This window comes from Caloenas nicobarica, chromosome 1, assembly GCF_036013445.1.
Source record: "Caloenas nicobarica isolate bCalNic1 chromosome 1, bCalNic1.hap1, whole genome shotgun sequence".
NCBI lineage: Eukaryota > Metazoa > Chordata > Aves > Columbiformes > Columbidae > Caloenas > Caloenas nicobarica.
The window spans coordinates 5,002,238-5,112,591 of NC_088245.1; the positions used below are offsets into that span (position 1 = coordinate 5,002,238).

The following is a 110,354-nucleotide window of genomic DNA, read 5'->3' on the forward strand; positions in this document are numbered from 1 at the left end:
TGTGAACTTTCCCCTAGTTTGAAGACCCCAGACCCATTTCCAGAAGAGTCTTCCTAATTAGCATGAAGAGCAAACAAAGGCAGGAGATGAACCACCTGCACGTGAACGTACTGGGTTATAAATTGACCTCGCACGTGGCATCAGGTGTGGTGTGTATATGCTGTAGAGTGTGACTGAAGTCTTCAACACGACCACCTTCCCTCCACTGGACGTCGCTGGAGCAAGACAGGTTATTACTCTCTCTCTCTCTCTGATATCTTAGTTTTTCCTCTCTCTCTTTTTTCCTTTTTCTTGAACATACAAAATTAACATCATTGTAAGTTCTGCTACTAAAGTCTCGTGAAGTTTTGCATTATAGTTACTAACTGTTGCCAGTCCACCAGTTTTAGAAGGGCTTTTGCTGTCAATGTATTGATAAGTTTTGTGATATTATAACATACTTTTGCCAAGTCACTAACCGCTGTAATTTGTATTCCACCATGTGCTTTTAGTAAATTCATAGTTGAATTGTCTGTCATTCACTTCGCATTACTGTGCAGAAATACCCAGAGTTAGCTCACACCTGATCTGTTGAGTCAGGGCGCGTGTCGCGTTCAGAGTTAACTCATCCCTCATCCCATCTGTCGGGACGGGACAACAGGTCAGGTTAGGTGAGAGGGATCTTACCTCTAATATCTGTGCATTGTTGACTAGAATACAGGTATCCTATTACCTGCAGAACTTCCCATGTTTCTTCATCACCTCAGTGGTATTAACTTTTGGTCTTAAGTTACTGTTATGTTGTTTTCCATCCCAAACTCATGGTATCCCCTGTCTGTGCTCTGCAGCCTAGCCAATCCTGGTCATTTTTTCTAAGTTTAAATGAGGGTATTTTCATAAGCTCTTTCTGAGAGTGCTTGGTTTTTTTAGAGTGCCTGTTCTTCATGGCTAGTCTCAGGTGCGGGATTCCATAAGTCCTCTGAAACTGCACCTTTAACTCAGAAAACACGGTTTCTTCACACATTTCTCAAACTTTCTCCCTGGTTCAGACATTTTTCCAAAACTTAATTCCTTGTAGAAGTGTGAAACCCTACAAAACAGTTTGAAACTTGGTTATACATAATAATTCAAAACCTTAAAATATAAGGAAATCCACAACTAACTGTGGAAAGTATTTCGGGCAGTTATGGAAAGCAAGAGCAGGACTGTAGGGTGGGATGGATTTCCATCATCATCTGTAGCGTCTGCTGTCCTGCTCCTTCAAATATTTTTCTCTTCTCCTGTTTAAGATGGAAATGCAGCAAAAAAGCCCTGACTCCTCTGGGATACAGCTGCTCAGGACAGTTTCAAGGATCTTTTTGTCCATTCCACATGCTGAATTCAGACATGGGGTGAAGACACACAAGAAGTCTAGAAGGCCAGTTTTGACTGCATGTCTACATGTCAGAGACCTTAAACTGTTCGAAAATAATATACGCAATGCCCTGCAGCCACAGCCTCCCCTCCAGAATTGCAGGAAACAGTGAGTTCAACATGTGTACATGCTTTTGCTGTAATATTTCTGCACTAAGAAAAGTTGTATGTTGGCTATTTGTGGCATGGGCCCAGTGTTTGGGAACCACAATGTGAAAACACGTCTCCCGTAAGTGGACTCATTCAACCGAGATTGTTTTGTATCGGATCTCATCTAAGGGTGTGATTTACAGATCTGACCTAAGGCAAGCTGGAGCCAGGAAAAAGATTCCCCTTGAATTCAAAAAACACAGGACTAACCTAAGCAGCCTCATCACTGCGTTCATTGCTTTGGAAAACTGCTGGAAGTCGCAATGAATGAAAAACAATAACAGTAATGTTATTATTTTAAATAAAGTGCATGTTTTACAGCAACTTGCTTTACTAACCACTACCAAATTTCAGGTTACCTGTCACAGGAGAACTGAGCAATTCCTACCTTTGTATTTTCTTTGTGACTTTTGTTTCTTGCTTAAACATAGGATGTCACCAAGCACGGATTAAACCCAAAATTGAGATCACAGCACTCAGTCCTCCAGGAAGAACTGGCTTGTGTTAATCAGTTCTGGGTTTTGCAACATTTGCTTTCTGCAGCACAAAATCAATGCTTGCATGTTGGATGATGTACTGGTCTGGGACTCACACTGTCTGGTTTCCTGGGCAGGATCCTAAGAAAAATAACATAAGTCTCTGCTTTTATTCCTCCCTCCCATTTAATTTCCAACATGATCATTATGAACTCTCTTGTGCTTCTCATACAGCTATGAAGGACTTGGCAGTCTCTTGCACTTGACTTTCCTGAAGAAAGGGTGTGCATGTTTCTCATCACAGACCAGCTAGGAGAATAACAAAAAAACTTTCAAGACGGTGGATGATTTTTTGGCAGTCTCTGGGAAGAAACACTGTAGGTTAGCACAGGGCCAGATTTTACTGAGGTTTCCAGGCTGAAGTCATGAATCCTAAGAAGGTTTATTTGATGCAATATTTATTACATCGTTTCTAATCCCAACACCATTAACATCCATTTTCCTGCACATCCAAGTGTTTTTCTGGAAGGAAACACCCCCATTAATTCAAAGAGTGAAACTTAGAAGATCAAGCCCTCTTCTGCAAGACTTTTTGTGGCTGTGAGGTTACATCATGCTCCTAACTTACAGTTCTGCAGCTGAGATTGCAACGTAAATGTAAAACAGAGTCCTCGAGCAGGTTATCAGTTTGAAGTTATGCAGCATTTGCTGTTTTGGAAACATCCCAGGAGAGGTAACAGAGGGATGATTGTCTGCAGCCTGAATCGAAATAATATCTCTACTGCAGCTGTAAAAAATGCATTAAAGGCAGTAGAAATTGTCTTAGCTATAACATTTATAAAACATCAAGGATGCCTTGTGAAGGAATCCGTGGTTTTCAAGTGCTAATGGAAGAGAGGCTTGGGATCAGTGAATATTTTCCAGGTCTCAGCAAATTAGCATTTTGTTTCAAGACTTTCAATGAGCGATAGACCTCGGGCGAAAATAATGAAAGTCCTCTCTGCTTCGTGCTACATGAATTTTGTGAATATATAACATTTCATCCATTGGGTAGGTGTTCATTTCCTGACCGATCTTTTCGCATAGTTACCCAGGCAGTCAGATTCCCACATCCAGCAAAAGATCTGAAAGGACTCATCCCAATCCAAGATCATGCAGAGAAAAAGGTTTCCTTTTCCCCTTGGAAATCCCAGGTCTGCCAGAGAGACAGAAGAGCTATAAAGAACAAAAACTTATTTTATTTGATTTTTTTCTCTTTACCTCTTTTTTTTTTTTTTTTTTGCCTGAGGAGGAGTCTGATTCCCCTGAAGTGTAATGGTGTAACCACACACCTTGATGACCACCAGAGATTGATCAACAACCCAAAATATTGTCAGTAGTGCTTCCAAGCAGGATTAGGAGTCAGATCTCCAAAAGCATAGGATTAGGACACTGCCTGTCTGTCCAATAAATAACGATGCATCACAGGGAGAGGCTGGAGATACAGGCTGGCTAAAAAAACTTAAAAAAAAAAAGCATGGCAGTTCATGGAGAACTTAGGAGATCAACTCATCCATCCTCCCACCCCAGAGCAGGAATTACCTAAGCTGTCTCTGAGAGAAGACTATCTAAAAAGTTGGATGTTCTTAAAACCCTCTGAATGTCTCCTCCTGCCCCCAACGACTTACTGCATCTCTTAATTATCCTTATTCCTGGAAAACCCAAATCCACTCTGTTGTAGTTCAGGCCTAGAGCATTCTGCCCAGGCCACAATGGCCGTAAATGAAAACATCATTTCAAGTTTGAAAGTACTTGGATCTGGCCATTCCATTCTTACAAAGACAGGCACAAGCCACAAATCTGAACTCAGTATGCTCCCCAAGTTCAGCCTCATGCCAGGAGGTACAGAGGGCATGCGGGAATTGTACTGTAATTTTTGTTTTATGGTTAGAGAAGAAAGTTTAATTTTCAAGAAAGAAATTGATCTGAAAATAAAATTGTAAGTCTTTTGGCCAGTTGTGTTCTTATATAATAATCACAAGCCTGGGGATCATCTTTTCATTAAAAAATACATGGTTTGGGTCTAAAATTCCGGTGTAACGACTGTCCCACGTGCACTTGCACAGCAGCCACAAGGGAACACTGATGTCAGGTGGGGTTTCCTTGCATCGCAGTGTTACAAATTATAGTTAAATGTCGTACCAAAATGAACCCATTCAACAAATCAAGAGCTGTCTCTGGGTATGCTTAGGTGGGTGCTTGTACTCCAGTTAGACACTCCTTGTCTGGCTTTCTCCTGTCATCTGATAGGTACATAGGTATGTAGGTATATAGGTTCGATACCTCCACTTCAGTGGCACAGTTGTTTTAAAAAATCCCTGCCTTTTGCCCCAGCTCTGCTGTTCACCACCCTCATCAGCTGTGCCAGGCTAAACTTTTTAGGAATCATAGGATTGTTTTGGTTGGAAAAACCTTTAAGATCATCGAGTCCAACCGTCAACCCAACACTGGCACTAAACCATGTCCCTAAGAACCTCATCTACACAACTTTTAAACCCCTCCAGGGATGGTGACTGCACCACTGCCCTGGGAAGCCTGTTCCAGTGCCCGATAACCCTTTCTGGGAATAAATTTTTTCCCAATATCCGATCTAAACCTCCCCTGGTGAAACTTGAGGAGCTTCCCTATACACCAGATCAGCAAAGTGACCTGAGATAAAAGTTCCCAAAATCATGTTGGTAATTACTTTCGGGGTTTCTGCCCCTTCTGGGCCAGCTTCAAGATACTGCTTTGCATAATAAAATAAGGCCATGCAAACCATCTGCTCTGGTGGTTCATTAAGCTCATCTCGCTACTGTGATGGACTAATCGTGATCCATGTGCTACAAGGTGTCCTCAAAATGTGAAGAACTGAAAGAATTGTAGTTGTCCTCCAATTTACTCAAAGGAAGAAGAAAATGTGGAATGATGTATTGACTGGCTCAGGGTAATATACAAGCCCCATAGCAAAGCCAGCCACTGAAACTGGAGTTTCAGTCCGCTTGCTTAATCATTAGGCCATCCTTCCATTCAAATGGAGTCCTACCAATGGTACATGGACTAGTCAGTGTAAGATGAGCTCTGCACTTCAGGGGACCAGCAAGGTAGAAAGATGATTTCTCAAGCTGTCATGAGCTCTGTGTAGGACTGAGGAGTAGGGTCTGGCCTCCAGTTCCTGGCACCAGTAAAGATGAGCTCCCTTGACATCAATGAAGTCTGTAGATTGTATGTGACCATCATCTTTGTAGGGATGTAGGGTGGTAATACAACCCTGCGAAAGCCAACCCTGATGCAGCACCATCATCCCCATAGGGATGGTGAAACCTGTAGGAGGTTCCTTTGTGGTGATGCAGGACCTTCCACTTCTGCCTCCTACCATGGGGATGACCAAACAGGCTAAATGGGATGTACTGAAAGAGCTGATTTGCACCGCTGAGGTTTTCTGAATGAGGGGAATGAAAAAGGGACGCTGAGACTTGCATTTTTCTGCATATAAGCACAGCTTGGCACAGACCTGAAAGCCACTGTCACCTACTCCTCTGGCCTACATGGCCATGGATGAGCTGGGCAAATGACGTTTGAGAACCTCAGCTCCAACCAAAACACAGCACGCCAACAATACCACAGGCCCTGCAAGGTGTGAAATTGCTCCTGTTCATTCAGAGCTAGACATTGAACATCTCATAATAACACAGCAAAAGCACTTATTGAAAATACAAAAGAATTATCTTGACAATTACTCCTTGGAGTATCCTGCAATACAAGGTCTTGGCTGATATTAAAACTGGTGTTTGCTTCTCAGTTATGAATATAACCTAGAACTGGTTGTTAAATGTGCCAGGCCTTGTAAAAATGAGTAATTCAGCAAGAATAAGGTCTATCTGCTATTTAATCAGCAGGGAACATTGCTTCTGGCAGCATGAATAAAGTTTGTCCCAGGTATCAGTTAAAGGAAGTTTTCTCAAGAGACCTTGTTTTCGGAAGCGATGAGAAATAAAAATCAGACGAATAATTTACATGAGTGTCATCCTGGAAGGGGCAGTTTCCTGTGTCCCCCTCCACCTTGCCACAGCAACTATCTGTCACTGTCCCCTCCTCATCCCCACCATCCCCACTGAGGGAAACAAAACACCTGAGTGCTTATGGGGTAAATGAATTGAAGAAAACAATGTGTTGTTGTGAAAACTCAGCAGTCATGGTTTCGTGACTTTTTTGTGACACATGGGGCCGCCGGTGAACTTCCTGCAGATGGAGCGGACTTCTTCATCTGAGACCTGACCAGAACGGGTCAGAGGAAGGTGTCCTTCAAGAGGCTATTTATCACCACTGGCTATGAAAGGAGCCAAGAGACACCTCAACAGGGGACACTTTAAAGCCAAATGAGATGGATCCCATGCAAGAGTAGTTTGTACAGGGCATGGAGTGACTTTTTCATCCTGTGATTGTACCAGGACTGCTGTAAGGGCATCCCATGCTATAAGGGCATCCCAGGCCATGGCAAATTAACAAAAAAAAAAAGTAATAGACGTTAAAAAAAAAAAAAAAGTGGGAATTTGGATGTGGAAGGGAATGTCATTTCCTCCACTCTTATTTCCTTCTCAGCTCAGTGCAAAGAGCAGCAAATGCAAATAAGCTGGAGCCGCTGGCCCGGTGCCGAGTGTCCCGCCTGATCCCAAGCCAACAGCTCTTCACAGCTAAGTGCCCTTGAAGTGAGGAAGCCTTGAAAAAATGTGTGATCGCCCCACGTCAGTTCTGAAACCAGAGCCCGGCCACAGCGAGGGCTCTGTGTTTAAGCTGGTACCTGCCTTGCATGTCAGACATCCCAGCCGGCTGTGCGTGGGAAGGGGTGACATGCGGACAGTTGTCATTAGCCATTGCAATGGGCTGGGTAATTCCCAGTGCTCCAAGACACCCTTTTATGTAAAAAAAAAAAAAAAAAAAAAAAAAAAGAAAGTATGTTATCCTCAAGGAATATGGGCAGCTTTTTAGCTTTTTGCAATGGAGGGTAAGTATTGAAGGTCAGGAAGAAAATGAACAGGATCTCAACAGTCATGGGGTAAAACAGAGTGGGATTGCTGGAAAAAAATGCACTCTAATCTAGCTCAGCACCATCCACTTATTTTACATGTTTTCTGGCGACCACCACTGCTGGTTTCTCTAATCAGATCTGTCCAGTCTGGAATTCTTTCACTGATTCTCCCAAGTAACAAGTGATAAGACAAGAGGAAATGGCCTCAAGTTGCACCAGGGGAGGTTTAGATTGGATATTAGGAAAAATTTCTTCAAAGAAAGGTTTGTCAGGCATTGGAACAGGCTGCCCAGGGCAGTGGTGGAGTCACCATCCCTGGAGAGATTTTAAAGATGTGTAGATGAGGTTCTTAGGGACATGGTTTAGTGTCAGTGTTGGGTTAACAGTTGGACTCAATGATCTTGAGGGTCTCTTCCAACCAAAATAATTCTATGATTCTATGGTCCATGCTGCCCAGTGCTACATTTAACGCTGCTGCCCTTCGCTGATGTGTTGAGCCCACATGCCATGCTCACACGAACAGGAATGGCACAGAAGATGCCCTGGTATCCCAGCTGTGATGTCGTTGTTTGAGGTTAGGTTTTAACGAGTAACAAGATGTCCTTTCCTGCCCTGACTCCAGTGGTGATGGGCTTGACCACCGCTACAACTCAAGTGAATAAAAAAGCTCTCTTCGAGCCCAAAAGGAACATCTGATTTTCTCAGTCACTGTCTTCTCAGACAGAAAAGATGCATAAACAGCTCATGATAGTGCTGTCTTTTTGAGAAATGAACAGGTAGATGTGAAGAACAATTCTAATAACTTTTTCTAGTAACTTTCTATTTACTGGACTAGTTTAGCCAGAAACCCTGCTCCTCCAATGACACATATTATTCCTGCACAGTTTGCTGGGGGAAAAAAAAAATCCTGTTTCCTTTCTAATACTTGTTCTTTCAAATCTTGGTCATTCTTCTTGCCTTCCTCGTGACTCCAGCATGTATACATCTTCATGCGATAGCAAAACTGAGCTGAATGCAAGCATTGAAGGCAATGAAGCAACTGCCCAAATTTTTCTATAAAACACTTCAAATAACCTCCCAGAATAAGATGTATTTTCCTCAATACATCTTTTTTGTTATTGACCCACATTTTGTCTGCAGGCTATTTACATCTCCTGATCCTCTTCCCAGCCAAGTATGCCACTTTCTGCCTTCATCCCTCCCTATAACTCGTTGCATTTCGTTCTGTTGACTTTGGCCCATCTCCCCAGTTTAACAAAATAATTTCTAAGTCTCATCCTAACCTCACAAATGTTTGCAGATTCTTCTAGCTTGATCGTCGCCTAAGGGTGGGATTTACCTCACCTAGCTTTAGACACCTACCTCAGAGCTATTGCACCTCTTCTGATGCAGCCACAAACAGATTTTTGAGCAGCTGGTTGGGTTTGTCAGGAGGTGATGCTCCTGCAGACCTCACAGGAGCCATATATTCCCTGCTTATTTACAAGAGAGCCACTGGGGAGGCAAGAAAATCCTTCTCCAAGCCAGGATATGGCCAGTTGTCCTCTAGGAGTAGAAAGTGAAGCTGGCTTGACATGATTTATTCTTGCCAAATCCACGTAGGCTGTTTTTTATTACTTTATTATCCTCTAGGTGCTTATAAAATTATGGTTTGATAATTTTTAATAGCGTTTTCCTGGCTACTGGAATAAAGCTGGACAGTCTCTTGGTTCCCCAGACTCTCATTCTCCTTCTCAGAGACAGGCACAGCATTTGCCCTTCCCCAGTCCTCCGAAACCTCCTCACCATGTCCCCTGTGATAACCCCGAGGAGCCAGGCTTTACCTGCCCGCTTCACAGCTACCCTTGGACAGGTTTATTGGGGCCCTAGGATGCATCAGACTTGCCTCCTTTCATCTTTTAGCCTGTTCTTGCCCTGCTCCATCTCTGCTCTCATCATTTTAAATTAATTTCACTGGCTATCTGGGCACAGCTAATGCTTTTTTTGAAGGGTGGAAGAATGAGGTATTTTCTGTGGTTTCCATTATTTGGTTTTCCATACTCTTGAGAATTCACTGATTTACTCCATCCTTCATTTTCCTCTTGCTTTCATACACATACAGATCTGCCTGGATTTTTTTTTTGCATGTCTTGTTACTAGAAACCACTTCAGTGTCTTGGCTTTTCTGATTTTAAGTGTACACACAGGGTCTAATATTTAAATTCAGTTGTCTTGGGTCCTTATTTTCTTTAATGACTCCTTATTAATTTCTAGTTCTTAGGAAATTTATTTCCTAACTGCTCGCTTGTTTTGCTTTTTCTTACTTTACTGTTTTGGCAAATGTCATTGATAATTCTCACAAATATTTCTGTAAGCTCATGAAAGATAAATAGATAGATTCAAGTAAATCAGTATGAACTGACCAATGCACTGAGACCCTCTTCAGACATTTATCCAACCAATGTTAAGGGAAAAGAGAAGGATTGCAGCACTTATCTTCTCTTTTCTGTCATTACACCTTTCTTGCTGCTGAGATTCGCTGGAAAATCCTGATATCACACAGCTTTCCAGAACCTTACCCTGAACAAATAAGGGAGCGCAGGCACTTTCTGAACTCTCCTGCTTAGGAAACAGCTTTGTGTCAACTCACGGTAAAATCCACAGCCCCAAAGGAAAATCTCCCTAAGGGAAATAATTGGTTGAGCTGTGGCACCTGAGGGCACCAATTCACAATTTGGGTTTCGCTGCCCTGATGGTTGCAGCTCCATATGATTCACAACCACGTAGACACACACTTTGGGAAAAATGCTGGATACAAAGAGGATCAATTTATTCCCTCTGCATCTGTAAAGAGATGGAAAATCCCAAGGGAAAAAAGCAGGGAAACAGCTGTGGGACATCTCAGTCACCAAAATAATACAGCAAAATTTAGTAGCCGGAGCTCCCAGACAATGCCTCGGATACAGCCGAGTGTGAAGGGGTTTGTGCCTGGGTTCAGAAAACCCAAATATTTTGAAGTGCAAATCATGCTCTTGATAAAGCAAAGCTGTGACTTCGTGGTGGAGTTTCGACCAACAGTATTTGCTAAAGGACTTCGGCCTCCTCCCGCAACGAGGGGCGAAATCAAGGGGTTTTCTGTTTATTGCCCTCTTATATCCTGAGTGTTTTCAAACGTGTGAGGTTCTGTGCTCTCTTCTAAGTGTATCAGCACTTGAAAATACAGCCTTGGACAACTTTGCACTACGGAATGCAGCAGCAGGGAGAAATCACCATTAATTTGGCTGTTGGTAAAAGGGAAGAGGCACAAGTGGTTTGGAGGAAGCCTTAGGAGAACTCCCCCTTTGTGCACACGAATGCAATCCACTGCTGCCATCTCTTACAGATAATGTGCAGGTTATTCATAGAAAATGAAATTTTGTTAAAGAAATACCAATCTGGTTTAAATGCCTGTTTTCTTCTGTTTGTTCACCAGTTGCTGTGCTGTAGCTGGGCAAATAGTCTAAGGCAACTCCCAGGTGAAAAATTGTCATCCAGCAACCAATTCTTGAAAATTATTCTTTAGCAGCAGCCTAGGAAATTTGAGAAAATGCAAAATGTTAGAGCCTGAGTAAATCTGTGTGAAGATATGTATTTGCTTAATAGTTGCTTCCACATATAGTCTGTTGAACAGGCTTATCTAAGAGTATCAACTTTAATATTTGATTTAGAATTTAATAAAAAGGCAACCAATTGCAAAACACAAACAGATTTTCCAACCCAGGGGAATGAACCTTTTTATGAAACTAACAATTACACTTATAAAACCAGCCGAAAATGAGTTAGCAAGATCCAACTTCCAGCTTGCTGACTGAACTCGTGATCAAACCATGATTAAAGTCATTGAGTTAGATGAACATCTAGCAATCCAAAATTCAATTCACCCTTGAGAAAAGGAGGGACTGTTTCTGATGGGGTTTATTTCAGCAACGTAGAGTCAACACGTTTTCGTACCCGAGGATGTGTTGGCTGAGTTGAGGGGCTGAGGAAATTCAGTACAGGCAGCTGGAAGGAGGGACCCACTGCCCAAACTGTCTGGCACTAATAACCTCACCAGGACAGGGGATTCCCAAGCCCATGGATAACACAATTCCCTTCTGTGTTGTAAACAGGGACTACTTGGGAAGCGGGCCAGCTCCCATGATCTTCTTAAGCGTCTCATAACATTTACTGCTGTTTTCAAGGCCTTCACTCAGAGTCATATGATATTATGATGAGATTTGCAGCCTGCTTAGCTTTGTAACTAAACACAAGCTCTTACCCCTCAAAGTCAGGGAGGAAAACTCAGGCGTGTGACCTCAGTGCTCCCTGTAGACAGCCTAAAGTATACGGAAAAAAGAGAGAAAATAAAACCTACCCTCTGGGGAGGAGGCTGCAAAGGGGGATGGGACCAGTATTACACAGAATAGCAAAAGAAAAAAAGGTTTGAGGCTGCAGTTTGAGACTAAATCAACAGATGCTGCAATGTCTCAGATCATCTTGCCACAGACCACAGGAACAGGAGTACAGGGTCATTCAGGTTGTAAAGAATGTGAGGAGGTGTCTGGTTCAACCTTCTACTTAAAGTAGGGTCAGCTCTGAGATGAGATCTATGATCAAACCAGGATACTCGAGGTTTAATCCTGTATTGAAAACCTCCAAGGACAGAGCCTGTTCAACCTCGCTGGGCAGCCTGTGTCACTGCTGTCCCGGAGAAAAAGTTTTTCCTTACATCCAGCCAGATCCTCTTGTATTTCCATTGATGCCCCTTGTTTCACGCACCACTGGGAAGCACCTGGCCATCTGCCTGATGTCCTCCTCATAGGGATGAGCAGCCTGCTATGGGCTGTTCCCAAATCTGTCTCTTCTCCAGCTCAGCCTTTCTAACCAGGGCAAGTGCTCCAGCCCTGAACACCCTGGGAGCCCCCAGACCAGCCCTCTCAAATCCCCCAGAGCTGACCCCGTGCTCTCCCAGCCGAGCACCATCAAATCCCTGACTAGCACCATCCCCCTCCTCTCCCAGCCCAGCCCAGCACACCCAAAGCCATGCTGGGACAATTCATGTCTTCACTCCATGCCTGAAGCCCTGACCCTGCTGCCCACCCGCATGCCCCCAGACCAGGACCCCCAAACCCTGCTGAGATCCTCTCCAGCCTGGTACCCCAAACTCTGCCAGAACCCCTGCAATCCAGCACCCCAAACCCCACTGAGACTCACCCAACCCAGCAATCCCATCTCTACCAAGACCCTCCCAAGCTCAGCATCCCAGCTCCTGCTGGGACTCCTCCAACCAAGTACCCCAAGGTCTACCACAACCTCCCCAGTCTGACACCCCAGACCCCACTAGGGCTCCCACATCCCAGCTTCCCAAACCCCACTGGGACCCCCACCCCATTGGGACCCCCACCCACCTTGCCCAGCCCAGCACCCTAAGCATTGCCAGGGTTTCCCTGAGCCTGGCACATCAAACACCACTGGGAGCCCCCTGGCACTCCAAACCCTATTGGGCTTCCCCAGCCCAGCATCCCAAACTATGCCAGAACCTCTCCCGCCAGGGCACCCTAAACTCCACCAGGACTTCTCCATCATGGTACCCCAAGCACCTCTGGTACTCCCCCAGCCCAGCATCCCAAAACTTGCCAGGACCCCCATCCACCCAACCCAGCACCCTTATCCTCACTCAGAATCTGCTAACCCAGCACCCCAAACCTCACCACACCTTCCCCAAACTGGCACCCCAATCCCTGCCAGGACTTTGCACCCCCATCCCTGTCCTCATCCTCATCCCCATCTCCAACTCCGTGCGCATGCACATCCCTATCCCCATCCTCATCCCCATCCCCCTCCCCATTCCCATCTCCATCCTCTTGCACATGCACATCGCCATCCCCATCCCCACCTCCATCCCTATCCCCTTCCCCTTCTCCATCCCCATTCACATCTCCATCTCTATCCCCATCTCCATCCCTATCCCCAAATTCATCCCCATCCTTGATCCCCATTCTCATCTCCATCCCCATCCCATTCTCCATTCCCATCCTCATCCCCATTCCCATCTCCATCACCATCCTCAATCCCCATTCCCATCTCCATCCCAATCCCCATCCCCTTCTCCATCCCTATCCTCAGTCCCCATTCCCAACTCCATCTCCATCCTCATCCCCATCTCCATCTCTATCCCCATCCTCACCCCCATTCCCATCTCCATCCCTGTGCACATGCACATCGCCACCCCCATCTCCATCCCCATCCTCAATCCTGATTCCCGCCTCCATCCCCATCCCCATCCCTGTCCCATTTTCCATCTCCATCCTCATCCCAATCCCCATCCCCTTCTCGATCCCCATCCCTTTCTCCATCCACACCTCCATCCCCATCCCCATCTCCATCCCCATTGCCCATTCCCATCTCCATCCCCATCCCTTTCTCCATCCACACCTCCATCCCCACCCCCATCTCCATCCCCATTGCCCATTCCCGTCTCCATCCCCAGCTCTTTCTCCGTCCACACCTCCATCTCCATCCCCATCTCCATCCCCATTGCCCATTCCCGTCTCCATCCCCAGCTCTTTCTCCGTCCACACCTCCATCTCCATCCCCATCTCCATCCCCATTGCCCATTCCCGTCTCCATCCCCATCCCTTTCTCCATCCACACCTCCATCCCCATCCCCATCTCCATCCCCATTGCCCATTCCCATCTCCATCCCCATTGCCCATTCCCGTCTCCATCCCCATCCCTTTCTTCATCCACGCCTCCATCCCCATTCCCACCTCCATCCCCATCCTCGTCTCCATCCCCATCCCTTTCTCCATCCCCACCTCCATCCCCATTCCCACCTCCATCCCCATCCCCGTCTCCATCCCCTTCCCCTTTCCTATCTGCACCTCCATCCCCATCCCCATCCCCATCCCGGCCAGTCCCACCCCCGCCCCGCCCGCCCCCGGGTGTGGCCGCCGCCGGCGGGGGCCGGGCGGGGGGCGGTGGCTGCTCGGGGCCGCCTTTGTGCGCGGCGGGGCCGCTCCGCTCCGCACCGCTGCCCTCCGCACCGCACCGCTCCGCACCGCTCCGCACCGCACCGCTCCGCACCGCTCCGCACCGCTCCGCACCGCTCCGCACCCGCCATGGCCGCCCCCCGCCCGGCTCACGGCTGCGGCAGCGGCGCGTTGCTGGGCCGCTTCGGCGTCTTGCTGCAGGCGCTGCTGGCTCTCTGCGCCTTCAGCACCCTCATGCGTGAGTACCGGGGGGTGTCGGGGGGCTGGCATCCCCCTGACTTACGGGGGTGGCCGGCGGGGACCGTCTTTCCCATCACCGGGCTCTGGCCAGCGCTGCTCGGGGTGGGTTGGATACCTATTTATTTATAATGAGCACCGAGTTTTGTGTTGTCTACCTGTAGGATTTAAAGCGGAGGGGAAGTGCGGTGGTTTTGCGGCTAAAACCGTACAGAGCTGGCAGTTAAGGTAGCAGATGCTTGTTCTTAAAAACTCTTGTTTCAAACCTTAATCTGCTCGTAATGAAGCACCACAAACTTGCAGCTGTAATCTGTAAAGATTGGCTCCGCTTGCGTGAGCGATTGCTCAGTCACTTAGAAAATTTTAATGAAGAGTGAAAACTGATGGTGTAACTCGATGATTTACAAGGAAGAAGCCGCTAACAAAAATAGGGCGGGTGTCAAATACAGTGCTGCTTGATTAGAGTAATAGTGCCCTTAATTGCATTGTGAGGTTGTTTTGTTTAACTTTGCTTAAACTGTAAAGTTTTAGGGCCGGAGGGGCTGGGGAAGGAGGTTACTGCGAAAATGTGTTTCGCTGATGACTTTGGTAGTGAGAAAAAGCAGCTGAGTAGTGAGAAAAGGTGGGGAACACCAGTACTGAAAGACCCGAGAAAATTTACTGTTGCTTTGTGCTGCAGCTGTGTTTTACTCTGAGCAATGTGTGCATTGCTCCTCTTTTGGGTTAAGTGGTTTAACACAAGTCGAATAACATGCCAGAACTCGATCTGTTTTCCTTGTTTAAAAGCCTGCGGTGATGGTGAACTAAAACTTCAAGTTTTCTGGTTAAGTAGCTGCAGATTTTTGGGGCTCGCTTGCCCCTCTCTGCCTTCGGGAAACCACTTTGAAAGGCCCCAGGGCTGTGGTTAACACTGAGCTGCCAGGGAAAACTTCAAAAAGTTCTTCCTGCAATAACTGATATATAGTTTTTTGGGGTTTTTTTTTCTGTTGTTTTGTTTTCCAGCTGGAGTAGCCCAGTTGCAACACTTCACTGCTTGTGTTTTCACCAAATATTGACAGTAATAGGTTAATTTGGTGTTTCTGTTTCCCTTAGTGATGTGTGCGTATGGGTTAATTGTCCTGTAAACTCTATGGGGTGTCCCATAAAACCAGGGATGTCAGTTAATCGTACTCTGGTGGATGAAGGCCTCATAGAAAATCATCAACCCTGGGATAACTATTGTTTTCTAATATTTCCTTGAACATTAACAATCTCTTGGTTAATGCGGTGAAACTGAAAGCTGATCTTAACACGATTTCATTGTGAATCTGCTTGATGACCAAAGCTGTGGAGGAAAACTGCTGGCTGGGACCCCAAATGCAGATGTGTTTACAGCCCTGGGATCGCGACCGCGACACCTCTGGCTGCAGCTGGGCTGGTGGTCCCTAATTCACCCCAGCTGTTTCTTATCTGTGCCCCATTCACACCCTCCCAGCTGGAGGCTTTCAAAGATCTGCTCTTGGGGCTGTTTGGATGCAGACTTCTAACCCACAGTTGTCAAGGACTTCATTTTAGGCAATAACTCGCTCTGGGGCTGCTTTTGGGCTATTCATGTGGCCAGTTCAGTTGGCAGCCTCCTGGGGAGGACGAGGTGCCAGCAGCTGGGAGGTATGGGAACCTCTTGAGCCAGTGGTGATGTGTTTGTGTAGAGTCAAAAAGGTTCCTGTGGATCTAGACCTGCATCTTCATCCAGCCCAGCATCAAGCTGGGCAGTCCCAGCTGGGCGACTACCTCCTCTGCATCTTGGGACACTGCTGTCACCGGAGTCAGCATCAGCCCTTCTTTGATACTTGTTCCTTCAGTACTGTGACATTCCTGGGTCGGCATCTCCGTCGCTTGTATGTCTGTGATTTCTGCTTTAGTGGGATGTTGCAGGCCAGATTGCTTGGTGTTACAGCTCAGCGAGTGGAAATTCAATTCCCCAGCCAATGCCTTTTGCACTCCTTCTGCTTTAAAGTACCAGTTCATCTTACCTATTCAAATTCAGGTTCTCCTATAGCTAAGACTTCCAAATAGTGCAGAGACTGTTCAGAGCACTTAAAAACATCGAGAGGAACTTGGACAAACAATAACATGGTGTTCTACAAAGTTTTGCAGGTGCTTGTCCATGGGATGTGCTCACAGAGTGTTCATGTAGAATGTGGGTCCCAAGTATGGCCTGTTCCAGGAAGGATAAGTTTATATGTTGTCATCAGAGCAGCTTGTGGGTTTGAATTTCTTTCTCTTAGGGGTGTGGAAAAATTGTCTCCTACCAACCTGGTAGGAGAACACAACGGAGCAGGAATTCCACCTTCCATGATTGTCCGAATTGATGCTCTTGTGTCCAGCGCGTGTCCGCGTTGCAGGAAGCACAACTTGTATGCAACACCAGAAGAGAATATAGTGGTAAAATGGAGCTGTGACCTGTGCCTTCAAATTTTACTACGACAGCCCACAAAGTTTCTTGCGGCCAGTTTAGGCTGTTGCAAAGGCTTCAAAAAAAAAAAAAAAAAAAGGCCAATTTAGAGCAAAAATTCTCAGGTAGCAGAGGGAATACTTGTTTCCCTGTAATGAGGTGAGTGGGATGGTTGCTCCCCATGGCTGTGGGGTGCATGAAAACGGTGAAAACACATGGTGAAAACAGGACCCAGAGGTCAATGATGCCCAGCCTTGGCAGGGAATTGGGAAAGCTGTTTAGTGAGGTTAGGTTGGTCTGGGTAACTACCATGAGCAGTAGTGATGACAGAGTTCCTTTGAGCCCGCAAACTCTCTCTTGCTTTTCCATCAATAAGGTCTTCAAGGTTGTAGTCAAGCCTAATTCCAATATGGTCCAGGGCTTGCTCTGGTTACAGCTTTACCCTGTTGGGTAATCAAATGAATGAAAATGTTTTGTTATCCTTCCCACCTGCCTGCAGTGGCCTTGGAGACACTTTGGCTGTATGGACACTTGCTACAAGAACTAAGATACACTTGAAAGAAAGAGGCAGAAAAGTCTTACAGCTGCATGTGTGTGGCAATCCATTTTCCTGTGCAAGAACTTGCCCTTAGGGAGGTCATGACGTGGAGGAGCGTGGATAATTGTGCAATCTCATCTGAAGTTGTTGTTGCTACTCTGCCTTGATCATCACTCAGAGAGAAGAAAGCATGTTGCAGTGACCTCAGCTGCAGATGCTGGGCATGATATGGGGCTTGAATCCCTGTAGTTACTGCTATTGAAGTTTAAAAGTGGTTGGTTTTGTTTGTATGTAGGGTTTTGTTTGTTTGTCTTTTAGGAAGGGGTTGTAGACTAGCAAAAGTTGTTCAGATTTGCACCCTGGACAGCAAAACCCATTGAAGTGAGGGGAGGTCTTGTAGAAATGTTAGCCACGGCTCCCTTTGTGGGTTAACTGGAGTGCAAGAGAAACAGATTTGGGGAGTTAAAGGATCTCTTTCTCTATTGTGAATGGAAAAAGTTTTTCCTTGGAGCTGGTACATACTTGCTTTCTACCCTATCACAAACAGCTTGAAGGACATCTAAGAGCATTTACTTCCATCTTTCTTTATTCCTGAAACTGTCTCGGCAGCCTTCTGAGCTCCTGAATGAGGTCTAGTAGCACTTGTGCTGCAGGTGTCAAAAACCAGACTTAGCTCTTGCAGACAGTTCATGCTGCCAGGCGAGTAGGGTTGAACTGGAGTGAGCTCCGTAGCTCTCTTCACACAGTGAAACCTGGTTTTCAGCTTGACTTTTGAAAACGCCTCGATCCTGCCTAATGTGACAGCAGTGTCTCTTTATCTCTTCTTGCACATCGCTGCTGGATGCATTCTTCCAACACATCTTGCCTTGAGCTTAGCCTAAGAAGGCAGAGCTGCTTGTGGCAGGAACCCTGGTGCTGATGCCCCAGGCAGAGCTTGGTGATGGAGATGTGCTGTTAGCAAGTAGGATGATGTTTTATACTCTGGTGCAAGTAGCTTGTCCTGAGGCAGAACCACAGAATGGGAGTTGGGCAGACTGGCTGTAAAAGCAGCAGTGGCTCTTGACTGCGGTAGAAAACTGTTGGTAAGGAACATAAAAAGTGCCCACTTGCTCTACAGTCTGTGTTTGCCTGGTTCCTGTGGACTTAGCAGCTGACCTGCCAGAGCACTTTGGCACTGGTGGGCAATTGGTTAGTGAAAATTGGGAACAGCCTCCAAGTATATGGATATGTCTGAACTTCAGAGGGGTTGGTGAAACCTGTGGTACCCATCTCCATCAGATAAATCAAACTTAAGCAAACTTTTGTGAATTTTTAGTAGGCCCTGTATCAATAGAACAAGGGGTAATGGTTTTAAACTAAAGGCAAGAAGATCCAGATACAAGGAGGAAATTTTTTACAATGAGGGGGGTGAAACACTGGCCCAGGTTGGCCAGAGAGGTGGTGGATGAACCATCCCTGGAGACATCCCAGGCCAGGCTGGACGGGGCTCTGAGCAACCTGAGCTGGTGCAGATGTCCCTGCTCATGGCAGGGGGGGCACTGGGTGAGTTGTGAAGGTCCCTTCCAACCCAAACTATTCTATAGAGTGTATGATCCTGTCTTATGCTAAGTTCAGTCTTGTTGCTCTGTGCATTTTGAATTGCAGCACTGTTTCTGTGCTTTAGAATTATCCTGAGTAGCGTTTTGGCTTTTACCCTGAAAATCCCTCATAAGGGTGGGTAAAAGTGTGAGTCAATGTCAGGAAAGAAAAGTGATAGATCATTTGATCTGTCCAGGCATCTATTTTGAAACAAATTTGCCCAGGACACAAGAGCACTACATGCCTAATGTGCCCAAGACAGGCTTTGCTGACTTTTCTTCCTTTAATACAAATGCATTAACTGTTTGGTTTTGATTATTCACACACATCTATATTTAAATGGGAACTTCACCACTGCAGATGCTTTTCCTTCTATGGGAAAACAAAAGCACAAAGGTTAACTGTGTCTCTGGAGGTGTGAAGCATGGGGGTTTGTGGACTGTAATAGTCAATTTACATGTAGGTTTGTGGGTTAAGCAAAAAGCTACATATGGCAGGACTCTCAAGATGTTTTTCTTCTGCTTCAGTACATCTGAAAACTGGCTGAGCTTGGAAACGTACGTTGTGCTTTGTAAGCTGGAAGGTCCGTGCAGCACTTGGGTGTGCTTCATTAAGCTTAATGCAGCTTTCTGCAAAGCTTTTGAATTGCAGCTGTTGATTGCGTTGACCTCTTCTCGGAAGTCACCTTTTGAACAGCTAAAGGGAGCGGCAAAGCTGCGTGCTGAGGAGCATGAGGTTCTTGGTCTCTGAAGGAGCAAATGGGTTGGGTGAGATGAGAAACGAGCTGGCAAAATAGAACTGCCTGGAAACTTATCATTACTCAAGGGCTGCGAAGTGCCTTACACCTTCCTGAATTAGTTCTGCGACATGTGGTGGACAGTTGATATTATAGGTGACTTTTAACTCTATACAAGAACTTTACAGGGAAACTAGTCTTCTGTAATTGAGATGGAGCAAGGAAAGCTTTAAGGAAGAGTCTGTTAAATTTCTAGCTGTTTTTATAAGAGCATTTGTGAGAAAACTGTGTGGCAGATAGACTTCAATGATAACCACCAGCCCAGCTGCATCACTTCATTCTTCAGGTGTTGTTCTCTTAATGGTCTCGGGTCTCATAGTCTTAAGATACAGCATTCCCTGTTTAAAACCCATTTTTCAAGGGACTGAACTGAAATGTAGTGATGCTTTATGTGGAAAGAGTTCCTAATGCTTCCTCTGAGTTAAATAAACCACTCTGCCTTTGAGCTGGAGCGCAGTCCAGGTCTCCTATAAGACCTACTGTGTCATCAAATAATATGCCCTGTCCTCAATGTGCAAAGCATGACTAATGCTTATCATCTCAAAGCTATGGTTTATGACCATCTGGAACTTGGCTATAATGACAGCTGTAAAAAAAAAAAAAAAAAAAAAAAATCCACATAGAAATAAGACACACCCAGACTAAAGTATTATGTGGCATTTGCTTGGGCAGTTAATGTCCCAGGATAGGATGAATGCTCCAGCTGAGACTCTTGATATGGCTGTGCAGGGTGGATGGTGGGGAGGTGATGCTGCTCTGTGGATTCCAGAGCAGATGGCTCTGGATTTGTATGGGGAATAGGAATAGATGGGCTAAACAACATCAGCAGCTACACAAGAAAAGGGGAGAGGAGTAGCTGTTAGGTGGGATCTCAAGGAGGAAAGATGTCCAAGTCGTCTCTTTTTTTTTTTGGTTAGGGAAAAGCAAAACTATTTCTTGCAAGCAAGGCAGAGCACTCTAACCCAAAATAAACTTTTCTGATGTGAAAGATGCTGGGCTCCACAGTTTAAGAAGGACAAGGAACTACTGGAGGGAATCCAGTGGTGGACTACAAAGATGATCAGAGCTCTGGAGCATCTTTCCGATGAGGAGAGACTGAGAGAGCTGGGGCTGTTCAGCCTGAAGAAGAGAAGCTGAGAGGGAATCCATGCTTATAAATATCTCCAGGATGGGTGTCAAGAGGATGGGACCAAACTCTTTTCAGTGGTGCCCAACGATAGGATGAGGGCAATGGGCACAGACTGAAGCACAGGAGGTTCCATCTGAATTTGAGGAGAAAGTTCTTTACTTTGAGAGTGACAGGCTGCCCAGAGAGGTTGTGGAGTCTCCTCTCTGGAGACATTCAAACCCGCCTGGACACATTCCTGTGTGATCTGCTCTGGTGACCCTGCTTTAGCAGGTGGGTTGGACTGGATGATCTCCAGAGGTCCCTTCCAACCCCAGCCAATGTGTGATTAGCCCAGCAATAGCTGGATATCTTCAGCAGGAGCCAGTTCAATCTATATACTTCCCTGCTGCCTCATGTCTTGCAGACCCAAAGATAACCTTGAATGTGGTCTTCATTCCTATTCCTTCCTTAAAATATCCCCTCTGCCAGTTTTACTACAGGTGCTTATGTTTTTGAAGCATTGGTAAGAGGGTATTTGGGAGGGAATGACTAAATCTGGTGAAGACTAGAGGATGCAAATCGGTAGCAATCTGTCCTCTTAAGCCACTGGTAGGACTCTTGCTGCTCCCTGAGCTGATGGAGGGTGCACGTTTCGAGCATTTCCAGCTGGGGTGCACGTTTTTCTCACAAGAAGCATGCTGGCCGCTCTCTCAGACTTCTCTGCTGCTTCCTCCCATTGTGTCTCGGGTCGAGCTGTCTGAGTAGCTGCATGCTCAGGCTAAGAATAGTGCAGACTCCAGGGTTTTGGCCTCTGTATCCTGCATGTTGGCTTCTTTCCTGCCTGGAGCTTGGAAAAAGCCTGGGAAAGGGTGTGTCCTTCAAAATAGGTTGAAATCTGTTATTGGAGACTATACTGCCTATAAATAACGTGGAGGTTGGGCAGGGGGAGAGCTTCTGTTTCCTTGCTGGTGCAGTAGCTCTGAGTCCTTTTCTGCAAAGACCAGAAATAAAGTCCTGACCCTATTGCTAGTGCGATGTTGCCCCAGAGATGGACCCTTCTCTTAATAACAGGTGACAGCGTAACCAGTTCTGGGCACTGCAGCCCTTATTTTTATTGGACCATTCACAAGTTAAGTGTATAAACACTACAGTATTTTCTCAGAGTGCTTCTAATAGCAGGTTCATTTTCAGTGTTCATCTTCTGGGGCCTGTCGCTGAGATTGGTTGAGTCAGTCTTGTGTCTCCTATAAATCAAATTCTAGAAGCTTTGTCTGAGTTGACATCTCCCTTCCAAACCTCAACTTTTGAATCCTTTGGTTGGTCGCAGTAAGATTTATCAAGGAGAAGGTCTGACTATCAGGTAAGCACATCTAAGTTTCTCCTGGGAAATAAATTTCCCCCTTTAATTTTGTTGAAACCTGACTTAGTAGTCTGTTTTGCTAATCAGCAGCTAGTTGCTATGGCAGCTAATTCTGCCTGAATTAGGATTTCTATTTCCAAAAGGGGTAAAAGGCACCTGTGCTGATGCTCGCATCTCCACCAGAGCTGTCTGGATGCCACGTGAGGCTGGGGATGCGGGGAGGATGCTGTGTGCAGAGGTGTCCCCCCATGAATGGGGTGAGGAACAGCATGAAGGGATTGGGTGGTCGCTGCTGTGCTTGTCTTCACTGGTTATAAGAAACAGAGAATTTGTTTAAAAACAAAACTAGGCTGTGGGGCAGCATTGCTGCAGACTTGGGTAACACCAAGGAACTATGTGTGTCTAGGGTGGGCAAAGCTTTCTACTTCATCAAAAAAACACCATAATAAATGTCTACCTCTTTTTACTCTGGGAAAAAAAGAAGTGACAGTTAGCTGTCGTTGAGCTTTTTATCTTTTAGTTGTCTGACTATTCGCAGATCTATAATGAAAGGCTCTCCTCCCAAACTTTTTTTTTTTTTAACATTTCGCAGGTTCTTATTCAGGTTCTTATTCCACCCACCCTGGCGTTTCTCAGGGAGTTTCAAGTGTATATGATCTTTATTGTCCTTGACTGAAGAGAAAGGGCCTGGGAGTATTTTGTTTCCTGCCCTGCCCTTTCTCAGCTATGGGCAGGGTATGTCTCTCAAATTGTCACTCATCTTCCTTCCTTTTTGTTTAACTTCATGGCTTTTTATCTGCAGTAACTGGAGCTGAGAAGTGAGAGGGTGGTAACTTATGGGGACACCAACTCTAGATGGCAGGCTGTCATCTGAGTGATGCTTTACGCCTGTTTAATGGGATAGACCTAGACCCACCCCTTCTCCTGACCCTCTTTTAGGGGCATCTTTTCATCTGCTCAGCCTTTCCCTGGGATACTCTGGACCATGGTATAAGTTTAAATGGTCACACAGCGCTTCACCTCCACCCTGCAGCAGCGCTCTGTGCCTTGGAGCAGCCTGGATGCTTCAGGTTGGAACTTCAAGAGGCTTCCTCTTGGTGTTCTTGAGGACTATCTTTGAAGCCTTTCTAAAGGAAATTTCTACACAGCGAGCTATTTTACTGTTGGCATCCTCCACCTACTTTACTGTTAATTGAAATTTAAACTGTATAATTCAGGGTCAGATTGAAATATGTTCATTGCAGGATTGGGTCCTACAGGATGAACCTGGACAAGAAATCTCCATCTTCTTCCATTTAGCAGTTTGTTTTTTCATAGTGCTTGTTGCCATATCCTGCTCTGTTAGAAGAACCCTCAGCCACATGGGGGGTTCAGCTTAATTTCACCTGGCACCTGCTGTCAACCTGTGGCATCTCTGCAGCAGCAGTATGCACCACTGGGTGCTTTTGTGCTGTCAGAGAGATGGGTGACTTGACACAACTCCCAGATTTGCTACTTTTCAGAAGACAAATAGCTGTGTGATGAAAGGGGTGACTCACTAAGCCATTGATACGAGCTAGGACTTGCCTTTAAACACGCTGCAAACATCCAGACTTTACACGGCCAGTGGAAGTATGAGTTGAGGCTGATTTCTCAAGCTGCCCTGCTTGAAGTCAACCAAAGAGCAATTGTTCCCAACCTGTCTTGAGGTTCATTGCTTCTTTTAGACTTCAAAGATTTGTCTGAAAGCTTCCCTGTACCTTCACTGCTGTTTTCTTCCCCTTGGAAGGATTGGCAGGGGTTGTGAATATAAAGGCTTGCCTGGATTTTACTAGGACTAGTTTTCTGTTTAGTGATGATGTCTAGAGGCACAAAGTGAGATCAGAAGTCCTCACTGTGTGTGCACAGCCTGCTCACAAAGATTTAAAAAGCAGTGACTTGCACCTGGGTCCGTGAGGAGCAAATACATACCAGCAAGCTGGGGGACCTGTGCTCTCCTGGCCCCTGGTGTGGTCCAGGCTGCTGCCCCGACTGGGCTTGCAGGTATCTGGGCAGTTTAGGACGATCGCTTAGCTGTGGAGATGTGCAGTAATGTTGCTTCCTTGCAAAAGCCAGCTTGCTTTACGAATGGGCAAAGCTGAGAAGGGAAGCGGAGTTAAAATAATCAGTGCTGTTGGGAAGACAAACTCCTGAGGTCTTCTGGTGTAGACTCAGCACGTGCTCACCTCATTTTTAATCTAATTGGATGGGGATTCTCTCCTATCTCATGTAGCTCTGTGTGCACTAAACTTAATTTTTAATTGGCCATAGGTGCTAGAACTTAAATATCATATTTCTTGTTGGCTTGTTGCATGCATAAGCATGCACAACTTTTCTTAAAATGAATCTTAAGGGTGGATTGATCTGTCTGAGCTGTGGTAGCAAACCCATGCCTATAGCTGGTGGAAAACTGGTGACCCTGGTGACTGTAGACACGTTTTGAGAAGAGCAAGGGAGACTTCAGCCTTTCTCCAACCTCAGCCAGCTGAGCGTACGCCCGTGCACACCATGGCTTGACTCAAGAGGAGAGGGGCACTCTGCAGTTTCTGCTCAGCCTGTTGCTCCCAAAGCACAAAAGCAGCAGTGCTGCTTCAAAGAGGACTTCATTCAGCTCGTTGAGTTTCCAAAGACTTGGTGCTACTTCTGTGTGGATTTAACATCACCCATAACCTCTGGGTCAAAGCTACCAAATGACTCTGCTGCCTGTTTAAGCTCTGGTAATCTTGGCTGGATTTCTGGTTTAATTTGGAGACAGCCTGCTGCAGCTCTGCACAGTAAATGCCCTATTAAGCAGTTAATTATTTCTCTATAATACTAGCTTTTATCTTTTAATACAACAGTTTTACTGTCTCTGATAATTACGCAGTCTCAGATAACTCTCTTAAATCTAATGAGGCATGACAAGCTGTGTTCAACAAGGCACCACACCATTAACTCCTTACCTCTTACTTGTCATCTTATCTCACTGAATTACTGTATTTCTAGCCTGAGTGGCTGTGGATGCATAACATGTCACTTCTGATTAAGAGAATAATGAAAATCATCCTTGCTGCTTTTGTGGTTGGGCTACTGGTCAACTGGCTGGCCTGGTGGCCTTCAGACGCCTCCAACAGCTTCTCTGCAGCATCATGGTCTTTGGCCCATGAGTTGAGCAAGATTGTTAGGCTTAGTTTAAATACTTCTGGGCGCTCAAACAGCTTGGTTAGTCCCTGGGTCTTTTACTTGTGGGTGGGTAAAATGCAAGTGGGCCATTGAAGGGCATCAGTGATGGTAGAACTTGCTTGTACTGATGGAAGTTGTTGCTGCAGGGTTATCTTGTGGTGGGTTGCAGCTGGATAAGAGAAACCAGGTGTTTTTTCTGGACAGGGATAGGCCACAAACTGCTGTGGAAATGTTTGGTATAACCTGACCTGCCTCTGCTTTGTTGCCCGTTAATGGCAATAGCAGATCAGGTCATTGGAGTGCTGGTTTTCTGTGGATTTGAGGGCGGCACCAAAAATCCTGCACGTGCCTGACTGAAGTCCTGGGGTCAGGGGGACTGTGTTTTCATACATCATCCTGTCATCTTGCCAGTAAAAGAAGTACAAGGTTATACTTCTGAAATGTCAAAGCTCCTGTCAGGAAGGTTCCTGCATCCTTCCAGACTGGACCAGAAAGTTGTTTCCCAGGGGAATGAGCCCAGGCTGTCCCGTGGGGCAGATGGTAGAGCTCCATCTGGCAAACTATGTGCTCAATTACAGCTGGACCAAACAGATGAGTTGATTACTGTCTAGATGCAGAACAGCAAATAGACCTTCATTTGGAAATGAGCTGTATCCAGCCAGCATGTTGGTTTTTCTTCCCAGCCTTTACAGATCCTGCTGATGATTCTGCTTTTCAGGGTGGTTTTGTCTTCTGCTACGTGGAGCCTGCACAAGTTGTGCTGTCAAAGCCGTGTATTTCCCCACAAGGCAGGGGAGGAAAAAAATTCCTTATTTCAGGTTATAACCTGAGCCATTCGTATTCCCTGTGGGTGTTTTGTGGGATGCCCATGGGACCAGCTACCATGGAGTGCCTGGATTAGATCAGTTCCTGGCTCTAAAAGGGCAGTTTTTACTTGGACAGAAGCTGTTGGCTTCTCTGTGGTTTCATTAGCTGAAAGACTAACCAGTGGGTGGAATGTAAATCTGGAAAGAGAGCTGGATACCAAGTTATGTTTAGAATTGTGCTGGCCTTATCAGCAGCGTTAGTGATCTAAAATAGACCGGAGATGTTGCTTGTGCCCTGTTCCTCCCACGGGCAGCAAGGAAATTCATGTCTATAGAAGTGCATCTTTTCACCCCGCTGCAGAGCAAGCAGAAGTGTGTGGCTCTGATGCCCCTGCTTTCATCTGTGGCACTCTGGGTCACTGTCTTCATATCCCCAAATTGTCCTGGCAAGTGTCCTTGTGTGCCAAGAGCTGTCAGCAGTGAGAAAAGCCCCTTTGGTTGTAAATCTGAAGGCAGTGGTTGGCTACACGTAGCTGGGGGTATGAAGGAGGAATAGCTGCGACAGGTGGGACGGTGTGTGTCTGTTCTGCCTTTTGGTTGCTTTTTAAAGGAGCAGAGTAGGCTGCGGGGCTCCCAAGGGTGTGAAGACTTAGTGATGATAAAATAGGTTAACTGATGGTCTGTTTGGACTTCTGCAGTCTGTGTACTCTTCAGCACTCATTGCAGTGATCTGCCCAGTAGCACAGTTGAGATGTATAGAAGGGTTTAGTGATCAACACACAGCATACACTCTTGGGGTAGTTTTTCTAACAGGATTGTACACTGCACAATGATTCATACTCATGCGTCCTGCTGCTTTCAGGCTCCTGGTTTCGCTAGATGGCACCACCAGGCAGCTGCTCTGCTCGTGTCCCCAGCCAGACTATCGGGAGTTAGAGAGGATGCTCTGAATTATTTTTCTTCTATTTCTCAAAAGAAATTTAAAAAAAAAAAAAAATCCACAGCTCATTATTTTTAACTCTGAATCCTGCTCAAGCTGGCAGTGTGTTTGGGGATTCGTTGTGGCAGATTTAGCTTGCTCTCCATCTTGAGCTCATTAATGCTGCAGAGGAGAATGGTTCCAGCAGCCGAGGTGAGGTCAAGGACCTGCACGCTCCATGTCTGCCTGAGGTTTGGGGAAGCAGCTGTAATGATGGTTCTCTAGATGTAGCTGTTAGCAACCTTACCACAAAGCAAGACAATGTCACTGAGTACCCTTTACTTAGTTGAGGTTTTTCTGGGGTTTTTTGTGTGTGTGTTTTGTTTTTTTTAATTCTGATTAATCTGATGTAGTGAAAAAGCATCTTCCAGGTCTGCTTGTTCTGGAGCATTGGTACATGTGGGTTTAAAGGGAGAAGAGTTGGCCTAGTAGCTGGTACTTTCTAAAATGGGCTTCTAGCTGGAGTGACAGCAAAATAGTTAAAAATTACTTCTGCATGGGATATGGCACTTGGTACTTCTCTATTAGCAGCTCCTATTTGTGCATGTAAAAGCTGGTTGAAGCCAAGAAGAGCATCAAATCTCTTTGATAAACTGAGAACCTTCGAGATGCTTCTGCAGTGCTGGGACCCCACTCTGAGAAAAACTAGGTAAAAATCCAACTTGCTGTTATCTCCCGGTAGTAAAAAGAGAAATCTCAGAGCAGCAACTGTGATAGTCAGCACTGAGGGCTCCTTGGAGGAGGACAGACCTGAAGGGCTGCAAGGAGCAAACTCACCTATGGTCAGAGGGACTTCACGTAAAGAATCATAGAATGGTTTGGATTAGAAGGGACCTCTGAAGCTCATCTAGTCCAGCCCCCTGCAATGAGCAGGGATATCTTCAAACAGATCAGGTTCCTCAGAGCCATGTCTAGCCTTACCTAGAATGTTTTCAAGCGAGGAGGAGTTGCTTCAAATATACTTTTTTTGTGGCATATAGTTGGTGGTGCTGAAGCCACGTGTCTCAGACTACTGCTCCACAGTGGTAGTTGGCATGCAAAATGTTGCGTGATTAAATAACGTTTTAATACTAGTCAGCCCAAGCACAGAGCCATAGCAGCTTGGATGAGGTTTGGGGCTTGGCACTGTTACCTTTATGCTGGAGATATGTGCAAGATCCTGCTTCATCAGAGGTCCTGTTAGCTGCAAGGAGGCTTTGTTGCGCTGCTGTGATTCAAAAGCTTAATGGACTCATAGGCTGTATAATTTCATTGTCACTAACATAATTTCAGTTTGCTGGAAGACTTTTCAGAACTGGTAGGTAGTGGTGAACCCTCCCTAGCTTCCCTCAGCCTGCTTCCCATGGCGTGAAAACGCTGCTGCCGATGGATGCCAGAAGCGCACACCTACCTCCCAAAAATCCTTCTGACCTGTGGGTGTGCGCGTTGCCTCTGGTCAGTCTGGAGCCAGGACCTTTGGATTTGCTAAGCTTTAGACTGGCAAATGCCGAGGGTCCTCCAGATTGTTTGGTTTTGACAGCTTTTGCATTGAAGATTGGTGCAGACTGCACATGTATATCAGTTCAGCTCTTCTGGCTAACACAGCTTCTCTAATTTGCTTTGCAGTAAAACGATTTAAGGAACCAAAGGAAGAGAGGCGTCCCTGGAGGATATGGTGAGATTTTTAATTTGGAGTTTGAAAAGACCCACGTATATGTAATATCATTGTTGCTTGTACTAACAACTTCTAGGCCCTCTGAATGTCCTGCATGGTGTTTAGTTGTTAAATGGAATGCTCTGCTGCTAATTCTCAAGGAAACCTCCATGGTAGCTGGTGCTCCCTAGAAGCAAAATTCCCTGCCTAGCTCTTCCAAAGAAGGTTGTTTTTACTGCAAATGACTGAACCAAGAGGTTATAGTCCTCTCCCATCTGCTGCCTCACCTGCACATGGGCTGTCTCCCAGACAGGGTCAAGTTTTATTCTTAAATTCAATGAATCACTTTGTCCCTCGGCTCAGGCACAGACCAGGCAACACGTTTACCTGTGTGTTGACGCGATGTAGCTGGGTATTGCTGTTGGCTTTGGACACCTCTCCAAACATCCTTCTACTGAAGGATTTATGGGCTGCTGGGAGGTGGGCAGATGGTTGGGATCAGCATACAATCAGGCTGGCTTGGCTACCGGTTAACATTAGTGATGAAAAACATGTCAGTCTTCTCAGTTCAGTTCTTCCTCTAATTGGGGAGTTCAATCTAGTTCCCTGTGGATGGGTGCAAAAATCTTAAATAGCTCAACACCTTCCCTGCACCTACTGCTGTTTGGAGAAACTGAGGCTGGGCTGGGCACTGGAGGGCCAACTGCCCTTTGATGTAGGCTGAAACTTGGCAGTAAATATAGAATAGTTTGGGTTGGAAGGGACCTTCAAAGCTCATCCAGAACCCCCCCTGCCATGAGCAGGGACATCTGCACCAGCTCAGGTTGCTCAGAGCCCCGTCCAGCCTGGCCTGGGATGTCTCCAGGGATGGTTCATTCACCACCTCTCTGGCCAACCTGGGCCAGTGTTTGACCACCCTCACTGTAAAAAATTTCTTCCTCGTGTCTAGCCTGAAAATCAGGCATAGATCTCCAATGCGGAGTTGCCACATGCTGAAGTGGTATATTTTCTTCTTAAGTATTTTAGGGCAACGAAGATGATTAAGGGAGTGGAGCATCTCCCTTATGAGGAAAGACTGAGGGAGCTGGGTCTCTTTAGCTTGGAGAAGAGGAGACTGAGGGATGACCTCATTAATGTTTATAAATATATAAAGGATGTAATGGGTTCAAGCTGGAACACAAGAGGTTCCACCTGAATTTGAGAAGAAACTTCTTCTCAGTGAAGGTGACAGAGCCTGGACCAGGCTGCCCAGGGAGGTTGTGGAGTCTCCTTCTCTGCAGACATTCCAACCCGCCTGGACACCTTCCTGTGTAACCTCATCTGGGTGTTCCTGCTTCGGCGGGGGGATTGGACTGGGTGAGCTTTCGAGGTCCCTTCTAACCCCTGACATTCTGTGATTTAGAGTCAGCCAAATTGCTCTTTTTCACCATGTAGAACTTCTTGAGCATCATGAATACACCTCTGAGTAAAGCAGATGCATGCAGGGCCCTCATTTGTGTGGCAGCTTGTGCTCCAGGGCACAGATCTTTTTCGCCTTTTTTTTTTTTCCTTCAGGTTTTATGATACCTCCAAGCAAGCAATAGGTGCCCTCTTCATCCACTTTGCCAATGTTTTTCTGTCGGATCTCACCGAAGAAGACCCTTGCTCACTGTAAGTACGCAAGATGCTTGCATTCGTGTCCTGCATCTCTAAAAGGAAGACTTAAGCCTGTTGGAAAATGTCATGCATGGTGGAAACCGAGCCATTTGAAGTGCTATGTGGGGATAGACCATGCTGAGTTTATTTTCAGGGTCTGGGATTGTCTTCTGGTCTTTGCAGTCTGCTGGTCTGGAGATGAAGCAGTGCAACTGTGCTTTTCTGATTACTAAAAGCACCTTGATATACATTGCAAGAAGCTGCAGCAAATAGCACAGTGGTGCCCCTGCAATTATGATTGTTAAATGTGCTGTTTGTTAGAACACCAGACTTTGCAATTTGGCTGTTTTCATAGGATTATTGACAATGCTTTTCTCAACGTGTGGGTGAAGGTCTTTGAGTACAAGGATATTTTTGGGGAGGGCTGATATTCAGGTGCACCTACTACATGTGTTCCTGTAGTGCTGTTTCGGGGCTCTCTAAGCCAGACTTCAGACTTAATGTAGAATTGCCACCTTTATTTCAGAGCAGCCACTTCACAGCTACAAATTTAGTTTCAGAATTGACTTTATCCTGTTTTGAGAAACTCCTCTAGGCTTCAGAATGCTGCTGAAAAGCTGGCTTATCTCCATTTTATGTATAAAAGTGCTGCACCTTTAAGCAGATGCAAGTTTGACTGGAGCTAAGTATAACCTCTAAAATGATTTATTGTTTTTTTTTCAAAACAGTCACTGTTTTAAAATAAACCCTTTAGTGTTTATACTGTACCCTTTGCTTTTTTCTTAAAACTCTGCAGCCTTGTCCCTGGGCTGTGAGGCTCATGTGCTACGTGTCCTGCATGGTATAAACCGCCAGAGTACTCAGATTTCAGCAGCTGGAAACTGTAATAAGCTTGTAATGAGCCTCTGGATGTAGAAAAACTTCATGTCGTATTTAAAAAATGGATATCAGAAGCAGATTGTTATTTTCCGTGTCTTTATTCAGAGGCAGTATCAACTTCTGGACAAGGAAATGTTCATTCCTGAAGCTCTGTGCTTGGTAGTTTCTTCATGCTGTCAAAATCTGGCCTGATTTGACAGAAAATATTCCAGTAATGGAAAACTGGACAGAAAACATTAGTCTGAGACTTTTTTTTCTTCCCCCTCAACCTCTGGAGTTCATTAAAATACAAAGCACTGGAGTAGAGCTTGGACCCTGCAATCCCCAGAAGGTCCCAGCAGTTCTCCTGATTCTGGCGCTCTGTCCAGTGAGGCTTAAATATCCAAAACTGCAGAGCAAACCCATCAGGCCCAAATCTCCTGGTAGGAATGGGTTCAGCTCCTGGGTCTGCAATGGGGCCCCTGAACCAGAGGTTTTTGGGGTCCCTGGGATGGCTGTTGTTGAGCCGGGTCTTGTTGCCTCTCCCAAGACCTCCTCCTCTGCTCACAGGAGCCTCTCACAGCTGCTCAGTAAAATGACCTTTTTGGCTCTTCTGCTACACGGTTTGCAGAGCAGCTGTGGTGTCCAAGAAGCTTCCATTTTCTTGTATGAAATTCCAAACACATTTGGTTCTGCTTCCCTGAAACTTGGGATTTCATCCTAATAAGAACAAAAGATGCTACAAATGGAGAGCCTCCTTTTTTGGGGTTACCCTTAAGCAAGGCTAACCCAGGAAGTATTTAATGCTGTATAAATAAATAAGCAATGCCAGAGAATTGGTGGAGCCTGCTCCCTTCTTTGCTAAGCCTTTTAAACTAAGAAATTGCTGGTAAGGCTATAGGAAAATCCAATAAAAGAGAAAGGAAGTGAGTTTGGACTGTTAAGTGGGGATTTTTTTAAAATATTGGGGCTTTTTTTAAAGTATTCTCATATTGAAATAAAATATTTTGAATAAGGCTTGAGAACACAACTGAAACCTGAGTGGTGTGTTGTTTTTTTTCTTTATTCTGCTTTTAGCTACCTTATTAATTTCATCCTTGATGCCACGCTGGGAATGCTGCTGATCTGGCTTGGCGTGAAGGTTGTCTCCTGGATCGTGCAGCAGAAGAAGTCCACGTACCTGGTCTTCGGAGAATATGGTAGGTGTCAACCGCTCTGCAGTAAGGAAGCTTGTTTGCTCCCAGCTATGGATGGGGAGGAGTAAATGGCAGAAACTACCATTTGGGGATAAAATAGGTGAACAGCTGCTTCTGTTGTCCCTTCTCCAAGGAGCTCACAGAGTGTGTTAAATGCTGGGACATCAGCACACATGAGTGTAGCAGGTTGGTGATAAAAAGTTGAACATTTTCTCGGGTGGACAATATACCCCAGGACATGTGTATGGTAAGCTAAGGTGTTTGGGGTGGTGATTTTTGGAGGGTTCTTTTGAGGGGGGTGGTTCCTGGCCTCTCATTTCAGAACATGGAGCTGTTCTTGTATTTGCCTTGATTTATAGTAGGCATCAGTAGGACACAGCCAGGCCCCGAAAGTGAGTTCTCAAATGACCTGTGGGGTTTTGGGGTGGGATTTACCAGCTGATTTAAAAAAAAAAAAAAAAAAAAAAAAAACCAAAAAAAAACCCCAGATAACAAAACAAAAAAAACACACACAGAGAAAAACCCACAAAACCAAAAAACCACCACTTTTAGGTATGCCCAATTGTGGCCCCTCTCTGCTTCAGTTCCCACCTTGAGATGGAGAAAGTTTCAGAAAAGCTTTTCTCAGCAAAGCCCACTAGAGGGTAGCACTTCTCTTCAGAAAGAGCAGAGCTTGCTCCTGGCTGCAAGAGAGGGAATTATTAACCCTTTGCCTATTTTATGTTATATCTAATATAAAGAGGAATTCAGTCTTACTTTAGAAAATACATCCCGTTCATACCAATCACATTCCCACCTTTAAGACTTTAATCATTAAGTCTGTTCTGAAGGTAGTCTTGTTCCTTTGTGTCTTTAGTAGCTGGTCTGATAACTGAGCTGGTGAAACTTGGACCAAACTGGGATTAGTGTGGAGACCCCACTGACCTGAGAGCTCTTACTCAGGCTCCTGTTCACCTTGTGTGATGGGTCATAGCACAGGATGAAGGGGATGGTTTGGTTTGTGGGACAGCACAAGCAGCTATAGACTAGGAATGAGATGACAACAGGTGGGTTGAAATGATGTGATGTGGCAGGACTGGCTCTTGTCAAAATTGAGAGTGGCTTTAAAGGCTGCAGTGGTCTCCAGAGCAGGTTCAGCATCCTGACAGCATGTGTTTGGTGGAGACTGCCTTCTTTCCCTAATGGCTCTTTTTGAAAGAGCTGAGGAGCCAAGCACAGATTGCTAACGTAATTCAGATGAGACAGCAGAGGAATCCAGATGTTCTTAGAATCATAGAATAGTTTGGGTTGGAAAGAACCTTCCAAGCTCATCCAGTGCCACCCCTGCCATGAGCAGGGACATCTGCACCAGCTCAGGTTGCTCAGAGCCCCGTCCAGCCTGGCCTGGGATGTCTCCAGGGATGGTTCAGCCACCACCTCTCTGGCCAACCTGGGCCAGCGTCTCACCATCCTCATTGTAAATAATTTCTTATGTTCAGCCTGAATCTCCCCTTCTTTAGTTTACAACCATCACCCCTTTTCGTGTCTTAACAGGCCCTGCTGAAAAGTCATCTTTGTTCAGGAGCTTGCATTTTTGCTGGTTTTCAGCAACAAGCGCTTGAAGCCCAACTGCAGCCATCCCGGGGCACAGCTTCATCTTCACATGCCACGTCTGCAGTTGAGCAGAAGCAAGGAGATGTTGAAGTGCATTGGCAGCTTGCTTTAACCTTGCAGAGCAGTAATGAGCTTCCACTGAGCTGTAGCTGGCCTCTCTTGAAGGCTGGCTTAGGCTACAGAGATGGCTCACTCCTCTGAGGAAATCTTGCTTTCATTAACAAAAAAGTTTCTGCTGTTGCTTGAATGTAGCTCTTGAGTTGAGGATTAAATATCTCATCCACTCAGCGCTGCTCTTGGTGAAGGTGTCTGGGCAGAGTGACCACGATGGAGAAGTTAGGTAGGAGTCATAATGGCATGTCCGCTGCAATCCTGCTGTAGGGCTAGGGAAGCAAAACACTGCTGTCCTCATCTTGGGTGGGAACTAAGTTCCAAAACAGTTTGAAAGATGCTCATAAACTTTGTCCGGTCTGATACAGGCTCCAAAAATATGATTCATTTTCTGATCTAATTGCTGTACCAGACTTTATGTTGCTTTCCTCAATTCTCCTGAGGAGCAGAAGCATCTCCTGCAGTCCTGCAGAGGAAGAAGGGCAGAAAAGCACCCAATCCACATTGTAGACAGTGGTGAGTGCTGTTGCTCCAACCATCAGGAAAGAACAGTTGTGTATTTGTCCAGTATAGCCAGTACCATCTACCTGAATGGTCTCTGAGGAAAAAAAAAGAAAAAAAAAAAAAGAAAAAAAAATTCTGTTGCAACAGCTTCCTTTCTGACCCTCCAGCTCTTGGTTGCATCCCTGGAACAGATGCAAACAACTGCAGTTATCTTTGGTTTTGGCTCCAGCAGTCCCTCAGCTCTGCTGTTGGTACCCCTGTCTCCACAGCCCTGGGTGGTGCTCTCTGTGTGACTGTAATAGCAGCATTAACGGAGAAGCAAAGAAAAGGAAAAGCAGCTAAATCCATGCTACTATTTTAAGCACCCAGCTGTCCAGAACTGTTTAGAAAAATCAATTACTTTTGTATTTCAAACAACCAGGAGACGCCCATTCTGAGATCAGCCTCTCTTGTGCCTGAGCTCTCAGCCAAAGACCTTTGCAGCCAGGAATGACCTGGGGTTTAGCTAGTGGAGAGTCTAAGGCTCCTATATGCTTATGTTCCTCCATCTTTGCCCAGCAGTTCTTGATTAGTCCTTGGATTGCGTCGAAGCACAGGAAACTGCATTTTAAAAGGTTGCTGTCTCTTCTGCAGATGCTTGGCTCCTACGATCAAAGACTAGAGAGGTTTGTTCTTCATCTGAGGTCAAGTAGGCTTTGTAGAACAGTGGTTGCTGTACACATACTCAAAGATAACAAACTCCACGAATGCTCTGTGCACCATTTGTTCTTGCAGGGTAGCAGCAGACCCTGTCTATAGGTGCTTTCCATGTAGGGGACTTCTGCAGGCAGGAGAACAGAGCAGAGTTGGAGCTGCAAAGGACTTGGGAGGTGGATACCCAAGGTCTTGGGGATGCTGCTGGGTCTGTACAGACTGAGCAGAGGGGATGATGATTGGAGTCAGAGAGCACAGATGAAACCTGATTGAGCTTTGTGCCCCACCTCCAAACTGCCGCAACCCTCTTCCCTCTCACCCCTTCCCCTGGCAATAAGAAGCTCCCTAGAGGGAACCCCTAGATAGCTGCAGTGTCCTGGCATTGCAGTTGTGTCTAATAACTTTCAAATATTACTGTAGAAATACTGGAGTATTTCTTTTAGGTAAGCAAACATTATGAATTTGCATTAAGAGATGGTTTCTGCAATATGCAAGTAAAATGCTGAAGAGGAGCATTAGGAAATGATGGGGAGAAAGAGGGTGTTCTTGCTTGAAAATGCCTCTTTGGATGCCCATCTGGATGCTGACTGGTGTGTGACTCTGGCTGCGGTCACCGACTAGTCTAAGCTTGATGCTTTGTGCTTGTTCACTGTCTGGAAATGGAAAGTCATGTTGCTTGGAGGCCTTTAAAGTCTGTTTAGTGGCTTGTTGAACTCTGCTGGTCAGACTTAGTTATAAGAGAATATGCTCTGTGCCAGCTGCTGAGTTTAACTGAGGACCCGTGTAGGCTGCTTTTGGCCCCGTTGTAATGTTGTACAAAATTTCCATAACAAATATTCCCATGTCCTGAAGCAGCCAAGGGAGCTGGCTGCTAATGCTTGAGGAAATAAAGCTGAAAATAGCTCTAACCTGAGGGTTTGTGCTTTTCCTTAGCATGCTTGGTCTTTCCACCTCCAGCACCAGGGAGAAAAAGTACGGAGAAGGCTGAGGATCATCCTCCAATGGTGAAGTGTGTGGTCAGGTCCCCTGCACTGAGCAGGGCTGCAAAGCTTTGAACCTTCCTGCATCTGGCTGATCGCAGCAGTGTTTGCCCCAATGCAAGACCGATATCTCCGGGGACCAAAGACCCAGAGCAATGCTGTGACATTGCAAACTGGGAACTGATTCCATCTGTGTGCTCTCCTGTAGTTCAGATGCAGAACATGCCAGAGGGTTTGGGATGTCCACTGGACCCATCTGGCTGCTCTGATGCCACTTTGTCCTGCCCGTAACCGGTGTAATTGCTGATCGGGTGCTGATCTCTGAAAACCTGTTCTTGCCCTCAAAGTGAGCGCTTCTGTGCAATTCAGGTGTTTTCCTGCTCTGTCTTACCTTCCTGTGTACTTGGCATTGAATCATAGAATGTCCTGAGTCGGAAGGGAACCCACAAGGACCATCAAGTCCAACTCCTGTCCCTGCATAGGACAACCCCAAAATGATAGTTACATCCTTTGATTTTGGAGGTACTGTTTGAGTATCTCTTAAGAGTTTGTGGTGTGGGGGGTGGTTTTGTAACTTTTATTTATTTATTTTTATTTTTCTATCCCTACCATATCACCCAGTGCAACTTTCAGTTCTTTCAAATATTTGCTTTTCCTCAACCCTCTGCTTTGGCTGTGGTTAAGTTTTTTCCTACCTGCTCAGTGTACACACAGCCCCTGAAAGACCTTAAATAAAGCTGTCTGGCAGTAACATGTGGGCTATGCCGACAGCTTGGTACGCTGGACAGCCTGGATTAAAATTAATCCTGTTGTGTGGTAACAACTCAAATACCTCAAGCAGTGCTGCTTTTGCTCTGTGAGCTGTTAGGCTCCCACGCACAAGCAGAATATGAGACACATGTTTATGTGATGTTGCTGCAGGAACCAGAGTCCCAGGTCTCCACCAAGGAGGAGTTGCTGATGGTGGGGTGGGGAGCACCAGCAATGCTGCTGGAGGAGAATGGTCTAAAATGCAGTGTGTACATCTTCTGGATGAAGGAGGGTATTTATTTCTATTAAGGTGGGAGATGGCTGTAAGAAGATTTGAGCGAAGCATGTTCATTAAGGTAAAAGGAGAGGCTGGTGGTAGAGTCACTGTGTAGAGCTGAGATCTCCTGGATTACCTTCCAGCTAGGACTGGTGAGGCTCCATCTGGACTGCTGTGTCCAGTTCTGGGCTCCCCATTTTAAGAAGCACTAGGAATTACTAGAGAGAGTCCAGCAGTGGGCTACAAAGATGCTGAGGGGTCTGGAGCATCTTTCTTATGAAGAAAGACTGAGAGCGCTGGGGCTGTTCAGCCTGGAGAAGAGAAGCTCAGAGGGAATCTCATCAATGCTTATAAATATCTGAAGGGTGGATGTCAAGAGGACGGACCAGACTCTGTTCAGTGGTTCCCGATGACAGGATGAGGGGCAATGGGCACAGACTGAAATATAGGAGGTTTCATCTAAACATCAGGAGAAACTTCTTTCCTTTGAGGTGCCAGAGCCCTGGACCAGGCTGCCCAGAGAGGCTGTGGAGTCTCCTTCTCTGGAGACATTCAAACCCGCCTGGACACCTTCCTGTGTGATCTGCTCTGGTGACCCTGCGTTAGCAGGTGGGTTGGACTGGATGATCTCCAGAGGTCCCTTCCAACCCCAGCCAGTCTCTGGTTCTTTGACTGGGGACAAGAAACTGGAAGTGTTCAAAGGGAACATGATGCATCTCCTGCCAGGCGCAGTGCGGAAGCTGCAAAGATCCTTAGGACCTGTTCCTCACTCTACTACAAGGAAAGGGAAGCCCTGAACACAGTAAAGAGGAGAGCATATATTCATTATTATTATTAATAATAATAATTTTAGTATCCACGTAGCAGATTGGTTTTTGCTGGCTGGCAATTTTGCGTGGCAGAAACAGTCCTGTAGGCACTCACCTAAATCTGTGAAATGGAAACACTTGATGAAAGAAGAATCCTTTCCAATCCTTGGAGTGGGGCACCTCACTAAAGCTCTGAAGTTGCATCTGAGGATACCCCTGATTATCTTGTTGTAGGGACCCAGCACCTAAATGAGGTGCATGGTTAGCTGGGATCAGCTTGAGTTTTCCAGGCTTGATTCCTGACTGTGGGAGGAGGAGATGCAGCGAATCTGTCTCATGGGCTTGCCCAGGGACCACACCAAAGGCTCCTTCTTCCTTCAGGAGATGCCAGTAGATGGTGACTTGTATGTTACTGACATCAGCCACAGTTAGTGGTGAGTTAGACTTGGATGACGGCCACTCTGAGATGGATCAATGGTCCTTGTGTGACTTCAAACCTGCAGAGGTAAGGAGCAGCCAGATTAGCTCCTTGGTGAAGAGGAAACAAGCCTCTGTCAGTTTATAGCTGAAGTCATCCTGGCAGCCTTGTGCACCACGCTGCTTTTTCATTTTCGTCTTTATCCTGAGTTATTTTGGTACTGAGCAGCCTCCTGTCCTTGGGAGACCAAGATGCAGTCAAAAGTAACTGTGGGGATACCCTCTGATCTTTCTGTCAAGGGATGGAACTTAAGCCCTGTCTAATTATGTGCTTCAACATGGATTTCTGTACAGAAACATTTCATCCCATGGTCTGCAAACAAAGCTCAGAATGGAAAAGGCGGAAGGGGTTGCAAAAACAGTGGCCTCTGCATAGACCTGTGGGTCTCTTTCTGTAACCTTCCACTCTCTACCCTGGACAATTAAGAAGTTCTGGTGTCCCTCTAACTGTGGAGGAGATTCACAGCATCTCCTGTAGGTGATGCAGAGAAGACCAGAGTGATAAATATGAATATATGAAGCTCCATGCTGTGATGGAGGCACCTTTGACAAGGTGGGATGTGGTGGGTAGTAAGGGGCGCAGGTCTGTCCTTCTTGTTGGCTTGTTGTACCACTTGTATGTGTTCTGCAAAAGTAACCAGTGAAGCTAGCCTAACTGGGGCAGGCCTTTGTTCTTGGATAACTGGGGTTCCCTAGCTGGGATCTTGCAGTTGCACAGTAAAAATTGTTCTCTAGGGAAGGGAGAAAAGGTTGTCAGACTTGAAGAAAACTCAAGAGCAATTTGGTGGCTAACTTGGATGAGGAGCTATTAACCTCGGAGGCGTGGTTAAGTCCATGCCCAGCGTGGGTTAAGTAGCTGGTCACTTTTTGCTGGTTAAACAAAACCTGTCTGTAAAGATGGCTTGTTGAGGGCTAGGGCTGCCAAGTGCACAGTGTACGAAACTAAGAACGGTAGCTGTTTGTGATGATGAATGGTAGTGACTGCCTATCCCCAAAAGGGTGTGTGGGAGCAGGTATTTGGGCGAGATCTCGAACTTGCTGTTGCTTCTTGGGCAAGCTGAGGCAGCGGGGGGGTGTTTGGCAAGTGTCGTCACGACTGCAGCATGAAAGAACAGGCTTGCAAAGGGTGCTGCGGGTGTTAGTCCTGTCTCCCCACGGGGGATGGAGCACAGCTGACAACACAGACCAAAAGGGAAAGAGTTCAAATGCAGGAAGGACACGGTGGATGTTTGTTTTCCTATTTCGTTCGTACTCGGAGCTCAGATGGGCGATGGTAACCTGGGGGCTTGTAGGATAGCTAGTCTTGGGGTATGGGGCAGAAAACCCCACTATAGTTAACCTGTACCAAAGACAACTAGGCTGCCGAGTGTAGCGGGAGAGGCTGTCTATGCTTCAGGAGGATCAAAGCCTGTCTGACACTGGCCTTTAACCGCCTCTAACACTGCTCCCGTCTCCTCTGCAGACCACCCATTAAGCTGCTGCCTGCCAGGGAGCAGAGATGAGCACTTTCTGAAATCCTCTGCGGGTTCTGCTGGTCGCACTCACACGTAACCTTCCTGGCTCCCTCTTCCTTCCCTCCCTCTGTGCGGTTGCCAGCTGGTCTGGCACTCTCTGCTTGCTCTCCTCCCAGCTCGAGCAGCCTCTCTGCACCACCGCCCTCCCAGTCCTTCCTCTTCTCCTCCTTTGCTTCCTTCTCCATCACGGCTTGAGCAATTAAAAAGCTGGGATGCAAGGTTATCACTCTCAGGTCTCTGGCATGGAGACGCTAGCTCAACGCCTCTATTTCTTAGCTATAGCTTTGCAACGAGGCAAATGTTTTGGTGCATTGCTAACAAATGACAGGATAAGGCATGCAAACCTGTTTTGCCCTTGCTGGGAAGCAGATCCGCTTAGAGCTGAGCTTGGCTGGATACCAGCTTTTGGTAAATCCTGGTATGTGCTGCTGGTCTCTGTGGCTGGAGGTTTGCATAATGGGTTTGGATAAATGTGTTGTTGTGAACTACTGGTATTGTGTTCCACTCCCACGTCTCAACAGCATTGTGCTGAGAAAAGCGGGGCAGAGCTCCCAGTCCACTGCCATCCGACCGCACATCGAGCATTGGCATCTCATGGTGGGTTGTGTTTTCTCTTCCAAATTCCGGCCTGATTATGCTGGAAATAAGTGTTGCCAGGGGTTATCTTTGTATTCAAGTGGTAAGAGGAAATGCTGCAGCTTTCCTAAGCCAGATACTGTAGCTCAGTTTTGCAGACCTGAGATATTCCGATGAGCCTGGGAAAATGATAACCAGCTGGCAGGGTGCTTACAGAGGGCTGAGGCAAGCACATGTAATAGATATGGTACCATTATCATTGTTAACAATACAAATATGCTTTTACTTATTACTTGGTGAGTACCCCACTGGAAACATTCATATTTAATTAGCATTGATTCTTTTTGAGTAAATTGCTCTAAAACCTGGGGCGATGGAGCCAGTCCCTTGCTCAGACAGCGAGTATCACGTAACCAGCTGATCACTTCATCAGCAAAAAAAAGTAATTCTGTTTAGGACTGAAATTTTATGCTTCTTGAATTAAAAATGGTAATGAGAAATTTTCAGACTCTCTAGCAACTGGATGGGTAAGGCTTGGCAGGGAACAAATAGCAGGTGATGTCCTTAATGGTGGTGGTGGTGGTTGGTTTTGTGGGGATTTTTTTTTATTGTTGTTGTTGGTTTGTTTTTTGGGTTTTTTGTTGTTTTGGGGGCGTTTTTTGTTTTCCATAGAGGAATGTGCAGGATACTGACTGGTCCTTGTAAAGAGGAGAGTCAGTCCAGAAGCATCTTGTCTGGGGGATTGCTTTTGGGATTAGCTTTAATTCAGAAGAGACTCGGTCTCCCATTCTGGTCAAAATTCTCCAGGATTTTGTGACCTACTCCCATGAGGCTCTTATCCACTGGGAGGGTGAGGAAAATATTGGGCAGACCCATGTCTGTGAACTTTTCTAGGTTTGTTGAGGTGAAATGAAATCACTGATGCCTTGATAAAAGGGTACCAGAGAAAGGGCAAACTAAATGTCCAGTTCCCCAAAGCAACACATGCTTGTAAGGAATTATTTGAGTGGGATGCTGAGATTTCTGAGCTCTCAAACCTTCCCTGTATGAAGGATTTTAGTGGTCTGTGTGTTGATGAGATGCCCATTTGCACAAGTAGAGCTTCCTCTCCTCAAATTCCTGTATCCATCAAGCTCAAAGTAGCTCAACACCATGAGAAGGATACTGGTAGTGCCCATCAGTGGAGAGGGAAAACTTGCATCTCCAAGGGCATGCATCCTTTCCCCCAAAGATTCATAAAAGTTGATCCAGTCTCCTTGGAGTTACCAGGGGTGGCTTTTCCATTGAGCACTTGCAATGCTACTGGGCTATGGCCCTTGAGAGCCCAGGAGTGTTTATGAGTGCTGGGGTTGCTGGATAAACACAGGGAATTTTGGGTCTTCAGGCAGAGCCAGAGCTGTATCTCTTCCCTTTTACAGAAGGTGACTACCTGCTTTGTAGGACACCTGTAGGACTCTTGCTCCAGCAAAGCTGTTGATCTAGGAAGGACAGGCAATGGTGGAGGAGATGCAAGGCAAGAAAGTTCTTGGTGGTGGTTTTCTCCTCTTGGTGGATTTCAGAGGCAGGCTGCTGGAATGGAGAGGACAGGAGGCAGGTAAATGCATGTAGTGTTAGCATTTGCAAGGAAGGTAGATATGACTTAAGTCATGTCTGAAATTTGTTACTTTCTTGCCCTTCAAATTAACCTGAAGTCTGATTAGTTGCCATCTCCATTTCAGAATTAGCCCCAAAAAGAGTAGAAAAAGATAATCATTTTCTAGAACAAAAGGCCAGTGGTGTATGTCATGTCTCATGAGGGAGAGCTCTCTTGCTTATAGCCAGGTTTAATTCAAAAGCACAGCTGCAGTGTGAAAGGCAAAGAGCTGCCCTGATACGGGAGTCTGCACAAGTGAAAGTGGGGTGCATTTTTTTTTTTTTGCCTTTCCATGTTTATTTCTCTACATCAGTTTGAAAAGATGCAAAATGAGCTGCAACTATTAAGGGATGGGAGTCTCCTAAATTTTCTCTAATACAAGTCAGATTTACTTTTTTGTCTTTTTAAAAACTAGAAAAATTTGAGCTTAAATCTTGGTATGGGTTGATCTTCAGTGGAGTAATGACATCTAGACCCAGCAGGGACCTCAAACCTTTTTACCTCAGGCATGTGCTTCACAACTACAGATAGAGAATCTCTCTGCTAATTTTAAGTTTGGTATCTAATCTTTGTCTCACTGCAAAACTTGTAATATGGAAGCACTTCCTTGTCCCTCTGATCAGCTCAGGTATCAAACATGAGGCAGCTTTTGTGCAAGGCTGTCTCCTCCTGTCCTCTGTCTCAGATTTAATATGTTGTTTTCCCAGGTGACCCTCCACAAGCTGCCGCCTGGATTGGCCAGTGTATCCTCTACTTGCTGATAATGGTTTTTGAGAAGACTGTGATTAGCCTTGTCCTACTCATCCCCGGTTGGACAAAGGTAAGTTCCTGAGCTGTATTTTTCTAGTCACAGCTGTTGTGGCTTGTTTCTTGTCAGCTTTGCCTTATTAGTGGTCCCCATCATTGCAGGTCTTTAATCCTTATGACTCGTTGACATCCCTCTGTAATCATTAGCTATTACTTAAGTTTGGGGAAACATGACTGTAAGTTTGGCTTTTGGTACATTTTCTTGCTAGTCAAAAGCTAGTGGAATAAGACGCTGCTTTGATTTTCTTTTCCATCTTTGGAAGGATAAAATGGGCTGGCCTGGCAGCTGAGTTACTTCCATTCTACATTCTCTCATCAAGTCAGTTCATGTTGGTGTTTTGTGATCCCACACATAAACAATGGGGGGCTCTTAGAGATTAATTTGGAAAGAATTGTCTGAGTAGTATGTGGTTCTTTCCTCCACACCCCTGCTGCTTCTGTATGGTAGTTCATGCAATGCTAATTGAGTTCATCATGAGTTTCTCTTTTAAAAAATAAAAATAATAATCTATGGCACTTGTAGCCATGTACCTGGTGGCAGGTAGGTATGGCGGCTGTAAAAACCAATTATGGGAGTCAATGGAAAACTCCAGTTTAGAGTGCATTTACACATAGTGCCTAGTACCTGACAGGTTGATGTCACTGAGGAGTTATTTACAGCAATCCGTGAGCAGTTATCTGTTCCTGTTCAGGGCTTATTTTTCAAACCCAGTAGTCTACAGTGCTCAGCCTGGGATGTGGATGTGTTGTTCCACAGCACGTACTGCTAGATCCAGAGGTGCTGCTGGATTCCTCTCTGTGCTTATCGTGCATTGCTGGTGTCCTTATTTTGCAGCTAGGCTCCAAGGAGCCAAAGAAAGTCCCACCAGTTGTTGTCGTGGGTAGTTACACTGAAAGAGTAGCACTACTTATTTCTCACTCTCTACAAAGCCATATATTTGGCAGCTGAGCTAAAGGAATAGCCCATATGATCTTTGTATTATTAACAGCTGGGTTAAAGCAAAGGCTGCGGAGCACTAGCTAGGAGACTGCTGGTATAAGAAGGCAACCAGTTTGCAGCAAACATCTCACAACAAAGCTGTGCAAATAATGCTTCTGAATGCTTTCTTCTCTGCAGCTTCAGCAGATCCTCCTGGGTTACATCCCAAACCCCCAGCTGGAGCTCATCCTGGTCATGCTCGTTGTGCCTTTTATAGTCAATGTAAGTGATGCTTCAGCAAGCGCTGGGTGGGGTGGTTTGGAAATTGTGGTCCCTCCTCAATGAGGAGCATGTACAGGAGCTGGCTTGGGGCAACCTTGAGTGTCTGGGACAGGGTGGAGGGTAGTGGAAACAAATGGATTTGTTGCCATGAATACACAATCTGTCACTGCTGCCCTGCCATGATCCTAATTCCCACTCCCTTGTCCAAGATGCTGGGTGGTTGATGCTTTAGCTCCTTGAGGAAAGATGAGGCTCATTAGCTGAGGGCTGCATTTCAGCAGCAAGATACAGGCATGGGGATGTCCCAAAGCCCTTTAAATTCCTATAGGATGGCTTGTTCAGTGGTGGCCTTTGGTGAATTGTCAATCTAGATGTTTGACTAGACTTCAAATTATATTACAGCAAGGCAAGGTATTCAGGTTACTCAAAACTATCAACCTCCTCAAAACTAGCTTGGCAAAACCTCTTAAAAGATTAGATTTTTTTTTTTCTTCATGCCCCTGATTCTGGGTAATCCATTACCTCCTGCTATTCCTGCTAAGATGGGAACTCTTTTCAACAAGTATTGCAATGGATACAGAATTGGCAAAGTTGAGTTTACCACCTTCTGCTACCAGCCTTTCTCTGCCACATCAGGCTGCATTTTGCTATTAGAAGTTCCCAATGAACTGACCAGGGACTGGTGCAGACAGAGCAGATAAACCTTGGATGGAGCTTGGTTCAGTAGTTATTTCCTGATTGAAACCTGGCCTATCCTGTTGTGGTGTGTTTGTTTTGTTTTTTCCCTGGGTCTTCAGCTATGGAATCAATAGGATTTATGAGAAAGGGCCTCAGGAATTTGACTCATCCAGCCCCTATGGGCACTTGATGCAGGGTTAATTTAGATATTAAATTAGGTTGATCAAGGGTGTATATCTGGAAAAGCCAAAAGGAGAATGAATAACTGATCGAATTACTTTGGTCTCTGCAGTCTATTTATATAACTTCTTTCTCCCCAAGGCCATTATGTTCTGGGTTGTGGACAGCTTGATCATGAGGAAATATAAGCAGAAGGACACCCTGGACATCAATGGATCCATAGAAACTCCTCGGGCTAGGAGGACTGAGGAATCTCAGGTAAGACCAAGGATGTCCTGTGTTTGAGACCAAACTGCAAGCTTGTGGTATGGGCTGTGTGCCTTACCACAAACACACAACGTACCAGCACTTTGCCTAGACCTGGGGCATGAATGTGGATGATGACCCTGCTAAGTCAAACTAACTCTTCATGCTTGCAGCTGAGGCCAACAGAGGGATGTTTCCTGGCAGGATCGGGCCCTGTCTAACAATGAGCAACATTGCAACCTACAAAGTGTTGCTGAAATGTTGCCCTAAATGATGACAGTATTTTGTGGGGTATGAGCTACCTTCTGCAGTGTCCTGTGTGGGCTTGTTGGAGTGGCAGGCTGAAGCTGGTGGGTTCCTCTGCACTGTGTCTCTCAATTTTCCCATTTTTAATTGTAATTAATCTTGGCTTGGAAGAGCTTGCTTTCCTTACTGTAATTGGTAGTATCCTTTTTGAGGACAAGACCTCATTGGCAATCCTGTTTTTGTCAGCTTGATATTTTTTCAGCCAGATGATGGTCCCTTAGCTGTAGAAAGCTGTATTTTGTGTCGCATGAGCTTGACACTTAAAAGTTATGGGGGGAGGAAATGCGCAGTCCCAGCAGACTTTGTTCTTGTTAATAACATGTGGTTTGCTGGGCAGGTGGTGTCTGTGCTTGTCATCAGCTTTTGGGCAGAGACTACAACCTGAGTCATTGGGTTGAATTCCCTTCCTTGCCCTGACACCCAGACATGGTTCAAAGTGCTCTGTGAACAACCGCTGATATGCTACAGTTCACTGGCGAGACCTGTTGAGATAAGATAGCTTCTGGCAGTCATAGGCTGGCTCCTGAAGCAGCTCCTGCCAAGGAATTTAGGATGAACAGAAATAGCTCTTGCTCTCTGAGAGCTCTTTTTACAAAGAGTAACTCGGCTCTTGCGCTGATGAGTTGTGGGATGGACAATTACTGGTTACATTGCAAAGCACATGGAGGCAATAGCATTTAATGGTGTTTAATGCTTGGCAGTCTGCACAGCAGCCGTGACTTCCACAGCTCAAGGGTGCGCTGGGGAAGTGTCCACCACTTGTGGGGATGAAGAGTCGGAGGAATCTTCCCTCTGGCCAGAAGACCAGGCAGATGTGAGCAGCTGTTGAGTAAGTCACTCCTCCTGGCCATGCCTCCAGATAAACAGTTGTTGCTTGGCAAAGTCACTAGAAACACGATGTGGCCCAGGGAGTTTCTCGAGTGGTGTATGTGGTGAGGATATCTTCAAGAAATCTTTGTTCTTTTGCAGAGAAGAGGGAAAAGAGGCCTGAGCTGGGTGCTCCCAGTATATCCTGGTAGTTGTGCATCGAAGCTAGGAACTCACACCTAGTATGTGAAGGTGGATTAACTCTGGGCATGAAGTTGTCCCAGGTTATGGCGCAGTCCTGGGTTCTTAGTGGTGACTGATGTTCCAAGAGTGTCACCTCTCTAGAAGAGCTAGTTTGGAGGCCTGCTCCAAACGTAAGGCTGTTGGTAAAGATCAAACTTACTGGATGGATGTGCTGGTGTGTTCCTGAAGGTTTAAGACTGGTTAAAATTACACCACCTCAGAGGCAAGGGTAAGGAGGTGACATCTCTAGCTGAGAGACCAACCTCCTTTCCACATTTTGAACCCAAACTTGCAGCATCCAGTCCCATTGATAGTGGATGCTGTGGATACACAGATGGTGTTGCACTTACTGGTCCTTCATGGAAATGGAGCTGGCCCTCTGACTTACTCTGCTGAAGAGGGGGGCAAGTGTTTTGTGGCCTTACCTCAGTTTTGGGTAATCTGAAGGGAAGATACCTGTTAACCTCCAGAAGCGAGGAAACACTTTTCTGGCAGCTCAACCTAGATGGATTGTTTCAAGTGATAGGGACAACACCCACAGTCTGGCTCTTGCTGTCAAAGGCTTCTCCTGTCTTCCAACTGCTTGAGTCCTTTTCTCATCAGATTTTTGCTGATACCTTCAATGTACAGGTCATCCGTCCATCTTGAAACCTTCAGATCTATCACCGTGGTGGAGCTACCAAGGGGACTGGTTTGTAGCTGGAGCAGTCTATGGGGCTGCCTCCTTTCTCCTCAAACATGTTGCTGTGCTTCTGGCCTCACAAAGTTTGAGCACAGAAAGAAGATAATGAAGAAATACAGAAGTAGGCAACCTGCTTTTCCATAGAACCATAGAATCATTTTAGTTGGAAGAGACCTTCAAGTTCACAGAGTCCAGCCATTAATCCAACACTGGCACTAAGAACCTCATCTATGTGCCTTTTAAACCCCTCCGGGGATGGTGACTCCACCACTGCCCTGGGCAGCCTGTTCCAATGCCCGACAACCTGTTCCAGGAAGAAATTTTTCCAGTCTAAGCCTCCAATTCTGCTTCTTGGCACTGGGCCTCAAGGTGTAGCCATAGGCTTCTGCTTCATGTGTCAACTTTTTAGGCTGTAAATTAAACATCATATTGGCTAGCTGGGCCCCACAGCTGGATTGGTTTGAATTTAGTCTTGAAAACAGAAAATAAGGGTTTGCTGGGCTCATTGCTGCTGCTAATAACCTGTTCAAGTGGGGGAATTTCTTCCCTCCGTGCTGCCCAAAGGAGGGGGGCTGAGAAGCATCTGTACAGGGCAGAGCTGGCTGAGGCTAATGTGTCCCACAGTTTATCAGGGTTCATCAGGGCTGTCTAGCAGCAGGCGCCAACAGCTCCCCATCATGCTGCCTTCTTGAATTTCAACCCTCTGCCTATCTTGCCAGTAGAGAGTGTCATTATTTTCACTTGAACTAAGCAGTTTGCATTTGGAAAGGGGTGAGGGGAGAAGGAGGAGAATGGAAAGAGGGGGGCTGAAGTTAACCTGTTAAAAACCCACACTTGGGATTTTCCTATAGGCATAGCAGGAAAGCTCAGCTTTGTCCTTGGCTTGGTAAATCAGCAAGAATAAACCCAGCAACCAGCAATCCTGCCACTGATGTCACTTAATGACCGTGGCTGCGGTTTAGACCAAAGAACTGGCGGCCTCTTGTGAGTTTTAAGTCTCTTCTGGTGAGCCACAGATGTGACAATGGGCTCTTGCTTATAATGGAGAAAATGCTGCACTTTGTTTTGGTTTTTTTTACACTAAAACCCTGAAAGGGACAAACTCTTATAGCTGCAAGAATTTCACCATTCCTTCCAAGTCAGTCTTAAAGCTCTTTCTTGTTTCAGACTTGTGCCTTGCCTTGCTGCATCTTCATAGAATCATACAGTCGTTTGGGTTGGAAGGGACCTTCAAAGCTCATCCAGTGCCCCCCCTGCCATGAGCAGGGACATCTGCACCAGCTCAGGTTGCTCAGAGCCCCGTCCAGCCTGGCCTGGGATGTCTCCAGGGATGGTTCATCCACCACCTCTCTGGCCAACCCGGGCCAGGGTCTCACCACCCTCATGGGGGTGGGGGGGGAAAATCCATCACTGCAGTAGAGCTGCAAGTGACTTGTTTGACTCTCTCTTGTGGGATGGAAAGAGATTGCTCAAGAGTGCCAGTCTGAATCCAGTGCTGTTCAGGCTGGAGAAATGCATTCATCTGCATGGCCCTTATTTATGCTTTGCATGTGTCCTGCCCTTGACCTGAGTCTCTTTTCCCTTGCCCTTGCTAGTGTCAATAAACTTTAGATATTATCAGTAATTTCTTTGTTTCCTCCACTCAGGAAAACAAGTCAGTTTTAGTAATACTTTATTTGATCTTTTTTGAACTTGTTTTTGTTTTCTTTTTTTCCCAAGGGAAGCGAGTGAGTTTCTGCTCCTTTTCTGAAGGCTAACATTTTCAGAGACAAGCCTTAAAGCAAAATTAGGTATAATAATAGTGGTACTTGTGAGAATCATTGGTGCGAAACTAGAGGCTACTTTAAGGTTGGGAGGAAAGCTAATATACTGTGTGGAGTTCAGCACCTGTCCCAAGTCCCTTCATAGGAGCTGTGATTTTTGGCAAATCCCTAGACTGAAGATGCTGATGAATCATAGAATGTCCTGAGTTGAAGAGACCTACAAGGACCATCGAGTCCAACTCCTGTCCCTGCACAGACAACCCCACAGTTCACACCGTGTGTCTGAGGGTGTTGTCCAGTCTCTTCTTGAACACTGTCAGGCTTGGGGCTGTGACACCTCCCTGGGGAGCCTGTTCCAGTGTCCAGCACCCTCTGGGTGAAGAACCTTTTTCTGATATACCAGTACCTGTGCTGCTTGCTTTCAAGCATTGAAGAATACCCTAAGACTGAGTTTGATTTGCTAGTTGCTTAACTTGAGCTTTTAAATAGACAGGTGTGTGGTCCTTATGGGAATGCTAAATGAAGGTGGGCATAGAGGTGGCTCTGGAAGGAGACTCTCCCACCTGTCAGCCCTACTGACTCTTGGTATCTCATCTAAACTTGGTTGCAGGAGGTTGGTGGGATGGTTCCTACCTCTACACCAGGCTGGTAGACCTTTAAGGAAACAGGCTTCCATGGCTAGCATAAAAATGTCCCCAGTGCTTCATTGTTTTCCAGCCTGTGTCATAGTTCTCACCAGTGTTATTAGGTTGATGGTTGGACTTGGGGATCTTAAAGGTCTTTTCCAACCAAAATGATTCTATGGTCTGTCTGGGCAATCTCTCTGCCACTGAGATGGCTTGGTTATCTGAAGGGTCTGCTTGGATGGAGTTACCAAACCAGTAGGCAGCCTCTTCCCCTGGACAGGAGGGATTGGCAGAGCACATGGGCAGCCCTGTCTTGGGAGTGTGACCCGCGTTGTTTTGGAAGCTGCTGTCCTCCTGGTGCGAGAAGGAATGCATGAAGTATTTGAGGACTGCTGAGTGAGACAGTAGCACATTGTCTCAGGACTGGGAAACTGGTCCACTCCCAGCTGTGCCACCGACATGCTGTGATCCTGACCTGGACGCATCTACAGGGGAAGCGTCTTGTCCAAGTTGTGCTGAAAACTCCCAAACTGGAGTTTGGCTTGAAAAAACATATCCGAGGGTATGTCCCACGACTGTCATGGTGATGAGGTGCCATCTTGTGATGAAACTGCCTGGGGAATTGTGGAAAGGCTACTGGGGGGCTGTTGGCTCGAGCAGCTCTGTGTGAGCTGCATGGCGGGCAGGTAGCAGCCTGAGTGGGTCTGGATGTGCAACACTTAGTGCCTGCTCTGTCATCCATGCTTGGCTGCAAGGGGATTTGAGCCTGCAGCTGAAACCTGCTGAAATTTGTTCGTTAGGCCCCAAAACTAGCCTGTTGCAGCCTGTCAGAGTTCAGTGAGCTTATAATGCCACGTGTGACTAATTACTCACCTATTTTTTCAGGTTCGACATCACAATATTAATATTATAAACAGAGGAAATCTTCGCTTGGAAGAGATGGGAATTTTCCAGTGCGTGTCTTGAACCAAAAGAAATTCCTTGAGACCAGTGCAGGGTGGAGGGGAGGAGAGAGGAAGACAAGAGAGCTTAATGTGATCTACTGCTATCCTTGGAGTGTCTGAAGCGCTGCTGTGAAGATAACATCAGACGGAGGGGCTGTTGTGTGCTGAGGGTGGGGAGGAAATCTTCCCCTGCGGCTCTTCTGCTCCTTTGAAGTCATTGATTCATTGCAGTTTGTTTTTCCTGTTTAGTCATTTTGTTGCTGTGGTGACTGGCCCTGTGGTGCTGCCGAAGTGAAAACGAGTGCACAGTGATAGCCACAGATAAGACTAATACCCCCATGCTCCTGGTTTTGCCCAAGGAATCATAGAATCACAGAATAGTTTGGGTTGGAAAGAACCTTCCAAGCTCATCCAGCTCCCCCCCTGCCATGAGCAGGGACATCTGCACCAGCTCAGGTTGCTCAGAGCCCCGTCCAGCCTGGCCTGGGATGTCTCCAGGGATGGTTCAGCCACCACCTCTCTGGCCAACCTGGGCCAGGCTCTCACCACCCTCAGTGTAAATAATTTCTTATGTTCAGCCTGAATCTCCCCTTCTTTAGTTTACAACCATCACCTCTTGTCGTGTCTTAACAGGCCCTGCTGAAAAGTCGTCTTTGTTCAGGAGCTTGCATTTTTGCTGGGTTTCAGCAACAAGCGCTTGAAGCCCAATCGCAGCCATCCCGGGGCACAGCTTCATCTTCACATGCCACGTCTGCAGTTGAGCAGAAGCAAGGAGATGTTGAAGTGCATTGGCAGCTTGCTTTAACCTTGCAGAGCAGTCATGAGCTTCCACTGAGCTGTAGCTGGCCTCTCTTGAAGGCTGGCTTAGGCTACAGAGATGGCTCACTCCTCTGAGGAAATCTTGCTTTCATTAACAAAAAAGTTTCTGCTGTTGCTTGAATGTAGCTCTTGAGTTGAGGATTAAATCTCTCATCCACTCAGCGCTGCTCTTGGTGAAGATGCAGATGGGGTCTCACCAGAGCGGAGCAGAGGGGCAGAATCTCCTCTCTGACCTGCTGCCCACGCTCCTTGTGATGCAGCCCAGGACACGATTGGCCTTCTGGGCTGCAAGTGCACATTGCCGGCTCGTGTCCAGTTTTTTTTTACCCACCAGTACACCCAAGTCCTGGCCTCTGTGACTGTTTGAGCTGTTGGGGATGCTCTGCATGTGGACGCACTGGGCTTTTAGCCCATGCACCATCCCTTGACTTGTGCCTTTGAGCTGGAAGGTTGCTGCTGTGGGTTAGCGCAGGCAGGCTTGCTAGGGCATTGGTTCAGTCTTTGGAGCAAAGTGGGGTCAGATGGGGCTGAGGCTTGGGTTGGGAGGTCTACACTGCCTTGCTGGAATAAGCTGTATGTGGGGGATTGGTTGTGGTACCTGGCCCCTGTCCCCGCATCAGACATGATCTGATGATGCCATTTTGGGTTCTGTGATGGGCAAGTGGAGGAGGGGAAAAGGGCTACTGGTGTTGCTCACGTAGAGACATAAAACTAGAGGCCCTTGACTGTGCTGTTAGGCTTCTGCCTCTCTGTAGAGTTGGGTGCTGAGGACCTGTCCAGGCTTCTGATGTGGATGACAAGTGTTTACCAGAAATCCCATAAGTTGACTGAGCTCCTGGGTGCTTCTGGCCATGACACAAGCTGTAGCACCAGAATTGACTGTACTTCAGCTGTGCTTAGAGGTAGCTACTGTCAGGGGTAATGACAGTAGGGCTTCTCTGGCCAAAGCTGGGTTTTTGAGGTAGGAAGAAGGGGTAGAATGGGGTTTAGCAAAAAATCTGTCAGGCTGTGAATATGTAAATTGCTCATTTATCCAGCCTGCTGGCTGGCGTGGGATTTCAGCTCTTCTGCAGTCAATGCAGCCACAGCCCAAGTAAAATCCAGCGTTTTTCCTCTTCCAGATGATGTGGCTGGAGGATGCCCCACGTGTGGCTCTATCTACATCGTGCAAATGCTCCGGGCCGGTGTCAGCCAGTTATTATAGCTCAAAACAGCCTGTTGATAGCTTCAAGTCTGAAGTTAGCTACCGTGAAGGCGTAGGTGTTCCTGGAGGCGATGGGCAGCCTTTTGATCATGCAGCAAAGTCATGGGCTTTCTTACCTGGAGAGGTACCGGTGAGAGGTGTCAGTGCTCTATTTTTGGGTCCCACAATTCAGATTGAGCCAGGAGCTGCTGTGCCAGGCAGAAATAAGATGCTGCCAGGACAGCACTCCTGAGCTTGCTGGCCATAGCTGAAGCTAACTCTGTAGCTCTGCTTGCTCTCCTGGCTGAGCTCTGGAGATAGTAAGCAGCTGGGGGCCTGGGAAAAGGTCTGCATTTGGTACAGCTGCTTGCAAAATATGTGGCCTAGTTGGTTTTTTGTACATCTCCACTGAGGCTGCAGCCTGGCCTGAACATTCATGTCTATGTCTGAGTCTTGTCTCAGGGGGAACAATGCTTTTAGCTGCCTGTTCTGTTCTTGGGGAGGGGGGAGGTTGGGACACCAGATCAACGTGGTGTCTGCACCCATATCTGTCTGGCTGTTGTTGGAGAGATGGTCAAGGTGACCTTGAGACCTTTCCCATCTGCCAGAGAGGATTAGATCTTGCAGCAGATCCCTCTAGGGGTGCTTGACCCCTTCAGGAAGCAGCATCAAGAAGAGCTGAGAACTTTCCCTCCATCAGCATCTGTCTGTTTTCCTTTCTAGGTGTTGCTCTCTCCAGACATGGATTTTGATCAGTCTGAAAGCGACCAGGATATTTCAGGGCTCCAAGGAACGAACCAGAAGATGAAGCAGCCCAGCTACCAAGTGGTCATCTGAAAACACTGACACAAGAGAGATGGAGGAAAAGGAGCAGCACTGTGACCCTTGAGCTAGCCAAGGACGGGCAGGATGGGGAATGCCAGTCGATCCCCCTGGATCTGCAGAGATTCTTTTGCCTGCCTGATCTAGGCCTGTCCTTCTGCAGTTGTCTCTTTGGGATGGTGTTGGTGCATCCTCTATGGGCTTGAGCAGTATCTGCCTTGCCTGTCTGACCCTAACCTGTACACTTGCAGGCACGTTGAGGTTAGGGGTATGGATCCGTACTTCCCCTGGCTGGCCAGCTGGGTGTAAATTTTTGGCAGGGCTAGAGGCTGAAATCAAAAGATGATCTCCTTTTTTAATAGAAAATTAAAAAAAAAAAAATCCATCCTGTACTACCTGAAATGTGACACTTTTATATTCACAATGCTCAAAAGAACTGGTTTGCAATATGTATTTAAATGTCTTGAACTGGGAATATTGTCTCAGTGGATCTGATGCTTTTTACAGTTTTATAAGGAATGCAATAAATATTTGACTTAAAACCACTTCATAATTGAAATGCCTTGATGTGCTCAATGTTTTGCAATACCTTAATGCTGTAAAGGGTGGAGGGGATCTGTTGAAGTTTTCCTTGACCAGTTTGGCAGAGCAGGTTGTCTTACTGTAGCAGGGCTAACCTAGTAAACCTGCAGAAGAAGAGCTGATCACAGAGCTCTGTTTCTGTGGATGGGTTGTATGGGCCACTTCAGTGCAAAGATGCGATGCCGCAGCATCAGCCTCTGCTGGCTCCAGACCAGAACTAACCTGGAGATTGATCCCAGTTGCCACCTTAAAAGTGAGTGTCTAGAGGAACTAGAAGTTGACTACTTTCCTTTTACCTAGTTTAAAATAAACATATAAAATCTCTGCTGGACCTGATTCAAAAACTAGATCTGAAGAATCAACTGAAGCCCTGTTAACCAGCCCTGATGTTCTGGGTGTAAGGGAATGGCCTCAGGTAGGATGGCTGCAGGAGAAGACCCCTGGGTCATCCCAGATCCTGGCTCCAAATGTGAGGTGCAGGGTTTTCCCCTTGCTCTCTTTTTAAACGTGACTGAATTCGTCTATAAAGCCACAAAAATGCAAAACACTTTGTAGCTTTCCTGGGGAGGCACAGTGCAGCTGCATAATGCCCTGCCAGGCTGGGTGCAGATACACAGCTTTGATGAGATCCGTGGACAGTCCAAATGTTGGATAGTCCTCAGAGCAGGGCCTGATCCAGGATCCTCTGAACTGAACCAATAGACCCAGCTGAGCCATAGACAGGCTTTGCTTATTACAAGATAGTCCCCAGAAGTGCTGGGTGGGAATTATCTTTTTTCCCCCCCGCCCCTTCCCTCTCTTGTATTTTCCAAGAAAACACTTCTTATTAAGGAGCAAAAAATAAAGGATTTGGATTTTCTAACTTGGACAGCTTTTGACTTTTAAAAGCTGAGCTGAGTGTGTGTGAAGTTTGTTTGGTTTGTGGGTGTTTTGGGGTTTATTTTTTTTTTCCTAACTTCAAAGTAGTTAAGAAGCATTCAATGCAAATCGAAGACTTGCCTGGCCCTTAGTGAACTAGATGTGCTTGGCTACACTTGCAGCTGTGCAGCTTTATACTATATTTCCGGAAATTAAGTCCCTGTCTGTTTCTTCCTTACTTAATGAGGGATGAAAAATCCTACTTGTGCTAGCACATCAAATGGCTTTTGGAACACATGACACACAGCTCTCTGAATAGATCATTTATATTGCTTAGTGAAATTGGTTTCACAATGCAACTTTTGCTTGTCTGGCGAAGTTCTGTTCTGGTAACAGCTGGAATAACTCCTGTGCTGTTAAAGGTCTTGACTGAAAACAAATTAAAACAGCTGCCCTATTAGAAACTTGCTCCCTTATTTTGAGGTGTACTGGTATTTTGAGTTTGGTTCTTGCTATAGGGCTGCACAGAGCAATGCTGCAGTCTGCGGAGAGTGGAAATTCAGCCACAGCAAAGTCCTTGTCCTGCAATGGAAGGTGAATGATGTGATCTTTGTCTTAGTTCTTGGCTCAGAAGTCTCTCGGTAGGCAGTAGCAGAGCAAGTATGACGGGGAAGGTTGTCCCTCTTGAGCACTGCATGACCAGTGTTGTTTCAGCATCCCTAAATTCAGGAGTCCTGTCCCCTTGGCTGAAATGGTGCTGTGCAATTGCTTCCATTGTGATTGTTTCCATTCCAAAGAGATTCCTCAGCCCTCATTCCTGAGCGATCTGGGCAGTTTGCAATCTTTAACCATATCGCTGCAAAACAAAGTGCTCTGTGACACCGTTGGAGGTGAGAACAAACGTGTGCCTGTGTGTGTAGTTGTCACAGTGCACTGCTTGGGGGCTCTTTGTGGTACAGCAAAGGACCGTGAGGACCAAGCCTGGACATGTTCTCCTTCTGAGAGAGAGAAGTGTTGTGATGCCCCTTTCATGGATGGGTAGATCTGAAGTTTATGGTCTTTGACCTGCTCTTGGGGGAGCAGGAGCACAAACTGTTTTCCCATGTCTTATACTACTGTATTTAAAGTCTGGATCAGTCTTATCCAGGTATTTAAATTCTGTTTAGTGTGGGGATAGACCCCCAGAGTCTGTTCACATAACACGCTTTTTGCCTCCTGTTACATGTATAGAAGCTAAAGAACATCATTGATCTTGATTTTTCTGCTGAAATTACTCTGGTTCCAAACCTATTGTTATCTTGTGAGTGGTTCTTTCAGCCATCTGGTAACATGAGCTCATCCAGCAGCATAAAACATACATAACCTCAGCTTCAAAGCTCATTTTATCTTTGCCAAATGAAAGTTTCACTGCAGTGTTCACTGTAAAATATTTATTGTGAAATGGATAACTGGAGCCTTAATGAGAACTTGAGTATATCGCTCCAGGTGCTTCACATGGTTGGGAAGTTGGACTTGACCATTGTTCTTTTCAGGCCCTAAAAGGATGTTTCTTTGACTAGAGGAGGAGGAAGAGGAGTAATGATGCACCTGAAGCATTAGCATTATGTATGTGTGTGTATACATATATATATATACACATATATATATACAGGAAATGAGACAAGAGGAGAGCCTAAGGCCAATCACTCCCCTTAGTGATATACTTGAACAGCAAAATGTGGAAGGAGAGTGAAGGTTTCCAAATCTCTTTTCAGTAAGGATAGTATGAAGAAGACACCTGCGGAACCCTGGACTGTCTGGAAGTTCACCACCACTATCCTGCTCACTCCGTTCTAGTGAAATGGGAGGTTATTTGAAGTGGGTTGGGTGATCTTCCCACTGCCTTCTTGGGTGGAGAAGTCAAATAGAGCATTAACCTCTGGTTATTGCATGCTAGGACTGTGCTGAAGGTGTTGCCTTTAGTTCTCCCTTGCAGGAGAGCTGTTTCTCAAGATAGCTATACCCAAAGCAGTAGTTTTTTTCTTTATGTTTTGTTCCAGAGCGTGAGCCTTGGCATGAGTTTTGCACTAACTGAGCTCTCTTAAGGATCTTCCAGAGTGCGATTAAATCTAGCTGGTTGCTTTTGGCTCTCGCCCTCTTCCCCACAGCACATGGTGTGAATAAGCAACTATGCTTACTACCTGCCCTGCTGCCACAGTGCTAGCAGTACTAACTAGATGATCAAGCAGCTGGAAAATCACTACTCCACTCCCAGCCGCTGGAGCTCCTACAGCAACAATATGATTTAAATATGCAAAAAAACCCCAGTCAAGATTGAACCTATTTCTGTAGGCCTCTGGCAACTCTGTTTTCTCCTAACACATGGATGTCTTTTAGCTCCTGGAGATGCTTCTACGCCCGGCCTCCTTCCTTTCAGTTCTGGAAAGGCAGAGTACGCATGAGCTCAATTTGGCCTTGCCATGTAAATGTCTTTGTGGCTGTCAAAGTCCTCTTTGGCCAAGTTCTCTATTAAGCAAACTCTCCTGTGGCTGATCTACAGCATTATTCAGCGATGCCTCACTTTAAAATAGACCACAGCCTTGCAGTTTAGGTTTGGTGGTTTCTTTGCAGAGCAGCACCACCTGCAGTGGAGGTGGCTGGCAGACCCTTCTGTAACCTCCCGCTGCCAAATTCCTGCAGCATACAAATTCCTGCAGTGTAAGGAAGGAGAAGGAGCCAGGGGAAACTGGGTTGAAAAAATGTTGACAATTTGGAGTAACTAAAGACTTCCTCCCTGATTAGAAAAGCAGCTAGAAATGTCTAGTCTGCTTCGTAGGGTCATAAGCTGTCACGGGTGCTGGTTCATCATCCTTTAGAGAATTTAAATCTCTGCTAAGCAGAAGTGATGCTCTGCTCAAGAAGGTACTAAGTCTGTTGGAAGCTCATGGTGGAACTTTTTTTTGTCTCTGAGGGAGTCAAGACTCAAGAAATCACTAAACCTGAAATGTTACTTAGATCAGATGCTTCATGGAATGGGAACCTGTACCACTTCTGGTGCTGCTGAAGACCTGAGCGGCTTTTTAAACATGCAGCCTGCAGACTGAGCAATAAACCATGTGAAGGTTTTCACCACTGTTTTAAGGGTCTGTACTGGTTCAGGGAACATCACACCTAGTGGTAAATCCGGACCTCATCCCAATAACCAAGAAAGCAATACCCTCTTGTGGCCTGCTGATTTAAAGTTTTGAGTTCTTTGTTACCTCTTCGATGCCAATGGGTCACTGCAGATGAGTATCCACTCATCTCTCCTTGCTTTGTCTCTCTCCTTTCCCCAGGGACCATGGTTGGTGCAGGTGCTCCAAGTCACTTCTTTACAAAGCATATCACCCAAGGTTGTCCCTCTAGATAGACACTGTGCGTGTCTCACTCTCACTGCGTGACTCACCTGCCCCTGGGGGTATTGCACAGATCCCTGCATGGGTTTATTTTACATCCAGCAGCTCTCTGCTCTGTTAGATACAAGTACTGGCCCATTTATCCCACCCTTCCCATGTGGAAAGCACCAATCACACCTTTAACCAGGTCCTCAACCCTTCCCCCCCATATCCTCATCTTCAGGAATTTGATGAACAATGTTGATATAGCATGAAAGAGAGACAGCTGGTTTCCAAGGGCAAAAAGCCTTGGTTTCTTTGGCACCAAAACGTAAAGAAATATTCATAAGTTGCCTAGTTCTAGAGGCTTCAGAAGGGAATCGCTGTCACACACGCTGCTGCAATGCCTTGCTATGATCGGTCTTAAAGGCTGTTAATTGTCCCAAAGCTGGTCCCTGTGTCAAAAGGATGAGAAGCCAAATAGTCTTTATAGCTCCCATCAATCAGTTTGTCCGCATTGTTTTTGGCAAACCAACAGTCAACCTCCTGCTGGCCATTGTAGATCCTCCTCTGCTTCCACACAACGGGAACCAGCCGTCCCTTCACTTTCAGGGTATTTGTAGGGTTTGGCTTTAATGCTTCAGTTTGGTTCTGGCCAACCAGCTGATGACTTGTGTTTAGAGATTCCCGAAGAAGTTTAACTTCATGGTTCAAGAACTGACCTGCAAGGCAAGACAAAATAGAATCCATGACTGGCTGTTTTGTGCCTGTTTATAAGTTGTTGTGGTTTTGGTTTGTTGAGTTTTTCTGTTGCTCGTTTGGGTTTTTTTAATAGGCTATATTTTGATGATTCTTAGCATATGGGGTTGTAAAAGGACTTCTCTGCAATAGCAAGATGAATCTGGGTCCTGTGATTCCTAAATCTTCCGAACATAGAGATAGAGATTATAATAAAACCCTATTTCTTTTTTCACTTCTCAAGACACACTGCCTGAGCTAAAGACCTTTTTTAGCTGCTAGTAGTAAGTTCCTTTTTGTGGGCCACAGTTACTAGAGGATAGTAGCCAATACAGTGCCCACCAGCAAGCATAAAGAAGATCTAGGCCTGAAGCTCCAAGTTCTCTTCCCTTGCCTTCTTGGGGGCAAGCTCTTTCAGACCAAATCTAAGTGTGGGTTTAGAGGTTTGTGCTTGCAAGTAGCCTGAATCCAAAATCCCACTCCTGAGGGATTATCTCCTGCTTAACCTGGGGGTGGCTGAATGTCATGGAAACTATGACTTCAGTCTTGGAGTTCCTCACCTGTAAATGGTCATAAACATCACTGCTTCTCACTGGCTGAAAGAACCCGACCATCTAGTCATTCTCTGAGCCTACTTAAAGCCTACTTGCTCTCTAAATGTGGGGATGGCTCTTCTTTCACTTCACATTTGAAAGAAAGGGGCCACAAAAGGTACCAGTGGTTCTTGATCTCAATCAGGCTCAGGTGTGAACAGCTCAGTCCTGTGAAAACAGACCCTCTAGACAAGTGCGAGTGTGGTACTTGAAGGGTAAGCCAATGATCTCTGGCAATGTGCTAGCTCTCTTTCAGCATCTGCAAGAGCTCAGTTGACTGTCATAGAATCATAAAACGGTTCAGGTTGGAGGGGACCTTAAAGACCATCTTGTTCCAACCCCCTTGCCATGGGCAGAGGCACCTTCCACTAGACCAGGTTGCCCAAAGCCCCATCCAACCTGGCCATGAACATTTCCAGGGATGGGGCATCCACAGCATCTCTGGGCAACCCGTTCCAGTGTCTCGCCATCCTCACGGGGAAATAATTTCTTCCTTACATCTGATCTAAATCTAGCCTCCTTCAGTTTAAAGCCATTACTCCTTGTCCCATCACTACATGCCCTAGTAAAAAGTCCCTCTCCAGCTTTCTTGTCCTCTTTGCCTAGAGATTCAGACCTTTCTTTGCGATGTCCCTGAGAACACATAAGCAGCTGGGCTATTCTGAATTAGGACTACTGTTAGACAATCTCTTACTGGTGCGTTCGTTCAGGGTTCTTGTGGGATATTTGGTTTCTATATCTGTATTGGGAGCATCGAGGATGTGTATTCTAATGACAAGTGTATTAAACAATCTTAAAAAGAGCGAAAATTTGAAAAACAGGCACAGCCACATAGGTAGGATAGTGGGAGATAGCTCATACAGAAAAAGATGGGAGAGGAGATGGGGATACTAGTGACAGAGAAGTTGTTTGAGAATGGATGTAAAAATCTCACCTGGGAACTTAATCCCCACCTGCCTTGTTCATTACCTCCTATCTTTGTCCTTTAAAACTGTTTGGGAGCATCATTTTTGTCTGGTTTACGGCTCTGAACCTGAGAACGTTACCTACCCAGTAATCCGTGGGAGTTGGAAGAGAGGCCTTTACTGTTGGAGATGTAGAACCCCAGGTGATTCCTCTGATATGGGGCTGGCTTCTTATAATGGTGGATGAGGATGACAAAGCTGATTGTGTCTCGTATCGTCACAGTGATGTTGGAATTGGCAGAGATGGATACCTCAAGGCTGCTGCTCCGCACAACAGCACTCCGATCGCAGGACAGAAGAAGTCTTTCCCCGTCATCCAGGATGATTCTTTTAGGTGTGATCTCTAGGTAAGACCTCTCTGGCTTATTGTTGAGGATAGTGATGGTGCTAAAGTAAGTCCGATGCTTCTTGTGGCCGTTGGGTGGTGCAGGAGCTCCAACTAATTGTCCATTCACGGTTACACCTTGCAAGAAAATAATTGATAAATGAAAGCTGGAACCAAGGATAGGTCTATTGTCTCAAAGATAAAAGCCTTCCAACTGAGGACATGAAGATTCACCACCTCATACTCAATTATTTCACCTACCAGTGTTTAAAGCAGTATAACCAGTCTGTTATAAAATGGCTACTTTATACAGGGCACCTAAGTTTACACAAGCTCAGAAAGACTGGCCTTCCCTGGAGCCAAGAGTCCCCAGACTCACTAGTCCTAACATTGTGTACACAATGCTACGGGACCAGCTACTCCTCAGCATGGCCACTTCCTAAACTTAGACCTACCTATCATCAAGACAATGATAGATGAGAATTTTGAGCGACACAAGACAAATATTTCTCTTCCTGACTGCTATAGCCTGCCAAACTGTGGTATGATTTACCTAGACCACCTTCATGAGTAACTCAAACCTGGGCAAACATACTAGATCTTGGAGGACTAGGAAAAGCTGCTGGCAGGCCTGCTTTTCCTCCTATCACCAACTCGCATAGGGACTGAACTTCTAGGAAGAGGCCCTGGGTGTATCTGCATGCTGCTGTCTCAGATTATCTCAGAGTACTAGACAGTTGCAGTTTGATGTCCCTTTCTACCTGACACCTAGGAAGAGAACCAGCCTAGGAAGCCACAGAGTAAGTGTTACTACCTTGGTCAACATGCTAAAGACTGAGCAGGACCAGTAGAGGGAATAATTTGACCCGCAACACTCTGAAGTGCTAAACTGCTAGGTGGCAGCGTAAGAAATTCAGGTTGTCCTTGTGCCACTGAAGAAGAGGACCCTGAACCCTGCACTTCCATTGGGCTGTTTCCAAGTTCACCACTGCTGCTCTTCCAGCTTCCCTCAGTTTTACCCCCAAAGCTACTTTTGAGTAGCTTAAAGTACAGCCCTCACTAATTCAACTGAAGCCTAGATGTCCACAGTAAGATTCAAAATCATTTTCATTATTTTTATGACTTCCTGTCCATAAGACAGTGTCTCACTTCCCACGGGTCTCTGAACAGCTACTAGACAGTAACAATAAAGGAGGAGGCTTCTGGCTAATCCAGGCTAGACCCAATCCATCAACACTGAGATGAAATGTGTCCACATCACTGTCATTGCTAAGGGAATCTTTCATGTCTGTGTTTATAGACTCAGCTTGCTAGTGCTGTAGAGTCTGTTTTTCTTAACCTCATTCCACATTTGAGCCACAGAATCCTTCAAGCAGAGGCACAAATACAGTTTGTGAAATGTTTAAGGGAAACTTTGCCAAGAGCTGGACCGTATTCACTAAGACAGGCATGAACACAGAAATATGGAGGCTAGACCACTGCTACACAGAACAGAATTCTTATAACTTTATTGTGGCATTGTTTATCTTTGTAAAACAAGTCTGTGCATTGTCTCTGGTTTTGACACCCGTTGTTCCCACCATTTCTCTTCTCAGGACATAATCTGCTTATTAGCTGGCCTACTTAGAATTCCAGATGGGATCAGAGCAGAACTTGAGCCCCTGGGGATAAGACTGGCTTGGGCAAAGCAGATCCTGAATCCTGTGGGTTTTCTCAAGTCTGTCATGACTCTGTAACCAGTTTGGTAATTTCTTCACTGAAACAGCCTCAGTGCTTGGTTAGCCTTTTTGGATACTTTATTCTGAAGCAAATGGTGCTATAAGAGTGGAGCTCTAATAACAGAGCAATTTTGGTGAGTTCAAATCTTTTATTTGCATGTTGTGACTTTGTAATTAGAGGGCTGATGAAGTTGCACCATTCAAGAAATGCACTGTTTCTGCATCAGAAAGCTGAATCCCCTGTGTAATCTTTCAGCACGGAGGTGGCTGCATGGCTCGGGCAAAAACCACATGCCATATGCAAAATGCCTGTGGCTGTTTGTTCATCTGTGGCTGCTGCAGGACTTGTCAAGTACAGCTCCCAGACCATACGGGGTCTAATGATCATGGTCTCTAGACATGTGGAAGAATTTTTTTACACTGAGGATGGTAAAACACATGAACATGTTGCCCAGAGAGGTGGTGGATGTCCCATCCCAGGAGACATCCCAGGCCAGGCCAGACGGGGCTCTGAGCAACCTGAGCTGGTGCAGATGTCCCTGCTCATGGCAGGGGTGGCACTGGATGAGCTTTGAAGGTCCCTTCCAGCCCAAACTATTCTATGATTCTACGATGAGGAACTGAGCTTTCTAATCTAACTAGACTGAAAGTGTGCCATGTGGTTCTCGTGTAGTCAAGTGAAGTCTCTCGTTCCCCTGATTCCAGTCAATGAAGACCTGAACTAGGAAAGGTTTGCATACATATAAAGGCCACTTGTCTCTATGGTTAGATCTACTCTGTTGACACACACTTCTGTAGATGTGTTTGTTTTGTGCATGTAACAATGGCCTGGCCTCCTCCTTGCTTAGGATTGTTGTGAATTTACCCTTAAGTGATGCCAAAGTTGGAGGTCAGTAAGTGCAAGCGAACAGTTTACCTCCCCTTCTAATCCAGGTGATTAGAGCGAGAAAAATGGTGTGCACAAATTTTCCATTTTCTGTCTGGATAACCAATTTTTTCTAATTTCCTCTCAGTTTCTTTCCCTATGAAGCACCTTGGTGCTTAGTCTTATTGCTAGAGATTGGGCTTTACACTACAGTTTTCCTCCACAAGCAACTGCTTTACTTGGCTGCTCACCAGATTCCTTATGATCAGAAACCAGTCGGAGAATGTCCCCTGGCTCTCCATCGATATTGAAGCAGACAGAGAACTTGCTGGAGGGAAAATCAATGACAAAGTGAGGGTCTCCATCCGCTGAGAAAATACGGAAAAAAAGAGAGAAATGTGAGAGACTTACACAAAACTGTAGTGTCCAAGAATGTAACAAAACTGCTTTTCAAAGTGTGTTTGTGCCTGTTTTTTCTAAGACCTCATGGTTTGTTGTTTTTGGAGGGTCAGGTGGAATTGGCCAGGAAATGCCAAGTTTTGCTTTGTTTTTCACAAAGATTACTTTATTTTGGTTTGGTTTTTTTTCTCACAGGAGAGGTTGGGTTTTCAATGAAATAAAATTCTGGTGATTTATGGGAGTTGTCGTGCATGTTTTTTATACTCTTCCATATTCTGTTGGCAGGCTACAACCCCCACAGGACACAAAAATCTATCTTCTAACCAAGGACTAGTGCATGGGCACACCTCACACTGAACCCTCCCGGCCCTCAATATCAGACTGGAGAAGTCAACAGCAGATAGTAAACAACCCCAAAATCTTAATTTTTTCAACAATCCTTGACCTATCATCAACTACCAAGTAGGTGTAATTAATAATAAGAAAAGCTAAACCCCTAGTTTTTAAGGTAAATTGGACCTTATCTAGTGAAATTGAAGTCTAAATTATTGTTTTTAATGTATGAAAAGGACATTAAGTAAAGGTGAAGAATCAACAGGAACATAGGGCAACACTATGGAATTTTCTCTTTTTTTTCTATTCAACATTTTTTATGTTTCAGCAACATTACTTTATAAAATGTTTTTTGAGTATTTCTAGTACAGAGAGGATGCGCTTCCTGGTCTCCCCAATCTACAGAAGTCCAAAACCTGAGGATCAAGTGTTGCAGATCATCTGCCTTGCTGTGTTTCCTCACATCACTTCTCATTACTGATCCTCTCTGTGTTTTGTTGTTTTCATTTTCCTCCCTACTCTGCAGGTCTGGTAAACAGGATTTTGGCTGATTTGTCGGGATGGTTATATCACAGTGGCATGCAACTGAGGTTACCATAAATCAACAACTATTTTTTTTAATTATTAAAGGCATGAAAACAGGCACTGACCTGAAGTTTTGGAGATTTTAATTCTTTGTTTATCTTGCTGTCGGCGTATACCTAGAAGTGGGGAAGGAAGGCTGTTACAATTACTTATTGAGCAGCAGAAAGAGACGTAGCATAACAATGGTACCAAAATATTATTTAGCGAGATTATGTGATGTATACGCTAGCTACTTTAAACTTCATTTAGAATATCAATTTTTCTTCAGCAATATCTACAGAGCAGTAAGTGCTTCAAGGGGGCGAGTCAGGTGCCTAAAAGCTTTGCTTAAGGTCACGCAGCCCACAATTAGTAAAATCAGTATGAAAATCTCTGCTTTCTGTTTACCACTCCTCAGTTCATTGGCTAGATCATCCCTGTTGACAAAGTCAGCCATGAAACATCACCTACATGAAGAGATTTCGTACCAGCACATGGTTATTTTTCTCTCGTACCTGGTGGTGCCTTGTGTCCCTGCAAGCTCTGCAACTTCTCACCGATGCCATCAGTAGAAGGGGTGATAAACTCCTCTTGAGGTGGTTCTGAATGGAGCCCAGCCTCTCTCATCTTCAGAATGGTGAAGGGAGTAACAAAATTGTAAGTCAGTGCCATTGACTTGGCTTTCTCCATCAAATAGTCTTTTTCCTGGTTGTTATCACTCTTCAACCGAGAGTTAAGCAATTCCTTGATGGTGAGGTAACTCCATGCCCTCTCAATGTAATTGTTATCACCTTTGCCATCTTCCAGGCCAGGGACACCTCTGATGTCATTCCTGCTTGGCAGGTCTATAGCCACATCTGTTTTGAGGAGGATGTACTTCTTGGAGTTGCTAGCAGTCACCTCTACGTGGAGACTATCTGAGGTGCGGTTGATGAGTTTGCCAGCTATTATAATTTCAGAGCCATTGAAGTAGTTAGGGAAGAAGTTCTGAGTGACTTGCTCCACATTGTCTTCAGAGTAATCAACACGGATGTCGGAGAGAAGGGGTGTTCCTATTTCATCATAGAACCTTAAACAAAAACACATTTCTCACTGTTAGTACTGCTCATCCAAATGTATGCACACACTCTTGCACTTATACATGGCCAAGGATGTAGTCAGACCAACTAATATGGCGCATAAGACATTCAGGAGCAGTTAGAACTACCAGGCCCCAAATTTAACCACTGCATCCACTGTAACTGGGCCCAAAGGGCCAAGGGCGTCTCTACCCTTAGAGGTTTTCCAAACTTGAGAGGACAAGGTCCTGAGAAACCTCACCTAAATTTGAAATTAGCTTTTCTCTGAGCAGAAGGCTGGATTACATGACCTCCAGAGGTCCCTTTCCACCAAAATTATTCTCTGCCTCATTGTAGTTTCCAGTGTTTCTTAGGCATCTAGACAGAGTCTCTTAAGTATGTTCAAAAGCATCTCACCATGGCCTGGCAGTCACCTTCCTTCCACCATGATTCCAGAGCTCTGCAAGGAGATATTTGTGACTACTTAAGTTTGCTTAAGAGGACATGTCCATCACAAATTAATTCTTCACTTCTCAGTCTCTCCATCACAAGTTAATTCTTCACTTCTCAGTCTCATAGAAAACACTCTAGTTATTTCAAAATGTACTTAGAAGAGATGCTGCTACCCACAGTTGTCTAGTGGTATTCCACATGGTATTTCAGAGCCAGAAACTGTAAGACCATATGTTAGGTCCCCCAAAGCTGGAGAGTATCTGATCAAAAGCTTCTGTATCACTGCAAGAGCCCTAGATAATACATTTTGGGATGGTCAGTGTGGGACAGGCAGGAATGAAGTTTTCTGAGGGTCAAAGGAGAAAGAAAATCAAGAAAGAATCTCACCGTGCCCATGTAAATAAGCACACTTCCAAGGAACGGAGGAGTCCGAACTACTGAATACAGGCAGCTTGGCAGAAGAGAACTCACTGCTACCCTATTGCTAACTTTCTTTTGGAGCAAGACATGGTTTCCATGGAGCTTAACCCTATAATGCCTTGTTAACATGACCTACTATACTTCTGAGAATACCTGTTCGGGCCAGAAAGCCTTTACAAGCAGTCAAGTCCTAAGTTTACAGTACTGTGTTTTCCCTGAAGTAAAGTGCTTTTGATGGATGTTCCCAAACTGCTCCAAGAATGCCACATTTGCCATTTAAATGCCAGACTCTTCATCTCTTGGCAAGTGATTTGAGTCTAATTTGGTAAATAAACAAAGAATTGGCCTCAGACTTTTTTAGTTTAAGCTGCATTTATTTTTCACATCTGCTTAAACAGATTGTCTGGAAGCTAGAGTCACACTTTCTGTTTTATTCTCTCTCCAAGGAAAACCAAAGCCTGAATTGGTTGACTTTCTTTTAAAGTCTTTCTGAGCACTCTCTGATGCAGAGACCTTGTCACAATTTAAAATGTGAGCGAATTAAACCTGACAACTCTCTGTGAAATAACTCCTCGGCTTTAACAAATTGTGGAGTGAGAGATACAATGTCATAGCACAATGCAGGGAAGTATCTGTGTAAAAATACAACCCACTGACCACAAAAATCAGAAATTATGTTGGCACCCATGTCGATTTTCCCTCCACCTGTGGTTTGAATTGGCCTCCAGGAAGTGATTTTCTGTGTAAATTTGGCAGCAGGTGCCCAATGTGTTTGCCACCACTGAGCTTGATAAACAGTGAGCTGTTTATCAGACATATGTGTTTGAACAAGTGTTTGTAGTGCTGGGTTCCTTGGCCCAACCAAAAAGCACATCCTTCATTTGCCATGGAATGCCACTTACCATCCAAAATGCGTGTTCTGAGAAGCAAATGAGACGGGTGGAGTGGCAGATGGATCTACAAAATCCAATTTAAAAGGAAGACAACTGTTGTCCACACATAACCACCACATAAAGAAAAGCTCTAGTGGAAGGTTCAAGATCTCATTGTTCCAGATGAATTAGACACTAGCTAGACAAGAGGTCTCTTTGTTTTCCGAGGTTCAAAACTAACATTTTGGGAGTCAAAGCCAAAGATTTTTGCTTGGAAATACTGACACACTATCTGACATTTTAGACAGAGCTGTGGTTCAGATATCTTTTTGCTGTTCCTCACTAGGGTCTCCCCTTGAACTACAGCTCCATGATCACAGAAGAGGAACGTAATCTCTGGTTCTACTGAATGATGAGGATTACAGGAAACTTGTTAGGAGTTTGGGTCACAAAGAATGAGAGGATGAAGTGACTACATGATCATCCCAGTGTGTTTTTCAAAGTCAAATATTTTGGAGTTTGAACACAAGGTTATATTAAAAAACAAAACAAAACAAAAAAACCCCACACACAAATAAACAAACAAAAAGAAATAATTTTCTGCCCCAAACTGGTATCTCCATTCCCGAGCCCCTCCATATGGTTTATGTTGTCAGTTTGAAGCAAGCAGTCCATCTTTTCCTCCCTCCATCCACCTGCAGAGAGATGTCACTCATGCCTCCCATCTCTCCAGGTTTACATGCCCAAAACAAACATCTGAATTAGCGAAACAAATGCCTTGTTCTGAGGGGCCGGGAAGCTGCAGTACAGCTCGAGGGATCTGCTGGGAAGGAGACAATTTCTGGGTAGGCCTCCTCAGTATCTGAGCATACTCTGCCTCTCTCTATCAGATTTGAGCCTCAGAGAAACTCCCATCTCTTGCAGTGTTTCCTTAGAGGATTTTGCTTCCCAAAACCCTTGCCTAGAGGACCCAATAAAGATATGAGCACAGAAAAAGCAGAACAAACCCTTTGAGGTGACTGGCTGCATCCTCATCCTCCTGGAAATGCCTCGTCATGCCACAGTTCTCCAGTGCCATCCTCTCCAGCAGCTTGTGGTCCACATCATTGCCAATGCCGATGGTGAAGAGGCAGAATTTATCACGTATGGCATCCTTGGTGTTGCTGAGGATTCTGGACGACTGTGTTTCCCCAACAGTGGGCCTCCCGTCCGTGAGGAAGATGATCAAGGAGACGCTCCTGGCATCGATGTCATTCTGAGCAATGTAATCATTAAGCAGCTTTGCACCGGTCTGGAGAGCACCATTAATATTAGTCCCTAGGAAGTTACCAAAAGGATTAGCTCATTTCTCCTCCTAATAGGGGTACAAATAATTTTCCTAGGCTCCATTTAGTATGATGAGAGCATCTGTGTTCATTGGGATGTTTCTTTTCTCTATATGAGGTTGCGCTGGCCCTTTAATTCAGTTCAGCTCTGTTACTCAGCACCAGTATGAATTGAATTAAGAATCGCAGTCTATTATGTGAAATTGCTGTATTCTAGAATGTCTCAATATACAATAATCAGCCATGGTAAGCAGAGTCATGGCACATACCGTGTCCTGCCAGTACATACAAAAAAAGTTAAACTTAATTACGGGACTCTCCCAGATTACATCTGACTAGGAAAACAAGTTCTGCTCACTTTGTCTGAAGGGCACAAGTTTTGGAGAAAGAGAAAAAGCCTTCAAATGGGAAAACAAGTGGTTGGGTTTGTTCTTCAAACCCCAGGGGCTAACAAAGTTCAAAGGGAAGAGAAATGGTTTTGTTAGCTGAGGAGTATATTTTCACAAAACAACTGGCTAGCAAAGAATAGAGATGACTGAAGTGGGGAGAGAGGGAGAAAAGAGAAAATAAATGAGGAAATAGATGTACTTTAGAAGAATAACCATGAAAAGGATTCAAACCTACTGCATGCTCAGGAAAAAAAGCAGGAAAATGAGCTCAGGTATCTCCTTGCTCCATGTATTTCTTGTGCCAGTCAAGGCAAAGAGAGATTGATTGTGGAACCTTTGCAAGATCAGTATGTCTGGGTTAAAAACAGCTCAGGTATCTAGAAACTTATTGTGCACAGCTCCAGTGACTGCAGCAAGATAAGGAATAGGAAATGGGCTGAGATTTCTGAAAAGTCCTCAAAATCCAGACTGTTTTTCTTGCAGAATGGTTTTGAACCAAAACCATGCACCTCAATATCCTAATAGTCTCTCAGACCCCATCCATATCCAAAATTTCAGTTTTCTTCTCAGAAACAAAAGAAAACCATCCCATGTGGCAGAGTGTACCATTTCAAACCCAGCGAGATCACAGAGTTACCACGCACTGAAAACTGTGGTTTGCCACATACACAAATATTTAGCAGCAATATTTTGTTCCCGTTTCTTCGGTGTGTGAGTATGACATAGCGGTGCAAGCACTGCACGTTCTTTGCATGTGTGATCTGCAAGCCTGAGTGCATTCACATTCACTTGAAGATGCTAAAGCAACAGCAGCTGTATATGGAAAATGCAGAGTTAGACAAAACTAAAGTACTGCTGGCCTGTGATGGAGAATCACTGCACCTTTCTGTCGAACCTGAGTTAATAATTTCCTTTTACTTTTGTTCTCTGGCAGGTTCACAAGCAAACTCAGCTGGTTCCTGCACAGCTCTTTTGGCACTTCAGGAGTAAAAAGTTTCGTACTCTGAGTTTAGTCTCATTATTGGTAATTGTTTAACTGGGCAGGTCCCTTGACCACTTCCTAAACTCTTCTTCTCACAATACAAACAGTACGGCAAACCATCCTGTTTGCCGTGTTTTTCCATCAGAGAGTTTCCTTTGCTAGGAGTGGTCACTGGTCAGGAGAAGCCATGGGAAGGCCTTGTCTGACCTTCAACCAGCTGTGACTGCTTGCATGGAGAAGGGTTTACACAGGTCATTTTGAAGCTCTCTGCTTACCTGGGGAGTGCTCAGGTAGGATGGGCACAGCTGCCGAAGTATGTTTTATTATAAACCTCACTATGTTTTTTTTTTTCTTTATACTAGTGTCTGTAGCCTCACAGGAGACCACTGATTCAAATTCAAAATCATGCCTGCACTCTACCACTGTTCTGGGGTCTCCTCCTCTCCCCTCTTCCCTTCTAGCAATAAAGCACAAGTGAAAATTGTCAATAAATTCTTAAATATCATTCTGGCTGCTCCTTGGTAGAGACATGAAGAAGACAGTACTAAGTGAGAAACCAGGTCTTGTAGAAAGCAATCCCATAACCCAGGCTGAGTAGTCCATCCCTGGAGTTTCCAGCCCAGACAAAATCATGCGCCTCCTTTTACACAGGCTTTCAGAAACTGCACAAGTACCAGCCCTCTGTGTCCTTCACCAAGATACGGTATTTTTTTCCTATGTCCTCAATAAATAACCCTGGGAACTTGGGAACTTTCCCACTGTGAGAGTCTCACCAGATAAATGGGAGAATGGGCGCAATTTGATTTTAACAAGTATATCCAGTCCTATGACTGGATCTAGGGACACCTTCCCATCATGCACACTGATAAAGAGCACATACCATTTTGTTACATAAACCTGATTGGAGGTAGTGAATGGCCCCCCTTGTCCCATGACCTAAGTCCCAATGTGTTTTTATTGCTACATACTACATGACCACATTCACCACTATCCATTCTGCTGTAGTTAATTGGATAGCAAAATTAATCCCATTCATATCTCTGGATCGTACCTCCAGTAGGTGACATATTATGAATGTACTTTTTTGCATCTCTTATATTATTCGGAGTAACTGGCACCATCTGGTCCTGCTGCCAGACCTTTATTCGGTTGGAAAAGCCAATGATATTGAAGTGGTCTTCAGGCCTTAGGTCCTGGAGAATTGTGAAGAGAGCTTCTTTGGTCTAGAAAGAGAAGAGAAAAGAGACCAGTAGGCACAACCGTCACTGTTTTAGTGGGCAAGAATTAAATTCTTAAGAGGTTTACTGATCTTATAGATATTTCTTATAGATATTTCTACACTGCCAGTTTGGCTGATGAAGATAACTGTGATATCCTTCCTTGTCTCAAGGCCTGATCTCCTGTGGCGCCAGGTGCTACACAACTATAAGACGAAAGAACAACCCTTGCCCAAAAGATCTTGCAAAGCTGTGAGGAATGTGCCTGGACCTAAAAAGCTTAAAACTCATTCATGACAATTAGGATAAAAGCTCTCACTGACTGGGAAACCATGCCCTGAACTAAGGGATACTAAATAATGTTGACTCATACCAAATGCCCCGTGGAGTTCTTCTAAACCCTTCCAGACTTGCTGTAAGTGGCATATCATTAAAAAGGTTACTTATAAGTTGAAATACCTCTAAATATGTCAAGGATGCAAATGCTCTGTTTGTAATTAAAATACCGGTTAAGCTAATACGTACAAATGAATGTGATACAAAAAGAAGCCCTGACTAGTCATTGCAGGTTCTACCTGCTAGTCAGTTTTGTCCTAGGCTTGTTTTTCCAGCAATATGTCAACGTTATATTGCTCCACTGTCCATCATCGTATGTAACTACAGGCAATCACAGTGAGGAAAGCTGGTATCAAGATGAATTCATAGCAAGAGAGGTTAAGGTTCCTGGTTGATGGGAAAGACAAGCCACTGAGGATAAGCCAGCAGAAAGAGTGCAGATGTGTCCAGTTCTCCCAAGTGTGACCAACTTTGATTTAACAGCCATGCAGCTGTGTTGCATGGAGACAAACTTCAGCTTAGTAAGACCAGCTCAGAGAAGATGCCCAAAAGCAGCCTCTGTCTATGCAAACATACCCTGCACTTGGATGCAAAACACATGGAAAGAATATGTGGAAATATCTGTAAGCAGAAGGATCAGCAGCTTCTCAGCTCTGCCCCTTCTTGGCCAGCATTAAGCCTTTCAAATTCCAAGGAAAGCTATGTAGGAAACAATATGGTGGACTCATCAGCATTTAAACATTTCTCTTGTGCCTGTCAAGGAAATATGTGAAGGGCTTGTTCAGAAAAAAATACAAAAGGTAATTAGCGATGCTGGAAACCACATGTTTCTAGGCCTAATGTTGCTATAATAAAGACAGTCTAGAAAAGAGCTGAAAGGACTGATCAAGCTATGTCATCAATATCCCTCTGGATTCTACATTGAAGCTGATGATGCAATGATGCAACCGCAAACATATTACCCACCGCAGAGGAATCTGTAGTCCTCCCAGCTGTTGTCTTGGCTTCCTGTTCATCTGAAGTTAAGGGGAATATTTCCCATAGCTTCAAACAATCTGTAACCAGGTCTGGAGTCCCTCCCTGCCTGTTTCTGTCCTCCGTATAAACCGTTTTCCTCTGTAGGGATCACAGGATTCGTCCCCCACTTGCTCAGCTGGAACATTGCTCCACGTCTCACCACCACACATTTTATTAATGTTTCAAAGATGAGAATACTAAACCAAATGCTGGTGGAAGAGGTTCTTTCAAAGAGAAGGAGAGAGCCCCACTTAGTTCAGATCGTGATATGCACCAAATAAACCTTCAAGAAGATGAATCCCTGCCCCAAACATGAGGGCTGTCTCCTCAGTCTAAAAGTCCATAGAGAACTTGCTAAGGTGAGCTAAATAGCCGTTATTTCAAAAAGAAGGAAAAGTTTTATGCTCTCGCATCTCCTCTTTTACAGTAGCCTTTGTATTGTAAAAATGCATCCATTAATACATATAACCCTTCAGAGGGACACTCAAACATTCACAGTCCCATTTTACAGAAGTGAAAATTGAGGCACAGACTACTTTAATAGTGATGTCAAGGCCACATATTGAGAGCTTTCCAAAACCTGGAGTTTCCAGCTCTAAATCCAGTAGGTCAAAAAATCTCTCATGCATATGTAGAAGAGCAAAGCAGCAATCACGCAGTGAAAAAAAGGACTCTTGGATTTATTTCATGATAAGAAGAGTGGGCCTCAAAAAATGAGATCAAAGTGAGTAGAAAGTGAAAACGGAGAAGCTTCTACTCTGTGTAAGAATGATCGGGCCTTCATGCCAACCTCTGCTGAAGGAAATTTTGGGCAGGATGTTAAAGCAAGAAACAAGGAGACCACAACAGCTCCCCATGTGCAACATCCCTCCTCCACTCCCTGCCACAGGCAGGGAAGGGAGGAAAAAAGAGGTGCTGAGAAGCAATGATTGGGAGCAAAACTCCCCAAGTCTCATTATCCATATTATAGTTCTGATTATAATTAATATCACTTGACCTTTTCCATTACAAAACCTCTTTTTTTCAGTGTTCTTGCAATTCTGTCAAACTGCACTTTTCTCAGAGAGATTTATTGGGCTGAACGGCTCTGTTGTTTCTGAGAACAAGGCAAGAGGAAAAATAATCTCGCTTTGGCCTTCTTGCTGAGAGAATGCATCTCACCTCCAGAGGACTCAGAAATTCTTTTTGACATTCTTGCCTGTGCTCAGCCAAAAGAAAAGGAAAACAAAAGGAGAAACAATGCAGAGCAGCAGTGTAGTTTGTGTGCACACAGCATCCAAACTAGAATTGCAGAGGGATCAGGAGGGAACTGAAGCAGATTTTCACTTCCCCACACCCTAATACAGGGGCCAAATGTGGGGCTGGGACCATCTCTCTCTCTCCCTTTCTTTCATTCTCTCTTTCCTTTTTGTCTCTTATTTTTGTCACAGTTAAGTCATTTCCATGGAATTTGATTCAGTTTTTCCCAGGAAAAAAATGCTGTCATATTTTAATGCAGATGCACAGACAGACTGGATTCTAGTACCTCTATCATGTGTCTGCAATTAAAAACAAAACAAAACAAAAAAAACAACAACCAAAAAAACCCCAAACAACAAACCTTTGAATTTGTGGAATTTGTGTAATAAATATACATAGAAACATATGTGCAAGTGTGTGTACGTGTACCTGGTTTTGCTCCAAAGCAAACAGAATGAGGGAGGCCATATGGTTTGTTCTCCTCTAGTTTTTACCTCATCCGCAGCAAAAATGAAGGGTGGGATTCAGCTTTCCCAACTCGGTGATCAGAAAGCTGGGCATTGCATCTAATCCCTCTCTAGGCAGGGAAAGGCACCTCCAGAGAGTGATCCATCCCATCTGTTTTGGACAGCGTTTAGGATGGGCTGAGTCATTGCCTGGAAGTGCCTGTCTCCCTGCATTACCTCCAAGAGGCTGAGTAGCTCAACTGCAGAGAAGGTGGGACTCACCTCAGACCAAATCCTGCCCAGTCCCGAGCAATATAGTGCTTACTGGTGCCAAAAGGAGCTGAACTGGCTCTCCAACTCTCCCAGAGTGCTCTGAATTTCCTGGCTTATCCCATGTGTTTCTATCCCTCCTCCCAGCTCATAAGAACCTGCAGGCTTATCCTGAACACTGCAGTCCCTATGGGGTGGCAACACGCACTTTGCTACCAATATCCCTCACCCATAAATGGGCTGCAAGAGAGACGTGACTTCCCTCTGGAGGGCTGGATACAATTCAGGAGCTGGCAGGCAAAAGCAACTTTAAATAAGGAGAATATCTCGGTAAAAGCGCACTGCTTGAAATCCTTTAAGTAGGCAGCTATGACTGAGTGCTCTTGGTGCCCGTCCCGGTCCTCCAGCAGCCCCCAGGCAAGGATTTGCAGAGCTCTTCGTGCAGAGAGTGCCTGGCAGCGGCTTCAGTTGAGACGCAGCAGCGAGTTTCTTGTTCTGGCCATGTAAGGCCACAGCTGGAACTTCTCCTGCCTCTGAGGAGCCAAGGGCTGAGGCTGCCGGGATCCCCAAGCTGCTCCACTGCCGATGGGGTCTTTGCATTTCCAGTCCCGCCTGGCCCCAGTGAGTCATTGCACTGAAACTGGTGCCAAAGGCACGCTCCTGTGAGACAGAAAATTAACCGTTTCTTCCGTGGCGAGGGCCAGATCATTCCTCCACGGCTGTGTGTGCAACACTGATTCGTTTTGGGGATAAACTGGGCACAGATGTAACCCAAGGGTCCAGTGCCCTTGTGCCAGGTGCTCTAAGGTGAAACCCTTCTCCCAAAATGTTTGCCTGAAGAGACGCATTTTTGTGTGGAGGGTGGAGAAAAGCTTAAAGGAGAGGATGTCATGAAGTAGCAATGCAAAACAGAAAAAAAAATGCCAATTGGGAATGGTTTGTAGCTGTCAGAGACAAGTTTTAAATGAGGATTTAAAAAATAATAACTCGGGGGACCAAAATTCCTCCATTTTCCCCAAATTAGAATGGATGAAATTGAGCTGAAAGGTGGAGTCAGAATTGCCACTCCAGAGCATTTGAGTCGAGAAGCTGTGCTGGTGAATGAGCTCTCAGCACAGCTGGAACCTGGGGCCTGAAAGAGCCAAGTCTAGGCTGAAAATACCACTCCCCAAGTGGGGAGCAGAAGAGTCATGGTCTACAGCTGAGGACAGGTGAGATGGCCCTGCCAGTGTGTGACCACAGTTTTTGTCTGTGCTTCAGAAATGAGGAGAAGCTGAAGATAGGCTCACGCTGTCTAAATGACCGATGTGCAGATAGTATCTTCCCAAGCCTACAAGGTCAGAGACAAGCCAGCTCACAGCCACCACTACGTTCTTTGTTGTCACCTCCAAGCTGATACCCGGACATGCAGCATAACTGCTGCTCTTCTGGTTCTTGCTTGCTAAGGGCTCTGCATCAGGGCCAAGATTATTCAGGGCTGTACGACCTCTAGCAACAGCATGAAGAGGACTCCCTCAGCTACGCTTCGGTTCAGCTGTGGCTTCTCACCTTCATACCTGGCGCTCAGGACTAGCTCTGACAGACCTCGCTCTGCTTGAACACTGGTGGAGTAAAGCGTGGGAAGAGGCACGCTCCCATGGGAGAGCTGAGAGACTTCAGCCCTTTCTTGGGTCAAAGAGCTGCCTCAGAGACATCTGAGATGATGTCAGACCATCTGGGCACCTTTTAGGAGGAATCTGTGTCCTGGTGACATTTCTCCCACAGCCTCGTGTTTGTTTGAGTTGCAGGGTGAGGGCGAAGCCTGGCTACCCTGAAAGCTGTGCCGTTCAGAAGGGAACAATGTGTGGTTGTTCGATGCCATGGCATTGCCAGACATTGGCCTTGCTGTGAAGCAAGGGGGGCAATTCAAGCACCTCATTATAATGCATGTCCCAAGCCCACGTATTCACACTTTCCATTGCCTAGGAGCACATGCAAGTGCTTCATCCCAGGACCACATCTGTGCTGGCTTCATACCAGCTTGTAAAGAAAAAAAAAATCAAAAGACTTTCAGTTCATGCTCGATCCAATTCTGGATGGATAGTGGGTGTCTGCAGCGCTGCAGCATAACAGCCCCTCTTGGAAACAGCTTCCAGATACAGAGGGGGCTCTACCAACACCAACCCCACCAGTGCCTCTGAGATCACTTGGCAACCCTCGGCTGTACCCTGCATGCCCAAACACAGCTGGCATCTGCCCTCGCAACGGCTGGGCAGTGAGACATCAGCACCAGTGACACAGCCCCTTTCCAGCTCCAGCAGCACCAGGGAACTGCGTGGGCTCGAGATCAGTCAGTCTGAAGAACGTAGCTATCAGAGAGGAAAGCGTTCACCACCAAAGCCTTCAGAATGCAGTACCCATCATCTAAAAGTGCTGCGTGAGGACAGTCTGCAGATAACAGACACGGGACCGTCTGCAAACTTATACAGAAGGATGCCGCAACTAGAAGGCAAAATTTCACTAGGCTTGACTTTGTCCTTCCAGACCACTGTGAAAGAGCATATTTGACAAGAAAGGAGTGATTGCACAAAGGGAATTAGGAACCCACAGCTCTGTCCAAGGGCTCACAAACCAGATCTCCTACAGCGAGAAGCAGAAAAGTACAAGTAAATATGTTGTTTGGCAAAACACTGCAAGGAAATACATGGAGAGAAAACAGATGAGCTCCCCCCTTCCCTTTGATATTCTCTGTGCCTTGGTTCATATCTTTCCCTTTGCAAACATGCACAGGCAGCTGATAGAAAGGTCCAGAGCTGGATTTTCGAAGCTACAACAGCCTTATCTGGTCAAATCTGCCCATAGTCTGTCAGAGGAATTATCACTGTGACTTAAGGAAAGGCTGGCATTGAAGTTGCACCTGAAATGATGGACAAAGTACTGCTGTAGAGTTGGTTTGGGATCTAGCAGCCAAGGGAAAGGCAGCATGAGCTCCACTGCCATTTTACAGGAAGGAGCTGAGGTACAGAGAGAGCAAAGGTTTGGGCAGCGTCATTCCTGCCGAGGTCTGAAGCCAAATTTTGTGAGTTTTGCTTTCCTCTATGCCCCAGTTTCCTTTCTGCCCACATAATGCAGGTCACATGCCAGGGGCTTTTGTACCAAAAATGGATTTTAACCCAGAAGTGTATCCTTGGATTTTATTACCTTCCTCCATCCCCATCTTGGGAAGGATAATCTACCCTTTCTTCCTCTGCAGGGGCAGTCGTGCAGTTCAGGGACTGCAGCTCACCCCCTCCCTGTCAATGTATCTTTGTGCTTTCTTCTTGGCAGACACTGATCACGTAACCAAGGAAAACTCCTTTGCAATTCTGGACAACAAGCATTTTGTTTTACGCTAACACTGGTCTGTGATGGGAGGGGGTTTGTAGAGCTCTGAACAATAAAGGTCTGTCTCCAGTTCATGGTCCAGTCTCTCTCCCTTGAACATCATGGGTCTCTTGCTAATAACTTGAACATTGCTGATCCCTATATGGCCTTAGAAAAAGTTGCTTTGTAGTTTCCCTGTCTGTAAAAGACGTTCTCCATCATTCAGAGTAACTGTTTCTATTGCCTTTTCTGAAAAAGGTTTTCCGCTTAACATCGGGTAAATCACTTAGCTCCACATAAATCCAGGGCGTTTAAGCACAGTATTTCTGCTCAATGGAAGATAAAACTGTCTTCAAGGATGTGGACAAGCTTAGCTATCAGTTGGAGTAACTTACTTCTCTAGCACCCAACAGCATGGTGAGGATAAATACGTGAAAAACTGCAACATGATCTGATTTCTCAGGAGCTAGGGTTTCATGTGCCCAGAAGGCAAAGTAGATGTTCAGTCTTCGCAATGTCACTGCAGTGTTGAGGATATAAAAAAATTCCTGTACAAAGTTTTAAGGAGGCAAGATCTTATCAGCGCCAAGCATCATTACTTCAAGTCCTTATCAACAGTGTGGTATGGGTTACATTTGGAGCAGTAGAAGTTTCTGTACGAAAAGTCAAAGGGAAAAGTTTAAAGGCTGACACACAGCGCTGTACTGAAATAACCCCACTGGAAAAAACGGGGCTACCCGGGCAGACAGCCAGACTGACACAGCAGTGCACGAAGGCCACATTCTTGTCTTGTGCTTAGCTCATTTTAGGTGGGATTGCATCCCATAATACGCCAGTCAGACACTCAAACCCCAGCATGACAAACAATTTCCGTGGAGATAGCAGCAAAAAGGTCAACGCCAAGGGAAAAGTGCCCCATGCCCTCAATGCAGAGCTTGACGCTTTTGTCTCTGCCCATCCTCAGAAGATGGAGTTAGTCCCAGCACATTAAAACTGTTCCAGCAACTCAAGACTTTAATTCTCTGTCACACAGATCAGCTGCAGACAAAGTGCTGGGAAGACTGGACGTGCCCAAGAGGCTGCACACAGCGCATCCCCTCAATTTCAGCAACCATTAGCTGCTATGTTATCCACCAGGAGTTGGGGTGGGACACAGGTTGTTGTGCTTTTCATGTTAATTAACTTCCATTCTTCACCAGGCAGCCTCTCTCACAGTGTCTGGATCAGCAGTCAGCAGCCTGCTAGGTTTGCAGGTTTTCTAGCCCCTTCTTAGAACATGCTAGGAGAGATGCTTGCTCTCCATGGAGGAAAGATCTGTGCTACCTCGACAAGGAGCAGTCATGCCATTCCTATTCAGGGAGCAGGTGTTATTTCTCCATGAAAAGGAGCGCTGTACTTCCATAGGGATGAAGTGTCTGACTCTGTAGCCACCTCCTCTGACAGCTCTGGCCCTTTTTCATCAGACTGTGACACCTCTCACTTTTAAATGTGACTTCCCCGTTTTCATGTCCAGTGAGCGCGGGATGGTTACGATGGTTGGTTGGAACAAAGACCCAGTACTTTTGTTCAGGGTCAGCATTAGGCAATAAAAGAGCACTAAATTGTTCTTTTAAAAAAAGCACGCTTGCCTGTTTTCCCACCTGAGAGTCCGCCACAGAGCCCTCACAGTCCTCCAACACCTGCTCCCCTTCCCATTTTCCCTATTTCCAAATCTCCTCGGCATCTCCAGCTATGGGATTCCCCACTCCCTCTTGCACATTTCTGCCTCCAGTCCTTTCCCTGCCCCCTTCCATCCCAGGCCACTGCCTCAGACACAAGCACAGGCCACATCTTTGCCCAAAATGCTGCATAGAAGAGCGCAGGTGTTTTGGAGAAGATGTAGTCACTACATCAAGGGTAACTATCCAAGCAAAAGCTCTCTTCTCGTGACACAGGTAGTGTCATAGCCCTCATTCCTAAGGGACTTCGAGTTACGTCATGTGGACCTCAGAGTCAGAACTGCCAACGAACAGTATTTGATGACTTCATACAGTAAAAGAACACGGATGGCCTCACTCCAGCAGGTTTCCACATAAAGTCCCACAAGAACTTCTGAGTTTCAGCTGCTCTTCACAGTTAAAAACAGAGCATCCCAGTTGAGCAATGTGTAGTACACACCCCATATTAGGGTGAAGGGGTATTTCCTTGGAAACAGCAGCGTTGTTGCAAGCAGTTTTAGACTAATAGCTTAAGTCTTGGCAAAGATCAGGTGTCTTTTAGATTTGGGGAATCTTGCACAGCCATAAAGCCTAACCATGGGTTTGCCAGCTAAACAGACAAGACTCTACAAAGAGACAAGCACGGGCAAAGAAAATAACCTACCTAAGTTCACATAGCAGATCCACAATGAAAACATGAATAGAAGCCAGGTCTGGCTTCCAGGTATTGCTCCAGCAACTGGCAAAAAAACGCAATTCCAGCTTGGAAAGGACTATTAAAGAAACCCAGGTCTATAGCTTCACAGACTTCACAAAGCCTTGAGAATACTAAGAGACTTTAATGGCTTTGGCCAGCCCCACCTGGGACCTCCACCCACACTCCATTTAAGCTCCAGCCTGGGTCCTTAGTCCTAGTTTGAGTCTCAGACTAAAAGCTGTGCTGTAGGTGTCTCTAGTTTCGTCACAGCTATGCCTGGTTGTAGACTTCAATGATCCTGATCTATGGACTAACTTCCCAGCTTGACTTAACCCCTTTCTTTTCATGGCAGACTTGTTTGGTGATCACTGGCCTGTGTCTGGCACTTTAGTAGCATCTGTTTTTAGTTCATCCTTTGACTAATTCAGCAAACGTCCCACTGAAACCCTTGGGAGATCTCTTAGTGTCTTCATGGGATTTCAGTTCAAGCCTCAGCAGCATTTTCATACCAAACTCTGCACTTGCCTCTACATTCTATTTACTCTAAACTCAATTAAAGGACTTGCTATTTATAGGTGGTCTGGGGTCTTCCTGGGAAATTCCATCTCTACTTCTCCTGCCTCAGCATGGAGCAAAACAGCTGGAGGCATGGTGGCTGTTAGTCCTGAGACCAGAAGTAGATGCTCCCTGTCCTAAATATTTGAGGATATCTTGCTCTGAAGGTTACTTGTTTGTCTGTATGACCCTATCATTATTTATAAGGTTCAGGACTTGGGGAAGGCAGATTATTTTGCTGCATTATAAGTACTTACATCCTTCTTGGAAGCTGGTTGTTTAAAGTCTATATGGATCTGACATCTTATTTACTGTAGTAGTTCCTTTATTCCATATTCACATCTACAGAGAGGACTGAGATGATACTGCTGTTGTGTATTCACAAAAATGAGGGAGCTGGATGAGGTTGTTGGTGTTGGAGATACTGCACATGGTTCTTCTGCATTCACTGAGGGTGCTGCTTTCCAACAGAAATGGAAAAGCTGGCAAATCTTTCCCCTTCACAGCAGCTTTAAACACACTTAAGGCTGTAATTAGAATTAACATTTTTTCCAAAGTCCCCTGGCGATCTAAGGTAGTTCTCCTGGGCAGCAGCCACTATTTGGACCAGCAGTCAACAGGCCTGCAGCCAGCTCTGCATCAACCAGCAGAAGTCAGTGGAGTTTGGAGTGAGAACATCGAGTGTTCAGATGCTTGTCTGCCCTCTCATCACCCTGACACTACTCAGAGGGAGTCTGTGTCCTGAGGCACAAAGGTTTAGGGATATGTGTCTATAAGGTAGTCGGGCCCTCAGAAGTGCTCAGACAGTGTGGGTGACAGATCAGTGGTACCAACAGCACCCCTTGGATGGATGCAGGGAAATAAACTGAAGCATTTGCAAATACGCAGCAGGTCCCAGCTTCAGTTGAGTTCCTTCTAGCGTAATTAACCTCAAAGAAAATTACAGTCTGGCACGCTACCATTGACAAGTTGCCAGGCTTGTGGTGTAGCCAACTGTTTAACTGAGTGTGTGGCCATTTATTGCCTGTGGGAAAGGTAAGGTGAAATTAATCTGTGGTTGAAACAGCTACATTTCACCACATATCTGCAAAACATCTGCAAATCCATCCTCTTGTGGACACATTCATAGCTTGGAACACGCCTATTCTATACCACTGAATTGCAGGCTGATAAAGGTCCTTTTTCACCACATTTAGTGAAGCTGGGGTTAATTGTGGCAACCACAAGGTGGTAAACTGATAACTGGCCTCTCTTTCTTCTGGTTATACCAATGTAAAACTGCTACGTCCCCGTCCACCTCTACAGCCAAAGGTACCATAAAAATCAGCAGGAGCAGGTCAGACTTCCCAAAGAGCAAATAATTTTGCTTCCTAGTAAACCTTGCAGAGATAACATGTTTCCCAGCTCTTCTTGCTCCCGTTGAAAGCAACTATTCCACACAGAGCTTACTGTCTCTTTGAAAATGGAGGAACAAAGCTCATGAGGACAAAAAATTTTCTTTGCCAGTGGGACAACAGTAATGATGTGTAAAGTCTTGAACCCATGAAAATTTTTTTTACCATGATGCTTAAGAGTTTTCTCTTCCTGACCTTTATCTCCCTGCCAATGCTAGAAGGTGAATGTCACAAAGGTGCAAATCCTCGGTGGAGGTAGACTACCGTAACACAGTTGAGTCTGTTAGGCATTACCAGAATTCAGAGGCTGTGAAAAGTGCAGGAGGAACATGCACATTAGCAGATCTTCCCCAAAAAGCTAATATATGTCTCAGAATGTCTCACAGGTCTTCATGATTTAATCTGATCAACCAGTCTCACTAAATGTGTTTACAACTGAGTCTGGACATCTTGTTGCTTAGAAGAATGAGATACCTTAGGAAAAAAGGGATGGCATGAACAGATGAAAATTCATGTAGCAAAAGGAAAACCTTGGTAGAGGAAAAGAAGACACAACTCACCATTAGATCGTGGGAACTGCAGAATGCATGAAATCCCGACTCCATTTGAGCCACTTTGCCATTAACTTCATGAAAGCAGTTGAGTGAAGAGTAGAAAACCTCTTCAAGTGCGCAACTGATGTCTCTCATCCTTGCTTGTACAACCCTAAAAACTGTCCTTTGTCACAGTTACCACAGCTGACCTGCAAGAGCACTCTTTACAGCTGCTGACTGTATTTTTAGCTGATTTTGCGTGTGACTCAGTAGAGAGAAATGAAGAAAGGCAGTCCCATGGGAATTCCCAGCTCTCTACACAACACCATAGATCACCACAGCTGCAAGGGTCCGAGAAAAAAAGAAGAAAAGGAGGCATTTCCTCTGCTCACATGTATCCTGCCACCAGAGGACGTGTCTGTAATTCAACAAACATCTTAATAACAAAAACAATTGGGTAAAAAGGCCACTGAGCAGATGTGGGTCATGGCTGTAACTGATTGCACTTTCTTAGTGTACCAAAAGAGGCATATTATTCAGGCAGTCCTAGATTTTGGTCTTTCCTTGACTAATCTGTGTGGGGTTTTTATGATTTAGGTCAGAATTCCATGAAATTCTATTGCTTCCTTCACGTATCATTCTCCCATGACGTACCAGTGGTTCTCCATAAAAAGAGTACATAGAATCATAGAATTATTTTGGTTGGAAGAGACCCTCAAGACCATCAAGTCCAACCATTAACCTGTCACTAAACCGTGTCCCTAAGAACCTCGTCTATGCATCTTTTAAACACTTCTAGGGATGGTGATCGAAGACAACAGGTAAAAATTTGGGCTCATCCACAACAAAGGTTCTGGTTAGACAATTCTCTCACTTTGGGCTCAAGAGGCATCTCTTTGTAGCTAATTAGCCTGAGATTGCTGTATGTTTAGCAGTAGCAGCTGGCTAGGCTATGAAGTAAACCTCCAAGGGTTAATCCCTGGCCATGTTGTTTCTAGTAAGTATATGAAAAAGAAACACTAATATGCTCAGGAGGAGAATAAAAGCCTTCATAGTACAAGGTTAATCTGCTGACCCAAGGCCCTGCTTGCGCAGCTCACGCTAACACCAAAGCCCTTCAGAGTCTTAATCTCCCTGGTTCAGCACTGTATCGTTGACTGTTTGCTTTCAGCACGCAGAACTGGGTGCATTTGTGCAGTGTCTGTTTATTCTGTGAGGCAAGGCAGACATTTTTCAGCAGAAGGATAACAGAAAGCCATGATTCAGGCTCTGTCCAAAAGAATTCCTAAAGATTCAGAAGCATCTTTGTTTAAGACCTCATTCAGCATCGTACTAGGTATGTTTGTTGACAACTCTGTGGTCGCTACTCTAGTCGCTGGGGCAGATAATTAGTAGCCATAAAAGTCATACTCCATTTTAACTGACAGTGGTGATAATTTGATTTAATAGGGGACACAGATTCTAAATTAAGATTTATCATCACCACTTCAACCAGATATTAATAGTAAAGTTTTTAGCAAAGAAAGAAAGGCATATATACTCTCAGTGTCCTTGTTCAGACAGAACTGTCAGAGGATGGCCATGGTCTGTGTTTTCAAGGACATTCGGCCTAGTTTGGTGGCCAAGGAAAAAAAAAAAGATTCTCAAAGAACCACAATTTCCAGGAATATCAGCATGTTCCAGGCAGGCAACCAAGAAGCCTGAATGGACTAATTAGAACTCCTTAACTGGCCAAGATACAAGCCCAAGCCATTGGCCTTCAGTCATTCTAGTAGAGTTACAACATCACACCATCCATACAAGCTGAAACTGCCTCATGTGGATGTCAACCTATGTTGAAAGTGTCACTTTCCACTGTCATTAGCTCGACCATGGTAAGAAAGTAGAAGGTAAAGATGTGGCCATTCAACAGAGAGAAGGCATCTAACTTTTCCATATCTCATGCCTGTGGGCAAGTCTTTAAATGGAAGGAAAAAATACTAAATCAACGAGGACTTTTCCCCTTTTCTGTGCAGATATATAAGACAGAAACTGGACTTAACTCTCCAGTGCGAGTGTAGACCTGAAGTATATCTGTCAAATCATTCAGAATTGAAGTCTTAATTCACCTCTACTTCTAGTTTAGACTGATAATTTTGTGTTGAGAGAGAAAGTATATTTCCCAGGCACAGTGCCCTTCCAAGCCAACTATTTGTCTCTTGAACTGGAGGTGGTTCCCATCTGTCCAGCTCAGAGAACTGAAGAAACAAAAATGTTTAGGCACCAGCCTGAACCCTCCATGTCAAAGGTCAATTGTAAGCATTGTTGTTGTGCCCTTCAGCTTAGTATGTTGGCTCATGCCAAGGTCTACACCCTGGAAAAATGTCCAAGATTTATGCTGAAAGACTCAGGTTCTCAAAGAGGACAAACTGACCCTTCTTTCAACAGAACCCATTGAGTTATATATTGCTAAGGGTCTCGCCAAGGTAACATAAAGACAAGAATATCTTTTCTCTGCTGTCAAGCTGGATGCAATGATCTGCTGAATGCACATTGCTGGGAATTCTCCCTATTCTGCCTCTCTTCAAACTGCCCAGAACAGAACTGTCCAGGACAATACTATCAGCAACATCCTAGCTCAGTTTTGACAGCACAGACCTTTTTTATAGAGTGAAGAAGTCCTCCACACTTCTTGTTCCCATCCCATTCCCACTAACATGATGATTTCTCATTGCAGGTAAATCACCTCACCTTGAGGTTTCTTCAGAGCCTCATCTCACCTCAGACATAGCAAGTAGTTTGCAGAAGAACCCATCTGGTGAGATGAAGTCTGAACCAAGCCCTCTGCAACCTTAGAGCCAACTAGTCTATAATAACTGCAAGGACCTCACCTGTTTCAGTTTTGTTCCCACCATGGAAGCACTGCTGTCAAGCACAAATACAACGTTCTTTGGCAATGGAGGAAGATCAGTGGGGGCGAAGTAGTGCACGAAATACCCATTAAGAATCTGCGGAAAAGCAAGGAAGTCAGTAATTGAAGGTAGATCATGTTCCACACACATCATTATGGGATAGTTCATTGGGCACACCTGATTCTGCTTTCAATGTCTGTGTCTACATTGCAGGATATGAGTAGTCCTTGGTATCTCTCCTAATCCTAGGGGACTGGGGGAGCCTACTGGAGCTCTCCACATCTCCTTCTGTGGTAGACATGGAAGTTTCCTTCAAAATGTGGTAAGGATATAACGTATGTACCCAGAAACCAGAACCACAACATGCATTTGGGGAACTGGCCTTGTATCCTGATATATACAGCAAGTATATTGAGAAACTGAAAAGCAAACATGAAAAGAAACTCAATGAAGTAGGTACTTGTGGGTTTTAAGTCCATCTTGTGGCTGCCAACTAGTTGGTTTAATTTTGTATAGTTCTTACAAGATGGAGAAATAGCCTTCACTTGGAAAACATTTTCTAGGACATTTGGAGCATGTAAGACAATTGAACTATCTCAGATATAATTAATAAAACAGAAAAAATGAATCATGTGTACAGTACCTGAACATCCCCAATACTCAGCTCCCTGTTGACATCATATCTTATTATGAAGTCTCCCAAAATGCCATTTCGGGCGATCCTGGTTTGCTCGACAACGCTGGGATTGAATGTGACTTTGGCTAAGGTTTTGGTATGTCCAACTACAGTAGAAGGAGGAGGAGAAACATCACCTGTTGAGATAAAACCGCAATATTACAAGTTTTTCCCATTGTCTTACAGATGTCTAAGGACAGCACACACAGTCTTACCGTGGAGACAGGTTACAGCACAGTTACAGACTGAGACTAAAGATTCAGCTCACCAGTTATAAAATAAGAACTTAATAACCCCTCTTCTCTAATTCTAAACTGAAACCAACATTGCAATGCCATCAGGGATACAAATGTTTAGACAAAATTCCTGTGCTCATTTCTGTTTGGAGGTCACTGAACTCAAAAGGCCAGATGTTCTCTGTGTGACTGTTAATTGGTTTCTGTAAATAATGAACACACAACTTCAGATATGTATGTGGTATTAATTCCGGCCAACTCTAGACATCTGAAACACAGATCCTATACCTGAGATCCTGCCAGTCAATGCAAGTATGATTCACTTGACCTGTTTAAACATTTCCTCTATGATTAGATGAATCATGCTACAGATTTCTCCCTATTGATTGTAAAGAGTTCTTGAGGTGACTTGTTCAGATGTACTGTAGGCATGCAAAGTGGGATTGATCTGACTAATTGATCGCTTGATCTGACAAGCCTCTTATGTGTAATGTCTACATCTGAGCAAGTCACCTTAGCTGCCTGTCTGTTGAGCAAAGAGTTATCAGTATAGTTGCTGCAATTTCAGTCCTACTGAGACAAAATCCCACACTTGCTAGTGCAGTCATGCAAACTGCATCCCTGAGATGTAACTCACCCTAATCTCCAAGAGCCCTTCCTGAGTCAATAAGGAGATATGTGCCTTTCAACCCATGTTCCCAGACCAAATCCCTTCCTACTTTGTTTTATGACATGGTCTGGAAACAGTCCAGACCTCCAGTAATGGAAACTCAGTAACCTGTCCTTGCCAGTCCTTTCCAGAGCTACAATTTTTCACTGTTAGACATTTATTTTCAATGTCTAATTTACATTTTTATTTCTGGAATATAAACCCATGACTTATTACTGTTATTGACATGGAAAGTACAGTAGTATTTTCCTCCTTGCAGCAGCCTTCTGTATATTTGAATACAGTTACTATGTCTTCCCGCAGATTTCTTTTTTAGGCAGCACTTGACATCAAGATCACAATTACTCTTGTCTGTTTATTGGCCCAGTTCTTTTCAAACAAGTGACCGCAAGAGGAAAATCTACGAGATATTGCAAAATACAGAGCATGGATAAGCTCAAAAGACTCGAGCTGGTCTGTGCTCATGCTGAGGTAGTGTGAGGCCTTTAGACAAACTTTCCACCAAATTCAGCTCAAGAAGTAAACAGTGCAGGAAAAAGCATTTTTCATATTAAACTGTGGTCCTCACATGATGAACACTTAAACCTAAATTATTTTGGAGACTGGCAGAGTCAGCATTAGAGCTCAAATGCAAGGTTTATCCTCTGCTAACACGTAGAAACTTCTGGATGACTGTGATAAGGAATAAAAACTTTTCCGAGACCTATGACTTTGAAGAGAAATAGTCATTCTCAAGCATCCTAGTGTCTTCCTGCCCAAGTCCATGACTAGTTCTCACATCACTACACTGGAGGAGAAGGATGGTGACAGTCATCCCTTAGGATGTTGGGTAGGACATCATTCAGAAAACAACTCCATTCTGAGGTCACCAGAGAAGGCCAGGATCATTTACCTCAACATCTCGTGTTTTGGGGTTTGTATGTGACGGAAAACAACACCTGCACATGCCAAAAGATTACTTTCCAAAACTCACATGCCTAATATCTTCCTTTGGGAAAAATACAACTCCCAGATGGAGCTGCTCACGCAGGAGTCAGTGACAAAGAAAATATCCTGTAAAGACTTGTCATCACATTGTCTCTGCTCCATACTCAGTGAGGATGTACGCAGGACTTTCCAAGAGTCTCCAGCTATAGCAAAGTACAGCTTTACTTTTCAAAAATCGCTGGAAGTTTGTGGAACCAAGTCCAACCTTTGTGTCTTGGTCCCTTACAGTCAAAAACAGCCAGAATTGGACTTTTTACTGTTTCTGCTCCTACTGCTGTGATTTCTGCACTGTTTTACAAATGGCGGAAAATGTCCTTCACTCTTTCTCATCAAGAGACATCTTCTGTCTATAGATCTTTAAGTGTTGTCTCTTCTGTACATCACAAACTGTATGGCTACAAGCAGTTTGGCTGCAGTCAAAAGTGCAAATCTTGAATGATCATTAAACAGAAAAATTGTTTTTTCCACTTTGCTTCCTGCACGGTACTTTGGCTCTATGGATAGCATGTAGAAAGCACCAAAAATGTAAGAGTATTGCTCCATGAAATAAAGGAAGATCAGGCATTCCTCCACTTTGGGCCATCTAAACTATTGTTGTTATTTTTTTCATTAGTTTTGCTAACAGCGTTCATTGTCAAAACAAGTTGACATTTCAGTTATGAACATCAGTCTCTGCTGGTGGTCATCATCTGGCACTGTGGATGACTCCAAAGCCAAAAATATTTGATTTTCAACTTAAATTGCCTATCCTACATTGGATCTTCTGGACCAGTACTCAGAAAAAGAACGTAGTTTCTTATCCAGGTCAGTCAGAGTCAGAAGTATCTAAATTACTTGTGAAGATACATCCCATCCTCTACAGTGGTTTCAGGTTGGTGGTGCTTTGGACATATTACTCAGAATTGCCATTTAACTGAGAGCTGATGTCACAATACATTTTTGACCCAATACTCTCAAGGTAATTTATTAACACTCATAAAAATCTCACATCTTATCATTAACTGTGAGATACTACAGACATCTTTGTAGACACAGGAAATTGAAGAAGAGAGTTTTCCTGAAATATTTGAATTCAAACCAGTCAGGCAGTACCATTTTCCAATGTGCAGGCCTCCTTTCCTTATTTGATCTTTTTTTAAGTCATGACCTCTCATTTGGGGCACCACAGGTAACACAGTGTGGCAGCATCTGGTCTGGCATCCTTTCCTTAACTTCCTAGATTGCCAGCATGCTCTCCAGTCAAGTGATACTGAAGAGTTTCAAGCCACAGGAGTCCAAGAAGAGATCAGACACTGTATTTTTCCTGGCTTACTCCCAGTTTGCAGACTGTCTGCCAAGCAGCCACTCTTCAAATGTAAGACTCACAATTCACCTGTCTTCACTTAAAAACTCACAGCCTTCCCTGGATGTCTCACTAGACGTCTCATGCTCTGGGGTCTTTAGATGTCATATGAGCAAGAAGGCTTTGCAGGGAGGATCTAATGGCTCAGATGTTTTGCTTTTTTGGATCAAGCTTCAGCGATGACAGCCAACGGGAATACAGTGGGTTTCCAAGTGAAATGCTCCTTGCCGTGGCCTTGCTCTCCCTAGGAGTATTCCTGTGGTTTCCATTTGCGTTTAGGAAGTTCCTGTTGTCTGCTCCAAGTGCAGCTGGCCAGCAGAGGTCACAAGCAATAAATCCCTCCTATCCAAAACAAGCTGTCCTTCTCTGTGACCTATTTTAGACCCTTTTGAGACCCTCTGCCAATTTTTTTTTTTTTTTTTTGTCGGGCTCCTGGTAATGTCCTCATCTCCTCATCTTGCTTTAGAGCAGAAAGAAGCTCAGCAAACCTGCTGAATTCATTAACCCTTTACACTCATCTGAGTGGCACACACCAGAGTACCAACAAAGATTTGATCTGCCAGAGACATAACCCACTCCTGACTGCCCATGATGGACCCCAAAAGTGTGTTTGGCCTTTCAATGGCTTGCATAGCAGCGATTTCATCACAGCAATGAGTTTTTACCAACTGTATAGGATGATTCTAGATAGAAAGAGTCTGTAATTGAATTCTGAGCAAGGATAAAGCACAGGGAATCTGAGTTTCAGTTGCTTTACCCATCTTGAAATGGGACTTCTATTTTATATACGCTTGGTTGGCTAGGGAGGATGATGGAATCTTAGAGCTCGGGCCCATTTTTGTATGAACTGTTTTGAATTTGAAGCACGGTGCCAAGAATGATCAATGCTCACAGACTGCTATTTGGAGAGCAAATTACCAGAGTTTTCCCTGTATGTCATTTACATATAGGAATTTCCATGCTGCACCAGACCAACAGTGTGTCTGCTCTGCTTAGTCTGTCTCTAACCTTGATCAATGCCAGATGTTTTGCAGGAAACCATATACCACAATGCATTGTGATACTCCCTGACAGGTGAAAAAGGTTTCCTTTCCCTCCTGACGAGAGGCAGGGCACATTTATCACACAGTGCATAATATATGGCAGAGAGACTAGTTGTATAAGGCTTGACCTGAAGCTACTCCAAGTCACTGACAGCCTTGATTTCAGTGTGATTTGGATTAAATCAATAAGATCACACTAGGCAATCAGTTTAACCCCATGTTCACATATCTGTCTTCACCTGGCAGATATGTACAGCTCCACTGATTTTGTTGGCATCTTATCACTTAGAGTAACTGAGGATCAAGTCCCACAAGACTTTACATCCTGCTTCCAGCTCAGACTCACCTTCATTTTTTTGGTGAGGGTTTTTTTTAGCAATCACAGTATCCTGTGCTCCTCACTGTTAGTTTACACTTGAAAAATTACCTTTACACTGTCTGAACAGCAAGCGAGGACAGTTGGGGGTAAGTGCAGATACTTGGACTGCTTTGGCAAAACATGGATTTTCCTCTTGGAATTTCCCATGTTCTAAAATGCAGGATTTCCTATCTGCTTTGGCATGGATGGATGGAAAAAAACAATTCACTTAAAATAAACAGTTCCCAGGAGATGTGGAGCCAGGGTAGAGCCTGCTCAAATGCTGAGCACAAGGCCTGAAGGCCCAGTTCAAAGCTCGTAAAGACAATAGAAAAAAGAATTCCTATTGAGTTGAATGGAATCAGCCCTATACTCATTAAGCTTCAAAGTTCCCACATGCTTATGCACAGAGACCACATAGACGCAGTCATCTACGAAAAAAAAATAAAACAAAATCCGTCAGCCTTTACGATAAGACTAAATTCCCACCACTGAACCTCACAGAGTTCACAATCCTGAAATCCCTTTCTGTAACCATTATACCAGCTTTCATGAAACTGGAGATTCCCCTGCCAGTGAGTGATAAATCTCTAAGAAAGGAAGGTGAAAAATCGATCTTTCTAAATAAAATCAGACTTGGAATTTGCCAGAATAATTTATGCTGAATGAGCTGCTAGCATTCATTTTTCTTGTTGTCTTCGTGAGATGTGTCTTCTAGTTTCTAATATGGTCTTTATTATAAACAATGCTGCTTTAGTACAATGTTGGGATTTTGTTTAATGCCTCATTCAGAGAAAAGTGAAAGTGAATGAAACACTAGTCTACAGAATTATCCAAAATTGTCTTGGAGAACTCCCAACACTGTCAGTTCAGTTCTTGAGAGGTGATTAAGGCCCCACAAGTAACAGAACCATGGGTTATAAAATCTCTCCTTACCTTCAACCTTCCCATTGCCTTTATGCTTGCTGTTTCGAAGGGGAGGCACCTCCAGTGAAACTATGCCTGAGTTCTCCAGGATGTTCACTTCCACTCGTAACCTCCCCACCAGTTGCTGGGGACGGATGCTGACTGTATATTCATATTTTCCCAGTCGCCTTTGCAAAAGCTCTTCATAATGTAGTAGGAACCTGGCCTGCATCTTGCGAGGAATGAAGACAGAAGCTTTGAATGTCTCATGGCCATTCTCCCTGAAAGAAAAATCCAAAAACACTTTCACACCCCATACACATCACACACCACCTCCCCCAGTGAATGATGAATCTGGATTTTGTTGGTCCAATTAGAACATTTCGTATTATTGAATACGTGAAACAAGCAAGAAAGAAAACATTATAATGCTTCACAAAGTTGTGACTCATTGAATCTTGGTGTGCCTTAATTTTCTGGTCGGTTGTTCAGGAAGTAACAAGATTTCTTTCCCTCTCAAGTACATCCTGGAGCATCTTGGACATTAAAATGTTGTGTAACAGGGTTAGAAACAGCCACAAGCAATTTTACATGACTTGGAGCATGGTAATGACACCAGGCACTGCTGATAATGTTATTTTTAGCTGCTTCTTCCTATAGATGGGTATGCCAAAGCAGCCAAAATAAAGATGGGAGGAGAGTGTGTCACTTCCCAGAACACAGCCAAATGCACAACACTTACCTTCCATCTATGGGGCTCGGAGGCTTCTTGTGCCTTTCTTTGTCATCACTGCTATGTTTCTTTTCTTTCCCTGTGACCTCCCCATAGTAAGTCTTGTTGCCGATGATCCTGGAGAGACCAGAGATGTCAGCAAGACCACTCTGCACCCCTACACAGTGACAGCTGTACAACTTGCTGTAGAAGGGTTCACAGATTGTGCACACGTGAATAGGCTACATGCGCTGCCGGTGTAACTCTCCTGGAGTCCACTCGAGTCACTGAGACAGAAGCTGACTTAGAAGTTCCCTGGCTGGTTACACCGGCAGAGTACATTTTTAGTCCAACTGTTTACTTCTTTGAAATTCCAGTTCAGTAGGTAATCCCCAAAGCATAAGGATGAAAACCAGAATGCAAAGCAATTGGCAAGAATCTCAGTGAGCACTTTTTTTTTGTTTGGTCTTGGATCTACCATCTGTGTCAATACTCATGGTGACATTCAGGGTGACTGCTCTCAAGCAGCTGCCTCCCTGACTGAAATGCTTCTCACTGGAAATAAGTTACAGGGCCATGGATTTCATAAGGAAACAGCCCTTAACGTACATTTTGGTTGGCCACTGGCAAAAGACTGTTTTTCCTCCTGTTCAGTCCAAATTAAAGTTTTTCTAAAAGAGCGGGTCCCCTGTCTGCTACGGTCAGGTCCAAAATTATGGCCCCAATATCTACAAATAGAGACGATCTGAGCACAACCAAACCAAACATGTTTTTGAAATCAAGAAGTGACCAGAAGCAAGTGAACCTCTCTGCTAGTTGGACTTGACTCTCCTCCACTGACAGTGTGGAGAACCTGGAACAACAAGGAGCTTCTTATGCACCACAGTCTGGCAAGATAGCCATCATTGCTGAAACTTTAATTGGAAAGGTTTCTGAAGGCTAGGAGAGATTTTTCTGGTTCAAATCAAAGACAGTAGGAGAATGAAGCTGATAAAAGACACTCAGATAGGAAATAGAATAATCTTCTTCCCTATGTACATTGAGGACTTGAATCTTAGCATCCTGTCATCCAAGGACTTGCTCTGTGCTTTGGGGTCACAATAAGCCTCAGATGGAGTGTAACATCTGTGTGGTTTTATTTTTCCCAAAGAAATGCAAAAAGGCCTTGATAGAGTTCTACTGAGGTTTAGCCAGTTTTTGAAATCTCAGAGAGCTATCTGTGGGATGGGACAAACATCGTCTACCCACCTGTCAGCATTACTTACTTACATGGTAAAGTTGGAGATGAAGGCTGCAGCTGGGATCTGCATCTCAAACACACCTTCACGTGCCTCGGATCCGCTGTTCACCATCGTGCATGACACCGTGGTGAAAGCATACCGAGAAATGATTGTGGATTTCACAGTGAATTCAGACATCCGAGGCCTGGTTTCCTGCAGGTATCAAAAAGTTAGCCATTAACACTGGCAGCTAAATAACTCACCCCTTCCATGTTTTGGTGGCTTTAATACTTAGAATCATAAAGTTGGAAAAGACCTTCAAGATCATCAGGTCCAACTGTTAATCTAGCACTGCCAAGTCCATCACTAAACCATCTTCCTACGTGCCACATCTACACATCTTTTAAATACCTCCAGGGATGGTGACTCAACCACTTTCCTCGATATACTCCAGCAAATTACCACCTTTTGAGTATTAAACTCCTCTGTGAAAAAACACTCAACAACAGTCAAGGTGGGATTGCCCTCAAAATTTCAGGTGAACTGCAAAAGGTAAACCAGGAACATGGCACTGCTTTTGTTCACGCACAAGAGCAAAGGCCACAGTCATTCTCCAATGCTCAGGAAGGGTCTGGGAAGGATAAGAACCCTGATTATGCCAGTCTTTATGTTGTGAAGCACACTGGCAAAATCCACCTGTATCCTAAATTGCACCCTTCAGCTGCGACCATGTGAGAGGATCAGGATTAGTCCCTTATGGCCTGGGAAGAGAAGTCCAAATTATGTCTCCATAGGATCCAGAAATAACATCAGAGAAACTGCCCTGTGGACTGTGCATGAAGCAGCATCTTCAAATTCACACAGATCCGTAAGTCATGTAAACAGAAAAACTGCTGTCAGTGGAGTGGGTTGAGTTCGCCTCTGCTGAGAATTCATCCTGGAGGTCTCAGCCAATGGATGGAAGAGACTTAATAAGAAACACTGACACTGTGACGTCTCAGGCAAAATATTTTAAGCCTTTCAGCCCACACTGGATTCTTTCCAGCAGAGAAGCAGCAGAGACCGCAATGAATGACACATGATGTAGCAATAGAAGCTGAAAGCCAATTTCTGCTTCTTGGGAATGTGTTTTTGTTCACAAGCCCTGGGTTGGAGCATGTCTCCAGGCTAACGTGATTTTTTGACAGCAACATCTTCATGGAACTCAACAGTTTTCTTCCTGGAAGTCTTCAGTGTATTTAGCCATAAGCAGTCAGTGTAAAAAAACACTTCTGTATGTTGCCTTAAACAGTCAAAGACCAAACCCTCAAAAGCAGAAGGAAGCTGAAGAGTAAAATACATTGGAAATACAGAGGAACTTCACTAAGCCAAATAAACTGAAACTCTTCCTATTGAGGTTGATAAAAAGTCATAGCAACATAAGACTTGTGAAGACAAGAACATACTCTTCAACTGCACTTCCAGGCTCTTTTTCCAAACACAAACAAGTTTGACAAATAGCTTAACAAAGGGAGCAAGTGTTCACATAAGTATGAAACAAGAACATTTCTGTAGTAGCATCAGAAGTAGTATAATTACTGAGCATCCAACCAACCAAGCTGCTGGGCCGGTGAATTCCAGGCAAATGGAAGAATGAGGATCCACTGGAAACAAACAAAACTGTCAATGGACTTGAAATAAAGCCCCACCTGCGTACACTTCCAAGGCTTGGAAAGACTCTGACAAATGTGTCTCAGATGAATCCAATCATGGTAGATATTTTTAACAGCTGTAGAATGTGCGACGTGCTCTCTGTGTCCTTGATCATCCTGCTTAGCACAGGCTCAGCTCACACGGAGCACAATGGCAAGAAATTAGCACTTCCAGAGTGCGATTCATCTCACTAATTTGAGACAGCTCAGTGAGATGGATCTAGACTAGACACATCTGCTCAGATCTAATGACCCCCTCTTAGGCCACTAGCGGCTTTTACTCAGTCGTTGTTGATTAGAACTAGATCCTGCTGTTCTTAGGACCTCCCCTGTTACATAGGCATGGCTTTCCAGTCTCATTATCCTGAAGGTGGAGAGGATGGGGAGTTTTGATCAGAAGTAGTGTTGTAGGAACGTTTCCAGATATAATGAGCTGATGTTTCATGCAGTCTTCCATACCACTAATTTCCTGTAGCATAGCAAGAAATATAAAGAATTTAATAACAGAAGTAAAAGAAATAATCTGAAATACACCGAATTCTTTGGTACCAGATCTTCTGCATCCACTCCCAGGTTCTGCATTTCATCATAAGCTGTGGGTTCAAACATAGTTGACAGCTCAACAACAAAAGGGGGTCAAGACCTTTGCCTTTAGTTCAGATATAAGGTGGTTCTGCAGTGACAGATCTGACACTGAATCTAACACTGAATGCAGTGATGGATTCACCTGAACTCAGAAAGTCTTCAGAATATCACAGAGGGCATGGACATGGACTTTCTCTTTTTAAAACAAGAACATAATAATGGTTGTATTGGGTGAAAGCAAAGGCAGCTCTAACCCTGTAGCTTATCACTGGCAAAGATCAATAGTGCACCATTACAGAAGAGTGTAAAATCAGTCCAGTCTGCACTGATACTACCCTGAAATATTATCTCAGTTTTCAGTAATTTGTAACTGAAGGAACTCCTGAGCCAACGGTGATATTTTTGTACTTAGTAAGCCTCTGGATTTTTCTTCTATGACTTTACACAGCTGCTTTTTAAATACATGTAAACTTTTGGCATCCCCAACACCTTGTAGCAAGGAGTTCCACATCTTAATAATATTTCATATGAAGAACCACATCACCTAGAGCTTTTTTCTGTACCTACTGTTTGTTGACTTCAACTGATCTGTGTCATATCTCTCTATCCCACCGAACAAGCTCCAATTCTGATATCCTAACAGACTGAGGAATGGCAAAACCAAACAGCAACAAAAAAAAGACATTCAACACTTCTCCCTCTTCTTGGTGGATAGGAATTGCTGTTGAGAAAGCAAACACTGTATAAGGGCATCACGCACAACTAAGGATGAAAGAAGTGATTTATCTCCCCATCCCTGGAAGGGATCTGCCATTCCTTGTATACAGAAAATATAAACGTTGGGGGCAGAGGCAGTTTCCAAACAGGTTGCTAAGTCAGGCTTGGCGGGCAGCCCAAGTTCCAGTCTACAATTCTCCTGCGTTCCCTGGAGCTCTTGCACAATCCATCAGCGCCTGATGCTCTGACCTACAGCTGCACAAGCGCCTGTTTGTTTTCTCCACTTTTTATTAAGGCCTTCAGAAGATGAGAGGTAGCACAAAGGAAAAAAGCAAAACAAACCATTTGTTTAATATTATTATTACTGTGATTTATTATCTCTATTAAAAATAAAGCTAGGCAATGCCAAAGTGGCAGATAAGCACACTGCTATGAGGCAGGTTGGCTGGATGCTTTATGAAGGTGTCCTAGTGATTATGATGAACTGGGAGCTGAAATTTTCTTGCCAAACAAATGATTATATGCTTGTTTCCATCACATATTTGTGAAGACAGAAGAGAGCTGAAGATAAATGAAATACACTCCAAGCTTTTGCCTTTATCAGTTGCTTGCATCAAAACAAACTGACCGCATCTCAGATTAGAAGTAATACGCCAGTAATAAACCTGAGAGTTGCTCTCCGCTAGGCTGCTGATTCAAATTCATCAGAGATCAAAGGGATCGGAAGCTATTAACATGTGATGGCCAGAAAAATAACAGGCCATGAACAGCAATTTCACCGGCTGCCTCTTTAGCCAAATTTTTGATCTAAACTGTGCAACTCTCAGTGCAGCAGTCTAGCCAGATCTCACAGATTTGCTGTACATCTCATAATTCCAGTTTTACACCTTAAATTTTAGGTTCCCGTGCTGAAAGAAGGATATTGGCTTCCTTGTTCTCTTCCCTTCTTCAGTAAATTTTGGCCTCTGCATCAACAGAGAACAAGAGAGATCTTCAAATTTCAAAGCAAACTCTCCCTTTCTCTTCAAATTCAATGAGATTTCACCAGGCTTACATTCACTGCATGGTTAAGGTTTATAACCTCTCCAAATCTGGGGTTGAGAAGTTGTATTAGGAAGTATTAGAAGAACCTGTACCTGTTGCACCGACCAAAATGAAGATTTTTTTTTTACCTAGAATCTCACCTTACAATCACTCCCTGACATAGTTTATTCCTGGGCACAGGGATTTACACACACATACATACACACAGAACAAGTGTCATTCCCACAAGGTAAAATAAAGACACAGTGTGATACATACCAGCCTCTGCAAAAATTTGGCCTGCCTTGGAACACGACGTGCAACCTGCAAAGAGTTAAGGGAGTTAGTGGAGCCTACAGAAGACGTGTCACTTGTTTAAATCCAGACACGGGTTTGTGTGACTGATCACCCATAGCCAGGTTCAAATGTTCCTCTGGTTAAAATTAAAACCTAAATCTCTCCTATATTAACAGACCCATTGATCAAAGCTCAGCAGTGGAATGTGGCTCTTTTAGGCAAGGAGGTGCTGCTTGTTTTGCAAATGCTACATGTCAAGAAACCCTCTATTTGAAGACAGAGACCTCAGTCCTTAGCCCTAGACCTGGATGCTGTGTCTTGTCCCTGGAAGTATATTCCCTTATAGCTTCCTATGGAGTCTCACAGAGGCTCTGTGTCACTGTTTTTGTCCCATTGCATGGTATAGGGCACATGGTAAGGGCTGCTAAATGTTCCGCAACACTCATCAAATGCCACGCAGGACCCATCTACATCCTCAGGTAATTAAAAGCCAAAGCTTGAGCCGAGACCAGGTCAAAGCCTGGCACTCGCGGTGGGGCTTAGCAAACCTAACTCCATTCTGCTGCATGTGAGGACTTGCTTCGAGGGAGGACTTGTGTAAAGTAATGTTACAGCATCAGTTTTATTGATATTACCCGAACAGCAGATCTGTTGCCTAAAAAATCTCCACAGGTACTGTAGATTTGTTGTGCAGTGACAGAAAAGCACTAGTTATGTGCAAATAGGGAATAAAGATATTTAAACTCAGCCACAGATTTTATAAAGTGCTTTACCTACGACGACACAATCATACTCCTTGTGTTGCCCTTCACAACTACTGCTCTCACTTCTTCCCTGCACATGGCGTCTCAGCTTAGCAACTTCTCCAAATTAAATCCCTCCCCAAAACAGAGAGTTCAAGTCTCTTTTCAATGAGGAAAGCCAAGAGACTTCTAAAATGTCAGTTAAACTCTGGAGGGCAGATGAATGCAATGATGTTTTTTACCTGATTTGCCCTTTCTGTTGATTTACACTGAAATAACAGCATTCCTTGTCAAAGAGATGATTTTTATCTCTGTTTATATCATGCATTGCAAAGCTCAGGAAAGCCCAATGGAGAAATTAAACACTCTGCTCTGCTAGAATCATTATTTCCTTCTTCATTATTTTAGCCAATATCTTGTAAAATTAGAATCACAGAAAAACAGCCGAGTGGAAGAGAGGAAAGGAGAGAAGAGGAGAGGAGAGGAGAGGAGAGGAGAGGAGAGGAGAGGAGAGGAGAGGAGAGGAGAGGAGAGGAGAGGAGAGGAGACATTGTCTGCAGTTTAAATTTTGGAAGAAACTTTCTGTCTAGGTCTGTTATCTCAGGCAAGCAAAACATCTCAGGAGCCTGATGTGGAAGGCCGCAGAGTCTCCATCACTGTAGATTCTTCAGAACAAGCCAGAGAAATGTCTGTGAAGTTGGTCCTGCTTGGAGCAGAGGCATGGATGAGAGATCAGTGCCTCTCAGTACTTTTTAAACTAAAGGATTACCTATTGGAACAAATCCACCTGTCATCCTGTATGGAAGGGCCACAACGGCTTTTACTGACTAATTGGTGAAACTAGAAATTTTGTCACTGGTTTCACATCCATTTTGTTTTCTTTCTGTTTTGCATAAGAAGGCTTTGTATGACTTGGCTCCTTCAAAAGCTTCCTTCTAAAGTCTTGAGGCTAACCAGTAGACACTCTTAAGTAGCTAAGGATGACCACATAACAGTATTCTGTTTGCTGGGACTTCATGACTACTGCCAAAGCACTGCTGCAGGGTTTATGGTAATGATCGGTCCACCAAAGTGTTTTGAATCAGCCAGCTTCACTAGCATCATCTAATGGAACAATTTCCAAGTTCCCATCAACCTGTACCTTTAAAACGTTCCAAAGCACTCGTTAAAGCCCAATAATTGCTAGTAGTGACCCCATAGCTGTTGCCATCTGCTAGTCTTAGCATGGTATACAGAGGATAAGCTGGGCAGTAGTAACCATCTACCTGTGAAGAACTGTCCAGAACTACCTGTAGCGAAAGGGTAATAACTAGCAACCTTGTCAGCTACCTTAGCAGAGTGGTCAATCACTGGATGAACCAACAAGCGATCCACAGTCATTGCAAACACCATAATCCTGCAAAGAGTTGTGTCTGTACTTGCTTTTGTGTAGCAAGATCCTCCCAAGATGTCACAGCTAAACACAGCCCTACCTGCTCTCCAGAATCTGTCAGAGGTTCATTTATAGTGTGGTTTGATGATCTAGGGAAGCATCTGCCTGTTCTTAACCTGGCTCATGTGTTCAGTGAGGATGGACAGATGTCGTCTTCTAGATTTGGCTGTCCCAGGGGACTGGATCACCACCTCTACTCATAAATCACCGCTTTTCTGTTGGAAGTTACTTCTGCCACTGAGCAACACAGCTGCTGTGAAAACACCCTCATTTGCCTCAGGCAAGATCAGCCAGGTTATATCAACACTGTGAGCCAGTTGCCTGATCTTCACAACTGATTTTCCCCCTAAAGCTGATAAGTGAGAGTTCCCAGATACCACTCCACTGGCAGGACAGTGGTGGAGATATTCTCTCCTGCTTGGACAGGTGGGTCTGCAAGATGATGTTGGTTCGTGGCTGAATTCCGCAACAAGGAATATGTGTTCACAACAATCTGGACTGACAATGAAGTTGCTGAGGTCCTCATAGTGGAGAGAAATGGGCAGTTCTGGAGAGAGATTCTTCCCGTTCTGAGTGGGATGAGCGACTGAATGACCAGTACATACAAATAAATATGGAGAGTCTCACTCTTCCTGCTTACTGTATGGCAGTAGACACCAAATACAGGCATTCAGTGACATTTTGGACATGCCAGGGTATCCCACCCGGCCTCCAAGAAGGCACAGGTCCTCCATAGGTCCTGCATCTTATCTGCCATTCCCACATGGATGTCTCAGATATTACAGAGCCTCTGAAATCTGATCAAATTTAGATGACTGACTGATGCCCTAAGTGACCTAAAGTCACACATGGTATCTGTTATGGACCTGAAGGATGTGAGCACAGATCTGAAGGCCTTTTAAATCACAGCCTCCCAAACCACCACCCAAACTCTCTCGCTAACTTGAAAAAAGTTTATTTCTCTTTCAGACCCATTTCCCCAGAAAATCTAAGCCACACAATAATACAACATAACAGTCCTCACTTTGCAGAACAAATTTTTTTTCTCTTCTGGTCAAGAAGCATTTTACAAGCTGAAATTCCCAAGGTTCGTTTTATCCAGCATGAGTTAAAAATCAAGTGTGGTAAGACTGAGACCATAATCATAAAAAACTTTCCTCTGAGCCCGAAATACTCTGAATTACTCAGACTGGCACACGGCCAGGGCATTGCGTTAACTCCCTTGTCCCTGCAAAATGTCTCGTTAGCACAGCTATGGGGTTGTCAGCCTTGAACCCATCCCCTGACAGCAGCACCCGTCACGGGAGGGTGTCGGTGCTTTCATGGCTTAGCACCTCCAACAACTGCCTTACTCGTTAGTAGTAACCTCCCACGGAGCTGAGCTGCTGCCACAGCCATGGGATGGGTGCAATAAATGCGTTTTTAGCAGACTGCCCTGTGTGTCAATACTGATGGTTGAAAAGGGACAAGCCAGCCCCGGCCACCAGATGCTCCCCAATGACGACCGCCTTGAAACCTACTTGCTCCATGATGCTGTAGTCTGCCAGCAGCTTCTCTTCCAGGTACCTCGCCATCAGCTCCGAGTCAGGCTGCCCCGCCGAGGTGGAGAAGCCCCAGCAGAGCCACAGCCAAAGGATCATGGTGGAGGGGGACGGCGTTTTTGGGGCTCCTGCCCCGCAGGTGAGAGGAAAACCCCGCTGCCTGCAGCTGCTGCCTGCGCTGCCGGACGGGCTGCGAGGAGGCTGACAGGAGACGAGACGAACCCACCCTCTTCTCCTCCTTCCCAGCTCAGGACCAGCCCCTTTTCCACTCCGTGCTGCCAGGACCTGCTGCGGATCCTTGCAGGGTTTCCATCCTGCAGCTACTCCCCTCAGCAGGGGGCCCCGTGGACCTTCATGTCCCTCTCAACACCACCCTCATCCTCAGCCCCCATCTCGCCTCGTGTGACACAGAGCGGTGGCTCTGAGGGTCCCTGAGGTGCTGCCGGCTGTGGTTTTGGCACCAGCAGCTCCCCAGCCCCGTGGTGGCCGTCGGCGGGGGGGAAGGCCGAGGAGACATTTCCTCCACCTGGCTGGGGGCTGAGGCATGGCCGCTGCCACAGAGCGGCCACCTGAGGGGCTGGTGCCAGGCGCTGGTGGGAGCTGGAAGAACGCTCTGGGCTGCCAAGGTGTCTCCTCATGGGCCCAGCCATGGCAATGGGCCGGTCTGAGTAGCTTACACCACAGTCCATATAAAGAAGCACCTTCCTACGCACTCCCTTGGGGAGTGCAATCTAAGGACATGCTTCAAGGCTGGGGGTTTACCCAGGAGGGGTAAAACCCTTCCGTTTCATGCTCTCTGAAGGAACAGCTTTTCCTGCTCCGCGATCTGTTTGTGAAAGCTGCCCCAGGGCCCACCATCCCGGAGCAGGGCAGGGCTCCCTCCACGCCCTCTCCTCGGCACCCCGCCGGGCGCCCAGGTGCCTCCCCGCTGGCAAAGATGCCTGAGACCTGTACTTTCTCTCCTCTCTGGTCATCTTGACTCCACTTCTCAGCTGGGCAAAGCTGAGGCGAGACTCCCCCTCTTCCCTTTGATTCCTGGAGGCAGAGCCCTCTCGTCCCCCACCAGCCCCAGGGTGAAGGCGGCTGCCGGCTGCCCAGGCTGGATCCCAACCGCTCGGCTGCCAGGGACATTCCCCGGGCACCGCTGTGCCAGCTGGCACCGACCCGACACGTCTCATCCCCGGGCGTTCGGGAACTTGCATCTGCAGCACTCACCTAGCCCCAAATTAGACGCATCTGCTATTTGTTTTTTCTATGCCATCAGTAACTTCTTAAACTCAGTCATTCCTTTTTGTTCGGCTGTTGCACAGGATCACAGAATGAATCACAGAATGGCTGGGGTGGGAAAGGACCTCTGGAGATCATCTAGCCCAACCCACCTGCTAAAGCAGGTTGTTGTTGTTGTTTTTTCAGGTGCTAAGTGCTGCACACACAGCCTCTCAGGATCTGAACCACTGTATTTTCTTTTTGCTTTCCAGCTCTGGGACATCAGGGACTGAAGCTGTTTTTCCTTCAGCTCCAGTCCACAGCAGCGACACTCCAGTGAGTGGCTTGATGTCTCTCTAACCTTACTGGGATGTATAAACACAGCCTTGGGCCACTGAAGTTTGTCATTCTGAACAGACACATGCACACTCGCCTGAAAGAATATCACAGAATCACAGTATGGTTGGGGTTGGAAGGGACCTCTAGAGATCTAGTCCAACCTGCCTGCTAAAGCAGGGTCACCAGAGCAGATGGCACAGGAATGCATCCAGGTGGGTTTGGATGTCTCCAGAGAAGAAGACTGCAGTAAGAGCATATGTCCTGGGAGTATTATGTCCCCCAAATCTAGCATGGGTAAAGGAGGAGCAGGAAGGTGCCTGCCCTCCATTCAGAAGGGATGAGGGGAGCTGGAGATGGAATAAAGGGAAGGGATAATGAGGTCAACACCTTTGGAACTTCCCTTCAGTAAATCGATGGCTCAGACATAGGCTGAGACCACACCATGTTCACGCACAGGCCCCTTCTGGCATTGCCAGCAGGAGGGAAGGAATCAAAAGCCTGGCCAGTCGCTCTCCCACTGGGACCAGCCCACCACTGGCACGTGCAAAGGCTCCTGGTGTAGCCACATCCCCGATGGGAGCTGTCGAGCTGGGCAGCACCGCAGGGTATAACGAAGGGCTTATGTGGCTGGAGAAGAGAAGATGGTAGGAGAAAGCTGGAGAAAGGCTGGAGCAGGATGCTTCAGGCCGCCAGAGATACCCCAAATGGTTGCTGTGCTGATGGAGTCCCTGATAGAAGATAGTCAAGGCATTATCTTCAGCTCCTCACCATTTCAAAGGGAGATGGAAGAGGGCTCAACCATCCAGCTGGAAATCAAGAAAGGCTTCAAAGCAAAGGTACAGGCTGAGACCTGGTTTAAGGGCATACAAAAAATAATTCGAAGTATTTTTCATCTGTGTCCAGTTTGCTTCATCTCCTGCATGTCTTGTCTACCTCCGACACAGAAGTGTACAGGAGAAGGATGATAAGCAGGGTTGTAGCCTCTTGTGCCCTCACTAGTGACATTGGGGTGGGCTTTTCCTCAACCTGCTCTCTCGTTATTTCACTAACCAGGGGACACGGATGAACAAAAGTCTTGCAGCATATGCTTAGAAATGCTGGAAACAGGCATTTAAAACTACGTATAGGCTGATTTTCCTGCTGTTTTGGAAAATCTAGGGGAAACCAGGGGGCCCCTGTAAAAGCAAGTCAAAACTACCCTGCCTACTCTATAGGTAGCGGTGCTTCTCCCATCGCACAGGTGAGGAGCTAAGGCACAGACTAAATCAAAACAGTAAGACAATGCAAAGATATTACAGTAAAGCTGATCCTAACCACATCTGGTGAAAGAAGGTAATTCAGACCAAAACAGGACCCTAGAGCAGGTACAGGATGACTAATAGGTATAAGAGAATGAGCTGGGAGAAACACAGTCCTTCCCAAAGTGATTACGAGTAGCCAGTTCTGCTCATGCTCTCCTCAGCGGGGGCACATAAGGACACAGCACATAGTAAATAAGACTAAGGTGTGTTTTAACATGGTTCGGATGCAGTTAGGTTTGGTGAGTGAACATGAAGCCCGAGGTCTCGATTGTTCACATTATCCCCCTCCTTGGTCTCCTGATTTTGGGAGGAACATGGCAGGCACTGTTCTGGGGTTGCCATTGGAAACTGAATTAAGCAATTACCCATGTGTGTTCATATTAGACATGTTTGGTGCTGACTTTTGCTGACTTAGCAAAATGAGCAGCTGTTCTTTGGGTGGGAACTGAACAAATTAAATTGCCTGGCATGCCCATGGCCAGCACAACCTCAGAGCTGAGCTTCCACACGTATTTCATCTGGAATGGATCATATTATGTCAAGGAATCGCTCTGTGTTTACATACAAACACGTGCACATTGGTGATGCTTTGCCTTCACACATCTGCATCCTATTTTTCCGTGCAAGGCTCATGGGTAGGACTAGTCTTCCTCATTTTCACTATACCAGTTAAATAAACCCTGTGGGGAGTGCTGAAGCTAAATAAAATGTCGGCACCTTCTAGCTCAAGAGCAGGGGTTTTCTAGATTCCAGACTGAAGCTGAGGGAACAAGATCAGAGCTGGATTTGGTCATAAGATCAGTACCATGGCTGCATGGATTCATAAATTAAAGGCTTCCTGTTCTCTATTCTTCTAGGTAGAAGAATGGAATGCCAGACTCCCACCTCACACACACACACAACTAAATTAAATTCCCAGCTGAACCAAGAAGTAAATCTACCCAAAGCACTAATAAAATGTAAAATTTAGTGACATTCAAAGCCAGCAATTTGATCAAGCAATTGGAAAGAGTCCCAAAGGGTTACACGGTCATAGACACAGACAAATGTCCAGAGGTTAAGTTAATTATGGTAAAGTTCAGGGAATTACATTAAATATTTTCTTTCGGGCCTTAGCCTAATCAACCTCCTCTGAAACATCTGGATAGGACCTGATGGTCTCCAGTTCTCACAGTATTTGGGAGGTTCCTGCGTTCCTGAAAGGTCTTTTCTGGGATCCCAGTGGCTGCTGATCTCCCTGTTGCCATTAGCTGTGTGTGCCATGACCCAGCAGAGCATTTCAGAACTTCAACATCTGCTATTGTCATGATTTGGGATGAAAATTTTAAATATGCCCGAATTCTCTGCCAAAGTACCTTGGTGCTGGGGATGTCTGAGTCTGTCTGGGGAGCTTCTGTGAAGCATGTGTTGAAGAGCTCATCTGGTCAGGCAGGTCATCAGGTCCTCATACATTAAATGGCTTTGTTGGATGGCACTACAAAGAGATTAAAGTTGACGCAACAAGAAACCCTGTTTGGTATGTCCACCTATAGTTTCCCAGAATGGTTGGTGTGTAGTGGGATGAAGTGTAGTAGGAACCCTGAGTAAGTGTGTTGCTTTGCAGGTACACTATGTTCTTGCCTCGATCACTGGAAATTTTCAGATAAGAAATTCAATATGGGAAGGGGAAACTGGCTATCTCATAAGATGCAGGAATTGTGAGCATTTCTGCCCAGGTGCAAGCCAATTTAACACAATTTAATTATTCTGAGGAACAGGCTCTACCCAGCAGTAACTCCAAGTGCTTCAAGGAGGATAATGCATAAAAAATTCCTTCCAGAGGGATCCCAGCCACGGAGAGGACCAGTCGTGGAACAGCCTAACTGACACGTACCACAAAACATCTTACTGAGATCCTGTCCTGCCCATGAAATTCTGGGGAAGTTCACCTACCCAGATAGTAAGTGGTAGGGCTCAGAGATCTTTCTGAGCATCCTCAGCACATGTTCCTCCTGTATATTGTCTATACCTTCTCCTTGAGAAATTTCAGATTTTTGGACTCTTTTGGACAGTATATTTGAGCAGTTCATGCCATCTAGTGGTCACACTAATGTCTTGATTTTGTTATTTTTACAGAAAAAAATAAGCCACATTTTGTGGTTATGAGAGAATTGGAATAACAGGTTACAAAATTAATGTTTAAAGTAAATTCTGTTCCAAAGGGACTTTTTCATCTCTCCAGAGAATCAGCGATTAACTTCCCAGTCCAGGGTCCCAGATACTTCCGAAAAACTATCTTAAGCTTTAAGTTACTGATGAGAAATTACTGGTAACTTCAATGTAGGGGCACATGTGTGAACAGAACTCAGCTTAGACAGAAAATTCAAGCCATAGTAGATACCGTCAACACAGGAAAGACTGGATATCCCATGCCTGCTGCTCTTGCAGTCAATGAATAAGCCCTGTCATAGCCATAGATTCAGGAGGTAGGAGTCATCTGATGAAGCTTAGATGTCCCCAGGGCTTGTGTCCTCCTCTGAGCTTTCTGGCTGTTCTCCCTACATGGTGTGAATTAGACCCAGCAAGGGCAGGATTCATCTCATACTATGCAGCAGGTAATTAAATTGAGTCAAGTACTATATGGTCAGAAAAAATCTGTTTATTTCCATGGACTAAATTGGGAGACAAAGATGTACAGCAGGGTAATCCCATCCCTCTTTATGCTACTTTGGTCGACAGTTGGTTGAATATGAGCCAGCGTGTGCCCAGGAGGCCAAGAAAGCCACCAGCACCCTGGCTTGTATCAGCACTAGCGTGGCCAGCAAGATCAGGGCAGTGACCGTCCCCCTGTACTGGGCACTGGTGAGGCCAGACCTCAAATCCTGGGGTCAGTTTTGGGCCCCTCACAACAAGAAAGGCCTTAAGGTGCTGGAGTGAGTTGAGAGAAGGGAACGGAGCTGGGGAAGGGGCTGGAGCACAAGTGTGATGGGAGCGGCTGAGGGAGCTGGGGGTTCAGCTGGAGAACAGGAGCTGAGGGGAGACCTTCTGATCTCTGAACTGCCTGAAAGGAGCTTGGAGCCAGGGGGGTTGGTCTCTTCTTCCAAGTAGCAAGCAATAGGATGAGAGTAAATGGCCTCAAGTTGCACCAGGGAAGGTTTAGATTGGATGTTGGGGAAAATTTCTTCCTGAAAAGGATTGCTGGGCATTGGAATAGGCTACCCAGAGCAGTGGTTGAGTTACCATCTCTGAAGGTATGTAAAGGATGTGTAGATGAGGTTCTTAGGGTCATGGTTTAGAGGTGGACATGGCCGTCTTGGGTTAATGGTTGGATTCAATGATCTTAAAGGTCTTTTCCAACCAAAACGATTCTATGATTACTGAAAAACCCCGGTCACATCCTCCTCCTCTCTCCTCACCCTCCCCTCCTCCATGCCCAACACTTACCCCCCACCTCCATGGGCAGCTGCAACACAGAAAATGATCTGAAATAACACAGGGGAGGGGAAATCTGGCCAGGTCATGCCATTTGGGTCTGAGGGATGCAGAACTGCTTATTGATTGACCTCTGCATTCAGAAACGGTCTCTTCGGGAGAAGCAATGTTGCAGGCTCTACATGTGCACTGTCTGAGAGGCGAACCAGAGCACAGGGACAAAGTGATAAACAGGTGATGTGGAGAACCACTGTGTAGATGGATCAATGCAAAATCAAGATGTGTGTACAAGTTTTGGCACAGCCTACAGTTTCTAAGCTTCCTAGTAAATCTGAAGCTGTGTCATTTCCAAGTTCAAGATCCAGGATTGCTCAAAAGATTGTGGGAGAGGGCAAATCAGGACTAATTATTCAATGCCTTCTCCAGCAAAATATCTGTGAAACAGTGTATGGAGCTATCATATGACAAGTTCAAATCGGTTAAAAGGGCATAGTTTGTTCTGCGTATAGTTAAGGTGTGGAACTTCTTCTCGCAGGATGCTATGAATGGTAATTTTTTATCCAGTCTCTTCAGAGAAGATGATAGGTTTTTGGAAAATAAATTAACTGGAGACTGCTAAATAAACGGAAACCATCTCCTGGTCAGGATGTACCATAGCTATATGTAGCTAGAGACTAGGAGGGTCTTTGGAAAACACCTTACGTGCTTGCTCCGGTTCTTATGTTCTCTCCTAAGCACCTTTGGCAACTCTTACACAGCAGAGAACTGAAAGGTCACTATTCTACTTGTGTTCCTTGTGAATGTCAAATGTAGTTGTGGGTCTCAGCTGGAGAAACAATCTGTTGAAAAGATGGAGGAAGGATGTGTAACAGCAGATTTGTGCTGCACAAGTCTTTTATTGAAATATCAAAATGTAACATAACATAGGATAAGATAGGAGACTATAATTAATGGAATGGTATGTTCTATTCTATTCTATTCTATTCTATTCTATTCTATTCTATTCTATTCTATTCTATTCTACTCTACTCTACTCTACTCTACTCTATTCTGTTCTACTCTATTCTATTCTACTCTATTCTATTCCATTCCATTCCATTCCATTCCATTCTACTCTAATCTAATCTACTCTATTCTATTCTATTCCATTCCATTCCATTCCATTCCATTCCATTCCATTCCATCATACTCTATTCTATTCTATTCTATTCTATTCTATTCTATTCTATTCTATTCTATTCTATTCTATTCTATTCTATTCCATTCCATTCCATTCCATTCCATTCCGTCCCATTCCATTCCATTCTACTCTATTCTATTCTAATCTTGTCCGCTGTTTTTTTCCTCTGGGTCTACACTGTAGGTCAGTCTTTTCCGTTGAGGTTGCTCAGATGTCTGCCAATTTCCATTCTTCCTGGAAGAGTGGAAGTGGTATCCCAGCTCCTTTTGTCAGAAACCTGCTTCCTCCATTATTTCCTCTTTTTGCTTTCCTGGCTTACTGCATCCCACCTCTTGAAGTACCCAAAGAAACAGGGAGGCCAAAACAGTTTCAAAAGCATCCGGGAGCTGCACAACATGCACCTCAAAACATCATCGGACGTGCTCACTGGACTAATTTTGAAAAACCAGAACTATCCCACCAGCAGATAAGATCCTTTTCCAGCCAAGTGGAAAAAGGGGATTTGTGTGGGTCAGGATCCAGCCCAAAGGTCTCTGCCAACCCCCGTGAGATAGATGGCTGGCTGGAAGGGCCCTTGGAGAAGCACAGTGTTGCTGCCCCCATCGCTTTGAGAACCAGTGTTCACCTCATTTACTATAAACAAACAAGCTAGGAGTGAGTTCTTGCTTTGATCTTTCAAAGCTTTGGATACTCCAA

The 110,354-nt window shown here is 45.2% G+C and overlaps 2 protein-coding genes across 3 annotated transcripts; one reads left to right on the forward strand and one right to left on the reverse strand.

The window, feature by feature from the left end:
* Positions 1 to 14,140: 14,140 nt before the first annotated feature.
* On the forward strand, positions 14,141 to 54,130 carry LOC135996722 (store-operated calcium entry regulator STIMATE-like). 2 transcript variants are annotated; one of them, XM_065648905.1, is made up of 9 exons: positions 14,141 to 14,292; positions 28,676 to 28,724; positions 30,258 to 30,353; positions 32,274 to 32,395; positions 43,017 to 43,129; positions 44,234 to 44,317; positions 45,317 to 45,433; positions 52,733 to 52,945; positions 53,518 to 54,130. In XM_065648905.1, exons 1-9 carry the CDS (start codon positions 14,184 to 14,186, stop codon positions 53,629 to 53,631), a joined length of 1,017 nt encoding a protein of 338 aa, XP_065504977.1. In that variant the 5' UTR covers positions 14,141 to 14,183; the 3' UTR covers positions 53,632 to 54,130. The 2 variants fall into 2 exon arrangements, with proteins under 2 accessions (XP_065504977.1, XP_065504985.1); XM_065648913.1 differs by lacking the exon at positions 52,733 to 52,945.
* Positions 54,131 to 56,459: 2,329 nt separating this feature from the next.
* ITIH5 (inter-alpha-trypsin inhibitor heavy chain 5) lies at positions 56,460 to 102,403 on the reverse strand. The gene is made up of 14 exons (XM_065656048.1): positions 102,201 to 102,403; positions 98,488 to 98,532; positions 94,242 to 94,405; positions 93,003 to 93,110; positions 92,291 to 92,541; positions 86,686 to 86,855; positions 86,022 to 86,138; positions 71,460 to 71,631; positions 68,720 to 69,029; positions 65,425 to 65,978; positions 64,996 to 65,046; positions 63,865 to 63,981; positions 60,791 to 61,168; positions 56,460 to 59,131 (listed from the first exon to the last, which is right to left on the reverse strand). The coding sequence occupies exons 1-14, from the start codon at positions 102,318 to 102,320 to the stop codon at positions 58,833 to 58,835; spliced, it is 2,856 nt and encodes a 951-aa protein (XP_065512120.1). The 5' UTR covers positions 102,321 to 102,403; the 3' UTR covers positions 56,460 to 58,832.
* Positions 102,404 to 110,354: the final 7,951 nt, after the last annotated feature.

Bases quoted from the DNA above. Each gene is read 5' to 3' on its own strand.
- LOC135996722 (XM_065648905.1), top strand. From the start codon at position 14,184: ATGGCCGCCCCCCGCCCGGCTCACGGCTGCGGCAGCGGCGCGTTGCTG. The intron at 32,396-43,016 runs GTAGGTGTCAAC...TTGTTTTCCCAG, and splicing joins CCTGGTCTTCGGAGAATATG to GTGACCCTCCACAAGCTGCC. The intron at 45,434-52,732 runs GTAAGACCAAGG...TTCCTCTTCCAG, and splicing joins GGAGGACTGAGGAATCTCAG to ATGATGTGGCTGGAGGATGC.
- ITIH5 (XM_065656048.1), bottom strand. From the start codon at position 102,320: ATGATCCTTTGGCTGTGGCTCTGCTGGGGCTTCTCCACCTCGGCGGGG. The intron at 86,139-86,685 runs GTACTGTACACA...GCTTTTCCGCAG, and splicing joins TGAGTATTGGGGATGTTCAG to ATTCTTAATGGGTATTTCGT. The intron at 59,132-60,790 runs GTAGGTAACGTT...CTTGCCTTGCAG, and splicing joins CAACTCCCACGGATTACTGG to GTCAGTTCTTGAACCATGAA.